Source organism: Grampus griseus, assembly GCF_964374135.1.
Source record: "Grampus griseus genome assembly, chromosome: 5".
Lineage (NCBI taxonomy): Eukaryota > Metazoa > Chordata > Mammalia > Artiodactyla > Delphinidae > Grampus > Grampus griseus.
Window position 1 is genome coordinate 85807482 of NC_138998.1, and position 144179 is coordinate 85951660.

General features: G+C 39.3%; 2 protein-coding genes across 2 annotated transcripts; one reads left to right on the forward strand and one right to left on the reverse strand.

The window, feature by feature from the left end:
• Positions 1–6001: 6001 nt before the first annotated feature.
• On the reverse strand, positions 6002–87883 carry CD96 (CD96 molecule; the record flags this gene model as incomplete). Its single annotated transcript, XM_082654980.1, is given in 18 exon segments — positions 6002–6078; positions 6081–6109; positions 8019–8125; positions 11006–11100; positions 11874–11936; positions 22501–22546; positions 22550–22568; positions 23077–23158; positions 39621–39713; positions 47161–47340; positions 47343–47348; positions 49077–49167; positions 59906–59952; positions 63771–63831; positions 63835–63984; positions 73114–73238; positions 85149–85505; positions 87823–87883. Coding segments are annotated over 18 exon segments (1689 nt in total).
• Positions 53823–54431, forward strand: ZBED2 (zinc finger BED-type containing 2; the record flags this gene model as incomplete). Its single annotated transcript, XM_082654981.1, has 1 exon — positions 53823–54431. One exon carries the CDS (start codon positions 53823–53825, stop codon positions 54429–54431), a length of 609 nt encoding a protein of 202 aa, XP_082511107.1.
• Positions 87884–144179: the final 56296 nt, after the last annotated feature.

Consider the following 144179-nt stretch of genomic DNA (forward strand, 5'->3'; position numbering starts at 1 on the left):
TCTCTGGAAAGTTCTGATTCCTTTCAGCATGAAATTATATTAGTGAACAAGATACTAGTGCCAGTTGTGCTTATTGCTACTGGAATATCTTTGCTTCTTGGTCCATCCAAAAGACAGATCTGGGAAAAATAGGTATGTATATATACATACAACACACACACACGCGCGCACACACACACACACACGATTGAAATTACCACCACCAACAGGGACAGATGGAGATCATATTATAGAAATTATATTTATATAAATATAATTTTTTCCTTATCTTTCCCTCTTTCTTACACAAAGTAGCATATTATATACTCTTTGCACTTTGCTTTTTCCCCTTAACACTATCTCCTGGAAATCACTCCATATAAGTCAATAGAGATTTTCTTCTTTCTTGTTTTTACTGCTGTACAGTTTCCATTTTGTGTATTTAGTATAGTTTATTCAATCAATTTCCTATGTTTGGACTTTAGTTTTTAGTACTTGGGAATTACAAATAATGCTGCCAAGAAGAATCTTGTGCATATACAGTTTGATATTGTTGGAAGGGAGCATCAGGGCAAATTCCTGAAGAGGAATTGCTAAGTCAAAGGATAAATTAATACGTAGTTTTGTTTGATATTGTCAGTTCCTTTCCACAGTGGTTGAACCATTTTGCATTCCCTTCAGCAACATAGGAAAGGGCCTGTTTCCCCATAGCCTTGACAACAGAGCATGCTGTCAAACTTCAAATTCTTGACAAGCGATTGGGGAAGAAATAATGTCTCAATGAATTTTAAATTTGCATTTCTTTTAATATGAATGAATTTGAAATTTTTTCAAGTGTTTAAGTGTTATTTTCAGATCTTTTTTGTGAATCACTGGTGTCATATCTTTGGCCCATTTTTCCACAGAATTTTTCAGCTTTTTTATCCTCAACATTTGTAAGTTCTTTATCAATTTGCAAATTCTTTATCACCCTTTATTCGTCATATATGTTGTGAATACTTTCACCTAGTTTATCATTTGCCTTTTCACTTTGCCTTTTTTTTTTCCATGCAAATTGTTTTTATTTTTAAGTAGTCAGATTTATCCATCTTCCCTTTCATTACATCTGGAGATATATATATATATATATATATATATATATATATATTTGTATAGTTATAGTTGTAGTAATTGCCATTGTATGTATATAATTATAGTATAGTATATATTATGGCACATGTCTTTATGTATATATTCTATAGTATATGTGTGTATATATATAACTATATAGTTATAATATCTATACACTATAATAATAGTGTATATATGTACATAAATATAGTATAGCTATATATAAATAGATAGATATAGATATGCACACACATGTATATATGGAGCTAGGGAAATATCCCATTTTCTCAAGAGTTTTATTAGAAATGGGTGTTGAATTTTGCCAATGGCTTTTAAAGCATTTATGGAGATTAATCCTATACTTTTCCTCCTAAACTCTATTTATATGGTAAATTAATTTAAGAGATTTTTCTATTAGTAAGCCCTCCTTGCATTCCTGGTATAATCCTTAGGTAAGGTTTCAAGTTCCATCACTGTCTTAGATGTCAAGGTCTCTACTGAAGTGCCTTTGCTCTATTGACGCCCTCTCTCTGAAGCCTTTTAAAAATATTTCTCACACTCTGTCCCCGAAATGATACCCTCTTCTTTATTCTTTTCACTTCTTTGTACATACTTTTATTTTCAGACGTATCACTCTGTACTGTATTTATTTGTTTAGAATCTGTTTCTCCCATTAAACTCTATACTCACTGAAGGCATGGAGTGATTCTAAGAACTTTTTTATATCAGTTTCTTGAGTGTGAACTCTACAGACCCTAAACTGGCCATTCAAAAGAGGTACTCAGGGGACTTCCCTGGTGGTGCAGTGGTTAAGAATCTGCCTGCCAGTACAGGGGACACGGGTTCAATACCTGGTCTGGGAAGATCCCACATACCGCAGAGCAACTAAGCCCGTGCACCACAACTACTGAAGCCTGCGCGCCTAGAGCCGGTGCTCCGCAACAAGAGAAGCCACGGCAATCAGAAGCCCACGCACAGCAACGAAGAGTAGCCCCTGCTCGCCACAACTGGAGAAAGCCCACGCGCCGCAACGAAGACCAAATGCAGCCCCCCCCCAAAAAAAGAGGTACTCAGGAGCAGTGTTTGTCACACTTTTCCATTAACTAGCAGCAGAAATTAAAATAAATTCCTATTTATAATTATGTCAGGTTCAGATCTACTAGGCATTAAAGCATGTCCATTTGAATCAGGGCAATGGCTTCATGTACAAGAAAAATCCAATGCAACCCAATTACTTATGAGAGTGGAATTATGCTGATCCCAAACCAGTGGTACAAAAACGGTTCTACCACAGATAAAATTCTCAAATCCCCACTTCTCTTCCCATTCAGCATTATCGTGTATTTATGTCTTCACAAGAGAAAGTGCAGAATAGAGAGGTTAACATTTTTTTAAAATAGATTTTATTTTTTAAGATAACTTTTAGGTTCACAGCAAAATTGAGTGGAAAATACAGAATTCCCATATTCCCCCTGCCCCACCCCACAGTCTCCCTCACTATCAACATCCTGTGCCAGAGCAGTATGTTTGTTACAATCAAGGAACCTACACAGACATATTATTATTACCCGAAGTCCAAACTTTACATTAAGTTTCACCCTTGATGTACCTTTCATGGGTTTTGACAAATGTATAATGGCACGAATCTGCCATTATGGTATAAACAGTACAGTTTCACATGTCTAAGAAATGTTAACTCTCTACGTGGTTCTCAGGTCCACCATCAAATTTCTCTTCACAATTCATGTAACTGTTTTTCCGTCCACTCCACCCTGCCTTCCCAGCACCTCTGAGTATCTTCTAGCAATAGCTGAATGGCTTTAACACTGTGATCAGTTTAGTTTGGTGGTATGACTTTTTTGGACGGTAAATGGGGAGTTGTCTGACAGAACTCAGGGCAAATGCAGGCACATTCCTGCCATTTACCAAGGGTAGCTGGATGCGGCCCCCTCCATGTTCTCTTCTTTATGTTGTGATCTTGGGTTTGTTACTCTTCCCCCTTGTTTTCCTCAGTATCCTCCCTTATAATCACAATCTCACAGAGCCTTTGCACTAACATGAGGGATCTGAGTGAGCAAACCAGATAAAGAATGTAACCGAGGTTAGGAGGGTACAAAGATGTCGGCTGGGGAGAAAAATTTAGATTCTATTGTTCTCATTCCTTTGTTAATCTGCACCCAGCTAATGTCTAGACCCATCACAGAAGCACTAGACAGGGTTTAAGGGTAATTTCAAAAGTGTTCCTTGGTCCCGACCTTGCCTAAGTTCATATTTGCTTGCTCTCTGGTTACATCTTCCTGGCTGGAGCCTGCAGCCTTGCTAGTAGTCACAGAATCCAGGAAAAAAACCAGCTTTGCCAGAGCTGAGAAATAAAATGTTCTGTTCCCACCATTTCACCATGTGTTTCTGGCTGGAACTTCAACTCATTTCTGCCAGTTAATGTCTTTTTCTCTCAAGAGGGTAACTTTCACTCACCATTTCAGCTGTCTCTGCTGGACACTCAAGCTTCAGCTGGTTGACATAGCCATGACTGCTGTTGTCAAAAACTCAGGCTATGTCCGTCATCCCTCAAAGAACAAAGTTTCTGTGTTTCTGCAGATTCAAGTTCAAGTCAAAGCCATTCTCCTAAATCAGGGTGCCAAGGGGGCTACCTTCAAAAACCTCTCCCCTTCCTCAGAGCCTCTGAGACAATGTTCTTTCCACTATCTCTGGCCTTGGTTAGTTTCTTTAAACTTTCTTTCCAGCTTTTGATCTTGATTAGTTTCTTTTGTCTTTTCATTTCCTAGTCTTTTTTTTTTTTTTTTTTTGCATACTTTCCTGGCCCTCCCACCCCAGGGGCCAATTATTTCTGCTTTTCTTTGTTTTCTGTCAACAATTTTTGGAATATATTACCTGGGCATTTAAAAAAATCAATATTTACTTAAGTGCACACAAAACAGCTCTTGTATATAGTAAAAGGAGATACCAAAGCAGTTAAATATCATGATATAGTGGAGACTGATCACACTCTGGACTGGAAATCAGAGAGCTGGGTCATCATTTTGACCCTATCACTTCTAATTATGTAACCTTGGAAAGTCAATCTCACAGAGTCTCTAGCTCTTTATTTGTAATATGACCTCTAATGCCCATTGTAACTAAATATTTTATGATTTTAAAGACTTACACTGCAAGGTTAGTTTGGTCAAGCTGACCGTATGTTCATCAGTTAAAACTTAAGCTTAATCAAGGGAAAGACTATTTTGATTGAATTGTTTGATTTTCTCTCTCACCCTAGGCACTTGCGTAAGACCTAAACATGCCTACCTCTAGACTTATGCATATAGGTTAACTTTTGCTACAACAATGCTGTGTAACTGTCACACCATTTAATAATGCACATTTGGTTAGGCTGGAGGTTGGTTGGTCTAAATTGGGCCTGGCTTGGGTGGTTCTGCTCTAATCCATGAGTCTCTCATCCTCTTCTTGGAGCCAGCAGTCTAGCCTAAAATGTTCTTCTTATGGTAATGGCAGAGAACAAGAGAGTGAGTCCAACCATACAAAGACTTTCAAGTCTTGGATTAGTCAGGTCCATGGTATTTCATTGTCCAAAGCAAATCATATGGCCAAGCCCAAAGTCAAGGGGTGCTCATGATGCAGGTGGGCAAAGAAGTGAATATTTCTGAACAACAATGTTATATAACACACTGTGCTTTGGAAATGAGTGATGAAAATGCTTAAATATGGCTTCTTCTCAGTGAAAATGAAGCCTATGATGAAGACATGCAGAAACCTTAGGGATTAGAGTCCAGAGTTGCTGGTTTGAGACAGGATCTATGAACTTACTTGCACACAATTTTAAGGTGCAGGTAAAAGTGTCATTTTAGTCAAATGAGAGAGGTTAAGATCATAACACTGCCTGAAAATCCTCTAGAGTCCTTCTATTTTGCAGAAAATTCCTCTGAATCATGGAATGAGTATCCATCCATGAATGAGCAACTGTTCACTCTATTCAAGTTGGAGATGAATTTGCAAATGTTGACCAGAACTTACTTATAAAACCAGAAGAGGCCACTTCAAAGAGATGGCTAAGACTAAAACATCATGAGACACTTGCCATATGATAGATTGAACAATTACATGACGTATGTTGTACTGTACAACTGTCTATCCCTTTACCGAAACAATCTAGACGTCCTCCAACTCGGCCACTTTTTACCCAATACTTCTACATATATTTATGTCTTCTAATGAGACAGTAAAACAAAACCAAATGGTTATCCCTTTGTTCATCCCATGTGCAGGAGCCCGGGCTGAGCATGATGGGAGGAAGAGTGAAGAAAGACTGGAACTGGGGTTCTTATGCAAGGTATTCTGTTTTCCTCCAGTGAAAATAAACAACTGAATTTCAGTACAAAGACTAATTGCACTTTCCCATTATTTGGAACTCTCGCTAGAACTTTCACATTTTCTTCTTCTTGTAATTTTCCTAGGGAATGCAACAAACCTCAGAGATTATCATAATTTTGGCAAATAGCTTAGAATGTTAGCAGATGCCCCAAAGAGAAGAGGATCATGTATGGACATAAGCTTGAAACCCTTGTCATCCCCTCAAAGAATTAAAGTGAAACATAAAAACACTGCAAGTATTTTTTAATGACAGCAGCCTAATTTGCACTTCTTACATAAGCAAGAAAATCCCTGCAGATAGCATTAGGTGTGAGCTTCACATAGCCTCTCACTCTTGTTTAAATTTCCAGCATGTGCAGATGAAAGAGGGTGAGTTGCTGGGAAAACAGGTCATTCAATTCTGACATCCATTTCAACTGCAGTAGAGACTTGGCTAGAGAGTGATTATATTAATAAAGCACGATATCTATCTTTTCGATAGGATTCTAGCAGAGTTTTGCTTGTGTGGCAAAGTCTCAGAGGACTAGAGTGTCTCCAGTTCATGACAAGGCAGATCAACTCCAATGGATTCTTGAATGTATGTGTACTTGATGGGAGGTGAGGCAGCTTGAAAGGCGGAGGTCTTTCCATGCTAGGAACAAAACATGGCTCCTTCAACGCTGAGAATGTCAGGGGGTGATGTATGTATGTATAATATATTTTTTAAAGTAGAAAACAGAGAAAGTGAAAGAGACATGCTTCCCTGGTTCTCTCAGATTTTTTTCCTGGCGTAACCTGCTTTTTAGTCCTGTTATGATAGTAGCATTAATTAATATTTATGTGATACTTTATAATTTGTAAATCATTTTAATCACAGCATTATATAATTTGTATTTAGGAATTGAATATTATTGTCACCATTCCGTAGATAAAACTGAGGCTCAGAGGTTTTAAGCAACTTGTTCAAAGGAACCAGACCAGCAATTCAAGCCTTTTAACCAGAACCTACACTCTCCATGGCAACTGCCTCCTAATAGAAGAAGTGTTTCTCTTATGTGGGTTAAAACATTCCTTCAGGGACAAAATTTTAAAATTCTGGGACCAAAGATGGCAGCTTTTCTAATAGTCCCTTTGCCAACCTCACCCCCAACCTTCACCCACTCACTCACTGTGTGTATACTGTGGGGAAGGATGGAAGCGGGAAGTAAACTCTCCTGAGTCTCTGAGTTGATTGGTACTGGATGGATGATGCCCACATCATCCATCTTCTGTTTGTTTTAGTGAATATTCTTAAAGTTGTCTTTGTATAAAGTACTGTTCTATGTTAGCACAATTCATCTCTCTCTCTGAAGCGCCTCAAGCATAAAGGTGAGTGTGGCATTTAGCTGCACAAATGCTCCAGCTCTCTTGATATCAGGAAATAGAGGTATATCTGTGAGCAGATTTATGTCCATGACTCAAATACTTCTACCCTTTGTCTATCAATCCATAGTACCTTAATTTCTCCAGAGAGAGGGAGAGATTGTTTTTCATCTCTATGTAACACAGACATTTGAATGCAGAACAATAAAAAAAATCAATTCATATTTTCAGATTCCCGTTTTCTCATTTTAATATAAAAATCCCAACGCCTATTACCTGGTTCTCTGATGCTTTAATGGAGACAATATATATATCAAAAGGTGGACAAAATTCTAAGAAATTTGCACTTCTATCTTTTATGGGAAATTAAGAATTTCTCAAGGTCACGTGGTGGCCAAAGTGTAGTACTTGGACAAGAATCCAGAATTTCTGACTCTGTTTGGTGTTTTATTCACCACAAAACACTCCATGCACATGGCTATAGAGTCTTCGAGGGTACTCTAAGTAGAAGGTAGAGTACGTGATCAATGTTATCTGAGACAGTAGTAGTAAGATACGTGGAAGATCAGCTCTATGTACTCTGAGGGTCTCCTCTAGGCATGGCCTAATCCAGACTGATCCAAAGTAGCTGAGTCAGAAAAGTGAGGCTTAACCTTCCATGTCATTTCAGAACGATGAGTGGAGGGAGGAGAGTTTTGGAAAATATTTCAATAAGACAGAAAAGGGGTAACACATTGCTTGCTTGCTTGCTTTTCCCCGTGGGGAAAAAGGAAAAGGGCAGTAAAAGCCCATTCTGCTGAAAAGCAGGTGGAAATTTCTTAAAATTACCTTTCTCACTCAATTTCACACTTGAGCATCTAGGCCCAGCGGGGCCCAGGCAATTCAGAGATGCATGAAAATGAAAAAACTAATGAAGATTAAGAGAAAAATCAGTTTCAGTTCTCATTTCATGCCCACTGACTTGTTCCATCCAGTGAGTGCTCGAGCCTGAACAGGGAGAGGTGGGACGAAGTCGGAAGCTGTGCATCTAATCCCAACTGTGTGGTGCCGGGGAAGCTAGGTAGCCTCTCTGGGCTTCTCTGAGCCTTATTTCCTCAGTTAAATATGAGATAAATGCTAGGAATGATATTTAAAGTGCTGAGTGAATATTTTGTACTGAAAAAAGTATCTGTTCCTGCATATCTTAGTATTGGACTCACGTTTCTTTTTGGTATTGACACAATTTTCTCACTCCAAGACCAAACAGTACAAGGCAGGAAAAGAGCAAAGCTGCCACAGTCACTGGCCAGGACATTCCATCTTTGGGCTGATTAACCACAATACCTGTGGCATAAAGAGAGACGAACTTTAATGCCAAAGTTTGGCAACTGGAAGGCAGGATGAATTGAATTAGTTTGCTTACCTGAAACACGTTTTCTCCAAAGGCCATGGGGTGTTCATTGATCACAGTCATGCTCTGGGACCATATCTATGTCTTGTTCTCATATCTGTTCTTGCATTTATACAATTGCTTTTTTTCACATGAATGTCTTTCTTGTTAGAATGTTCCAGAACTGATCTTTTCTTTTTTTTTTTCATTTCCCCAAGACCCTGGACAATTCCTGGCACATGGTGCCCAGTGAAATGGTATTTGTAAGAATGACTAAATAAAACTGATCATCTGTAAATTTGTTTTCCAAATTCACTTCAGTAAAGAAAACTTTATGTGTAGAAATATTGATCTAGCTTTGGATTTTCTTATTCTTTAAGGAGTCATTAAATGCTTTATGGAATATTCGTGTGTTAGGAGGAGGAGGAAAGAATAAAAAGCATTATAACAATTCAAAGGCTTGAAAGTCCAAAGCCAAAAAGGCCAGAGGCAATATAAATATAATATTCAGGACTGTTTTACTTTTTCTCTAACATGAAGGAAAAATTAAGAAAACAAACTCTCTTAGGAAATAAGACTGTCTGGTTCTGCCTGGCAGAGAATAAAAGGGAATGTTTATAATTATATAGTTGCTTAATTTTTTCCTTTTTAAAAAGTGTTTTATGATCACGTTAAAGATTCAAATAGTACGAAAATACAAAACTACAATGAAAAGGAAGTATCCTTACTTCTTCAGATGCCAGCTACCCACACTAGAGGCAATAACTTTTAATAGTTAATTATGTATCCTATCAGAAATTTGTTACTCATATATAAGCAAATATATGTACCATGAATATATATCCCTTCTTATTACAAATGGGGGCATACTGTACATACTGTTCTGTTCCTGGTTTCTTTCTCTTAAAAAATATTCTTGGAATACTTTTCACAGAAGTGCATAGAGGTTTTCCTCATTCTACAAGATTAAATTACTGGCTAGTTCCCCAACGTATGGATCTACCATAGTTTATTTAATTGGCCTCTTAATGTTAGATGGTTAAATTGTTTCCAGGCTTTTCTTATTTCTAACAACACTCCAGTGAAATTCCTAATACATTATAGGTAGATCATTAGCTCTTCAGATTACATAAATTCTTTGGGCAAAAAGTGCATTTTTGTATCAGAATTATCTGGATTGTTTTTGTTTTTTCATCATTTTCACTAGATTATAAACTGATTGTAGGTGGAGACTAGTTTTTTAATTGTTTTGATTACCTCAGATTTATTACACTGCTTTTCATAAAGCAAAGTTTCAAAAACTACAGGCCAAAAAACTGGATTTCAAATATTAGTTACCAAATCTCTTCTATGTTTTACGTAGTTTGGATGGCAGCCACATGATGTCATGTTAACACTGGGTATCAGTGCTGAAGATTTTTCCTCTTACAACATGTATCCAGGGATTCAAGGTCTTCCTGATGCTCACGCTACTCTAGCCCTGTCAAAGCAGACACTGAGGGTACCCTGGAAGCTCACACAGTCCTAAAATACGTAACCGTGTGGCTCATTGTATGCACAGGTGGCTAGAGAGTTCACAGTAGTTCAAACCACTGGAATATCATGATCACAAAAGAAAGAATCTCACAAGAGGTCAATTTAGGACTACACAAAGCTCTGTTTTAGTAACGTCAAGACTTACTAAGCTCTGCACTGGTAATATGGTGGAATATAACATTTTACCTCTAAAGTTTTAGAGAAATGAAAGAACAAAAGGTTTTAAATAGGTCTTCTAATAGGTCTTCCATCAATGCTTACTAATTTTCTCCCAACCAAATATAGAAAATGAGACCACTGACTTCAGGAATGTCTTGGTGGAAAAGCCGAGCTCCAGTCTTGCCCTGTCTCTCAATTAGGCAGTTCTTTAAGGCACCAATAGTGAAAGATGTTAGTAGGATGTCAGTTTGCAGCTCTGCTGCTATGTGGTGTGCAGGATGGATGATGCTCCAGTAACTGAGGACTGTGTGACCCTCAATATGAAATAAACTGAGTCCCCAGGTGGAACGTTCGTCATTTAAGTGAATACCTTCTGAAGGGAAAGAGTTGATTATGGCTCTGAATTTACAATCAAGATCTGTGTTGGGAGGGTCCTAACTTTATTGAATACCATGACCTCTTATGATATAAAACAAGGGATTACATTTAACATTGACAGAATTTTATTAGTTGAATTATAGGAATACTCTTTTTTTTTTTGTGGTATGTGGGCCTCTCACCATCGTGGCCTCTCCTGTTGCAGAGCACAGGCTCCGGAGGTGCAGGCCCAGCTGCCGTGGCCCACAGGTCCAGCCACTCCGCGGCATGCAGGATCCTCCCGGACCAGGGCACGAACCCATGGCCCCTGCATCGGCAGGCGGACCCCCAACCACTGCACCACCAGGGAAGCCCTATAGGAATACTCTTTGTTCCAAAAATCAGACTATACTTTCACAGAACTGAAATGTTTCTCACTACTTTTTACCTGGCTCATTCTCATTCATTTTTCAGATTTTAATTTTAAATATATCCTCAGAGAATCCTTTCTTGTTCCCCAATTAAAATCAGAGCTTTCTGTTAGACTCTGGCAACACCTTGTACTATACCATAAGATGTGTCACAAATAAATTGAATTGCACGATTATTTATTTACTAAATATCCTCTATAATAGATTATAATCTTCAGGAGGCAAGTGTTTTCAACGTATACCAAACAACTGGCACAGTACCTGACAAATGGCAGGTACTCAGTAAATACTTGTTGAGTGAATAAAACATAAACGTTTAAAAAGCGGTAAATGACTCAGCAGTGATATGGATATGATTATTTTTAGTAGATCCATTGGCAGTTGTGGGAACTTCTGAAAATGCTCTGGCTGTGCTGGGGAAGGTGTCACCTAGGGATATAAAGGGGATATCTGATCTGATCCTAATGACAATCTCCACCTGGTCAAGAAGTGTAAAATTGTGATTGGACTTCACTTGCTATTAGCAAGGGCTCAATCTGAATGGCCTAAATGCTCCTAAAATATTATCTGTAAAATTTACTAAGGACCAATTTATGCAGGACTGGTATCCTAGGATCTAACAGTTACCAAAGAGTGAAACTTCCTATTGGTTTAAAGAAAAAAAAGAGAAACAATACAGCACATAAAACAAAATAAGATCTGCTAAAGAATCTCAATGAGAAGTGGTTATGGGAAAATGTCTGAAGTTGGTGTCATGGGAAGATGAGGCTTACCCATAGTAGCCCAGGTTATCAGAGGTCCAATGGATCAAAATGCTGATTCTTCCCACTCTAATATGTTTGATAAAATCAATAAAAATTCCTCTGCAATATCTGAGTAGACAAATCCATGTCAACAAATCATTCCATTTTCCAATGGAAAATTAAAACTTAAAATGCACTTTAATGGATTTGGCCCCCAAATGCTATTATGTAGATTTCATTTTGAAATAAAATAGAGACAAATCTAAGACTTGTTCTCTACCTTTTTTGAGTGACTGGGAAGAATTTTGGTTCCATCCATTGTCATTTTTATCATCACTGTCGTTTTCATCAAGATGCACTTTTAAATACCTGAGATTGGCTTCGTTCTCATTTTTCCCCTCTGATCAAATAAAGCAGACCACAACCTTCCCTGACACGAAATTTTCCCTAAGTGCTCACCATGAAGTGTCGAACCTGCCCTTGAGGGGGATGAACTGTACGTCTCACTGGGCATCCATGAAGCTGCTAAAGGAAGAAGATAATGGAAAAGTTAATCTGTATAAGACTAATTATTTTATTGTCTCTTCTTGACCTTTAATTGAACCTAAAAATTCAGCACACATTAGAAGGTCCCAAAATAAAGTGGGAGTTGAGGGAATGCTTGTGGTCCAGATGTTTCTAATAGGGAAGGTTTTGATCACAGCCATTTAAAGCAGGAAGAAGAAATGGAAGAAAACACTAGGAGAGGTTTTTCCAGCCCCAGAGAGTGTGTTGTGACTGTTCTCATGTCTATCCCACAGAGGAGCTAAAAGAATGAAAGCCCAGGTGTGTTACAGTGGCCTTCAGTAAAGAAAAGATACCAATAGGACTTTTTTTTTTAACATCTTTATTGGAGTATAATTGTTTTACAATGGTGTGTTAGTTTCTGCTTTACAACAAAGTGAATCAGTTATACGTATACATATGTTCCCATATCTCTTCCCTCTTGCGCCTCCCTCCCACCCTCCCTATCCCACCCCTCTAGGTGGTCACAAAGCACGGAGCTGATCTCCCTGTGCTATGCGGCTGCTTCCCACTAGCTATCTATTTTACATTTGGCAGTGTATATATGTCCATGCCACTCTCTCACTTCATCCCAGCTTACCCTTCCCCCTCCTCATGTCCTCGGGTCCATTCTCTACAGCTGCATCTTTATTCCTATCCTGCCCCTAGGTTCTTCAGACCACTTTTTTTTTTAGATTCCATATATATGTGTTAGCATACGGTATTTGTTTTTCTCTTTCTGACTTACTTCACTCTGTATGACAGGCTCTGGGTCCATCCACCTCACTACAAATAGCTCAATTTTGTTTCTTTTTATGGCTGAGTAATATTCCATTGTATATATGTGCCACATCTTCTTTATCCATTCATCTGTTGATGGACCCTTAGGTTGCTTCCATGTCCTGGCTATCGTAAATAGAGCTGCAATGAACATTGTGGTACATGACTCTTTTTAAATTATGGTTTTCTCAGGGTATATGCACAGTAGTGGGATTGCTGGGTCATATGGTAGTTCTATTTGTAGTTTTTTAAGGAACCTCCATACTGTTCTCCATAGTGGCTGTATCAATTTACATTCCCACCAACAGTGCATGAGGGTTCACACCCTCTCCAGCATTTATTGTTTGTAGATTTTTTGATGATGGCCATTCTGACCAGTGTGAGATGATATCTCATTGTAGTTTTGATTTGCATTTCTCTAATGATTAATGATGTTGAGCATTCTTTCATGTGTTTGTTGGCAATCTGTATGTCTTCTTTAGAGAAATGTCTATTTAGGTCTTCTGCCCATTTTTGGATTGGTTTGTTTGTTTTTTTGATATTGCGCTGCATGAGCTGCTTGTAAATTTTGGAGATTAATCCTTTGTCAGTTGCTTCATTTGCAAATATTTTCTCCCATTCTGAGGGTTGTCTTCTCGTCTTGTTTATGGTTTCCTTTGCTGTGTAAAAGCTTTTAAGCTTCATCAGCTCCCATTTGTTTATTTTTGTTTTTATTTCCATGACTCTAGGAGGTGGGTCAAAAAGGATCTTGCTGTGATTTATGTCATGGAGTGTTCTGCCTATGTTTTCCTCTAAGAGTTTAATAGTGTCTGGCCTTACATTTAGGTCTTTAATCTATTTTGAGTTTATTTTTGTGTATGGTATTAGGGAGTGTTCTAATTTCATTCTTTTATATGTAGCTGTCCAGTTTTCCCAGCACCACTTATTGAAGAGGCTGTCTTTTCTCCACTGTATATTCTTGCCTCCTTTATCAAAGATAGGTGACCATATGTGCATGGGTTTATCTCTGGGCTTTCTATCCTGTTCCATTGATCTATATTTCTTTTTTTTGCCAGTACCATACTCTCTTGATTACTGTAGCTTTGTAGTATAGTCTGAAGGGTAAGCTGACATTATTGTTTGACGATGAAAACTGAAGTGTCAACAGCGAATAATCAGACCCCTGTGGTTACATGACTTGTTAGCTTCTGGGTGAGTCCTTTAGATACATTCAGAGGCGAACCTTCCCCTTGAGTGGATGGCAGCAAATTCCAGCAGCACATAGGGCCTTTGAAATAGATATATCAACTCATTTTGTTTAGCTCTCCAACTCTGGCAAGAAAGTTCCACTTCTTGGCAGACTCCACATATCTGTACCTGATAACATGCCTATAATGTAATGTAAAGTAAAATATCTGCAGTAGTATATGGTTATAATCGGTAGAAAAACATTATGCTCATTTATTTAAAACATTAGTATACATGATTTTCCAAGCTGAATGCTTTCTTTTGTGTCAAGACCAAAACAATAAGCAAAACCAAAATAAAATAAAACAAACATTAAAACCCCCCTTAGCCTGACCCTTTCTTGGTTTCTCTCTAGATGCCAGTAGCAGTTACAGCTGCCGACAAAGGTATGTTACCAGGCCCTTTGGAAGAGCTGAAAGTCACTGCTTTCTGGGGATTGCTCACAGGACAGTCTGTGACAGCTGCTCCACTTGGGGTCACCCCCCAGGTTAGGGTGATTTTGTATATAGCTATTTTGAGTTTGTCTAGGTCTGGGAGATGTTCTTATCTTCAATATAGTTCTATGACCCTGTACATGTGATCTTGATCCTTTTTGTTGTAGACAGAATGCCAAGGTCTATAGATGACAATGGACTGGGTACTTTTTTAATGCCAATTTTTAATGTTTAAGCCATTAAGCCAGGAGTTTGATTGACACAGAGCAAAACCAACTAAAAAGAAATTGGAGCCAGGCCTGGATTTAGGTAAAATTATGAAGAAGGAAGTTTCTTCTGGATAACCTTACGGATTTTTTGCCCAATATGGTGTCTCCTTTACTTCCTACTTTTAGGGCCTGATGCCTTTATTTCTTATGTCTTCAAAGTCTGTTTGCAAGAAAGGATATGAAAAATTAATTTATGCTAAGATATGAATGGTTTAACAAGTGCTATCACCTTGAGACAAATGGGTATTTAAAAATAGATTTTCTATTTTATGTTCATTATCAGCGAGTCAATATAGAACACCTGTAATGATCAGTTACATGTGGATACCAACTGTTTTTTCATTAAATACAGAGCGCCAGTCTTTTCTGGCCAATTCTGATTTTCTCCAAACAAGAAAACCAAACATAATACAATTTCAGGAGATGGTAATACCATCAGCATGATCCATCCAAATTGCAGAACTGGCAATACTTAACTTAAAATCACGTAAATTATTTGACCATTTCATAAAATTTCTTGTTGGCCTTCTGAAAACTTTTCAAGTATAAAAAGATCTCAAAATATGTGTGATAAAATTGAATTACAAAATCCACTTTGGAAAACTAGGGAGTTATTTTTCTGATTTTGGCTTTAAGATTTTTCAAAATCTGTTAAAAAGAAATAAAGAGGAAAGTGTGTTGAGAGAGGCGAAGAAAAAGCAGCTTCCAGCTGATAGACTTAACATGTCTGAAAATATTTCAGTAATGTAAAGGAAAAACTTCAAGAGCAAGAATATATTACAATTAAGAGCGTTTCAGCAAGATTAAGAGATGGGCAGTTCTTGTATTAACTGCTCCCATAGGAGAGAGGTCTTCCTGAAGAATACCAGTTTATAGAATCCTCAGTAAGATAGAGCTGGCTATCTCCAGTGATTTATCTTTCACTAAAACCATACTTTTTCTAAAAGCTCACCCACTCCATCATTTAGATATCCAGTTTTTAGGATGTGTTAAACACCGGCTACTCCATCTGCCATTCTTAAGTCTCCTTGGGAGTCTCTCAGCAGAGTTAAATTATTATTGTCCTTTAATTGATTGAAATATTCTGTGTTCTTCAAGGTATCATCATGTTTGTTAAATATATAGATTAATTCTCCTTTAAATTCTTTGAGAACACATTTTCATCAAAATCCATGAATGAACACTACTTTGACATTTGGATGACAAACACCAGCTTGATGGATAACATCCTTAAGTACATCACCATTATTGGTCGAAAATATGAACATAGGGATATGGTGTAGTTAGAGTTTCTCAAATATATTCTTATATCCCTCCTTTAGCATAACATCAGTTTCTTCCACAATTCCTTTAAATTTAGCTTTTGATAAAGGTTATTCGACAAGGAGACTCTGTGAACTTAGCATACCATTCTACCATAAAAGGGTACTTTTATGGTAGAAACAAGACCACTTTGATAGCATTGTCTTTTTCCTTGAGTTGCAATAACTTTTTTTTTTTTTTTGCGGTACGCAGGCCTCTCACTGTTGTGGCCTCTCCCGTTGCGGAGCACAGGCTCCGGACGCGCAGGCCCAGCGGCCATGGCTCACGGGCCCAGCCGCTCCGCGGCATGTGGGATCCTCCCGGACCGGGGCACGAACCCACATCCCCTGCATCGGCAGGCGGACTCTCAACCACTGCGCCACCAGGGAAGCCCAGGGTTGCAATAACATTTTTTGACATTCATTTGTAACCAGCTTACAGTTCTCAATAATATTATGACATGTTAGGCATCTTTCCCTTTGTAGGAAAATCCTTACTGTCATATAAAAGTCCATAATTATCTGGTTTGGCAGCTCCTCTTTTGACAATATCACAGGTAATTTCTGGTACTCTTATAGGGTTCTTGAGGCAAACTGAACTTTTCTAAAATTCTGGCATGATTTTTACATGTACAGACTTTATATTGAGTAACCAATCTTCCTTAAGACACTCTGAGTTCTGCCCTTAATTTTGTCCTAGAACAAAGGCATAGGGTGGCAAGCAATAATCATAGATGCAGGGCTTGGACACAGAGATGTCACTGATCTTGGTCTTCTGCCCCAACTTTTCCTTCAAGGGGAATATATACTGGGTCAGCATCACCTCTTCCATCAGGATGCAAATACTGGCACCAGCTACTGTGTCCATTCTTGCCATGATCACTTAGTCCATAAATGGGACCCCCTTATGCTCTTCCTAACAAAGATGACATTTACGAGCTTTGGAAGTGTGGGGCTTGTGTACTAACTGTGAAGAACATGGAGCCCCCAGAAATTGGTATTTTAACAGAGGATCGAATTTTAAATCAGAGGACTAAATCTTTAATTTGAGGCTGAACTAATGAGGAATTAGGTGACAGAATGGGAGCAGAACAGTTTTTTAGATAAAAGGAAAATGGAAAGAGATGTGATCTGAGATATATAAGATTTTAGAATTTGAAGATAAGAATGGTGAGTTTAGAGAATCAGCATCCTGACCAACAGGGAACGGAGGGACTGAAGAGATTATGGTGCAGCCGGACACAGGGCCCAGCATCGTTGTAGGTCCTGGCATTGCTGTGTCCCTGCCATTGACCCTCCACTCCTCAACTCTAGCTTCTCCATCACCCTCTGCCTATGGAAAGTAAAAGGGGTTGTTATGAAATTGTTAGGCACAACTACCAGGAACTTGAGGAGAAACAGCCAGGACCAGGGACAGGATAAGAAATGCACTTGTAAGATTTAAGAAGAATACATAAATTTTGAAGAATATGGGATGCAAGGTCAAAGAACAGAATAAAGACCTCATGTGAGATCGATAAGAGGTACTCTGAGGCCTGTGTGTGTGTGTGTGTGTGTGTGTGTGTGTGTGTGCGCGTACATGTGGTGACAGTGAACTTGATGATTTTGGTAATGGGATAAATTGGAGGCTTAGGGACTCATGGAGACTCGCATCATTTTTCTGCTTGCCTAACTTAGACAGACAAGCTGATTTCAATGTGGCTTTAGGCTCCACTGGGCCAGATGGATGGCAGGAAAAACCAGAAAGAAAAAAGTAATTAAGCTTCAGTTTTCTCCTCCATGGCCTGATCACCTGTGTCAGGATGAAAGTGTGTCCCAGGTTGTTATTAAGCTCATACATTTTGGGTATTTAGAAGTTCAGATTTGGTATCCCCATTTCATAGATGGTTACAGTAAAATATGCGTTACTGTTCTAGACTGAAGGAAATATGGAAGCTGAACTAGGATTAGATTCCAGCACTCTTGAATTGCAGCCAAGACCTCTTCAAGTTAATAAATAACAAAATAACAACAAAAGAATATATTAAAACATACACTAATAAATTTATTGTAAATGCAATGTACTCAGAACTTCCTTGTGACATCCAAATATATATGAGCTATACAAAATGCATGTATAAGCAAATATCCCATAGAATGTGTTCATAAATAGCAAGGGCCCTAGACACACTGCTAGTGGGTTTATTTCACTAGAAATCCATCCATTATCATTCTTTTTTTCCCTCTGAACATTTCATAAATCTATTGAAATAAACATATTGGAAGAAAAAAATCCCATTACCAATGCCTGACACGAATCTTGCCAAATGCATCATCTAATATTGGATGTCATACTGCAGTCCAATCCAATGAGTAGAAACATGTTTCAAAAACAGTTTGGGACTGAGCAATCAATATTAACTTGTTGGATCCTAATGTGTTTTTGTGAATGATTATAAATAGAGCAACTCACTGTGGGGAATTTTTTCTCTAAGCTTATGGATGAAAAATGGCAAATGGTTAACAAGATCTTCTTGCATAAATAAAAAAGTGGGTTTTCACTGCCAGGAAAAAAAATTGTTTGTTGGGTTTTAGCGTCCCTTCCTAGCTTTCACAATTTCTAAGGCTATTTTTATGGTAAGAATGATAAAGAGATGTCTGAGGATACATGAAGTTTTCAAGTGGGGAAGGACAGAAAACGTGAAGGATTACAATAGTTCATTTCATTATGAAATCTATTGAAAAGACCAAGAATATACTTGTGTAAATTAGGAAGCACTTTCAAGCAAGACCCTTTCAATTTTCTAGTTTCTGGGGCAAAAAGTACCTTGGGTGGCCTCTATGCCATTGATCTATATTGATGGGATGCACGGGGTAAAAAGGATTTTATTCTGGGCACACATGCTATTGTAATAACAATTTAAATAAAACAAATAAATAAAAAGTTCAAAACTTTCAATTAAACAGATCATTTCTTTTCACTGTGTGTGTGTGTGTTTTCTTCCTTGCCCAAATGTACACATACCTTTTCAATCATTCAACAAATATTCGCTGAGCACCTACTGTTGCCTGCCACTATTACAGATGTTAGAATACTACAGTGAACAACAGAAAAAGGCTTAGGTCCCTGTTCTTGTGTATCTTACATTCTAGCATAATTTCAATAGACAATCAAATAATTCAAATAAACAAAGGAAAACATCAGATGCTAATTAAAATATGGGATAATTTATGTGCAATCATAGCATAAATTTAAGTTGGAGTTCAGCTTTTTCCTATAACATTGTCCAATAAATTTTTATCCCCATTGTCACATGATCTACCTTCCCTGTAACCAAGAAGTATTAATTCATTTATTGATTCAACAATATTTGTTGAGAACCAACTCAATACCATGCACTATCTCAGGCACTGTGGATACAGGTAAACAAACAAAAAAAACACTCTCATGGAACTTTCTTGTATTATAGTATCCAGAATAAAGGGTGACAACTAGTGTAGGTAGAGTTTCAGCATAGTTTATTATAAACAACTCAATTTTATGTTAACATCAATTTTATGTTTAACATAGGATAAATGTTAATCTATTAAGTATGAACTTTCATCCCCAGTCTAATGCTTTTTATTATCAATTAATATCTGATTGGTAAAAAATTCCCAGCTTCTACCCTTTTCTATGTAGCTTAGTACATTTTGGCTATTGTTTTGTTTGGCTTCATAATATCCATTGAGTTATTATCTCATCCTACCCCCAACTCATACACACAGATTTTGGAATTATTAAAAATGACACTGTAAATATTTACTCCCTGTCCCATCCCTTGTATGCCCATTCAAAAGCAAATGCTGTTCTGAATGTTGTCTATTATTCACTTACTTATATATATTTTAAATTTTTATCACTTATTATGTCTAAGCCATATAGTGTTTGGCTGTACTTGCTTTTAATCCTAGAGATTATCATAGTAAGTGAAGTAAGCCGGCCAAACATCAGAGAAAGACAAACATCATATGATATAGCTTATATGTGGAATCTAAAGCAATGATACTAGTGAACTTATTTACAAAACAGAAATAGACTTATAGATGTAGAAAACAAACATGGTTACCAAAGGGGACAAGAGGGGAGGGATAAATTAAGTGTTAAGGATTAACAGATACACACTACTATATATAAAATAGATAATCAACAAGAACCTACTGAATAGCACAGGGAACTATACTCAATATCTCATAAAAAATATGAATGTGAAAAAAGAATATATATTTATATATATCTGAATCACTTTGCTGTACACCTGAAGCTAACACAACATTATAAATCAACTTTATTTCAATAAAAATTTTTAAAATTTTTAAAATTTTAAAAAATAAAATTTACTTTAAAATATCATTCCATATATTGTCACTTGGCGTTTACTTTTTTGACTCAATACAGTGTTATTAAGATTCATTCATGCTGTCATACGTGGCTGCCATTCACTCATTTTTCATTGCTCCATAGTATTTTATGATATGACTATATAACAGTTTATTTATCTACCCTCCTAACTATGACCATTTAGATAATTTACAGTTTTTTTGTTATTATGAGTAGTGTTTTCCCCCCAATGTTTGTGTACATATCTCCTGGACACATGTAATAACTTGTTTTCTGGGGGGTATTTATCTTGGAGTAGAAGTGTTGAATTGTCTGCTATGAAACTCTTCAGCTATAAAGCATAATGCTTAAGTGGTGGAAAGAGATGGTACCAATTATTACCCTCACCAGCAACATATAACAAATTGTATTAATCTAAATCCTATATAACACTTGGCAATTCCAGACTTAATTTTTGCAAGTTGATTATGTGTAAAATGACTTCCTGAGCTTAGTCTTCACTGGCATGTCCTGATTGTTAGAGAGGCTGAGAATCTCTATATGTTTTCTAGCTACTTGTGTTTCATCTTTTGTGATGTGCCTATTTGTTCATTTCCTACTGCTTTTTGTCTTTTTAAAACTTGGTTTGTAGGCATTCTTTATATATTCTTGATATAAAGTTTTGAACCTTTGCTAACTATATATTCTTGATCCTTTTTCAAGTATGTGTGGCAAATATCTTCTCCCAGATTATAGTTTGCCTTGTTTTAAACTGTCTTTAAGGAGTCTTTTGATGAAAAAAATGTTCTTAATATTATTGTATTCTAATTTTTCAATTGTTTTTATGGTCTTGTGTCTCTTTTTTAGCCCTTTCTTACCCCAAAGCCAGGAAGAAGTTCACCCTAATTTTATTACATGTTTTAATATTTAGCTTTTTGACACAAATATCTTAAACTACATGGAGTTTATTTTTGTGTACTGTGCATGGTGGGAGTGCATTTTAACATGCTTTTCTTATAAAAAATCAATGTTCCTGGGTCCACTTGCTGAACAGTCTCTTCTTTTTACGGTACTCTGCATGCCAGCTTTGACATACATCTAGGTTACACTGCCTTATGGATCTCTTTGTGTTCTCTCTCTTCTGATACTGCTTTTTCATTCCTGTATTTGGGTACTGAGTTCATGGGTGTCTATTATATTATCAACGTATTTGCTGAGAGAATTGTGTTACATTAAATTATAGAGCGTCATGCCCAGACTAAGAATGAAACCGTATCATGAATTAAAGACTGTGATTAATCGAAATCTGTGAACCTGACATCCATAAAAGAGATAAAATAAATAAATTATGCTCAAAGAGCGATATTACACAGGTTCCTTTTCTCTCTTTGATTTACTTCCTAAGGACAAGTTCCTTAGGAACAGTGAGATGACTGACTGAGCCAGTGGGTATAAAAGACTTTTAGAGGTTTTCAATGTACAACTTAAATGCTTTTTAAAAAGGACATACACATTTACTCTGTGGCAAAGGGCCCGGGAGTTAAATTCAGAAGTCCTGCACCTGTGGCATCCAGGTTTCTCTTCGCTTTAGACACATCCTTTGCTGCTTCCCACCATGCTGATCTTTGTCTTGTACCACTAAGAGGCAGTATATTTCCTTTTCAAATCCTGTCAATACCTGCTAAAGCAGCATCAGCAGACCCTGCTGCTACTTGGTCAGATGACAAGTAACAAACCATTTCTGTGCCTCACACTGGGCTCTCTCTTTTCGTTTTTTTTTAGTGATATGCATATTCTAGCTAGTTCCCTCTTTCCCCAGATCTACTAATAGTTTGCTTTTTTATCTCTACTTTACTCAGATGTTGCCTTCCTCAGTAAGGCCTTTCAAGACCACTCTGTTTAGAAGGGCAGTGCCCCCTCACCCTTGATTCTCACTGTCTCCCTTCTCTGCTTTATTTTTTCTGTATCACTTATCACTATTTGTCTGTCTCTCTTCCACCAGATTTTGGAACTTAGGTCTGTTTTGTTTACAGATATATCCCTAGCAACTACAACAATGCTTTAAAAATTGTCAATGCCTTGTAAATATTTGTCAATATGATTATAAACAAAGCACACAGTAGCTGTTCAATATATGTGTTGGGTAAATGAATGAGGCCCAGAGTACTCCAAGGGACTCACAGTTACACTTACAGTATTTGGCGTCTTTCCCACTGGAGGTCCAGGAGTAGTTGAAGCCTCAGGTAGTCAGGTCGTAATTGCTGGTTGAAAGACAAAATTTTCAGAATTCCACTTTCTTGTAAGGCTGTAATTTAATTTTACTTTGATGTGCTGAATTTTTAAACTATATGACTTTGGGGAAATCTGAAATTGAAAATATGCTTTGCTACACAGGAACACTGGCTGGCATAATAAGCAAAAGTCTGTAGTTTATGTTTAATGCCAACTTGTCACTGATTTTCTTTCTTTTTCTGTTCTTGTCACCAACTCAGATCACTGGGAGTATTGTCAAGATTAACATTACCTTAAAAATCCCATGACAAATGAAAAATACAATATAATAACAAATCACCAACCCATATTTTTAAGATTACAGTGATTGGCATATCAATATAGAGTCACCAGATTATAACTCGCCACAGAGTAACTCAAAACAAAAATATCAACATCAAATGAAAAAAGGATAGCATTTTGCCCAAACCTCAATATTATCATAGCTGTAGTGTTGTGTTGTCTCTTTTAAGTCACATGAGGAAAGTCTTGCTATACTCACTTTGAGCACTTGGAGGGGTGACATTTGGAGTCGACGTAGTCACATCTACAAGGGCTGTTGAAGATGGAGCTGGATAACCTACTTTGAAAAAATATTCCCAAATTGTCATAGGTATTTACTTTCACATGTTTAAATATGCCACTATGCTTAACAAGGGTGGCACGTAGAGCATGGAGTGTTAAGAGTTGGAAAGAATCTTAGTGAATACATACTCTAATGGCTTCATTTTATAAATTATGAAACTGAGTTCCAAAGTTCTATGCTTGTGGTTATACACCCAATATTCACACTTTCAAAATATGTTGTTTTAGCGTCTACTGTGTGCAAGACTATTCGACATGCAATGAACAATGAAGACAAGGTCCTCACCCTCATGGAACTTATCTTGTAGTGAATCTTCACAATTGTATATAATAGTTTCACATACTAAATATGGTTTCATATTTACTTCAATTCTTAGTTTTCAAAATCATCTCCATCTTTATAAGCCATCATAATTCCCATTCTCCTCCCTCCCTTCCCCCCAAAATGAAAGACTAATTCATATTCATTTGAAAATATCTCTGGATATAAAGCAAGGTAGATTGAAGAAGAAAAATACCCTACCACAGCACACTGAAACATGTTGATATGTCTCTAGGGAAGACAAATCTTTAATAGAATTTTTATTTATATGTATTTCTTCTTTGTTCCAAAACATGTTCATGGTGGCTTACATAAATATGCAAGTGCAAGAAGATAAAAGAAGTGGATAGAAAGAGAAAACAAGGGCAAGGAAAAATGAAGTTAGAAAAAGAATGTTGAGTTTTGTTGAAACGTGACTGGGGATATTACATAAAATGCATTTCTGGATGTAGTGTTCTCTTAGTAGATATGGACTGCACATTTGGTCAGAACTTTCTAGTAACAATGCTAAGAAATAAAAAGTATATGTTATGCCATTGGACTTCCCTGGTGACGCAGTGGTTTAGAATCTGCCTGCCAATGCAGGGGACACCGGTTCGATCCCTGGTTTGGGAAGATCCCGCATGCCACGGAGCAACTAAGCCCGTGCGTCACAACTACTGAGCCTGTGCTCTAGAGCCCATGAGCCACAACTACTGAGCCCACGTGCTGCAACTACTGAAGCCTGCACGCCTAGAGCCCGTGCTCTGCAAAAAGAGAAGCCTCCGCAATGAGAAGCCCATGCACCGCAACGAAGAGTAGCCCTTGCTCGCCACAACTAGAAAAAACCTGCACACAGCAACAAAGACCCAACGCAGCCAAAAATAAATAAAATTAAAAAAAAATCAAATATCTATAAATAAATATATATATAAGTGTATGTTATGCCATTGATGAACATTATAAGATAAATACAGTCAATTTTAAGAGAAACACAGCTATTCTTTTTATTATGATTAAAAAAATTTTCTCCCCAGTCTTTAATAAAAAAGATACTGTAAAATGTGTACAATATTCTCAACAATATCCTTACAGCATGGCAGCCAATGTGCTCATTCACCCTCAAGCTTTAGTTAGTAGTGAATAGCCTGGCAACTTCCCAGGTACCTCGATTCTGGGAAAGGGCATGCCTTAAATAGAAAACACGGGTAATCAAATCTCTGAAAGAAGTATATATAAGATAAATAAATAAATGGCATTGTGGTTCATAAGAAGCTCACATAAGAGATGACCAACAACAATCGTTCTACAATGTAGCCTACCAATGAACACCAAAGACATACCACCCACCAGCTCCATGAATACAGTTAGATACGGGGAGATGTGTCATAGGCTGTCTCACGTGATGCTGTATGAAGAATGAAAATGGGCAGCCAGCAGCAGGATGGGCAGAAAAAAGTGTTTTAAAGACAGGATATGCACAGCTTCATTTATCCAACAAATACTTATCGAGTTCCCACTATATACTGGTATTGGAGACAAAGTGCAGAGAATGAGAGTTTTTGCCCCTGCCCTTATGGAGTATACAATTTAGTGAGAATAAAGGTCAATATGGCAGATTACTGGTTGGCCACCAAACCCAGTCCTCTTCTTTCTGGTACAGAGAAACTACACTTCCTAGCCTCCTATGCAGTTAGGTGTGGTGGCCATGTACCAAGTCTCAGGCAATGGACTGTGAGTGGGAGTGACGGTTGTCACTTCAAGGCTTGTCCTATAAAATATCCCACATATGATCCTCCATGATCTTCCCTCATGTACTATCCAGGTATTATGACATAGAGTGACTTGGAAACCACAACTTAAATGTGATAGGGCTGCCACAGCATGGGTTACAGAACAGAGCACTCAGCTACTTGCTTGTCCTTTTACTGGTTCTTTCTGTTAGGATAAATAAATTTGTATTATATCAAGTATAAACAAACAAAATGAAATGTTGGAATTTGTTGTTACTGTAGTTTTTCTTTCCCTCACAAATAGTATAAAGAGAATTGCAGTAGAAGATAAGTACTAGGGTAGAGAAAATGCACTGTGCTGTGGGATTCCAGAGGAGGAACACATAAACAACGAAGACATGTGAGCTCAGCGCTTTCTGGAGGAAGTGACGTATCAACTAGGCTTGAAGGGTGACAAGAATTAGCCAGACAAGTTGGAGAAAGGGGGCAAGCAAGGAGCAGAATGTTCCAAGCAGTGTGGACAGAAAAAGTGGGAGAGAACTGAAGCCCGATCAGAATGTTGAAGGCACTCTGTGAGAAGAACAGGGACGAGGATAGAGAAGTAAGAAGAAGCTACATCCTTAAGATTCCACGGAGGAATAATATAACTAGTCCTTAACAGATGCTCTGACCCCAGGGTAAGTGAAGGGTGGCCTGGACTATAGCGTGAAGGCTGTGGGGAAGAAGAGAAGTGGACAGGTTTCAAGTGTGGGCTCTACAGGCTTGGTAAATGGCTGAATGTAGGAAATTAGGAAGAGAGAGAAGTCAAAATAACTTCCAGTTTTCCAGCTTGGGCAGATTTTTGGATCAAGGCATCATTATCTGAGAAAATAAACAGAAAAAATAGCTTTGGAAGGGCAAGAGGCACGAAGATGAAATAAACTTTGGACAGATTGATTCTGAGTGCATATGAGACATTCAATTCCACAGGGTTGAGCATGTGAGTCTGAATCTTAGGAGTAAAATTAGGCTGCAAATGAGTATTTGTGAGACATCAGCACGTAGACAGTAATTGGAGTAACTGAGAGTGCCAAAGAAGATGGGTCCTGGCAGAAGAGAAGAGGGCCTAGCATGGAACGATGAGGACCACTTCCATGTAAGGTACTGGCAGGAGAAAAGGAGATTGAAAAGGAGGACCCCAGGGAGCCAGGGGCTATGGCTTAGAGAAGCCAAGGTGACAGAGGGTTTCCAGACGCAGGGCCAGTCAGTCCAATTCAGCAAATATTTGTGAGTGAGCGCTATGTGCCAAACGCTGGGTCAGTGCAGTCAAATGCTACCAAGAAGACAGATTCCCTTCTAGCTCTCAACTGCTAGGAAGCCATTGCATTAGACTTGCATACAAAGCCTAAGAGACAGATTTGCAAACCACTTGGAGACGGGCAAAAGCAGTGTACCTTAGCTATTAAAAGCATGAATTCCAGAGCCAGATACCGTGAGCTGAAGCCTCGCTTAGTTCTAAGTTAAATGTATGATCTTGGTAAAGTCTATGGACCTGTCTCTCTTTCTTGTATTCCTCGTGTCTAAAATAACAGTACTTTTCTATAGGGTGACTGTGATGATTGAGAAATCATCACTTGTATGAATTCTCATGGAAGAATGCCTGGCATGAGGTAAGCACTAAAAAGTAATCTTAGAAGTTATATAACAGGTCATCTGCAGTTTAGTTCAGGTGCTGAAAACACAAGCATATCGTAGCAATAGACGAATCTCCTGATGAGTTCTACCATTGACCCACTTTCCTTGGTCTTTCTAGAAGGACTCTGATTCCAGGTAATCAATCCCTCCCTCCCCAGGCTGGCCCAAGTCAAGAACTACATTCCAAAAGGCTGCACCAGAAAAGGGCTGTCTGGGGTGAAGAGAACGGCAGCGTGCTGGGCATTAGCTCTCTGATGGCAGACTGATGCCTACTGGCAGAGTCACCTGAAGCTCTCCTCTTCCACCTCACTGAGCCCCCGTGGCTCAGATTCTCGTGCAGTCACTGTAACTTCCAGCTCACTGCCTCCTACTGCTCATCAAGACAAATGGCAGGAAAAAATGCACCAAAAGACTGGTGGCAGGATACACGAAGTAGCTGTAGGGCAAGCTCAGATTGTCTCAAACTGAGTATTGGGATAACATTCCTGGACACCCCAGAACTGCTCTTAGGGAATTGAGCCCTGGCGTTCTCCCACTGGCCCACCCTGGCCGGCAGTCGAATAGCAAGGAGGTCAGCCGCTGTTCACTCCCTGTGAGCATTTCGCTGGCTGTGCTCCACCACGCCCTCTAGAGGAAGGCCCAGGAAGTCTCTGCATCAAGAGCAGCTGTGCTTCTCCTCTGCAACTGGCTCATTACGATTTTAAGAACCTATGGATCACAGAGTGAATCTGAATTTCTTTCTCTCATCGAGATGGCTTTATCTTTGTCCCTCTTTGCAATAATTTCTTCAGTTATCTATTTTTTAAATTTTGTAAGTTTACCTCGTAACCGTACAAGACAAAGTAAAAACTGCGTAGAAGAAAACTAGCCATAAGTAATCATTGGATACCGTGGGATACTGAGAGATATGATGTGCTCCTCCTAATTAATATAGGAAGAAAAGGTGAAAGAGGAAGTGAGGAGGGGAAGGGAAAAAGAACAAAGACTATCCACGTTTTAAACAATTCTCAGAAGGATAAAAGAAAGAATTATCCCTTTACTCTGGAACTCTGTTCCTTGTATAGGAGAAAGTGTGGCTTTCATTGTCAGTCATAGTCTCATCAGTCATAGTCTCATCTCTTATCTCCCTTCCCATGGGCAAGCATCATTCATTCTTCCTCCCTCCCCCACTCTCTTCCTCTCACTGGGAGAACTGACCTTCACAGTATTCACCAAGTGACTTAGTAAGTGAAAGCAGAAAGGAATGGTTTTACAGTGGGGATACATCATAACAAGGGTGACGATGATGATGAAGAAAAAGAACGAGGAAGCAAAAATCAGAGAACTTTGTATATATTTGTGAGCTACCACCATCACCTAGAAATCTCAGTCTAATATGCAACTGCCAGCCACCTTTGAAAATACTTTTTACTTAGAAGGAACAGACATTTTCCAATTGCCCACACTGGGTGCTAGCACTGATTAGTAACATATGATTTAATCCTGGCAGGATTCACTGGAATCCTGATGAAGTATGATAACTGGGAATTTCATTTGTATTAAAAGGACTGTTTAAATGTTCTCTTCTAGAGGTCAGAAAATAATGTGACATAAATCCTTACTTACTGCAGATTTACTGCAGGGGAAGAATTCATTCGTTTGATTCCATCTAGCGAGTGTTGTTCCTGGACCATGGGAAGAGGAACACTGCCTCGGGCATGAATGCTGCCTTGATCTTTGCCTCACTCTGTCTCTTGCCTGGTTTAGATAACAGCTCTGCACTTCCTCTCACAGGCAGGCCTGTGGAGTTTGTTGAGGGCTGAATCAGTGCCATAGCTTCTGGGAACAAAGGGATCAATGACAGCTATCACTATCTTGAGGGAGCCCAAGGTCATTTCAGTCTTATTCGTCTCCAGCTGAATTTTGTTTTGGTCTTGGCCTAAGGGTCTGTGCCAAGTTGCATAGGTTATTGAAAGAATGATCCCTTTAATCTGGAATTTTGTCCATCATGCAGAAGTCAGAGCTGAAGCCAGCCAGAGATAGCTTTACACGATGGTTCAAGGTTAAGGCCTCTTGGCATTACATGACACAACCTCTAACAATCTCAACATTGTTATCTCTTGCTACTCCCGGCCTACATTCTTTCACTTATTCACCAAGCATTTGGGAGCCTCTATCTTCCAGGCCTTGTACTTGGCACTGGGGATACAATGATTAGCTTCCCTGGAGTTTAAGTTCATGGAGGATATGGACATTAACCAGAGAATCACATAAACCAATCCAAACATGAGGAGAGAAGGCCTAGTCAGAGTCCCAGGAAGGCTGCCCTGAGGAATGTAGAGGGAGAATGGAGGCAGGGGAGGGGCTGTGGGAGCTTTAGGGTAGAGCACACAGCAAGTGCAAAGGCCCTGGGGTGGTCTACACACTGTGGTTTAGTATTAGTAATGTGTGATACTTGTCTATTCCAGGGCTGGGCCTTTACAAGCCCTCAGAAGTGTTTGTTCTGTGTGTTGAACTGAACTGAGTGTTGTCACAGTGCACGTCCATGGCCTCAGCAGCAGCAGAACAGTGATCAACCTGTGGCACGCTGGTGGCAGTCAACGCTGCTTGTTTCTCTGAGCTGTTTTCTTTTGTTTTATTTCTGTTTCTGAAAGCAATCCCTTCCTAGAGCCTGACCTAGAGATTCTGTAACTATAAGAGGACATATGTATCTGCCAATCTCTTGACATCAAGTACAGCATTTTATAAGACTTGCTTTCATATTCCTTTCAGTCAAGTCTTTAAAAGATTTGTATTACATATTTCAGCATGCGAATAAGCCATACTTGCTTTTTGTCTTTTCTGTTGTAAGGTTATGTTTATACTCACAATATGGCAAAACCTCTTCAGCATTCAGTAGTTGGTTTTATATTATGAAATACTATGTAGGCAAGTAATATGCCAAACCCAGTGACAGACAGTTGTTTGCTTTGTTTGCTGGTTGTTTATTTCTTCTTCAGTTTGAATGTTTATTGTTATTTAACCTTGTACATGTTCAGAGGTACAAAATAATGATCCTTGGTTTCCAGGAAAGAAGAGGGGGTTTAGAGGAAAACACTGCTTAGTACAAAATGGTTTGCTATATTAATTCATAAACTGCCATGAGGTTAGACGAGATTTGAAACCTTTTGAAGCCCATTTCTATTAAAACTTAAAATGCTTTTTCACTAATGTTAAAAATTACCCCTTTATGTTACCACCAGAAATTTAATGAAGTCAGAAGACAGCTCCAATCAACTCAGAAGACAGTTCTGAGTCGGATGGGGGAAACAGAGATATGTTCTATAAGAGCTAATTCTGGTTGGCTCCTTGTGACATTAGGAAGCAAAACCCAATCTCTTAACCTGGACTCTTGTCATCTTCCCAGTGACCATCCCTCTCACTGCTGGAGAGGGAAAGGCAGGGAAATGCTAGAGGCCCCGTGTGGATTAATTTGGGGGAAATATTGAAATATTTTCCAAACAATTTAATTATTTAACATCGACTACTATGTGCCAAATAAAGAAGACAGGTGAGCAGTTGTGATGTAAATGAAGAATAAAGGGTAAAATGATAATGACAACAACAAAAAAGAAATATTGATTCGGTCATTGCTTCCTCCTTCAAGGAATTAAAAAATACAAGTAAAAGTACTGATTTATTTCAAGATTAATTTTGCTCACTGGACTCTTCTTTTGATCCCGGCCTACTTCTTAGACTGGACTGTGTGAACCTTAGCTTTAGAGTTGCTCTTTATGCATTTTTACATTTCATACTCTTAATAACCATGTGAACTAGAAAATATTACTTCTGTTTTTTTTTTAATATAAGAAAACAGTATTAGAGAAGTGAAATAACTTGCCCTGGGTAACAGAGCTAGTAGGTGGCAGAGATAAGAACTGAACCCAAGCCTGTCTGACACCAAAGATTATATTCAATCCACTCTGGTAGCCTTAAAGTGTAGTTAAGCTTTATGGTTTATCACAGGCTATTGAATATAGTTCATTGTACTATATAGTAGGACCTTGTTGTCTATCCATTATACATAATAGTTTGCATCTGCTAGTCTCAAACTCCCAATGGAGTTTGGCTGAATGTAGGAAATTAGGAAGAGAGAGAAGTCAAAATAACTTCCAATTTCATTCTTTTGCATGTGGATATCCAGTTTCCTAAGCACCATTTATTGAAGAGACTATCCTTTCTCAGTGTGCATTCTTGGTGCCTTTGTTGAAAATTAGTTGACCATATTTGCTTGGGTTTATTTCTGGGTTCTCTATTCTGTTCCGTTGGCCTACATGTCTGTTTATGCATGTACCATACTATTTTGATTACTACATCTTTGTAGTGTAGTGAGAAATCAGGAAGTGTGGTACCTCCAACTCTGTTCTTCTTTCTCAACATTGCTTTGGCTATTTGGTGTCCTTTGTGAATACGAATTTTAGGGTTGTTTTTTCTGTTTCTGTGAAAAATGCCATTGGAATTTTGATAGGGACTGACTGAATTGAATCTGTATATTGCTTTGAGTAGTGTGGACAATTTAACAATATTAATTATTCCAATCCATGAACATTGGATGTCTTTTCACATGTTTGCATGTCTTACAATTTCTTTCATCAATGTTTTATATTTTTCAGTGTACAGATATTTCACTTTCTTGCTCAGATTTATCCCTCAGTATTTTACTCTTTTTTGATGCTATTGTGAATGAGGTTGTTTTCTTAATTTCTTTTTTGTTGTTGCTGGTGTCACTGAATTTCTTTTAATTTTAACGGATAATGCAGAGCAGAATTTTCAAATGGGACTCTTTGTACCTCCATTTTAGGTCAGGTCCCAAAGGCTAAGAATGATATTACAGGGCAAGTCATCCTCACTTCTAAAGTAGAATTTTAGACCACCTATGAAGGACATGTGAAGATAGAGTAGAATGGGTTCATCAGTTCTGGTCCATCATCCACCTCAAGGCTATGTAAGGGGATGAAAGCAGCCCTGGTGAGGATTTCTTTGGAGAGAGTTGGGGTGCTGTGAGTCAAGTCCCTTTTCATGGACGAGGGAAAGAAGAATATGCTCCCTTAGCTTAGTCCAAATGAAGTGTGGGTTCCAGACATCACTCAGATCTCTTGACCTGTGTGTACTGGAGTTTGGGACAAAGGGGATTAGTGCCCTACTCAGGCTAAAGAGGCTACATTGGGAGCCTATGCTTAAGTAGCAGTGCTAAATGTGCATAGAGAAGAGAGATATGGCCATACTGGGGAAAAAGAGCACTTCCCCAAACAGGAGGCCAAGGTACATGTTTTCCCAGACAAAGCAGAATGCCACAAAAAGAAATCTCACCCAGGAAAAAATACTGAGAGGAACAAAAAAGCTCCCAAGCTGACAAAGCCCCAGAAGCTAACAGGCAGGGAGGGGAGGAACGCAGGAGACCGAAAGAGAAGCATGGCCCATCAAGGGGACAGGTCAGTCACAGATTTCTGAAATCTGCCAAAGTGCCCCATGAGGTCAAGATGGCAATTTTTATTTTCCCCAGCCTTAGGGCACCTAAGTCAGATTACAGTCAGCCTGACAAGGAAGGTCTTTCCTTACCTACCCCTCCTCTTTTTCCCCCATTATATGATCTCCAAAGAGACAGTCAAGCCAACAACTAGGACTGGAGAACAGGATGGAGCCAGGAAATCTCAAAGACATCTCCCATGTCTGTCCCTTACCCACCCCCCGACCCCCACCCTGAGACATAAAAGACACAACCTCACATCCCAGGCTTCCACAGCTGAGGTAGACCCACAGTTGGTGGGAAGGAGGGAGAGGAGTTCTGAACTGAATTAACTTTTGCAATTTTGACATTACATTGACAAGCTTTTTAAATTATTGACACAAATCTGTTCTTGTGGCTGAAAGGGACCAGATAATATTTATTATATGAAAATCACCAAAAAAGCCAAGGAAAAAAATTACCTAAAATTTCTTTCAGAGGCTAGGCAGAAATTCAACAGAGCTCATTTGGACAGGGAATGATGGGGCAAAAGAAAATTATTTTTTCTAATCTACCCAGTTCAGTTTATTTATTCAACTGAAAACAGAGGTAAAATTTATTTGTAAGTTCAGGCTGCTGCTGTCATAGTGATTGAGTTCATCAAGCTCAATTGTCTAAGACTTTGCCTATTCTTATGTAAAATTAAACTTGAAAATTTAACTTATATTCTCAAATAGTAATATTTTCACTTGGCCTTCCATTCTATTGACATAGCATTTATTGACATAACTACCCAGTCTCCTTGACAGATGTGTAATTGTACTCCATTCATTCACCTGCAGCACAAAGAGGCTTTAAACCCACAATGGCATTGACTGGAAAATTGCACTTAAAAGAATATAGGTCAGCAAATACATCTAAACACATCCAAGTCAGCCTCATCAACCCCCAATGTCAGGATAAGGTGGGTATTGACCCTCAGGTCAACGTAAAGGAGATGTGTGGTGTGAAATCTTAATTTCTACATACAACTGTTTTCCCATGGAAGGCAGATAGTTTGGGGAACATGTGCTCACTGAAGGACTAAAGGTAATGTGTATTGCTGGATTACTAGTCCAGAAAGGATCTGCAAGACTCCTTTGGGGGAAGATGACAGTAGGCAGGACAGAGCTCATCACACATCATGTGGTGTGTTCACAGACACTCAATAATTAGGAAATGAACTGAATAGGATGTCCAATAGCTTTTCCCCAGACATACCTCACCCAAAAGGGGGAAAACTGAATAAACACATACCAAGGTAAGTCAGTCATCAAGGAGGCTACCCTTGACTTATGGGTGACAGGAGTGGAAAAAATTGAGAAATTCTTTAACAACCTGTAAAGTCCGTCCCAGGTGAATGGTTGTGAGAAAGATGTAATGTCCAGAATTTCCTAGGATTCAAGGGAGAGCACTGGAGTTTTGTATGGATTCTGTACATATCTCTGGGCAATAAGAATTATAGTATAATGATGTTGAGAGGAAAAGGAGTAACGAATGGAGGAGGGTCTTTTTCTCCAATTTATTTCCAACTGAGGAAATGTCAGCCCCACTTCTGGAGGCAGCATTTCTCAGAAAGCACTGGTCCAGAGAAGGAAAGATTAATATAGGCATAGCTGTCATATTGACCTTTTCATAGCAGCAATACCAGCTTCACACTAGAAGGGATTTATTCAATGTCTAACGACATTTATTGAGCACCCGTCATGTACTCTCAGAGGCAGTAAGACTTGGGCTTTGCAGCTGACTGTTTAGGTTGTTTCACTTTCTGCACGACTTTGGGCAAGTTAATTAACCTCTTTGTGCTTCAGTATCTTCATCTGTAAAATGGGGATAATGACAGTACTTATACCATTGTGTTTTGGGGAGGGTTAAATGAGATAATACATTTACTAGTTTAGAATAGTGCCAGGCACATCAGAGGCACTCAAATATTAACAAACATTGTTAACATTATTGCTCAGTACTATAATACAATCATGGCAGTTGGTAAAAATTTTTAGGTAATAACTAGAAAAAGAAAACCTGGAAAGCCCTTGTGTGATAGTTTTATAAAAATATTTTATTTATTCCTCCACATTTAGGCAGACAACCCTGCTGAGGCTTCTGTCACACACAGAACTCTCAATTTCTACATATGCCCATTCTAGTTCAGACCATTATCACTTTAAATCTATATCATCTGGTCGTCATCATTTGGTCTTCTGTTTTACTTACATTTTTTATATACTCAAAAAGCCATAGTGGATGTTTGTTGATGTTCAGACCGCAGATCGAATCCATAGCCTATTAACCTAAGCTCACCTCCACCTGGTTCCACCTCACCTAAGCAACTTGCAGCCCCCTTCCCAACAAGCACTGCCAGCACTCATCCTGCTTGTCTTCCTAGGTCCTGCATGCATTTTATTTTATGTCTTTGCTCAAGACCATTATGTGAAGATCTGTCTCTCACCTTTCTTCTATTTGAGTCTATGTTTCTTTCCAGACCCCCTGTGCAACTTTCCTGATTCTACTCTCCATGACCCCAGAACTCATTTACTTTTCTTAATTTTCGGTGCCTGGATACATATGATAAAGGCAGAAATGATCAGACAGCAACAGAGGTGTCCTGACCCTTGAAGACAGGTACGGCATGACCAGAGAAGGTGTCAGAAGTTGCTATCACAAACAAATCACATAGCCTTCTCATTGCCTTGCAGAGTCTCTTTGGGACCCCCCTCTTCACTTTAGAATATCCAGATCTACAAATGATCTAATCTGCTTCCCCTGTATTTGTGTTGGACTAATCTCATCTAATTCCAGGTTGATCTCCCACCCATTTCTGACAGGCTTTCTCATAAATTAGTAGTTTCATTGCATCCCCTGTGGAACTACTTCCTTCAGTCTGTACCCTTCCTCTCTGATTCCCCCCACTCGCCAAGGATCAGGTGTGCTCACCTGGAGAGCTGGCCAATGGTTAGAATCAGACTGGATATGGTATTTCACTCAAAGCTTCCAGGAGTAGAAAGATCCAGACTGTAAGGATTATCTAAGTTTTTAGAGAGAGCTTAATATCAAAAGTAAATGCCATAAGGTCCAAGAGTTGTACACAAAAATAGGAGGCAAAGCCAAAAGGTCTGTGGCATGGTAGCCAGTGAAATGGGAGGCTAGGCAAGCGGGTCTGGCTAGATCGTAAACTCTGTGCAGCAGGGGGCCTGCCTGTCTCATTCATTACTGTATACCAGCGCCTCAAAAATTCCTCGCTCGTTGTCAGCACTTGGTGTTTGTTGAATGAAAGAAGGTCTTGGATGACTGCTACAGTCTGGGCTGGTGTTTCTGAGGCTATGCTCTCTGAGGTTTCTGAGGTTCTGCTCTCTGAGGCTACGTAGTCTAGAGGCAATTCATGGCCAGTGCGTTAGAAGGCACAGGGCTCTGCTCAGGGCAATGGAAGGTTGGAGTTACGCCAGTACCGTCTCATCCTAGATTTGTCTGGGGTCTCTATGGCTCCATGCAGGCTTGTCTCATCTCACCACTTAGCTTGTCAGCCTCCTGTCTTTTTCTAGGACAGTGCTGCGAATGCAGCTGGCACTCAGAAAACACCAGTTAGTTCAGGTTGAATTGAGCTGGGCTTCCCTGTGTAACTCTTGAAGTTGGCTGTGAGTTATAAGGTTCCATTGTTTCCATTACTTTCTACATTTGTTTCAAGAATATCCTTTCATTGAGGAAAAAAAAAGAATATGAATTGGATGTTTGCAGCAAGATCTGTAGCTTAATAATTATGACTGAATTATATAGTTCACTACATCTTAGAATTTAGAACAAAACCATAGCCTTTTGAAGTTGGTTTCCATGACAGGTTCCACACCATTTCCTTTCTTAAAAGAACACAAGGGCGAATCCTACCAGCTTCTGAGGCAGCTAGTCATCATGTGATTTCACAATTACCCTCCAGATTGCCAGGATGAGATTTAGATTTTTCAGTTGTAATTCAGTGTTATTCTAAGCAAATAAGTTTCACTTAGATATAAGCAGCCATTGATTTAACATCTTTTTTTGACATATAAAAATCAGACTGAAAATTATCCCAAACATTATCTTGTTACTATCTTGACAGAGGTCCAGATTTTGTAAAGTGAGAAATATTATTATACCTGAGCCTGGAACTAAAACAGGGTTTCTCAACCTCAGCACTATTGACATTTTGGACCTGATAATTCTTTGTCCTGTCATATGTTGTAGCATCCTCAGCCTCCACGTAACAGATGCTAGGAGCACCGTCCCTTCCCCCATTTTGGCAACCAAAAATGTCCCCAGACACTGCACATGTCCCTGGGAGGGGGGCGGAGGCAAAATCACCCTGGTGAGAACCATTGATCTAAAACAGTCCTGAGGTCCAGTGTAATGGGGCCTTATTTTTAAGGAGGTCTTTTGATTCTCCAGAAATTTCCAAACTGTATCACCTTAGTATCATAGCAGATCAGGTAGCAGTTTTTCTGCTTTTAAACAAATATATTTATTTGACTGTGCTCTTTCAACCTCTCTAATACTAGTGCTATATTAGATTGTAGACTCTTTGAAGATAACAAATGTCCTTTCCTTTTTCTTGAATTTCTTCACAGAAATAAAAATGGTGTTTGAAATGATGGAACAATTTAGTATATGTCAACTAACCCCACAGAAAACTGAGCTAGAAGAAATTCATTTGTGCTTTCAATTAGCAGAATGGATACGCCATGACAGCATGATTCTTTTTTTCTCTTTTGTTCACTGTTGTATTTCTAGCACCTAGAAGAGCACCTGGTACATAGGAAGTGCTCAATAAACATTTGGTGAATGAATTGTGTCACTTCCCTTCTAAAAAAATGTTTAATGAGGTCCCTCCCATCTCTTAAGGTATAACATTTAGAATCCTTAGACTGGGTCTGAAGGCTCTCTTTATTCTGTAGTTTCCAATCTTCATCCCTGCTTCTCTGCTACACAATCCCACTCCTCTGACCCGACTTTACTTACTAAAATTTTCTCAAATCCCTATGAATATCTTCACCAATGCACAACAGCTCATTTTGTTCTCTTTGTTTAAAATGGTTTTTCAAGCTCTTAATAGTCAAATACATACAATACATACTTCAAGGGTCAGCTTATTTCATCTCTCTCTGTAACGCTTCCTGACTCCACGAACTCATAGGCACCCTTCCATACTCAAAACTTAAGACTTCTTGGTCCGTATCTCTCCCTGAGCATTTTAATTCTATAAAACACTGCACCTTTCACCTTACTATTCGGACTTATTTTCATATGTGCATGTCATCTCTCTCCAAGTACAAGGCAACCTTTTAGAAGGCAGAAACAAATTATCATCTTTTTTTGACACCATGCAGTCTATTAAATGATATCTACATAGTGAAGGAACATTATTCTCATTTATTCTTTTTCATTCATTTATTCAACTAATATTTTTGCATGCCTACTCTGTGCTAAGCGTGCGTGAGGAAGCAACATAAATATGGTCCCTGTCCTCATGAAGTGTTTAGACCATTTGGAGAAAACATGGCATCTAATGTTTTGAGAACTAGATTTATAGTCAGAAGACTTTGGTGTGAATACTACTTTGCCACTTATTAGTCATGTGGTCATTTAAGCTCTCAGCATCTCAGTGTCCCCATCTGGAAAATGGAAATGGTAATGCTTACTCTGTCTACCTCTCTTAATAAAGAATATCAAACCACATTGAATTTTAGGTGCAAACGTCTTCTAAGTGATAGGATGTGGTTGTTTTAATTTGTCCACAAATTCTTTGACACTTTTTCCTTCAAGAAGTGGAGCCCAATTCTCTGCCTCTTGGGTGTAAGCTGGACTTAGTGACTTGCTTTTAACAGATAGAATATAGCAAAAGTAATGGTGTGCAATTTTGCAGACTGGGTCATAAAAAGGGAGGGTGGTTTTGTCTTGGTGACTCTATTCTTTGAATTACTTGGTCTGGGGGAAGACAGCTGCCATATTGTGAGGCTGAGACTTCCTGCCAACGTGTTCAAGCTTGGAAGCAGAGGCCTCACTCAGCTCCAGTCAAGCCTTCAGATGACAGGAGCTCCAACCAACAGATTGACTACAACTTCATGGAGGAACCTGAGCCAACCACTCAGCTAAGCTGCTCCTGTGTCATGTGAAACCACGTGAGACAATATATGTGTTATAAGTAGTTAACTTTTGTTTGGGTAATTTGTTATACAGCAGTGTATAGCTAATACGTAGAGTACAGTACTAAAGAGACTTAAGGTATTAATGTTGAATATGTTAATATTTGTTGAATGAAGAATATCATAATTTACTATGGTTTATTGCTGAATGGTGAGTTAAAAGTGGAAGAAAAAGAAGCATAAAAAAAGAAAATTACAAAGCCTTAAGAACTAGGAAACAATCAGATGGATGTAAAACTTCTGTTGGGTGATTTGCAGGCATTTCTCATCCTGCCACATGCTTCATTTTCTGAGAAATATCAATCTGTGACAGTGACTTCAGGCTATATGCTAAAGGCTACAGGCTATATTGTTCATTCCTACTGACTGCTTTGTCTTATTCCATTTTCAGTTCTCATTTTGAGCTAAAATTGATAGTTTAATTAAATAAGAAATAAAAAGCATACTTCTACTCTATGTAGAACATCCTTTTCTGTGTTAGAGAAAGTCACCTTGGCTCTTTGTTAAACAAAAAGGCCATAGATATGGAAATTTATGATTTGTTTGCATCAATGCCAACTTCTGAAAGTCACTGCTATTCCTTTGCCACAGTAACACTGACCCAGCCTGAACTCCATTATTAATAATGCCACTAGGAGGCTGAATTCAAGTCCACACCAGTCAACTTTGTCAAAATAAATATGAACCAGAACAAATTTAAATTTAAAACTATCTACCCACCTCTGGCCCACAGGATCCCCATTTACAACCAATTTCTTAAACACCCTACTGAGAACATAGCTGTGGAGGACGACTGTCAATTTATTAACTTATTTAATAATAAATACAGAACTTAAATTTCTCATTGAAGATTTATTGACCCTGATTTTGCCAGGTCTTCAAGTGAAGGACTTTGGAAACTGTGCTAATTCATTTAATCCATGAGAATAGTACTTAACATATTTACCTGAAATGCCATAGGCAAGAACAGGGCATGAATCATACAAATTTTCTGAAAATTTTTCCTTTATCAACCTACTTAGTTAAAGGATTAATAGCTCATGGGAAGTAAAACAGTATGAAAACATCCTTACCTGTAGGAGATATGCTGTTGGCTGGAGAAGGCTGGATGCCACGGGTAGATTCTGTAGCATCAAGCAGAGAGTCTGTTGGAGGGTTCACTGAGCCTGGAAGGATTAAATAGACATGGGTAATGAACAAAATATTGTGATAGGAAGATAAAGTATTAACTTAGTTCCCCCCAAACCTTTACGTATTCATCTAACAAATTATTATTGATTAAAAACCATCATTATTGCCCTGCTATGGGCAAGGCAGTGGAATTTAATGGTGGATGACAAAGACATGGAGCTTTCTTTAAAGAGCATACAGCCTAGAAAATAGATAGGTAGCCAGGCACTGTGTTTAGTGCTGTGACAGCAGAAGTGCAGGGTGCCACGAGAATGCAAAGGAGGGGCACCAACCAGCATTGAGAGGTTAGGGAAAGCTTCCTGGAGAAAGAGACATTTAACCAAAACCTGGTAAAACAATTACTGCAGCTAATGTTTTGAGGTATTTGAAAAGTAACCATACAGTTTACATATCCATAAACCCACAAATTTTTTTATTACTAAGAGTAGAAAGAATAATACAGCTCTCCAATGGGACACAACATCAATAAACCTAAGACTGATGGTTTTATTGTGCTCTTTCTAAAATTTCTATGTTTTTCATAAAACTTTTATTTGGCTATAGCTTTTCTCTGTGTGTGTGTGTCTGGGATGAAAGAGAGGCTGGAATACGTTGTTTTACTTATCACATTATACATTCACGTCATTTCCTTAATAAGTCTCCATTATTGTACTGTAAAATAATCCTATTAGCATTTTAAAACAATTTAAAAATGTAAGAAGGACCTATTGACTTTAGGAATATGTGGATTAAATATAATTAAATGATTTCCAGGCTAGGGGATTTTGTGATTTTTCTAGATACCATGGCATTGGGTACAGTATAACACATCTGATGAGCTGTATCAATTATTTGGACATTTAATTAGAAATTATACTATTGTTCCTATTCTTTAATTTACTTTAAGGAATAAGTATATACAATTTAAGCTATGTCACTTGATAGCACATAGCACACTGGAAGGAATTTGTTTTTGTGATCTAAATGCATCTATGTTTTATTCTCATTGGTAGTTTGTTATTGCTGTTGGATACAGGTAGTACTCACAGCTGGCTGTGACTTGCTATCATAAATGATCCCTTGCTATTAATCTCTGAGGAGGTTGGGGGGTAGTTATATGGAGAGTATGTGAATAGGTCAGCAGAATGACTATTCTCTTCCCCTTATGCCATCTGGGACAAGTTTGAACTCTTCAGCATGACACACAAATCTGATCATGATTTAATCCCGCATTACACTCCTATCTTCATTTCCTGATGCTGACTATTATCTTTTACATCTCTTTAAAATCACAACCTCAGGACTTCCCTGGTGGCGCAGTGGTTATGAATCCGCCTGCCAATGCAGGGGACATGGGTTCAAGCCCTGGGCCGGGAAGATCCCACATGTCATGGAGCAGCTAAGCCCATGCGCCACAACTACTGAGCCTGCACTCTAGAGCCCACGAGCCACAACTACTGAGCCCGTGAGCCACAACTACTGAGGCTGCATGCCACAAGTACTGAAGCCCGTGCGCCTAGAGCCCGTGCTGTGCAACAAGAGAAGCCACTGCAATGAGAAGTCTGTGCACCACAATGAAGAGTAGCCCCCCTGCTCAGTGCAACTAGAGAAAGCCCGCACACAGCAACAAAGACCCAACGCAGCCAAAAATAAATAAATACATTTAAAAAGTAATACACCCTCAATCCAACAGGTAATATTTCAATCCAATTTACCAAACACAATGTTCTCCATGACTTCTGGATGTTTGTGCTTACTGTTTCCTAATACTTTCCCATCCCAAACTTCCTACTATGTACCTCTCAGACTTGAAGAATCCTAGGGATCTCTGTGATGCACTCATAGCTCTTAATGTTTGCCCTAGCAAAGGCCTCATTACTTCATCACTACACCTCTCAAGAGAAGTAATTGTTTTGTTTCTCACTGTATTTCCAGTTCCTGGCAAATGCAAGTGGATGAATTGAATGTATACAGATTTCTTCTTAACATTCAAAGAACAAAGATCAGCTTTAAGTACATACGTGGCTGCTGGTGCATCATCTTCCAAAGTAGTAACCTTAATGAGATGGAACAGGCCTGGAAAAATAATGCCTAGGTGTTTTTCTCTGCAGATTGATTAGAATAGAGGTTGGCAGACTACGGCTAGGTGAAATCCCACTCACTGCCTATGTTTGTAAGTAAAGTTTTATTGAAACACAGCCATGCCCATTTGTTTATGTACTGTCTACGGCTGCTTTTGTACTACAACGGCAGAGCTGAATAATTGTGGTAGAGACCATATGGTCCACAAAGCATAAAATACTCACTATCTGGCAGATTAAAATCAGAAAATGTTTGCCAACTCCTAGAACAGAAGTTGTTGATAGGTTATGCTCAATCCTAGATTTCCAAAATGGGAAAGAAGCATTTAGTTTTCATTTGTTGAATATTTCTACTTTAAGATATTATTTTGCCATGTTTCGTCACCAAATGTCTTTGTAAACTGAGGGCTTCTTGGTACATACAACCTCAGAGTGCATTAGGACGTTATTGCAAGATTTGCATTTTGAGATGAATCCTTTGCTCTGTGACAAAAGTGAGGCACAGCTTCACTGAGGCCATAAAGAGCCCTTTTAGTTTCAGACTGGCCTATAAAGGAGAAACTCTGTCTTGGTCAAAACAAAACTAAGAGGGTATAGTACTCCATCCGCTCACAAGTGTGTCTGTTCTGCACAGGACTGGCAGGGCTCTCAGGACCACCTTCATGGGCAGCAGTGGCCATGTGTTTGTCCCACAGGCAGCTGGGTCAATTCTAGAGCTTCTTCAGAGCTTGAATCAGCCATTAGCTGGTCCACCCAGAAATGAACTGAACCCCGTGGTTTGCTAGGTCCTTGCTTGTCAAAATGTGGCCCATAGCATCTCTTAGGATCTTGTTAGAAATGCAGGATCTCAGGCCCTGCCCCTCCCAACCCCTCAACTTACTGAATCAAAATCTGCTTTTTAACAAGAACCATAGGTGATCTGTATGTATAGTAAAGTCCTTTATTGATACTCTCAGTATTCCCGGGATCAGTCATGGGTATGAGGGAAATCATAAAACCAGAAGTATTTTTCTGGCATACGTTACCTTAATATTCAGTGGTCCTCTCATCCCATTATCAAACTATCCATTTTTAATCCTCTCTCCACATCCCAAAACACACATACACACTCTCACACACACACTGAACCACTCATCAACCCTTAGCTCTCTTTGTATCCCAAAGGTCTTGATCTCGACAGTTACAGTTAGAAATCTATTTAATCAACAAGACAGGCAGAATATTACCCACCTCAGGAGGTATCTGCACTCAACTCTTTTTTTCTTTTTATAAATTTATTTTATTTATTTTATTTTTGGCTGCGTTGGGTCTTCGTTGCTGCACACGGGCTTTCTCTAGTTGCAGCGAGCACGGGCTACTCTTCTTTGTGGTGTGTAGGCTTCTCATTGAGGTGGCTTCTCTTGTTGCGGAGCACGGGCTCTAGGTGCATGGGGTCCAGAGCGCAGGCTCAGTAGTTGTGGCGCATGGGCTTAGTTGCTCCGCAGCATGTGGGATCTTCCCGGACCAGGGCTCGAACCCATGTCTCCTGCATTGGCAGGTGGATTCTTAACCACTGCGCCACCAGGAAGCCCCTGCACTCAACTCTTGAACTGAAAGAAACAAACTATTCCCTCTACCCCCAAAAAAACAAAACAACTCTTTGTATATGCCAAAACATTGACTCCTCCACGCTACAATATTAGACATTCTGACAGACTTGGTTGGCATGATAGGATATTTTTAGAAAGAGCTTATTTTAAAGTTACTGTTGAATCATGACAATTCTTCAGGCCCTGGTACTCGAATAGCTGCCTGACGAGCCACCTTCACCTTGACCCCTTCCCCTTTCTGAGTTTTCTAGAATAAGAATCACTGAGCACTTGAATGTCCCGAGAGACAGGTGGGTAGGTAGGGAAAGAAGCACCTCAGAGGGCTGTTACCTTGCAGCCTTCCAACATTGTTACTCTTTTCTGGGAACAAAAGAGAGCAAAACGTTCTCCCCTTCTCTCCCTAAATCTCCTTTTTGTTCTGTAATAGTCTTAGAATTTCTCTACTTTAGCACTAAGAGACAGATTTTTCTCCTGAATTTTCATGTCAATATCTGTCCCACAAGGCAATGACTCTTGCACAAGGCATCAAAACTTTACTCCAGAGTTTATAAAGCATCCAGCAGTACTACTGCAGGCAGAAAGCATGTTAGGAAGTAAATGTTTAAGAACTTACAACAAATAGGAAAATAGGACATGGCAGTGATATTGCTTTGCAGAGCCTCAACTATATCTTCTAAATCATTCAAAAGATAAATGTCAGAATATGAGCAGAATATAAGCTATAATTTTGGGAAACTGAACTGTTTAAGATTTACTGTCTTTAATATTTGATCGTAAAGGATAAAGACTCATTTGACAATTTTAAATTGCCTAAAATTATACTAGATCAGGGCTGTCCTGTAAAATTGAAATTATGGTGTGCTTTGAGTATCAGAATCAGTGCTCTTCCTTCTTACCTTAAAAAATATTCACTACTTTCTGATCTTAAGACAAAATACAGTTCAAGAGAATGAGAAGGAAAGCCTGGAAGAAAATGTTTGCAAAAGATATATCTGATAAAGAACTGTTACCAAAATATACACAGAATTCTTAAAACTTAACAATAAGGAAACAAACAACCTGATTTAAAAATGGGCCAGATGGACTTCCCTCATGGCGTAGTGGTTAAGAATCCACCTGCCAATGCAGGGGACACGGGTTTGAGCCCTGGTCCGGGAAGATCCCACACGCCGCAGAGCAACTAAGCCCGTGCACCACAACTACTGAGCCTGCGCTCTAGAGCCCCCAGGAGCCACAGTTACTGAGCCTGTGTACCACAATTACTGAAGCCCGCACGCCTAGAGACTGTGTTCCGCAACGAGAGATGCCGCCACAATGAGAAGCCCGCATGCTGCAATAAAGAGTAGCCCCCACACGCCGCAACGAAGAGTAGCCCCCGCACGCAGCAACTTAGAGAAAGCCTGCACACAGCAACGAAGATCCAACACAGCCAAAAATAAATAAATTTTTTAAAAAGTTAAAAAAAAATAAAAATGGGCCAGAGACAGATATCTCACCAAAGAAAGTATACAGTTGGCAAATAAGCATATAAAAACATGCTCCACATCATATGTCATCAGAGAACACAAATTGAAACAACAATGAAATACTGCTACACCTATTAGAATGGCTGAAATCCAGAATATTGACAGTACAAAATGCTGGCAAGGATGTGGAGGAATAGGAACTCTCATTCATTGCTGGTGGGAATTCAAAATGGTACAGCCACTTTGGAAAACATTTTCTTGGTTTCTTATAAATCTAAACATACTCTTACCATACAATCTAGCAATTGTGCTCCTTCGTATTTACTCAAAGGAGTTGAAAATGCATGCCCCACAAAAACCTGCATATGAATGTTTATAGAAGCTTTATTTTTAATTGTCAAAACTTGGAAGCAAACAAGATGTCCTTCTGTAGATGAATGGATACATAAACTGTGGTGTACGCATCCAGTGGAATGTTATTCAGTGCTGAAAAATAAATCTATCAAGCCATGAAAAGACATGGAGGAAACTTAAATGCACATTACTAAGTGAGAGAAGTCAATTTTAGGACAGTGAAATTTTAGGGCTGTAGGACCTAACCTAACCATAATGATGAGTACATCGTTTGCCTAAATCTGTAGAATGTACAACACCAAGAGGAAACCCTAAAGTAAACTAAGGACTTTGGGTGATTGCTATGTGTCAGCGTAGCTTCATCAGTGGTGACAAATGCACCATTCTGGTGAGTGATGTTGATAATGAGGGAGAGGATGCATGTGTGGGGAGAGGGTATATGAGAAATCTCTGTACCTTCCTCTTAATTTTGCTGTGAATCTAAAACTGCTCTAAAAAATAAAGTCTTTAAACAATAACAAAAAAAACAAGCACCAGTCTTAACATCATAAAATATTGTTTTTTCAAACGTGGCTCTGTCTATGATGGGAACAGGATTCTCCTTAGGAATTTGAGGTTAACTGTTTTTTAGCTCATGTCCTTAGATTCGGCCAAAGCTACTGGTGAATCTATGCGAGAACCAGTTACCTTTACACTGTTCCAAGACTGCAGCCCTAACCTTGTACAGTCTTCTGGAAAGGAGGTGCACTTATTTCTGAGGAAATTAGGCTAAGTTGAGTATGGATATTTCATGACCATTTCTGAATGATGAACTCAAAATTCACAGAATGATGTGAACGGGCGTGGTTGCAGGCTTGCAGGGATGATGCTAGTGTCCTCATGTCTGAATGGCACCTGTTTCTGCATAACAGGGCTGGGTTTACACAGCAACATACCCCAACCAAAGCTCGCAGGAACCAATTAACGGCATTGGTAACAGGGCTGGGAAGGACCCAATATGCAGACTGTAGCCTTGAAACAAAGGGAAACCCTTTCCCTCATAAATTATTCTGGTTTTTATAAGTATGTTATAGACTACAATATCTCTGAAAATAGGAAGGTGGTAAAAGACGTTAATGGTTCTGCAGAGTCATAATAATGACTTGCAAATCTGTTCAAGTTTATAGGTATTACTTTACTGTTACATAGGCATATTTGACAGTTGTCATTATGCACTTCTATTTTCTATAGACAATCTGTTGTCACTGTATTTGTTGACATATTTGTTCACATCTTTTATGTAGTAAATCTTTATTGTTTGACCTGGTTCAGAGTAATGAATATTCTGGTTAATCTAATGTTGTAATAGTAGAATGATCCCACATATAAATTTTCAAGTCATAAAAATCCTCCGTGTCAGATTTTGTGCTTCAAGTCTAGGGATACTAAAATTGTTATAACAGCAGAGGTTGGCATAACACTGTAAATCAACTATACTTCAATAAAAAGAAAATAAAATCATTATATCTCATACATGGTTTATCCATTCCTAAGTATTAGAATTATATATCCTATACATAAATGAACGTTTTTATAGACTCTGAAGTAATTTTAGGGTTTTAAAAACTCTCTTGATCATCAGGATGTTAGTGTTAATTTTCATTATATTGTAGATTAACAAAAATGCTAGTTTAGAGTTATTATTAATGGAATTTGAATTAAAAAATTGCTGTATTCACCAGAAATTCTTAGAAACAGGAATCAACTATTTTTTATTTGAAGAAATTCTTTTCAGTAGAGTTCCTTTAGTCAAAAAATGTCCATTACTTTGAAATCTAATAATTTTGAGTTGTGTAGAGAGAGTTTTCAGAGATTAAAATATCATGGAAATACTCACTATTCTATTCATTTCAGTTAGAAATGTTCTAACTGAAATGGCCACCCCTTGTTGATCTCATTAAATAGACAACTCACCCAAGGAAAACGTGATCTTTTCGGATGAGCTATCCCACACTTTGTTTCCAGGGACTGGAGACACAGCCATACACCAGATGGTCAGGTTGTTTGATTGGGCTGGTTTATTATCATACACACTTGTCAAAACAGACTTCAGTTCCCCAAATCCTCCTTTGTCTTTTCTCTTTTCATTAGTATGTGTATTTCTACAAGGCAGATAAGCATAAGGTTAGTCCCCAACGTTTTCCATATGAGCCATACAACGATGCCAAGGTATGGCTAGAGGCAGTGTGGTTTATGGTGATACAGAATCTAAAGTGGTCAAACCACAGCTTCTCTGCAGCGAGCGTTTGTGCGGAAGGTCTGGAATTAACCTGAACTCTTTTGTTCAAGCTCCTGCATGGCATCGATCCACGGTCAAGGTATGAAATGTATTGATTAAAAGTGCTGCTCTATTTGTAACCATGGGTCTAGTGGGTCTAGGGACAAGTTTTCCCAGCTCATCAGCATTGCTTATCGATACCAGTGAGATTGATGATTCGCCCCTGGCCTAGGCGAGAACCTGGGAGGACTCTCCTGTCGAGTGTGAGTAGTAGCAGGAATATGCCTGAGTGACCAGGAAAATATAAAACCACCTCAGCTGAGACTCCATTTTGGGCTCCCCACTTTGAGTGCTGTGAATGTATACACGGGAAGCGTATCCTTACTTTAAGAATATTGCTGCTAGATTATATCCTTTTCCTGAATTAAGCTGTAGACTTCTAACACTGTCACTCTGGGTCCTGCAAGTCTTCTTTAGAAATATTAACTGCCACTGTTAGTACCACCTCCAAATAGCATACATGGCAGCAGAAAATGAATGTGAAACTCTCCATCCCTGGAGGCCAGAACTTTGTCTCACAGCTTCTTGACACTGAGGGTTCTAAATGCCAGTTCTGAAGTTATCACTTGCCAAAATAATAACTAAATGCAGTTGTGTGCGGTAAAATTCTGGCCATACCTCCTGGCCTCAAGGTTGGAAGGGTAATGGGCACATCAAACCACAGCTTATTTAACAGAACATATCTATAATGACCCTTAAAAGATATTTGCAGGATTGCATCCTGTCATTATCGTGGGTGAATTGTTTTTAAAGTGATCTAATAACAAAACCAGTAATAGTCTCAAAATGAATCAAGTGGGTCAATACAATCATTCATCAACGTAAACTTAAAATTTTATCAATTAAAGATCACAGTGCAGCAAGAGCTACATGACTCAGTGACTATTGAAAATATACTGAGCTCTGAGGCAAAATGACTCAGGAGAAAGGAGAAGGGCTGCTGTCCCAGGCAGGAGACAGCTGGGATTGTTCTGGCAGAGGCGGCCATGTTTACCACCTATGAGAGTATCGCTTTGTATGTTCTCACCTGAGCTTGTCTTGACATGTGTCCTGCTCCAGGAACTTCTAATCCTCTTGGTAAACATGTTCCTTGCCATGGAGCCAAGTCCTTTATGTACACTTCCTCCAAACCTCCTCACCCCCAACCCACCCAGATCCTTGCAAGAAAAAGTAGAAACTATTTGTTTATTGGTTTAAAGCAGTGATGCTAAGTTCACTGAACTAACTGAAATGATTAATTCATGTAGGTTGAATTAAACTTGTTGGCACTCATATAAAAGATTTGCATTTACTGACAGTTAAATACAACGTTAGTGTTTATATACGAATTGACCAAGTCAAATATATTTCTTATATTCTGGGAAATGTTACCTCCCAACCCCTTGGAGGAGCTAGATGAGGTATCAGAAAATGGCATTTGGTAGGCAAGATGATGTTTTTCTTGGAATGAGAATTGCTCTTAAATGCCAAGATCAACTTGGGCAGTGGCAACTTCTGTTGTGCTTTGTTTTCTTTCTTTGCCAAACCCACTTCCATTGACTGATTTCCTTACCTTCTCTTTCACCTTGAGGGAAGCTTTTCTCTATAAACCATGTAAGATTTGCTGTGGGAAATACATTCCTCAGTGAGCAGGTAAATATTCTCTGGAGGTGGTGAAAGGCAGAATACAGAAAGAATTACTTGCCAATTCAGAAGAAACTGAATTGATACCCCTTATATCTCCACCAAGCCTCAAACAAGGCAAATTGGCACAAAATTATTTTCTCCACTTTTAACAAGGCAGTGTTTACCTGTAAGAGGTTTAAAGAGTGAACTATAAACAGGCAATCTCCTATACAGATGTTATAAATTAATGGTTAGAATTTAAGGTCAATTTAAGAAGAATCTAGGACTATACTAATGTTGCAAGTCTGGATTCTGGGTTCTGAAAAGGAAAATTACATCCCTACATAGGCAGAACAAAACTGTATAAATGGAAACCAAAGAATAGAAAGAAGAAGCTATAACAGGCAGCGGCCAGAGAAGAATATTCTGTTAGACTGAAAGCTAAAAGAGAGTCAGACTTTTGTTGCTTTCGTTCCCCAAATAATGTAAAGTACTATTTGTAGCAACAATTACAGGAACCATTTAATATAAACATCTCACTTTTGACTTGTAAAGAGTTTTCCTAATTAATTTTTTATTTTATCATCTAAACAATCCTATGGGCTAGATAGGACCCACCCTATTATTGCCATTTGACAGATGGGGAAATCAAGGCACAGAATCACAGAATGGTTAAAAGGAGAAGAATGCAGTTGATGGCACAATTGGAAGAGTTACCTTAATCCCAGTCCAAGACATTTCCTGGTAAAACACGTTGTATTGAAATAAGAAAGAAGTAGAAGAAGAGGTAGCTTATGTTACAAAACCTGGGAGCTTAGAGGAGGGTTAGTTATGTTTTATTTTCAACACTGTTTGTTCTTTGTAAGATGGTGGTTTTTTCAAGAGCCTGGTGAACATATCCGATAAGACTTATTAGATCTTCATTATTTTATCTGAGACGCTGCAAAATTATAATCCCACTTTTAGCTACCTGTTTTCTCATCCAGAGATATGTGTGTTTTACATATGACCAGCCCTAGTTCTTAGTTCTCAAATATTTTTCATTGATGAACATGAATACTGATGAATATGCTAGTTAACTAGTAAAGAACAATTAACTATATTTAATGCTTGGTGTGCCAATTTCCCCACAGGATAGTGATGCCCAAAGAGTCTGGTCTTGAGCAGAACTGAGAAACCAAACCTAAGGATACTAAGTCCCATCTTTCTGGTGAGATCCCACTGAGGAGCAGTTGAACATCCCCCAGAACATCACATCATGGCAAAAACCCTAAGGAAATCATGAGACTTTCAGAGGAGGTCATCTGTTGTATCCAAAATGGTAGTAGCAAACACTGCAGCCCCAGCTTTCCTACCCATTCAGCACTTGCCAATGGGATGCAGGCACGTGACGGGAATGCAGCTCCATGAAATTATGTCTCTTTCTGTCCTAAAAGTAAAACCAGGTCCCCTGAATTGTATTCTTAATAAGTAAAGAGAATTCAGTTTATTTAATCCAATAAAGTGCCAAAGATTGACATTTATCTCCAGGTCGTCCATGTAAGAGTTATAGGAAAAAAATGTCTTTTAAAAGTTGTAAAAGTTTGTATTAATGCCCATACCTTTAACCCCTCTCATGGTTCATTTTCTCCATGCTCATTCAACCCACCAAAAGATGAGGATATGGTCATATCAGGAACAAGTAGGGGTTCCATTATTTCATAAAGGCAACTGGCTCACTGAAGAAATTTCTTGTCAATTTAATAAAAATATCAAAAAGATTTAACTCTTGTAGATTCTCTGAATTCAGATTTCATGGAATGATTCAGATTTCATATATTCTATACGAGCTCCAGACAGTGTTCCAAGATTTTGTTTAGGGATATGGTTCTTGTCCCAAAACTCCTTTAGTCTCCAAAATTGAAAAGCTTCAGACTAAACTAGTTCAAATTGAAGTCGAACATATTATGAAATGTCAAGCACATATGGTTTTGCTGAGAAAGCAGAGCTGTATTTCCAAACAATTAAGAAGAAAAACATGCTAAATTTGGGGAAAAAATGAAGTAAATATGAACAAGAGTTTACGTACACATACATATAAGCACGCACGCGCGCGCGCACGCACACACACACACACACACACACCCCTTACTCTGCTGACAAGTCAAAATCATCACTCACTCAGTGTGTCTGTTGCATTCATGAAACAAGTAAATTATTGGTTTCTCCAGCACATTATTCTAAGTACATATGGAATAAGTAAGCAGTAGCACAAAGAATTCTGCAGTAAGTGTCAAAAAGTATTTGGAGAGTTCTGTGGGAGTACAGAGAAGGATGAAATCTGGAAATAACTTAGAGGGCACAGTTATATTTTGTGGACAGGCAAGAGTTGGGCCTGGATCCTACAGGTGAAAAGTAGTGGGGGATTCACAAAGATGGGCAGATGGAGCGGTTCATGGGCTTGGGAGTGAGGTGGGGATGTTGTCCTGGAAGGAGAGGTTGGAGCAGGATAAAACTGATGAGTCAGGAAAAATGAATCCAAATCTGGCTGTAAGACTGATCATTCCCTTATTTCCACAGATGAAATACTGAAATGGTGACCATTTGTAAATTATCCCATATTCAGTTTGCTTAAGTTTGGACAGAACCTTTTCCAAAGGACTTTTCACAGAATCAGTTTGAAAATAGCTGTTTAGTCTAGAAAGAGAAAACCTAAAAAAAGAAAAAAAAGAAAAGAGTTTCCCTATTTGTTTACCAGCTCTTCATTTCTATTTGTGGTCTCTCCATGCCCCACACATTTGATTTTCACTTGAAATTTGACTTTCAGTCTCTACATGTTTTCTACTCTACCATTTCTATATTTTCTTCTATAACTCAAAAGTTTTTTCTCCCATGGACACCTTCTTTAAAATGTGCCTGTCTCCTCTTGGTAGGTCTTCCTTCCTAAATCTATCTATCTATCTACCTATCTGAAATACATATTTTTTGCTTAAGTTGATTATACCTTTATTTCATTCCAATTGAGAGTAGAAGCCAACATATTTCAGCTTTTCCAATTCTAGTTACATAATATAATAAAAAGCAACCCCAAATTTGTTATATTACTCTAAATTGGGGGTGAAGTCCTTTCACTTAATCTTCCCCTTTCTGCAAGTTCTCTGGCTTTTCTACTGACTGTATTTACAACATCAATAGTTTCCAACCAAAAATGGAGACTCATGGTCTGACAACTGGACAAAATATTTGAAACCACAGATATTCTTGAGGCATGTGGTTTCTTTGCCCGTATGTCACCCATTCCCCCTCTTAAATCTCCTTCTTTGCTTGACAGGCCAGATGATCTAGTCTTCTGGAAACAGAACTAAGACTTGTAGGTGCTCGACTTACTGTTTTACTACATGATATTTGCCGGGGACAACTTTCTTCAGCGGTGGAGGGAGTCGGAGAAAAGTTTTGCATTTGTTGCAGAAAAACCCTACAGGCAGGGACACACCCACTTGGAAACCAGGCTTCCCTGGAAGTGGGAGGGAACAGGAACTGGAGGTGCCCTCCTCCCAGGGATAGGAGTCAGCTAACAGCCTTCTAAGGCGGCAGGAGTGCTCACCCTGCTCCGGAGCCATCAGAGACCAGTCCAGAGCCTTGCTTGCCTGTAAGTACCCACTTGTGGCTGGGAGGTGCTTCCTAACTGTTCAAGGTTCCAAAGCTTAACGAATAAGCTCTCAATCACTTAAGAAATGACCCAAGAAAGGAGAGAGAAGTCAGGCTGTTTTTAACATGTACTATAATTTCCCCTTTGTTTATTTATTCTTAAAATGAGGTACCTCTTAAAATAAGCCAAACATCTGGACTAAGTTGCTGTCAGGAAGTTCTCATCAGCTGTTGGCTTTGCAGGCGATGGTGCCTGGGAAGGTGGAGGATGGTGAGCTGCTTGCCGAGGACACCCAGGCACAACCAGGTCTGTGGAGATTCGCTCCACCTCTCTCTCCTTCGGGCATGCCAGCTCCTCCCGCTGAAAACAGCTAAGCCTGCTGTGTGGGCTTCCTAGAATCCCAGCCCCAGAGGGACCTCCCTAGGGACAAGCTAACCTCACATTGAGAACTTTATTTCCCAGACCCTGGCAGACTTTGTAGCCTCCGGACAGCCTGTTGCATCCGTTGAGGAAACGCGAGTCTCCGACATCAGCATCTGTCTATGCTTCGCTTCTACCCACGCTGAGGGAGACCCAGTGAGGCCCCAGCCCTGGGGCTCCTGAACAGCCTGAAACCTGAGGCTTCTCCTCCTCCTTCCAGAACGCATTGGATCGATCGCCAGGAACACAGAAACAGCGGAAGCAGCCAGGAGGAGAATCAAGAGAAAAACCTAAAATGTTCAATATTCAAAAACACCCGTGTTGCTGGTTGATGTAGAGAACACTGAGCTCACTCAAGAGCTTTGTATTTGTTGCACTAATTTGTTTTGTTTTCTGGGCCAGCCAAGGAGGGATCAGTATGTATCCAGGTCATGGAGGGAATGTACAGGAGGGCCTCCGGGGCCATTTTGCTTGGCTCTGATGCACCCTTACTCTCCAGTGAAGCAGAAAGGAAACATCACACCACCCAGGTGTGGCCAGCCTTTGACCATTATTGCAAATCCCCAAGAGTCACCACAGTCCCTTGCCAAGTACACTTTTAGCCTTAGAGACTTTTGGAAAGGAAAGCTGTAAAGAAGAGACAGGATGAGGCGGGAAGAGGAGGAAGGAGAGGGAACCAGGATAAAGGCAAAAGGGGACTTAGAAGTGAAGGAGGAGGAGATCAGTGAGACAGGAGGACTGGTCGGCCCTTTTGCGGGTACCACACCCACCCCGATGCCCCACAACAAGGGGACTTGGTTTTCCGAGGCCTGGGAGTATTTCCCCCTGGCCCCTGCCTGTGCTGGTCACCACCCCAACCCATACACCACCTGCCGCCTGTGTGGCGGGCAGGTGGGCCGCGGCCCTGGGGTTAACGTGGGCACCACAGCCCTGTGGAAGCATCTGAAAAGCATGCACAAAGAGGAGCTGGAGAAGGGTGGCCACGGTCAGGCCGGGCAGTGCCAGGACCCCAGGCTTCAAGGGCCGCAGCTCCCCACAGGCATTGAGGGCAACTGGGCCAGGATCCTGGAGCAGGCCAGCCAAAGAAAAAAGGAGGCACTTAGGAGGGAGAGGGCAGTGGAAAGGAGAGAGCGAGCCCTGGACGAGGTGGAAAGGGCCATCCTGGAGATGAGGCGGACGGTGAGGGCTGAGAAGAAGGCCTGCCAGAGGGACAAAGACCAGCCCACACCAGCTCATCCCTTCCATTTTGTTTAAACAGGGCTTGGGGGATTCTATTCTGAGAACACTGACTTTATACCCGTAGCAAAGAAGGCCATTTTAGTTCCAGTTCTAATATATAGCAAAGTGGCTTAGTGGGATTTTGTTTTTAACAGAAAGAGAGCATAGTGTGGTTAATCTCAGCAGGTCTGAATTGGCCAAATGCTTGCCTATAAGGTTCCTTAGAGCTGTATTCACCAAAAGTTTAAAACATACTAACTAAAGAGAAATGTCGGTTCGCCACCATGGGTATTGTGGGTTATTTGGGAGCAGAATGTACCAGCCTGTCAGCACTGATGAGTGAAAATAATGGGATTTATGCCTAGCATTTGGTTTTGGTGGAATTGAAGGTTTTGATGGTTGAGGCTGGTTGGGTGGCTGGAATATGCCTATGCGACCAGCTCACTCTTGAGAGCCCACCATGAACACAGATTAGGCTTCCTGGGAGAGAGGTGTTTGCACACATGCTGGTGTTGATTTGAGAACTGGATACAAAGCTTGTTCTGTGGGACCCAGCAGTGGAAGGACAAAGAAACCTGAGCCTGAGATCTCCAGACCCTTCTGATGTATATCTTTCTCCCATTATTGCCATGCTTATATTAAAGCTGTTTCATTAATATAGCCTGTCTGAATCCTGTAAGTCTCTCTCACAATCTAACACATAAGTAATTAATGCATAATTAGCACAGAGAAAAGTAAAGACTTTTCAACTCACTTGAATTAAACATTAAGAATAGAGGATATATATTAAAGCATAATTTGATTTCATTTTAAGCTCTGTTAAAGGAGGAGTATGTGAGGAAGAGATGAAAGAACCTCAGAAAGAAAAAGAAAAAGAAAAAGGAGGAGAGATTGGCGTATATTAGGAGAAATAAAGAACAGAGGCAGAAAACCAAAAAAGAAACAGGGATAGAGAAGAAACGTGAAGATAAGAGAGACAGTTCCCTAGAGAAAATTCACCATCGAAAGGTAGGAGACCTTGACTGTCTGAGAGAGTGAAGGACAGAGAACATGTTCTTAGCTTCTGAGGTCAATTTTAATGAGTTAAGTAGCTTTTGTTTTGTCCCCGCATACCACACAGACCACTCATTCATTTGAGCAGTAGGTTTCAGATTATATTCCTCTTTAAGATACTAACTGCATGCCAATGCCTTGTTCTCCGATTTTTTAAGAGCTGTTCATCTTTAAATATTTAGAGATGCTTTGAGAAAAGGGATCCAGCAGTCCATATGGAGAGGAAAATGCCCTGGGCTGCTGAGGATATGCTTAAAATATTAACTCAGGAGTAGAATAAAATCAAACTAGAAACTACTCTGGCCTTTGTGCTGGAGCTGACTTGTTTCGGATGATTCCTGTAGAACCTATTATTTATTTTTAAAACTGCATTGGGGGCTTCCCTGTTGGCGCAGTGGTTGAGAGTCCGCCTGCCGATGCAGGGGACACGGGTTCGTGCCCTGGTCTGGAAAGATCCCACATGCCGCAGAGCGGCTGGGCCTGTGAGCCATGGCTGCTGAGCCTGCGCGTCCAGAGCCTGTGCTCCGCAACGGGAGAGGCCACAACAGTGAGAGGCCCGCGTACCGCAAAAAAAACCAAACCAAACAAAACAAAACTGCATTGGGAGTGGGGAAGAGGGCATGGTGAGAGCGGGGGAAGACAAGAGGAGACAAAGCCAGCATTTCATCTTGTAGACAGCCATGTCCCTAAAGCAGACAAGATCCTGGTATAATAATGGTGTCTTGCCTTATTCGGTCCCCACCTATGTGGCTCCTTTTAACTGCTGTTCTTAGACATGTCAGCAGCTCTAACAGTCAGATCTGTCTTCCCTGTGAGCTGTTTGTGAAAAGACACAAGTCCAAACACCAGGCTTCTGAAAAACCCAGGCTGCATTGCAGTCCTGCAATCCCCTTTTTTCTAGAAACCTGCCTGATATTAAAGCTTTCACTTTCCTTATGGTTTCCCCCTGGGGGTGTGATGCCCCTTTTAGGACCCTTTCCATCTGTGGTGAAAGCTCAGGGGCTCAGGGGCTCACTGCTGCAAATGATGATGGCGGCTGGGAGTCACACGGCTGGAGATTTGGACTCAGAATCTTAATGTGCTACAAAAGATGCTATGAGGGGAAAAAAAGGTTGCAATATCTAATCTTAAACACACACACACACACACACACATACACGCACACACACACAGGAAATGGAGCTTAAGAAGGTCAAGGAATGCACAAAACTCAGGCTTTGCAAAACCCAAATTAAATAAACAGAAACAATCAAATTCTGTAAATAGCTACTGGAGATGTCCTGCTAAACTCTGATGTTTTGCTTTTAGATTACAGTGACTTTTTTCCGTGGGTCTTATTATTTTAACCTCTCTTCCTTTTTAGGCATTTCAATCCCACCTGCTTTTGTTTCCTACGTTTCACACGTGAGGTAGTTTTGTTTTTTGTTTGTTTGTTTTGTTTTTTTAGTTTTTTTCCTAAATTTTGTAAAACATAATAGAGAGTGACAAGGACAGGACCCACGGAGATGAGCTAGTAAAAGCACAGGCAGGAAAAAGACACACATGTGGCTCGTGGAAAGACCGCCCTGCTGAGTAAACTAGAGTTTTCGTGTATCTCTCCTGTGCTTTCTTTTGCTGCATCATCAGAGTAAGGGGTATAGAGGGCCAGGGGCTGTGGCCGAGGGACTCTTCGGCCCAGCGTCTCTTGCTCTAGAGCAAAAAGCTGCTACATGGGGGGCCCTGAAGTTTACGTTAAAGACTCTTTCTTTCCATGGAGCTGTGGAGGTGAGGCTGTGTGCCATGCTGGAGCCCTGGCAAAGCCGAGCCCTTGGAAACACACAAGAACACGACATCCATAGGGGTGACACTCTCTGTGGACATCCCTAGCATGTCTAAGCCTGAAAGGCATCATTGATAGAATAATCTGGGGGCTTTTCTATTCTACAGGAAAGCTAAATTAACCATAAGCTTTAGTAATTTTAACTAGTAACACTGGAAGACACAGTTCACAGCTGACCAAACCCCTATTGTTCTAACACTTAGGGCTGCTGGTGCAGTGAACATGTAGCGCCTAGTAAGCATCAATACATGCATGTTGACTTGGTTAATTTTTAAGAGATGAAGGGAAGAGGGTAGGAAATTACCATTACTGAGCACTAATGGTTGCCAGATAGTAGATAGTTTGCATACAGGTCTCTCATTTGGTCCGTATGTCACCATTGTGAGGTTGGTATCATTGTCCCTGTTCATTGATGAGGAATCTAATCTAATCTAATCTAATCTGGTCCAAGGCCCAGAGTTAATAGTGAAGGAGGAGAATTCAGACCCAGGTTCATCAGATTCCACAACCTATCTTGTTGTGTTTTTTCATTAACTCCCACTGTCTCTAAGAATCAATCACATAGCAGATTTATGAATATTCATGCAGAGGAAGGAAGAAGTGAAAGAGAGTGAGTGATAAGTAGTGGGAAGGGAAGAAACATTTCTGAGACATCCACTCTGTGCTGCGTACTCCATTACTGTGCATAAATCGAATGCACCTAAGAACCCTGTGTAATACTGATTATGATCCCAGTTTTGGAGATGAGTTAGTTGGGACTCATAGAGCTTAACTACTAGATGAGGCTATGTTGCTAGTAGGTGGTTGAATTAGGATTTGACCTTAGTTCTGTCTGCCCCTAAAGATGATCTCCTTCCGTTATGCCATCCTGCCTGGGTACAGGCATGCTAAATTCTCATCCCACCTCTGTCCTTCATTAGTGGCTCAGCCAGTGGCTTAGCCTCTCCAGGCCCCGATTTCTCATCTGTGAAATAACAAGATGTTCTACCTATTTCAGAGGCTTATTGGGAGCATCACGTGATAAAAGCATGTGAAAGGGCTTTGAAGAGTTAATAAGTTATTAAAAATATACTTGGGATTATAAGAATATCAGAGTGAGGAATTACCAACGTTTGTCAAGGTCTTAAAGGATCCACAGACAAGCTGTGTCCTGTAGCTGGTTATGTGGAGTTGGTGATTCCACACCAACTAATTCCAACTAATTCCCCAGGAAGGAAAGTTCTCTGGTTTTTCTAGTCAGTGCCCAGGGAAGCATGGGTACAGAAGAGAAAATCTGATGACACGTAAGACAAAGTCCTTTTCTTTTTAAACTGGAATTCTTGGATCCAACCTGGTGGTTCTATATCTGGATTGAGTCCTTGTTACCTATAAACATTGGCCCAAGAACCTACAAAAAAATCCTGATAAGAAACAAAACACCTACCAAACATTATATCATTAGATTATTTATTTTACTTAAACTATTGAAATGCAGTCCACTAATAAACTTGAAAATTAATTGTGGCAGAACAAAAAAATGGAAACCTTTCCTATGTACTTGGGACTATAATAACAATGAATCTAAGAGACTAATTCATAAAATCAAAAGACTTGGACAATATACTCATCTAAAACCACACCACAGAGCCTGAGCTATGATCTGAATGCAGCTGTCAAATTACATGACTGATATTCAGTGAAAACATGACAAGAAATCATAAGTTATTTAATGTTCTTGGGGCTAGAAGAAACTGGAATATAATTTTCTCTCATCCCATCTAACAGGAAATGTTTGAGAATTAAGAAGAATATTTATTTTACTTGGGATTTTGAAAAGTTTCAATGAAGCCATAATGCCATAAGACAGCTGATCAACACACGTTAGTAGTAATAACAACAAAATGCTTATTGAGTACTTAATATATACCAAACAATATACCAAGAATTTTTCATGGATTATTTCATTTAATTCCTAAAAACAACAACAACGTGCTGATACTCTCCTTACCCCCTTCATATAGATGGGAAAACTGACTACAAAGGTGTGAAGTAATTAGTTCAAGGTCACAGCCAGCAAGAGGAAGAGCTGGGAAATAAGCCCAGATCCCAGAGACTAGAGGCTGGGAACTACGTACAAGAATTTGAAGTCAGAGGGGCCTATTCTAATTTCCTTTTTCTCCTCCCCTTCCTTTTACTGCCTAAGAAATAGCCAGGGCTCTGAATGAGTTCAGAAGGGTACATTTCCTCTTGTCACTTAAAAATAAAAACACTAGGAAAGCTGGTATAGGAAATGAATTAGAACAAATTAAACGTCAAAGGATGAGCAAAAACCTCATTCTTACAACAGGATTCACACTGCTTTCTGCCCTACTTTTCCTTCACTATCTACTTCAACATTTATTAAACAGAAATTTAAACAATTGAGACAATTTTTCCAGGAAACTTAAGGACTAAGGATCACAAGATAACATGTTCTGAGAGCCCTAAGTCAGAAAATAAGGATTCCCATTTGGGTTCTAGAGTCAACTCAGCTTTCCTTCATTCCCACCAGAAATTAATTGGAATAAGGTCCTCTGAGAAACATTCTGAGCAATGATGCAAACTGACACACACTGGCATAATTATGCTGTTGATTTTCAAAAACTTTAACGTGACTCACCTCTCCGAAGACACCCATGGAATTATTTTCCACAATCGTGGAGATTTCTGGCTTAGCTTAAAGGCAAATAAAACACAGTTAGTTAGTGGCCCTGAATGATACCCTACCTGGTCACTAGTGTGTGTGTGTGTGTGTGTAAAAAATTCATAACTCATCAAATATTTATTAAACTCCCACTGTGTGCCAGCAGTATACTAGATGCCTAGGAAACAAAGATGAAGAAATCATATTCATCATCTTCAAGAAATTTACATTTTCATGGAAAATACAGATACATAAACTAGAAATTAGAATTGATAGAACTGATATAAGTATTGCTATTAAGGACATGTGGGATTTGAAGAAAGCTTTTGAGAAAAGCTTCTAACTCAACCTTAGGGAATAAGAAGAGGCTTTTGGAAGAGGCCACATCTGATATCTGAAAGATGCCTCTGGGTGAGTCAGGTGAAAGGAGGAATGTGGGGGAGAGGAGGGGCAGGCAGTGGGCAGACGGAAGAGAGGAATGTTCTATGTGTCCAAAGGCCTAGAAATAAAGCACAAGTTATAGGTCCCTGAAGGGGCAGGAAGAACACCTGGTTCTTATTTAGTTGTTTGGTACTGGAAAAGATCAGGGGCTATTTCAGTGATTTTGTTGTCCTGCTAAATTGTAAGTGCCTTGGAGCCAGAATGCTTTATTCATCTCTCCATCTCTAGCACTTAAGTGCCCAGCATAAAACAGACATTGAGGACATCATGTTGAACTGAAGTGACTTCAAGTAAGTTCTTTTTTTAAAAAAAATTTTATTTATTTTATTTTATTTATTTATTTTTTTGGTTGTGTTGGGTCTTCATTGCTGCGTGCTGGCTTTCTCCAGTTGCCGCGAGAGGGAGCTACTCTTCGTTGCGGTGCACGGGCTTCTCATTGCAGTGGCTTCTCTTGTTGCGGAGCACAGGCTCTAGGCACACGGGCTTCAGTAGTTGTGGCTCTAGGCACACGGGCTTCAGTAGTTGTGGCATGTGGGCTTCAGTGGTTGTGGCAAGTGGGCTCAGTAGTTGTGGCACATGGGCTCAGTAGCTGTGGCTCGCGGGCTCTAGGGCACAGGCTCAGTAGTTGTGGCGCATGGGCTTAGTTGTTCCGCGGCATGTGGGATCTTCCCAGACCGGGGATCGAACTCGTGTCCCCTGCACTGGCAGGCAGATTCTTAAACACTGAGCCATCAGGGAAATCCCTCAAGTAAGTTCTTGAGTATAGCAGACAATGCCCTCTACGAACCAGTGGAAAAAATATTAAGACCCTTGTCACAGATGCCATCAGTGTCTGCTACATCCACTCAGCCTCTGCTTACTGAAGGCCTCTTGCTGGGCATATATATGATCCTCTCCTGAAGATTTACTGAGGTTATGGAAACACACTCAGTCCACAAGTAGAGCAGACTGGAAGTCCCAGAGGGTTAATGGTGACAACAGGTGGGGAGTTGGTGGATAACACCCCAGCTTCCTCATCTTTGTTTGGTATAACTCTGATGGGTATTCTCCCAGGGTTTCCCAGTGGGAATGAGCTCTAAACCCTAGTGCTAACTGGCTTGATCACGTACATTTTATTATCTTCCTTCCCTTCCTTGACATATTTTCCCAGTCCTATGTTTTCTAGGACTACCTCTCAAATAAATTAATTTAATTCAAATCCTTGTCTCAAAGTTTTCTTTCAGGGGAACCCAAACCAAGATACAACCTAAAATGGTTATGGGAGGAGGCCTACTTCTGATTTCCTATTAGCAACAAATGCCAGTAGAGTGAAGGACCTGAAAGCAAGAACAATTACTAAAAGTTGCAGAGGTGATTGAGCGAGACAGATTCTTTGGGGGGCTCAGGACAATCATGTTTAGAGCTTAGGAGTGCAGGAGAGCAAACTTGTGATGGCAGGTGGCTCCCCACTAAAGAAAGGAAAGTCAAAGGAGGCTAGTGAGAGGGATGCAGGAAGTAGCAGAGGGGAAGCTTCTAATCCCTGGTCTGCCAGAGAATGAAGGTGTTCTGGAAGAAGAAATAAACTGGACTTAGGGCTTATAGAATGGCTCAGCGATACATTTGAATATGTATTTCAAGGTTTTCATGTTTTTGTTTTTGGTTTATTCTATTCGGGGAATCACCCAGGCACGCAGAGTGGGTCCTGAATACGGTATGTGTATACCTCTGCCAGGATCACTATGATATACACTCAGGTGACACTCCCAAATAGCTTAAAGACTGTCCCAACACAACACAGCTGGCCCATGTGCTAAAGGAGAAGACCAAGAAGCAGGAGAAATCTAATTCTATGAACAAACAGGCAGAGTTTCATATTTTTGAGCATCCACTGAAAGGAGTTCAAAGAAGAAGAAAACAGAAATATAGAGACAGAGAGAAGTAGAGACAGGGTGATAAAGATGAGATGTAAGAGAGTAAAAAGCATTCCAGACCAAGATGAAGGTATTTTAATGCAGCAAAGAGATACAGGACATGGTTTAAATGTTGGCAAGGCAATTAGATGGAGTTATGGTACAAAAACTCTTGGCCAAATGGGACACAGTTTGCCTAACACAGAATTATTTTTTTTCGCACCCCGGATGGCTGCCTCCATCGATTTGCCAATAGTCAGGCCAGATGAGTCAGCTTCATGTTTGTGCTAAGACAGTCATACCCCATAAGTGAGTGAATGGTGATGTCAATAAAAGAGATGAACAGCCTTTCCAACTCATCACAGGGCATTGTCTAGGCTCCATAAGGAACCTGACCATCAAGGGCAACTGATTATTTCCTAGCCCATCCCTGAGGAGAGATGGAAAAAGAGGGAGGGAAGGAAGGAGAAAGGGAGGCAGGGCAGGAGGACGAGAGTGAGAGCTGGAGAAAGAGATACAGGAGAAGCTATAAGCAAGCGACTTCAAACTAAATACATTTTGGTTGTAGCTCCTCCCCCCTTTAAGAACTAAAGGGTTTGCATTTCCTTCAAAATACTGAATTGTGTGACCTCTAATAATAATCAATAAGATTCTAAGTAAAAACAAAGATTTTTCACTTGTCCTATCATTCAGACAACTGAGAAAAAATCGACCAGCCCATGCTCTTAGGTGGTGTGAATTATTTTCTCTTTGTTTACCTCATTTTCAAAAACAATTAATTGCTCATCCACATCACTGTTTTTCTCTTTGCCTTCATTTAAAAATGATGTTTTAAAAAACACAGCTCTTAGTCACAAAAATGAAAAATATCCAAAGCCAAGGGTTTCTGTTTATTGATGTTTCCTTGCATCACTGAGCAAAATAGAATTTTCACATTTCCCTTAAATTCACACCCTGCAGAGTCTCTGCAATTTGTTTGAGGCCACAGTGGATATTTCACCTAAGCTCCACTCTCCTGTGATTGCAGGGTCAGAGGGCCATCCCAGCAGGTTCTTTGGCTGGAGAAGCTGGACAGTCTCTCACCCCAGCTGGCCTTGGTAGGGGTGAGAGGACTCCTGCAGAGTTTCTTTGGAGCTGTGTTTATCATTTTCCTTTTCTCACACTGGCCTTATTCCACTCTGCTCCAGAAAGCAACTAAGGCAATTAGACAAGTAAGCAATTAGACCTAATTATAATTAAAGAGACTTCCAGTATTCTCAGGAAACATTAAAATTGCACATAAGGTAGTGGTCACCAGGAAACTGACCGATCTTTGGCAACTGAACCATCATTCTTTAGCTTCCTACCCTCGTCCCCAGCCGTAACACGAATGACAACTATCAAGGCAAACAGAACTCCAGAATAGTGACCCTTGTGTGGCTGCTCTCCCGCTAACAGGGTGCTTCCTCTTTAGTGGAGAGAAAGCAGGAGACAGTGACAGGAGGATGGCAGGGAGTCCAGAGAACAGAAACTCTTAGCAAAAACCCTGACCGTGGTGGAGCGCCTGAAGATTTTGCCAGACCTGATTACAGCCTAGCGAGGGAACTTCCGGCCATCATCCTGGATTTGGACTGGAGAGAGGTAGAGGCTGTAGTCTGTACCTGGCTTGACTCTGTCTTTAAATAACGTGGAATTGCTGATGGGGTGATATTGGGTGAGAAGTGTTTCCTGAGTTCCATTATCCTCCTGATGAGACAAAATGGTTACCAGCTTTGAGCACTCAGTTGTGCCAGCTCTGGACTAGGTGTCCCACACGCAGTAATTCATTTGTATCTTGTAACAATAGAGATAATGAATGAAGGATTGAAATTAAGAGATACTGAGTATGTTACTAGAGAAAGTATCGTGACACTTGACTTTCAGTCATAAATTTGTGTCACTCTCTCTTAACACAAATAGAAACTTGCTGCTCTTCTGACTAAAACTTGCCTTTCATAACCTTCCATAAGTTGCATATTAGGGGTGGGATTTGGGGGTGGGGTACAGCGCTGGGAGCTAATGTCAGATCATAATTCTCATTTCAAGTTCTGAAATCTTACTGCTAAGATGTGCTCAGGAGGCTGTATCAGTTTTACTCATTAAATCTTCACTAAACTGGGTGATCACAGTCATCCTCGCTTCCCAGCATTCCAGCATTCCTTTAGAAAAGGTCTCATTTTAGCTCCCTTTGGAGCCAGGACTAGAATGAGGTAAAGAGAGTCTCCTAGGATGCAAAATTTAAGGAAGCAGTCACTCCCAGGATCTTGTAAGTGCAGGGTGGGCACCTGAGAGTGAGTGCCTCCTTAAATTTTGTGTCTTTGGTATCTCCTTACCTCCTTACCTCAGCCTAGTTGCTGTCCTTCTGCTCTTATTTCTGTGATTGTGACCTTCAAAAAGGACACATAAGGGGCTTCCCTGGTGGTGCAGTGGTTGGGGGTCCGCCTGCCGATGCAGGGGACGCGGGTTCGTGCCCCAGTCCGGGAGGATCCCACGTGCCGTGGAGAGGCTGGGCCTGTGGGCCGTGGCCGCTGGACCTGCGCGTCAGGAGCCCGCGCTCTGCAGCGGGAGAGGCCACACCAGTGAGAGGCCCGCGTACCGCACACACACAAAAAAGGACACATAAGGAATAGGCTGTAAATGTTAATCTGAATTTGGAGATCAGAATTTAACTGGAATACTTGATTCCTCTAGTCTATTACCTTTTTGTGGGTCTATGAAAAAAAGCCTTCATTATTCTTGCCTTAGCCTGAATCTCATGGACCAGGTCCCGGAGATGTCACAGTGTTGGGCAGGGTCAGTAAATGTGCTGACTAAGGGCCTAGTAAGAAGGGGACTCTTCAGGGGCATAAGCAGAGAGGAAAGGCTATGTCCTTATCCTCCTTCAGTATAGCTCTATATTTTCTACTGAGTTGCTTTGAACACATTCTGATGCACAAGCTTCTTCTCTGGAGGTTCTACTGGAGTTGTTCTGGGATCAGTCTCATCCCAGGGCACATTTTTTAAAAGGTCCTCAGAGGACCGGGGGCTGAAAACCACTGGTCTAACTCCAAACAACAGATGAATCATTATGAGTAGGGGTCGGGGAAACGGAAGGAACTGAAAAGGAGAAGGGTGAACAGGAATGCATCGGATGGGGAAGAAGCCATGAAATAATGAAAACAAAGGTCTGTGACTTGGACTCTCTGGTTTAAAAATTGAGACAGTTCAGGGTAGAAGAAAGGAAAGCCAGGTGAGGGAGAAAATTCAAGTATGAGCTGGGAGCAGAGCAAGAAGTGGAAAACAGGAAGGCAGACTACTTAGATAGTTTAGATAGGTATTTCCAGAATATACTTAGTAGAAACTCTTACGCAAGACAATTTTTTAGGTGAACATGGTGAGGATTGGTATCAGCTTTACCTACAGATATACAGGTAGTAATGCCTGCAGAGAATCACAGACTTACTCCTGAAGCAAAGAACGTAACTTTATACCCACATAAAGTAGGACTTAAGAGTCTGTGCCGCTGCCTTCCTAACGAGGAAGGATACAGAAAATTAAAGGGAGAGAACTTATGTTCTGGAGACAGGGGCCCCAAAAGGAGCCCTGACGGCAGAAGAGAGAGGAAGGCATTTCACTCAGCGTCTGCTGATCTGGAGGCCAGTAATTAAGGAGGCTGGCTCCCCCTGCAGGTTCTTCAGCATAAGCTACGCTTTACAGCTATTGTTTTACGCACAGGGACTGCTTTTGTGAGAATCTAGGGGTTCAGAGTGCTTGATCTTTTAGTAAATGACTCACCATTTGGAACACTTCCATCTGTCACTCTGTCGTGGAAGAAGGGCAGTCAGAGGCTGAAGGTGGAGATTGGTGAGAGAACTGCTTTTTCCTTTACTGCATAGCTGGGGGTGACTGGCCAGGGTAGTTTAACTGATGGAGAAAAGATATTTAAAAAATTATGCAGAGTGTTTTTTGTTTGTTTATCTTCTGGGTGCTTGACTGTTGTAGAGGAGGGATTTGTTCCTTCGTTGGGAAAGATGGATTCGGTTGCAAAGTGTGCCCTGTAATCTACAACATCAGGACAGCCTGAGAGATTCCAGAGGCTCCAGATATAAAGGGGCGAGGCAAGAATCTGCATGTGAGCACCTGCCTTCGTGGAGCAAATGGGAAGAGAGGTGACAAAATGCAGGGGAACGATGAAATGTCTAGGGCTGGGAGAGGGAGAGACAATACTAACATTATACGATGACCACTACTGCATTTTTATATTCTTATTACTCATAGCTTAAATTTATTTAGCACCTACTGTATTTGAGGCACTGTGCCAAGTTCTTTCAAGTCTTACCTTATTTACTCGTTACGACGATCTGGAATAAACCAAGGTTAGCTAACTTGCTCACAGGTCACACAAAGAAGGTACTTAAGTCACAGCACCAAAAAAGGGACAAAGAAGCCTCTGAGACAGCACACCTTAATAAAACCAAGCCATCACAAAACAAAATTTTTTTGGTGGACTCTCTCGAATGAAAAATGTATAAGAAATTCCAGGAAGCCAGAGGTCTTTGTATAAATTGGAGATTTTAGAGATGTGGACAATTTGCTGATTGAAAGGAGCATTTTATGATATATTGATCTACCTTTGGTGATAGGGGTCAGAGAATACACCTCAACTCCTACCTGTTAAGAATGATCTTAGGGCACCTGTTCTTCCGGAAACAGTCTGGTAGGGGATCTTCCACAGAACCTTTATTCTTGCCTGTTTTTCTTTTCTTTTCTTCTTTTGATAATTTTAAAAATATTAATAAATATTTCTAAAACTTCATGGGATTTCCAACTTGGTAGACCCTTACAAAACTGAATGAGGAATGTAGACTGAACTAGCTAATGTATCTGATACACCTACACGAGTCCTAACACTCAATAGATGTTCAATTAATACTAAATCACTGTCTTCCAGCCTCAACTGAGTCAGCCTGCTGTGAATTCATGAGTATTTACTCTCTGCTCAACTAAACTGAAGAATTATGGAGAGTCCTAAAACGAACTCTTTAAAGATTAGTTTTTAATATGTATTGAGCCTAGGTACTGTGCTAAGTTATTTAGCACCTCACAATAACACCATGGAGCCGGTACTGTAACAATATAATTATAATATAATTATAAAGCTATAATTATAATATAGTTATAAAACTATAATTATATAATTATAATATAATTATATTATATAACTACAATTATCCCCTTTCGTGGATGATAGAACTAAAACTCAGGCTGGGCAACGTATCCAAGGCTGTATAGAATTCTGAGACAAAAGGAAAAATATGTATCCCTATATGCACTTATCAAAATATTCTCCCATATTTTACCTCAGTGGAAAAAATTAATAAACTCTCTACACTTAACATTTTGAAAAATGACTACATGAAGCCATGCATTGCTCAATCTTTTCTCCTGCCCTTGTCAACCTTCAAACCCGCACCCGTGGGGGGCATGATGCCACAAAGACCAAGGAACCACAGGCTGATTGGAAAATCCTATTCTTTGAACAGCACGGCAGGATCTCAAAACAAACTAAAAACATTGTGCCTTTATTTTAAAATTTGACATTTTGTTCATCATGGATTTTCCCTAAATTTTGATTTTTAAAAATATTTTATTAAGATATATATCTTGATTACTGATTTCTTGGGGCACTTCCTTAAATTTTGCACCCAAGGTGAGGACCCTATTCACTTCACCCTAATCCTAGCTCCTAGGTCACACAGCTATTAAATGTAAAGCCAGGATTTGAAAACAACAATTTCCCTTGAAAAGCCATGCTATTAATGCCTTTGCTACATACTGCTTCACAAAAGTAGTAGAATGGACAGTCCTTGACTTTTCTGCTGAGAGTCTGTTTGAGGAGAAGAAAAATTCACAAGAAAAACAAATAGAAAATCAGGACCCATAGAAGAAAAATAAATGCATAATAACATACAAGAGTTGGATAAAATAATTAGCATGATGAGGGCTGGGAGGGTTCATATTGAATCATGGAAAACTCCTCCTGAATGTCTCTTAATGACCTCACAAACCCTAAAATAATTTGCAGAGGGGTTCCTATTTTAGTACTAGAATCAGAATTTTCAATGCAGAAAAGAGACCATGGGACTATTTGATTTAGTGAGGTGACCTCATCTCCATGTCAGGGCTGGCAGTGGTGGCCACAGGACAAGTAGGTGCTGAGTGTATAGAGCCCATTCAATAAACTCTGTTAACTGCATCGATTGTTACTTCTTTATCTCCTAACTGCTTCCTATCTTCACTTTGCTCCATTTATTCTCCATCCAGTCAGTGCTGTCAAGTAGGGTCCTTGCAAAGCTCCCCATGTCCATTTTATAGAAGTCCACAACAATATTTTTCCAATCATCACAATTGGTTGTCAACACTTTGTAGGTTGGCTAACACTTCATTTTTTTTTTAACCTCTTTATTGGAGTATAATTGCTTTACAATGGTGTGCTAGTTTCTGCTGTATAACAAAGTGAATCAGCTATACATATACATATATCCCCATATCCCCTCCCTCTTGCATCTCCCTCCCACCCTCCCTATCCCACCCCTCTAGGTGGTCACAAAGCACCAAGCTGATCTCCCTGTGCTATGCGGCTGCTTCCCACTAGCTATCTATTTTACATCTGGTAGTGTATATATGTCCATGCCACTCTCTCACTTTGTCCCAGCTTACCCTTCCCCCTCCCCATGTCCTCAAGTCCATTCTCTAGTAGGTCTGCGTCTTTATTCCCATCCTGCCCCTAGGTTCTTCATAACCATTTTTTTTTTTAGATTCTATATATATGTGTTAGCATACGGTATTTGTTAACACATCATTTTTGATTATGGTGAAGACAGTTAGGGTCAGTTGCCATCAGGTAGAAGGTGACAGCTTTCTTTTCTGAATAGCTAGGCTTCCCATAGGCATGGAAAACCAATATTGTTGATGGTACCATTTCAACTTTTGTTTACATATAGAACATTACAAATAATAAAGAAGAGAATATTTAAAAGAGACATTTATAGATAAAAATGTACAGATGCATAAGCATCTAGGTTTTAGTTATATACCTTTATCACTAATATTGAACTGTGTGAATCTGGTATGCTTCTCATTTTCTTTTCGTGATTTTAAAGAGAAAAGTCATGGATTTCTCTTTATCCACCAAGTTTGGGAACAAACATTCCCTCATCACCTCCCCCACTCCCACTCCCACTATGTGTTCACAGGTCCCAGGGTCTTGGTGTAGTACATGTCTGTTGTTTGCTGGCTTTAATTATCCAGCTCAGACATAACCTAAGAGGCTTTTCCAGGTACATTTAGTCAGAATCAAATTATTTTCCCTCTATGTTGCTAGTTTTTACATTTTTATTAAAGTTGTATTTCATGGTAGGAAACATGTTCAATATAGTTTTGTATCCCTGCAGGACCTCGCACTTAAAACAGATTCACATATGCTTGTTAGATTGAACTGAAATTTATACTGTGGGAAATCAGGATGATAGTTTGGAATGAACGCAGAATATTAGACTGTATTTAGAAGCTCCCAGTGTAAGCCCGCAGAATTTCCCTGTTGACTGCATGCTTGTGCCCCAGGACATAAACTAGGAAAAATAGCATTTGTCCTTTCTCTACCAACCTGCACTCCATCTAAATACACACATTCTATGACTTTTTCTACATCATCCAACCATGCGCATGGAGCCTCAGCTGACACCGAGGGTTAGCCCTTTGCGTTTACTTAGTTACCTCTCTTTCTAGATAAATGTTGGATATACAATTTGCACCAGATGCCTTTCTACTTCAGTGTAGTCATGATCCTGGAATGTAACATTCCAAAATGCAAAGGATCTGCTCCATGAACACATTTAACGCAGCGTTAGCATGGGATCAGAGACACCCAGTGAAAAATATTTTTATGATAACTGAGAATCCCAATAATCACCTTTCTCATGAGGGTCATAACTGAATTAATTAGATTTTATAAAATTCCACATACAAGACATGGCTTTTGCTTTCCAGTGACTTAGATTAAACTAATTTTAGTTTGTCAAATTGTTTCCAGGGTTTAATGCAGGACTTGAAGTGGAAGCACTTTGCAGCTCCCCAGAGTTACTGAGTTCAATAAAGCAGGTTTCTACCCTCCTGGGCTCATCTTCACCATCTCTACTTTTTTAACTTTTTTCTAAAAGCCACATTATATTATGTCTGTTAAGAACAACTGGTTATCATTATGATTACTGCTGCCAGTTTAACAAGAAACTAAAGCACTAAAAAATGGATTGAGGGGATATTTATGTTCTCTTCTGACCTACAACAGTCATGACATAAAGAACTGTAGTTTATTCCTTAATAATGGGAGATCAGATGATTTCATCTCAGGCTTGCTGAATCCCACAGTGCCAGCAGTATGGAGTATGGATGTAAATTAGAGGAGTAAATAGATTTTGACATTTTAAAAGGGAATGCACAGTTGGAATTTGATCAGCACATTTGCCAATACAATGTTCCCTGTGAAAAGGAGTTTCTTTCAAAAAGTTCCTTAAGTTGTCTCAATTATGATGCATTCTTTAAACTGAGAGCATGGCTTGAAGTTCCAGTAGAAGTTAAGGACTCACTCTCTCACTGTGTGACCTTAGGTGCAATCTCTCCATCCCTTATTTATCCTAAATATGTTGGCAGGATTCACAGATAATGTTAGTTTCTTTGAAGAAAACTGTTGCATAGAGGATGTCTTATCAGTTATCTAGTCATTGATACTTAATGAGCTGCTCATTAACCAATCAGACAGCCAGCATGAGGTTTAGTGATCATCCATTTAATATGAGGCCAACGAATAGGACTGTGAGGGAAGGGGACAAAGAGAAATGAAACCATTCAATTATGTATTAGATATTTACTGAGTGCCTATGTTCTAGGCACTATACTAGATGCTAGGGATTTTTGAAATGAGTGATGCAGCTTTTTGCCCTGGAGAAGCTCAGCGTCACAGAAAAGACATAAGCTGACTGAAAGCTTTAACATTTGCTTGGAAAAACAGATTAGACACCCTTCAGATAAGATAAGTTCACTACAGATCAACTGACTAGCCAGCAAAAATCTGTACAGTAAAGCTTATTAAACTTTAGTCTTTTTAAACTTTTTTTGTCTTTTATTTTTTTATTATTATTCTTTTTAAAATTTTTATTTTATGTTGGAGTATTGTTGATTAGCAATGTTTTGTTGGTTTCAGGTGTACAGCAAAGTGATTCAATTATATATATATACATGTACCTGTTCTTTTTCAAATTCTTTTCCCACTTAGGTTATTACAGAATATTGAGCACAGGGAACTCTGCTCAATATTCTGTAAACTTTAGTCTTATTTATTACTATTGGACTTTACTATTCCCATTGATAGTGAATTTGTGATAATTAGGGTAGAAACGTTTCGCCCATTGGTGGTACATATTAATAATGTAAACAAGGTATAGATACTGCATTTTCATGACAGCAATGTTTAGTGCAGCAGGTTTCTGGCTTCCTGACATAATCTCCACTTTTAAATTTTTTTTCTAAGAACCACACTGTATCACATTTGTTAAGAACAATTGACTTATACTAATGATGGGTATAATGTCAGGCAGGAAGTCTTACATTTTGGAAACCAAACCCTAATAGGGGGAAAAAAATGTGGTTTTTGACAGATGACAAGGAGACATTGTAGATTTTAGGACAATTTGAGAAAGTTCTTTTACAATATCTTTTGATCCTTCTGACTATCCAAAAATACCTAGACAGTAAAAAATTATCAGTAGGTTGTATTTTAAGGCCTACTTGCAAGTCAATTATTTTGGATTTGGCACATCCTCAGAGAAATCTTTTTATATGAAGGTTCTAGTTTCCAAGACAGCCCACAAAACTCTATTCACTTGTACCATGAATGATCAACCATGCGAGTACAGTATTTCGCAGGTGGTATCGGTGGCTATGTTCATGGACAACTATTAGTTCTGTAAGAATTTTTAACTCTTGTGTTTTCATTTGCATGATGATATGAAAAATTAATATAGTCATATTCTGGATCACCTAAATAAACACCCTATTACATGGTTCTCGAAAGTGTGTTTATGGTTATCTTTATAATTGTGTAAGACTTGTGTTATCAACTGATTTAACAGTAGTACTAGAGGTCTACTGTATATACTGGTTAAGAGCTGGCTGTCATTTGGCTGGCTTGCCTTGGAAAATTTCTCATAAAAATCCAGATTTCTGTTTTGTTTTGTTTTATTCTTTTAAGTCAGAAAATATGGCAACTACGGGCCTGTGGCAATAATAGAGCTGGGCAGTGACTGTTTCTTATTCAACTCCTGCTTCTCTCATGCACATTTTCTCCCTATGTTTGATAAGCATTAGAGTTTGTGCTTCCCAATCTAAGCAATGTTATATTTTCCAGAATGGAGTAGTAAGGGTTCTGGGAAAAGGTAGTCTACACCTCTGCACATGTGTGTAAACAAGTGTGTGTGAGTAGGAGCTTCTGCGGGATGTGGCTCCTCTCGGGGGCACCATCCCACTTTTTTCTCTGTAATCACAGTTTAGTATATAGCTTGAAATATAAACTAACCTTGAGGAACTAATTTCTAAGCTCCTGCATTCACAGACCCAGAGGCTTGCTGAGTTGCAAGGAATCCTAGTGTCCTTCCTTCCCTCCCCTGGCTACTCCCCAACCTTCCACATAATGCCTGCCTCTCATCCAGCATGTTTCCTTCCCTATTATTACTTGTTATTCATTTTTACTTCATTAATATTTAAAGATCATTGCAGTTATTCACTGAAAAGGGCAACACTTACCACCAACCATGCGAAGGTGAGCTCAGATGAAATTTCTAAGGAGATATTTTGAAAGCACGGTATTTCCAGAGTCTGATTTATCTCTATTTCTATTGTATGGTTGCTTCTCCATTCATCCTGTGTAACTGTAACAAAATGCAAGGTAGAAAAGACATGGATCTGTGATTGGTTTGTAAAGTGCTTTTAATACAAGAAATGAGAACAGTTTTAGTATAGAGATTCATCTATCCTCAGGGTACACCTATGAAGGGGACCCCACCCACAGTCCTTGTATAAATGGCAAAAGAGTCACTGAGAAGCACAGAGCTGTTTCTCACTGAAAAACTATAGGGAAACTACCCTAACAGAATCCAGCTCACAGCTTGTTATGTTCCTCTGCTTTAACCCCAAATTGGTGCTTTAGGCTTCAGATCACATTTCCTGGATCAGGTAGAACATAAAACGTTATAACCTAGCCTCTAACTGTCTTTTTAAAAATTTTAATAGACAGTTACTTTTAGAGAACTTTTAAGTTCATAGCAAAATTGAGTGGAAAGTACAGAGTTTCCATATATCCCCTGCCCCACCCATGCACAGCCTCCCCCATTACTAACACTCCTAACCACAGTGTTGCCTTCGTTACAATCAATGAACCGACATCAAACACATCATCACCCAAAGGCCATAGGTTATTTACATTAGGGTTCATTCTTGGTGTTGTACATTCCATGAATTTTGACAAATGTCTGACATGTATCCACTATTGTAGTATCATATAGAATAGTTTCACTGACCTAAAAGTCCTCTGTGCTCTGCCTATTCATACCTTCCTCCTACCAAACTCCTGACATATGCTGATCTTTTTACTGTTTTCATACCTAATTGTCATTTTAGAGCTTATAAATATTTCTCCAAAGAAGAAATGACACAGAAAAACACATAAGGAACTCCAAGGAAGCACCATTAATAAATTATTTTCATTTTAAAAGTGATATCAGATGAAGTTTTGTAGTCTCTCTTTTCAGGACGGTGATATATATATATATATATATATATATATATATATATATATATATATACACACACACACATATATACATATGTAAGCAAACTATAATGATGTCAAAAATAACTTATAGGACTTCCCTCGTGGTGCAGTGGTTAAGAATCCGCCTGCCAATGCAGAGAACACGGGTTCCAGCCCTGAGCCGGGAAGATCCCACATGCTGCGGAGCAACTAAGCCCGTGCACCGCAACTACTCAGCCTGAGCTCTAGAGCCTGTGAGCCACAACTACTGAGCCTGCGCTCTAGAGCCCATGCTCAGCAACAAGGGAAGCCACCGCAATGAGAAGCCTGTGCACCACAGCGAAGACTAGCCCCCACTCGCCCCAACTAGAGAAAGCCCACGCGCTGCAATAAAGACCCAACGCAGGGCTTCCCTGGTGGCGCAGTGGTTGAGAGTCCACCTGCCGATGCAGGGGACACGGGTTCGTGCCCTGGTCCGGGAAGATCCCGCATGCCGCGGAGCGGCTGGGCCCGTGAGCCATGGCCGCTGAGCCTGCGTGTCCGGAGCCTGTGCTCTGCAACAGGAGAGGCCAGAACAGTGAGAGGCCCGCGTACCAAAAGACCCAATGCAGCCAAAAATAAATTTTAAAAAATAAATTAAAAAAAATTATAAATGAAAACAATTCTATCATCCTAATATCCTGAAAATCTTATTTCTTTTTTCTATATCTATACAAATCTTATTTGTATGCATGTATTTGTTTTTCATACTTTGCAATTTTATTAACCAAAAAGTGTTACCTATATTTTTACTTTAAATGTTTTGCATGATTCTTAAGTTACTTGTGGTTGAAATTCTTAGATGCTTTATGTCATATATACACATCATCATTTGTTTAGTAATTTTCAATTATTGAAGCATATGCTTTTTCAGTTTGGGTTTTTACCTTATTTAAACTATTGCAATCTTTATAGCAAGGATCGTCCTTAAACTAACAGCTTTCTTCTGACCATTCAGCTACTTAAGATAAATTCCCTGAAGTATAACGAATGGATCATGGGGTATGAACATCCTCATTATTATCAACAGCACATTTTTTTTTTAAATTGGATATTTTGAAAGTTATACCTAGCCTTTAGAACTTCATTGTGTTTCAAGCTCTCATCAGTATCAGCTGTCCTCTTCACTGATAACTCTCTCTTCCCCCCCTTCCTTAATTGAAGTCAGGCCTTCCCATTGGGGCCCATCTTCCCCGCATCATTCTCAGACAGTGGTTGTTTGTTTTCTTATACCCTTATTTCCTCAAGATCAGGAGATGGGATCAGTGCCTTCTTTGCTTTCTACTGCTGCTTCAAAATATTACTCCAACCCCGTAATTTAAAAAACAAAACAAAACAATAAAACCCTTGTCTTTTATGGTTAAAGGCATTTAACTATAACAGTTCTTCCAAATGGAGTTACTTGTATATCACTACGAAACTTTTTTTGCCATGTTTGCATACCACCATTAATATTATTGATTTTATTTTTGAGATTATTGTAATTTTTTGACTTATATCAGTTTATTTTATTTTAAAAAAATATTTAATGAGAGAAATTTTATTTTATTATTTTATTTTATTTATTTTTTTTTGGCTGCGTAGGGTCTTCATTGCTGCACGCGGGCTTTTCTCTAGTTGCGGCAAGCGGGGGCTACCCTTCGTTGAGGTGCACAGCTGTGGCACGTGGGCTTAGTAGTTGTGGCTCACGGGCTCTAGAGCGCAAGCTCAGTAGTTGTGGTGCACAGGCTTAGCTGCTCCGCGGCATGTGGGATCTTCCTGGACCAGGGCTCGAACCCATGTCCCCTCCATTGACAGGCGGATCCTTAACCACTGCACCACCAGGGAAGAACCTATCAGTTTATTTTAAACAGAGACTGATCTAGGCACAGATTTGTGTAGTTTATGAAATCCACTCGGTACATTAAGTCTATTTTAATGTGCATTACCCAAATACATAAGTATTAAATTTTTTGTAAAGTTTGTCCAGATTCTGGGAAGTTGGAAATACAAGTGGCATAACTTTTTGAATATTCCTGAAATTCCTAATAAAAACAGACTAACTAGAGTAGCAAAACTAAACACAATATCTACAGGAACACTAAATAACAATATATCACCATTAATATGTGGAGACAAACCACTAGACCACTGTGATATCAGCAACTGTGCAAAAAGAAACAGGAAAATCAGCTGGGCTCCTGATGGCCCTTAGAACTAGAGAACTCTCCCCCTGCCCCAGAAAAAAACCAACAGGCAATCACTGGGAAAAAAGGCAGACAAATCTGAGGATAGCATCACAAATGCAGAAAGAAGTATGTAGGCACCAAATTACCAGAGCCTTTTAGGGAAAGAAGAAAAGGCTTGTCAGTGCTAGAGCAGAGGGGACTCTTCAGACATATCCCATACTGAGAAGAAACCCCTGGGAGTAGAATCCAAATTAAACAGGACAGGCCCAACAGGAGAAAGCAAAGAGGCAATTTAGATAAAAGTGAGGGATAGGAGGAAAGGAAGTACATCTCACAAAGTACAGTGGCATATAATTTACCTTGAACATAACAGAAGAGAGAGCTCTAGAGAAACTGAAGACTCTAGAAAAGATAGCCTGGCCCACTCTTCCATGATAAAAATCAAAATCCATTTAACTTAAACATACTTAGATCGAGCAATAGAAAAGAAATGGGGTAGAATCACATGTAAAGGTACCATAAGAAAAAAAAAGAGAGAACAAAGTAACATTCCTACAACAATAACAGCATATTAGAAAGACATGACTTCAAAATAAATAAAAACTATAGCCTACTTATTCAAAATGAGCTAAAAGAAATAAAGAAAATGATATAAGCTATGAAAAAATTTAGAAAGACTAGTAAATGAGTCAATTGGAGAGAAGAAAGTTTATAAAAGATAAGTGAGAGAATTCAGGAAAGGGTTGGAAATAATAAGTTTTGAAAATCATTTCAGAAATTAAGAGCAAACTAGAACAAAACCAAGAATATAGTAACACAAAAGCTAATGCATTAAAAGAAATTTAAAAAATAGAATGAGGGAAATTTTTAAATGAAATGAGTTAATAAATAAGGAATTTTAAAAGAAAAAAGAGGTAAAAGGGATTCAAAGAAAGAGACAGGCAAAGAAGATAAAAAGTATGTTTAATAGAAGATACTCAAGGAAATAAACAATAGACAGAAAAAATACTGAAAATTATAACTCAAGTACAATTTCTTAAAATAAAATGACTAGAAAATACATATTAAAAGATTATACTGCAAAAGTAGGAAAATAGTCTCAGAATGGACATTAAGCATTTTCTTATAAAAGTATTAAACAAAGTCAGTTCTGGGGAAAGAAAATCAAATTGTTATTAACTTTTGGACAGCAAATCTTTATGTCAGAAAATAATATAGTAACATATCGAATATACTCAAGGAAAGAAAATATGAGTTAAAGATATTACATTCAGTCTTTAATATGAAGACTATAAAAATCATGTTAGAGTCATGCAAGAACTCAGGGAATATTGCCCCATGAACAGTTCCTGAGGATTCTCCAATAGAATATACTTCAAACTGAAGAGACATTCACATAAAGGCTAGGGGTAAGTGTTGAATATATATTTACCTTTAGCACTAAGAATAAATAATTGTTATAAGAGAGTAGTAATGAATATGTATTTTTAAATAAAGATACAATATAAGTATCAAAAACGCAGATGAGGCGGGGATTGAGGGGCTGACTCCTGGTTTTGCGGGCATGAAGATGTCAGTGAAAAAAAGATATGTATAAAACTGAGCAAATGTGTTAACAAAAAAATCACAATTTTCAGGGCCCTGGAAATTGACCAAAGACAAACATTTAATTGGGAAGCATTTCCTCCTGAAAAACCACTAGAGTTTCAATAAGAACAGTAGGAGTCTTTAGCCTTCTTGCTTAGGGATCCTTCTATCCCCTTTCCTGACTAGGTCGGTGAGAAAGGTAGTTTCACCGTCTTAAGAGCTGGCTACAAAACCCAGCAGCTTTTCTTCCAAAAGGGGAAGACTTAAATTAGGTCTAAGCATGAAAATCCTTCACTTTGTCAGCTAACAGGGACAAACTTGGTAGGAAACAGAGAAAAACTGACGCTTGGTTAGCCTGGGTTTGCAGTCTCATTTGGGATGAGGGGCCGACCAGATAGACAGTTAACATGGAGATTCTAGAAATCAGAGAGTCATATAATAGCTGACATAAATTCTCTACATATCTCAGGCTGACTGGGAAAATATACACATGAGTCGGGGGGACCTGAGAGAGCCCAGTGAAAAGTGAAAGCCAAGGGAGGTACTACTGTTGCAATTTTGAAGGCACTCCCTAACCCCGCCTCCACAGACATCTATGTGTAGAGGGTGGAAGCCTATTGGGCTTGAGGTATTTGAGCACAATTTTTGCCAAATTCATTTGTGGACCAACAAAGGGGCTTTGCCAATGTAGGGGCAACTCCTTGGAAGCCAAACTAAAGACATAAGAATTATAGTAAAAAGCTAAGCAGAGATTTCAATGGCCACACACTGCAAAGGAGACAGATTTTGCAATTTAAATATGGGTAAGTTACTAAAATTTTGAAAAACCCACAGAATCTAGAGTTGTCGCATTATGGGTTTTTTGTTTTTGTTTTTACGTTTAGCTTTCAACAAAAAATGAGGACATATGAAGGAAACAGGAAAGTGTGATCCGTACTCAAGAAAAAAGCAGTTCATTGAAACTGACTCTGAGCAGATCCTACATTGGATTTAACAGACTTCAAAGCAGCTATTAAAAGTATGTTCAAAGGATTAAGCAAAATATGATGGCAATGACTCAATACATAGGGAATTTTAGTGAGGATAAAATGAACCAGATGGTTGTTCTAGAGTTGAAAAGTCAATAATAAAAATAAAAAATTCACTGGGAATTCTCAACAGCCAATTTGAGATGGCAGAAGAAAAAAATCACTATGTCTGAATAATGATTAATATAAATTATCTAATCTGAATAGCAGAGAGAAAGAGGATTGAAGGAAAACAAAGAGTTTCAGAGCCATATAGGACAATATCAAGTGTCCTAACATATATGTAATTAGAGTCATAGAAGGAGAGATGAAACAGAAGGGGACAGAACAAATATTTGAAGAAACAAAGACCAAAAACTTCATATTTGATTTTTTAAAAATTTCCCCAAATTAATCTACACATTCAAGAACTTTAAAACCTTAATACGATAAATACAAAGAAACACCCAACTAGGCATGTCATAATCAAACTGCTGAAAGCCAAAACAAAGAGAAAAGTAGGAAAGCAGTGATTGAAATCAGTAAGGAAAAAGCCCCAAACTTATCACATGCAGGGACCAATAATAGAATTAATGGCTCTCGTCTCACTAGAAACAATGGAGATCAGAAGACATATTCAAAATACTGAAAGAAAAAACAGTCCACTAAGAATTCTACAGTCATTGAAAATATCATTCAAAAGTAAAAATGAAAAAAAGAAAAACCAGAATTCATGGCAAGTAGATTCGCTTTATATGAAATTCTAAAGTAAGTCCTTCAGGCTGAAAGAAAATGACACCAAATAGTAACTTCACTCCATGGGATGGAAAGAAGAGCATAGGAAATGGTAAATATATGGGTCAATATAAAATATATACATTATTTTTCTTTTTTCTTCTCAATTTCTTTAAGAACGTGAAATTCTTTAAACCATTAATTGCGGCACTGTTCTGTTGAGTATGTTATAGGAGATCATTCATGTGTCTGTTTTTTGTCTACTTTTTCTTTTTCACAACTTACTCCAGCACATCCTTTCCTTTTGCTATTATTGTCAATAATAACACAATATATATTCTTTATATATGTAATACATATAATAAACTGCATATATAGAAAAAATAGAAACATTGGAGTTAGCCAACAAGGACATTAACTCTTTTTACATATTCAAGAATAGAGAAAAAGATGAAGGAACTACATGAAAAGATGAACAATTTCATCAAAGAATTAAAAATCTAAAAAAACCAATAACTAAAAATATAACATCAGAAATTAAGAATGAATTTGATGAGATTGAAAACTTACTGGATACCAAGAAAAATAAGATTCGTGAATTGGAAAATAGGTCAATAGAAAATTTCTAAACTGAACCATAGGAAGGAAAAAAGTAGGAAATACAGAAAGAAAAATATTAGAAATCATAAAAAAATATATTTAGTTACAATTTTTAACACTAGAAACCTAACATCACAAATTTAAATGCTAATTTAAAAAAACATGCAAGTGTGAGAAATAACATGAGTGAATTTCTGTATAATCTGGGAATGGGGAAAACGTTTCTTAACTATGACTCAAAATTAGAACCAATAAGGAAAAAAAAGTGATATATTTTATGTCATAAATGTAAGATGCTGCATTGGAAACAGTAGGATAAGAAAGTATGGACAGAGGACAAACTGAGAAAATATTTGCAATTTATATTATAAATGGTTAATAGATTTTATATGTGGGACATTTTCAGCCTAATAAGGATAATAATTATAATGAATTAAAACTCATTAGTATGTTTAAATTCATATAAATTCTTGATACTTAACACAAATACTTATTTGTGACCTAAGAATGCTAGTGAACCAACTCATTTTTAAATCTGGTAAATAAAGGGAAAGAACCAAGTGTCTATTCTGCTTTTCTTATACAAATTGTACATGTAGTAAATAATTGGTTCATGGGAGGAATTTCTCTTTATAAGAATACTTCAGCTGATAAATGAAGGAATGATAGAATTAGAACATCACTCTTTGGCAGCCCATAATGAACGAATGGATCTAGGCAATACCCATCAGTGGCTGTTAACATCACACAATCAGACATTATGTAGCTCTGATGTAACTACACAACATCATCTATGAAATACTCTTGCCAGAAAATAAAAATAAATGTGATCAAATCTGTATATCTAACTAAAAGGTGAAAGAGGAACATGGAGATACCATGAGATGTGACAAGCAAAACCCAGGCTGTGGGTAATTCTACAGGACAAATAATCAGATTTGCTCAACAAATGCATTGGAAAAGAAAAATAAGAAATGTAAGACAGCCTTCAGATTAAAAGGGAACAGACTGGTCAGAGGCAGGTGGTGGGGAGTAGGCAAAATGAGTGAAAGTGGCCAAAAGGTACAAGCTTCCAGTTATAAAATAAATAAATTCTGGGGATGTAATGTACAGCATGGTAACTAAAGTTAAAAATGTGTTTAAAAGGGCTTCCCTGGTGGCACAATGGTTGAGAGTCCGCCAGCCGATGCAGGGGACACGGGTTCGTGCCCCGGTCCGGGAAGATCCCACGTGCCGCGGAGTGGCTGGGCCCATGAGCCATGGCCGCTGAGCCTGCGCGTCCGGAGCCTGTGCTCCACAACGGGAGAGGCCACAACAGTGAGAGGCCCGCGTACCGCAAAAAAAAAAAAAAGTGTTTAAAAGTTGCTAAAAGAGCACATCTTAAGGGTTCTCATCATAAGAAAAAAAATTTAACTGTGTGGAGTGATGGATGTTAACGGAACTTACTGTGGTGATCATTTTACAATATATACATATATCAAATCATCATGTTGTATACCTAAAATGAATACAATATGTCAATTATATCTCAATAAAACTGGGAAAAAAGGTCAAAGAACACACTATGCCTTTAGATAGGGTAGTAGCATGTAGTTAGACTGAGATTACCAAGATTATATTATCCAGATTATTCCATTCTATTACCGGTACTATTACTCTGCTATTATAGTCTATACTACTTCTATTACCACACCTCCTCCTCCTTCTAGTACCTTTCCTCCTTCTTCTCCTACTACTGCTTCTAACAACAACATTAACCACCCCCAAGGCTTCTGTTGTAATCTGGGAAATTAAAGCCATAGTGTACTTTTTAGAACTAATCCTAACAACTACACATTTCAGACACATTAAAGTCTCACAGTCTGAAGCACTGTGGGATCCAGTAGCGTCAAATGATGGAAACCTGGATGACAATAACCCAAGGCTTGACTCAGAGAACTGCGTTTCTTGGAATAACCCTAAAACTAACCTAAAAGGAAACCCTGTCAAGTGAAAATGAAAAAAGAGGCAAATGCCAAACAGTGTGTTACATTTCTACCCTCATCCACAGCCTCAGAGCACTAGCTCACACAAAGGAACAAGGTATAGTGAAGAGAAGAGTCCCTTCTCGGCTAGGCACTCCAGGAACATGGGGACAGGATTTAGACACACTGTTTTGTGAGCAGGCAGGGAGGAGAATGACTCTGCAGACAACAGAAAGGAAACAGAAAGAGGTCCCAACCACCTCTGGTCCCTCAGCATTTTCATATTTAGATTCTCATACACCACTTCAATTTGCATTTGTTCGTGTATTGCACATACTTGCACTCGTGTGTGCTTTGCTTACCCAACCAGCCTGTAAACCTGAAGATCTCCCAGGGTTGTGAGAGGGAAATGGCAAGAGAGAGAGAAGGAGTGAAGATCAAAAGAATAAAGGGAAAAAAGATGTCGTGAGGGGGGATTTGACAGGGCTTTTGAGTGACAACTGCCCGTCTCAGTATCTGCCCCTTAGCTTTATACCAGGCTTACATTTTTGATCACTCTGTGGTGAAAGAGTTCTTTCCCTTTCTGTTTTTCTCTTTTCTATTTTTCTCCCTTTGTACCCAAATACACAATACCAGAACCATTTCTCTAACATCGAGGCCATTGTTTTTTCCGTCTGGTCCGGCAGATCAAGAGCAAAGTTACAGTCAGAAGACTGGGAAACTGACAACCACAAAGCATGTATACTTGGCTTCTGCCTCCCCAGTGATTTGCAGTTTTTAGTAGTTACAAGCTTGGCCCTTTATTTTAAGAAATACACTTTCCCTCAAAGGCAACACCACTCTCCTTTCTGAATGACACTGTACCTCTTCTCCACTGCTGTCTTTATGTTGAGCCATTCCCACCTCCTATTTCCTATACGGCACATTAATCCATGTTGTCAATTCTCCATGGAATAAACACTAGGTCCTCACATATGCAGTAGCATAGTTTACAGTTTTAGGAAGAAGACCCAAAATCTTTGTCTAAAGCCAAGGTCAGTGTGTACTTGTGCTAATGTGTGGCACATGTTTTGTTGGGCCCCATATCAGGCAGATACAAAAAGAGAGGGCGGAAGACTCATTTTTAATGAGACCTGAGATATAGAGTTCACTCATTATTATTTCTACTATTCATAATGAAAAGTACCATTTTCCAAACTCTTACTCTTGGGCAGGAACTATGCTAAGTGCTTTACACAGATTATCTCATCTAATCGTCAAAATAATGGTACCTGTGAAGGAGTTCCTATAATTATCCGTATTTGTTATATCAGGAAACAAAAACTTAGAGACTTAGAAGAACCCGGCGAAGATGAAATATATAGTGAATGACAGAGCCAACATTCAAATCCAGGCCACCTGATGCCAAAATATATGTAGGTAAACACTGTTCTATACAGGTCTTTTCATTTCTCTTCACTCAACCCCCACCATCCCAACCTATCCCCAAATGAAGTATTTTTTCCTGGAAAACAGCAATGGGAATGGGGCATTGTTAAGGTAGAGGTAGAAGAGATCCTGCTCTATAGCTGGACTGCCCAACACCATGCATGGTCTTACCTCTTGAGAAGTGGAGAGGAAGTAATAAATCCATGCCTGTTGTTTGTCCTGGGCAGCTCCATGCCTTCTTTAGCATAGCGTTCATGAGTTAGTTTTTGCTGTCCTTTTTTCATATAACACCAGGTCACTGTGCCCCTGAGTTAAAATCATTCCATTTCCAGTGCATTTTCCATTTGGCTTTCGTTTTCATCTTTTCCATTAGTATAAACGGAGATCATTTATTTTAGGACCAACTAATTTAGGGTAGGCATTACTGTCATCATTTTCCAGATGGGCTCAGAGAATGTACATGCCAGGCCCCAGATGAAATTCTTTTCTAGCCAGAAAGGTACTAGAACTTTAACCTAGGATTCCTGCCTCCAAAGGCAGCCTTCTAAAGCAAGAATGAGTGAATGCTACACATCCAGCAGCCTCCTCGGTACCTTTCTTTGCCTTATACTAAATATATCCAAAGCCACTTTGATAAGCCCCCCCCGGCAAAACCTTGCCTTATACTAAATATATCCAAAGCCACTTTGATAAGTCCCCCCCCAAACTGCTCTGATTCCTTTGCCTCCCATCTCAGTGAATGGCACCACCATTCAGGTGTGCTTGCCAGACACATGCATGATTTTTCTCTCCCTCACTCATACTGCCATTGTTCTAGATCCACTCTATTACCAAGTCCTACCTGTCTAACGCTCAAGGCTCAAATTCGTCATCTCCTTTCTACATCTTCCCAAACTATCACTCTGTCTCCTCTGGGCTACTGGTCTCCTAACTTGTCTCCACCTTCTCCTTCTCATGCCTCTTCACTTCATTCTCATACTGAAGCCCGCACCAGCTTTTTATAACACAAATTCAATCAGGCTATAAATGTCATGCCATCCTTTGGTTGAAAATCCTTTGATGTCTTCCCAAGGCACTTAGATAAAAATCCAAACCTCAAACATGGCTGACAAAGTTCAGCATGATCTGGTCCTTACCGTATCTCCCACCTCATCCCTTAATTCTGTACCGAAGTCCCACTGGCATCTTCCTATGTCCTCAAACACTACACAGCCCTTCACATCAGCTGTTCCTTGTCTCTGGATCACTCACAAACCTTCCACCTCCCAAATGGTGTTAATATCTACTAATCTTCAGACCTCAGCTCAGGTGTTGCTTTCTCAGAGTCCGTTTTCCTGACTTCTATTATATCCTCTCACAAAACTGCTGTAGTCTTTACCACTTATCACTGGTGCAATTTTACATGTATTCTGGCACATGGCTGGCTCAGAACACATACTTGTTGAACAAATGAGAGGTGAATGAATGCATGTGCTTCCTTCCCCCTCCCAGACATGCTTACCATTTGTCTGAATCTGTAGGTTGTAGATTTTCGTCTGAATGCCCTCTGGGTACAGAGTGAAACTACACTCATACTTCCCAGTGAGCAAGGAGGACATGTTCCTTAAGTGCAGAGTCCACTTTGACACATTCCTGGGAGCTTCTCTGAAAGCCACCAGCGACTCACAGGGGCTCCCACTGGCACAGTAAAAGCCATGTTGGGGATGATAAAGGGCAATCAGGTCCAACTTATCAGTGACCTTGGACCACTGCATCTGCACCAAGAAGCCTTTCTTCTGTGTTTGGCAGGTCAGGTTGACATCAGAACCAGGTAATGCATAAATGTCTTCTTCTGCATTGAACGTTTCTTCCAATACTCCTGAAAAGGAAGGACGTGAGCCATCAGTTTGCATGATTCACACAGAGTGACTCAATGAGAAACCTTGGTTACTTTGGTGAAGTGAGGGAGCAGCTGGAACTTTCCTCCCTGGCTGACTTAGGGGTTAGAGAGAGCTTGTTCCTGATCTAGACAGAGAAGCATAAGACTCAACACAAATGAGGAGGCATTTGCTTAAAGACACTAGAGGAAATTATTGACTTTTGAATGTCTATCACTTTGTCTATTGGTCTGTCCAAAAAATAATGTAAGTTCTCTGACTACCTGTGAAAAAAATTAAGCCTATTTAAAGACTGGAGCCCACTAGCAAGTTTATTATGACAACTACAATGAATATAATTGGCTTTTTTTGTTTATGAATCAAAAGCACATAACATATAATAACACACAAATATTATTTTCTGAAACTGAAAAATAACTAATATGCGTATGTTTTTAAAAATATATGTTTACAAGAGGATTTTACATAGGTTATTTTGTTTAATCCTCTGCACACACCAAAGGGTGATTTTTCTGTTTGTTTTAAAATTTTATTTATTTATTTATTTTTGGCTGTGTTGGGTCTTTGTTGCTGCGTGCAGGCTTTCTCTAGTTGCAGTGAGCATGGGCTACTCTTCGTTGAGGTGAGCGGCTTCTCATTGTGGTGGCTTCTCTTGTTGTGGAGTATGGGCTCTATAGGCGCATGGGCTTCAGTAGTTGTGGCACACGGGCTCAGTAGTTTTGGCACACGGGCTCAGTAGTTGTGGCTCACGGGCTCTAGAGTGCAGGTTCAGTAGTCGTGACGCATGGCTTAGCTGCTCTGCAACATGTGGGATCTTCCCAGAAAAGTGATCGAACCCGTGTCCCCTGCATTGGCAGGCAGATTCACTGTGCCACCAGGGAAGTCCAAAGGGTGATGTTTGTTAACACTGTTTATCAAAGAGGAAACTGAGGCACAGAGAGATTAAGTGATTTGCTTAAAGTCACACCTCAGTAAAAGAACATTAATTTGGTTGTCTAGAGTCTGTGCTCCTTCTATAACCTTCATGACCTCCAAACTGCCTTCCAAATTGGTTGAGAAGAGTAAGAAATTTGACATTCAATATCAGAGGATCAAAAGGGCCATCATTTCATGTAGTTAGGGTGCCTGAGGAAAGGATGGGGAAAAAACAGCGGTAGAGGTTTCCACTAAAGATAACCCACTGGTCAGCATCATCTATAATCAACACTGAAACACTAGACATGAAAGAAGATTCCCTCCCATCAGCTCTCTGACCAAATGGTACAGGACACTTACAATATGTTAAGCACTGAGCCTTTGACATGCCTTCAATAGTGTAGGTCTCAGTTTTAGAATTAACATGGAATACTGTTACAGGAATGATATATTATTGTGACAAGTACCACTGAAGCTCACAAAGGAAAAAGGTAAAAAGATGACAAGCAACTGAGAAAAAAACAGCCTCCAAAGGTACTGGACAAATGGGAGTTACTACACTTCTATGAATGCAAAAGTTTGGGTAGGCAGAGGTTAGTGCAGCTTAACGTAGCTCCCTGTGAGCTCACCTTTGCCTGGTAATACATCTCTGATCCTATCTACAGCATTATATTCCAAAGTCTCCTTTGATTTAGAAATTCTCCTTTAAAATCTTCATAACTATATCTGAAAAGCAGAGCTAATTCTTAAGACACTCGGGCTCCCTCTAATACCCTCGTGCTACGGAATGCAGAACAAATCTCTCCTCCTGCTGTTTTTAAATAGGCCCTTTAGGCACTGGTCCCCGCTGTCGTAAGGACCCTACTTTGTCTCCCAGGTCCATACCTACACATGCCTCATTAAAATTCAACATATGTTCAGCTCCCAAAGATCTTAGTATTTGGAGGAGAAATTCTTGCTCTATCCAAAAGAGAAAGTATTTGAGAAAGAGAAAAGGTTGAGCCAGGAGCTCTGAGTCTCGATGGCTTGTGATGTTTCTAGTATTCCGGAGTTATTCTATCACTTGGAGAGCATTTCATTTGCAAGAAGCACAATTTCCCAGTTACTCCAAGAGACCCTCTTAGAAAGAAAATGGGTGAAAATGTCTCAGAGCAGTGGCACAAACCCCCCATTCCCTTCTTTTTTTAGCGCTCATTTGTAATCCTTTCTAGACTCTTAACATCTCTCTGAGAGCTGCCACTTAAATACATAACTGAAAACCTTAATAACAGTCTGCCTCTGGTGATCAATTTCGGCAGTAGCCACAAGGCATTTTAAATAAACAGAGGCCCCATTCCCCTCAAAGCGGCCGATCTGACAAGAAAGGACAACCAGAAGCCTTACCCCTGACAAAATGTATCTGGATGATGGAATAGACAGCACAGTATGTCCATTTCCCCCCCATAGTCTCCTGAAGGCCTCACACCAGCATTTCCATAATGATCACAGAAGTCAATAGATGCCTTTAACTAAGCAAACTCCAGCCACCCTGTTCGTGCTGAAAAAACGCCACATCTACCAAACGCCTGTGTCTGTTTGTCACTTGGCAAGACCCCAGGAAATGAAACGTAGACAGGAAAGTAATGTGGTTCAGAGCTAAGTATAACCTTCAGCAGAACAATGTTGAAATTGTTCTCTGAAATCTTGTGTACCACCTTCGTTAAAAGCATTTTTAGTATCCAAAGATTCTCTCCTTCAGGATCTGTGTCAGTCAAGCTGCTTCTGAAATCCACACAAAGGAGATCATGCAGAGCAGTTCATAATCTGCTTTTTATACATTTCTTTTCAAGAGCACAAAGTCATTTAACAAATGTGAGCTCAGTGTCTTTCATAATAGTTTTTCTGTTCAATTTTAAAATATGTTTTCTTTCCAGAATTGCTTCAGGGTGAAAGAACAAAGAATTAACAGGTTTAATTTTAATAAAATCTGAGAAGTAACAGAGGGTAGCTCCAGCTAAGAAATGGAATTTTAACGTCTCCCTTCTTTCAGGGAAACCCACATTCCCTGGAGGTGAGGAGACGAGGGCTCCTTTTCCACCCTGTGTCTGGGATAGGCTGGTGGTCAAGTAGGGAATTCTCCCACCCTGCTGGCGGGAGGTCTGTTCTGATGATGACAGAAAAGCGTGTCTTTGCCTCAGCAAAGATCATGTAGAGTAAGACAGAAACAATCAGAATCCAAAGGAAGAGAGAATCTCCTACCTCAGCTGGTTACCAGGCCCTGTTACATCCACCCACTTACTTCCGTTTACCGAGGACCAGATTTCAGGGAAGTGACTCCTTGGTAAAAATCCCTGGTTATTCGCAGAAGGACATGATGACTGTTCCCTGTCAGATACAACTGTATTGGTTTTCTACCTTGGGGTAAAATAGGCCGTCTTTCCCTGCCAACATTAAGAAAAGAAACATTAGGCTGGAACTACAGCATAAGTTTAATGAACAAAGAATAAAAATGAATTAATATGTACCATCTTATGAACAATTGGTGAAATATTCTGTGACCCTAATCTCATTACTATCAGCAAGGCTAAAGACAAATGAGAAGACTGAGTTGTATTCCTGAGATGGTTACTCTTTTGAGGTCAGGGAGAGAGAATTCTGACCAGGTCATCATCATGTATCATGTCATCATGTATCATGACATCATGGGTGTACTGATCTGTCCTATGCAAGGACTTGGGGGGGGGGATACGGACGATGCTAAGATATAAAGCATCACTCTTGCCATTCAGGAGATTAGAATTACCTGGGAGAAGACATTTGCATATGGTGAAATAGGGCTACTGTCTTCCTGGACGTCCAGGCTACCCTCTACACCACCCCTACAAATATTTGCCGTGACAATTGCCATACTCATTACTACTCAGCTAATGATGTTTCCTGCAGAGGCCAGAAAATGGAGTTACTGATTTCCTACTCCAGGGCTCCCAAACTTTTATTCCTATCCCCCACTACCGCCTCCCCAGTAGGTCTCAGGTCCCTCGAGGTGTTGGGTTAGTTGGGGCTGACAGGGATATTTTCAGGGAGGGCTGGGGAGTTCAAAGTCTTTGATTGAAAGGCGGGAAGAAACATCACTGCTCTTGATGCCTTCATATCTGCCCCTTTCCTCCTAGAAATTCTAGTAAATCACGGTGATGGAGTATAGAGGCAAAAACAGGCCAGAAGATATAGTAAGAAGACCCTGATCTATAGGTTGATGTCCCTATTAAACTGGGAGACATTACAAGCCTGGGGAGGGATTTCAGTTACTTTACTCCACTTGTCATATTAAGAGGAATCTACCTAAGTAGAAACCAATAAGAATCTAAATTTATTGAATTCTCTAAGAAAATATCCTCCCCCTTGAATCATCTAGAGGTCTCTTATCTCTTATTGCCTGAAGGTGAAGCAACTCTGCAAATAAATCCCTCAGATTCAGAAAAAGGGAAATCCTCACTTGTTTTCCAGAGCTACAGAGTAACTTTTAATGGAATCCATGCCTGGGGCTGGGATGCCCAGGGCCCCATTTAGTGGCTACTGGGCAAATCTGCCCATCCTGGGTGTGGTTTTTATACTTCCGTGGCCTAGAGTCATCAGATTGGACTGATTTTCCTTTGAGATTCACCCAGGCTCTAATAGAAGAAAAATTTCACATGCCCACAGAATATTAATTGTGCTCACCTGGCGTCCTGCAGCTAAGAGCCCGGCGCCAGCCCCTCCATGGCTGTTTGCATGCAGCAGGTGGCAGCAACACCCCACAGACCAGCACTGCTAGCCCAGTGATGGGAATTGCCCTCACTGCTTTTCAATCCTGGGAATATTTTCTAAAGGCCCTTTCAGCATGAGGGTAGGCATTCTCTATACTTAAAAATAACTCTTCTATGGAAGTCATGTCAATCTCTTCTATTATCCTCCCTGCTCACTAAATCCCAACTGCATGGTGTTTCTTCTGCCTTAGATTAGAGTCTACTGCATATAAAGAGAAAACAGAAGCAGTCAGTTTCACACACAAAAAGAAATCTTGAACTTCAGAAGCAAATTCCATTATTGACAAAGTGAAGCAGGGGCACACATTATTTCTGCTACAGGCAAGACACAATTGTGTGTTTTGGACAAACTTTTTAAATGCTCCATCTAAACACTTACCCTCAATGAGATTAAGGACATTTTCAGAAATAGGAAGTTGAGCAAAAGGTAATCTTATTTTTTGTGGTTTTCAGAGAGGTTAACTCAAATATTATTGATTTGTCTTGGATTTTATTCTTTTTTTTTTAACATCTTTATTGGGGTATAATTGCTTTACAATGGTCTGTTAGTTTCTGCTTTATAACAAAGTGAATCAGTTATACCTATACATATGTTCCCATATCTCTTCCCTCTTGCGTCTCCCTCCCTCCCACCCTCCCTATCCCACCCCTCCAGGTGGTCACAAAGCACCGAGCTGATCTCCCTGTGCTATGCGGCTGCTTCCCACTAGCTATCTACCCTATGTTTGGTAGTGTATGTATGTCCATGCCTCTCTCTCGCCCTGTCACAGCTTACCCTTCCCCCTCCCCATATCCTCAAGTCCGTTCTCCAGTAGGTCTGTGTCTTTATTCCTGTCTTATCCGGATTTTATTCTTTAACTACTTATATAAAAAAATAAGAACGTGGAGTGTTATACTGTTGTACATGTTTCTTTCCCAAAATGTTTAGGAAACATGCTGCTCGATGTTTCAGTTAATCAAAAAATATGTATTTAGTGCCAACTCTTAAGGGATTACTGAAGAGGCATAGTTCTAGGTGATTTTAAATACAAATGAGGAAATAAGCCCTTAAGGCACTTATCATTTGGCTGGGGAAAAAATATCCATGTGCACCAGAGAGTCAGGTAACATAAAGCACAGAATTAAATGAGTAGGTAGCACAGGTCTTTAGAAAAGGGGATGATCTCCTAGGGATCAGGTGGGCTAGGAACATCTCAAGCGTGGAATCTTAACTTGGCTTTACATTGTAGAAGTGAGTCTGGTGGAAACCATGAGGTAAGTCATTCCAGGCAGAGCCAACCCTTGGGAGTACTGAAGTTCAAGGCCAATTCAGTGAGTCAGCTGTTATCATGAAGCAGAGGCTTTATTGGGGGGGCTTGGGGCAAAGTCATGCTAGGGATGAGCTTAGATTCTGGAGGGCTTCGAATTCTAGGCTATAGATTTTTTTCTTCATGTCAGAGAGAGTTATAGGATTTTCAACAAAAGAGTAACATATTTAAAAGTAACATTTTAGTAGGATGAATTAGGTGAATTAGTAGGTGGACATGTGAAGACTGAATAAAAGAAGGCAGAAAAAAAGAGGCAGGAGACCTGTTAGGAATTCTGTATTTCTTTAGGCACCTGAGGATGAGAGCTTTCCTATTGGCAATTGTCAAGTATGATAGGGGCATGGACATTGCAAAGAACGGAGGTAAGGCTTGGTGTCCAGTTGGACATGGAGTCAAAATCTCCTTTGAATTTTCATACATCAGAATTAGGAGGAAAGAAAAACCATCATAGAGCTGGATTCCTGCTCCCTTCCCTACCCCAGGAGCAATCGTCAGGGATCACTGGATTTTGAACTAGAAGTGAGGGATGACCTATTAGGTACAGGTAGAGGCCCTGCCTCCATGAGAATGAAGGTCCTCCTTTTGGCTTTCACTCAAATTTTATGAATTTTAAGAATTATCATCTAATGGAAGAGAGAGAACTTCATGAGACTTTCCACACAGCAATTTGCTTTATCACCATCATTTCCACCATGCTCAATCCATCCAGTAAAGACTGATTTTAATGTAATACATTTTTGTAATGACAGCATCAATATCTGCTCATTACAAGAAAACACTTTAAAAGGATAACAAAGAAAATAAAAATCAGTTGGAATCCTAACCACCCAAAGACAACCAAAGTACTTATATTTTGTCTTATATCTTTCTAGACATTTACATAAATATGTTATATGAAGAAACTGGATTTTTACTATTTTTACTGCATGTACTCTAATCTGTGCTTTTTTTCACTTCATAATATATTGTAGACATATATACATGTTATAAAACAAAGATAAACTTCTTCCTTTAAAATAGTTGCATAATATATTATTCTACAGATGTCCAGAAAAGTATTTTTTAAGTAAGAGAAATTTTAGAATATTTTTTACTTTGAGAAATAGAATCACAAAATACAATTGAATAATTATAGTAAGTAATAATTATAGTAATAATAATAATAATAATTATAATAATAATAATTATAGTAAGTAATCTTTGAATTTTTCTTTTCAGGGGCAAGTTGAAATAAGGAGAGGGAGAGAGAGAGAGAGAAAGAGAAAGAGAGAAAGAGAGATCAATCCTGATTTTGCCAAAGCTCTGGGAAGCTACTGACTCAATAATAACTCAATAATGGTGACTTTTGCAGAAAAACACTTGAAAAACCATTAACATCTCTAGGGTTAAGTTAGCATAGTGAGCATTAGAAGAAATATTTTAAATTCTACATTCTACCTGGTTTCAAAGCAATGAAATTTATTTCAAATGTGTCTTCACATTCAATGGAGAAATTTAAAAAACACCTTGAAAAACTGAGAAGTGTTCAACTGATTTTAGAGCTTAATAAAAAGACAGTGTGGAGCAAAAATCACACACCCTGGTTTTTCTGTAGACTGCTACAAACATATTCTTAACCACATTACATTTTTACAACTACCGATTCATGTACAGATACTGTGTTGCTACACTTGGTGAAAACAATAGGCTAGGGAAAGTCAGCCAAGGACTGGATCTGACCTTTGTCAGTAATCCCCCTCTTCCTTTTCCCCAATAATTTGTCTTTAAATGGAGTTCTAAGTTTGAGAGTAAGTGAGAAAGGGAAAGAGAGGGAGAGAGACCATGCTGGTGTTTTTCCTCCCTCCCTCCTTCCCTCCCTTCCTTTCTCTCTTTCTTGTAGTGATGTTGCTTAATGCAACCTTAATTAAGTAGCGCTAATGGGAAATAGGAGATTATGATTAACAGCATTTCCAGGGTAACCGAGAGCTAAAGCAAATTATTTTCTTGGAGGAGGAACAATTGTAATGGGGAGAGGAAATGGTGGGATGGAAACATAGTCCTCATTGCTGAACATCTTTTTTTTTTTTTTTTTTTTTGCGGTACGCGGGCCTCTCACTGTTGTGGCCTCTCCCGTTGCGGAGCACAGGCTCCAGACACGCAGGCTCAGCGGCCATGGCTCACGGGCCCAGCCGCTCTGCGGCATGTGAGATCCTCCCGGACAGGGGCACGAACCCGCGTCCCCTGTGTCGGCAGGCGGACTCTCAACCACTGTGCCACCAGGAAAGCCCCGAACATCTTTTTTAAAAGGTATTACTTCTCATTTCTGGCTCAATAAAAACTTTGTAATGGACATTATTTCATTTTATTTGGTGACTGAGATTCTTACAGAGACCAGGGACATTGTTCTGAACCTCAGACCCCAGCGTGGAACATAAGAATATAGAGGATAGTTGTAAATAAAAATCTACTCCCTCTTCTAGAGAAGAAGTCTAACTTTCGAAAGATTTGCCTCTTTTGTGGAAGAGTCAAAGACAGAGGCATGAACGCGCGCGAAGCTTGTATGTTTTCTGCCAAGATCTATAAAATGTTGGAGCTAGAAGTAACTGTAGGATCATCTAGTATAGACAGAACCCTTCATCTTACAGATGAAAAAAACTGAGGCCCGAGAGGTAAAATTGCCTTGACCAAGGTCAAACGGTTTGTTATAAAGAATCCTGTACTACTTGTTATACTGAGTCTTATTTCAACATGATTAAACTTCAACATCTTGACAAGGAAGCAACAATCTAGAAAACATAGGTTTTTTTTTTTAATTCCCATGACATTTTTCTCTACTAACCTGCACCTGTATGTCACAGAGGAAACAATAGTGATTTATATGTATATATTTGTATATGTATGTGTGTGTGTGTGTATATATATATATATATATAGTCACACACATATATATAAACACATACATATATATTTGTTCTAAAAGTTTCTGTTTGTGTATTTGTTTGCTTGCTTGCTTTTCAAGTTAATTTCCTGGAGGAATTCTGACTACTTCTTTGGGTGAGACCAGGCATGCTATTTTTTAATGGAAGTTATTGAATTAACCTCACTCTGGTGTTATATAATTCAGCATCAGTTTTATCCTATTTTCACTGTTCTTTAGCCATTTATTATTTATTTTCCCCTCTGGTTTTGCTCAGGGAACGACTACAGGTCTCCTATTTACATCTCCAAGCAATTCTCTTTCTCTTTTCAGTTTCTCCTTTATCCCCAATACACTCAACCAGTGCTGAATGGGGAAGCTGCTCTAATGACCCAGCACCTGGCTAGGAAGGCATATCTCTAGGAGAACGCTGATGCAAACAAATGTATGTGGAAAACACTGTGTGTGGAGAGTCCTCTGAAGGAAGCTGAAGATCCTCAAACCTTTTTTTCCCCTAAAACAAAATCATGTTTTGTCACTTTTGAGAATGTTAGAAAAGCTTTCTTTCCCCTAAAACAGAATCATGCTTCATTGCTTTTGAGAAAGTTAGAATCTACTTGAAATTAGGAGTATTTGTATCAATTTCACAGTCTAACCACAGTCACAGAACAAAGAAACCTCAGAAGAACCAACCGCCTTATTTTACGTACGAGGAATCTGGTGGCCAGGAAAGGGAAATGATGGACTTGAAGTCACAGAGTTACTTATACCATAAATATTGAACTCCAGGGTTTGGCTTTACCCTGGGCTACCCTTTTCTCCCCCACAGAAACAAAGATTAATCATATCACAGATGTTGCTATGTACGTGGCCATGAGTAAAAGAAAACAAAACCAGGCTGAAATGTGGATGCTGGGTTGTCAACCAGATTCACTCCCCAGCAAAGGAATTCATCCCCACCCACGCCAACCTCACAGCACCACGTAACTCAGACGCGTGCCTCTATGACAGAAAACTGCTCAGAGACCCCTGAGAGTTACTTGTGAGAGGTGCAAACCTCAAATGCCAGTTCTGTAAATGTCCAAGCTCCTTTATTCATATGCGTCTAGGTCATACACGTGCTTGAGAGGAACCCAGCACCTCACCGCAGCTCGCCTACCCCCGGCTCAACACTCCATCTCTCACCACAGTCCTGCCCCCTCTTCCCTTTCTGTCTCTCAGGCTCTTCACGTTCATTAAACTCCAGGTTGTCTGCATTTACCGTTTTCTCTGCTTGGAACGCTCTTCCACAGGCTTGTTACATGACTGGATTCTTTCATTCTGGGGTTGTTCAAATGCCCTTCCTCTGTGAGGCCTTTCCCCTGTGAGGCCTTTCCCGACCCCTGTGACTAAATCTTCCCCCGCCAAGCGCCCTCCTCCCACCATGTGTCTCTGTCACATCAATAGCTGTATTTCCTTCGTCATGCTTATCACTGTAAGTTAAGTTTCTTATTTTCTCGTAGGTATACTGTCACTTTCCGTTAGAATGCAAGCTCTGTGAGGACAGGGTCTCTGTACCTTGGCAAACGTCCTCTCTATCCGCCTTTGCCCTCCAGCTGCTGTGGCGGCAACCGGCAGCTCACATCTACAGCCTGAAGGCACCTCTCCCCAGCTGCCCTGAACACCTCCTACTTTCTGAGTTGGGCATCTCCGGGGCCGGGACACAGTATGTCATCCACTCTGACACATGCACAACGTTGGAAGTACAAGGGAGTTAATGCCCCACGGGGTGACACTTGACCAATGGGGAGCAGGGGCTGGTGCATAAATCCGTCTTCTTCTGACGTTCAGGGGGTTGATTCTCAGGTGTTCTACCCAACTCCTCAGAGGGCACCCAGAGGGCCCCTGCCACATTCGTCCACAGTGTAAGCTGCTTGACGATGCACCCTTGGATTGGCTTTCCCTCCTTCTTTACTTTATTCTTTTCAGTCCTGTTCCAGAGGATAATATCCTCAAGTAACTGTAAGAAGGCCCTGGTCTCAGCTGTGCTTTTGGAGGAATGCGTACAAAGGCTGTCTCCTTACTCACTGTTCTATCTCCAGCCCCCATGGATACTATATGAATGTTTCTGGGTGAAACTCTCTTGACTAAGAAATACCACTTCCCATATTCATCTCACAACATACACAAAATTGAAAAAAACTAGTCAAGTCATCCTAAAAATAAGATATCCTTCACCCTGATGGGCTTCTCAACAAATATTGGGCTCCAACTCTAGGTCAGGCACTAGGGTTGATCTACGGAGCAAAGATAGAGAACGCTTCCTCTCCCCTGATGCCTTTTCAGATTATCACGGAGAGGAGTGACCACTGTGAGAATCAGCAGTTCAAGGACCCCCACTGGATCTACCACAAATTATGACCTTTAGGTCCCCTATGAAGTATATTAGACTAAGGAAATAAGCAGTTCGTAAAAGAGCAGACAATATATACCTTGACAAAGTGAATATAAATTTAAAGACATTTCATGGCTGACTTGCCAAATGCTCAAATCAACTGTAGAAAACACATAAATCCTCGTTACGTGAGCCATGGAATTCAATAGCAGTACTTAAGATAGAAATAAGTGCGAGAAACTTACATCTACCAATGACAAAATGATTTTCTCTGATAGTCAGAGTTAAGTGGTATAATGCTGTGACTATGGGGAAATGAACATGATAAAATCTAGGTCTCTTACATACAGGCACATAATATTTTTAAGATATCAGAAAAGCCACCATGTGACTTTTGCTGTCACTGGTGGCTTAGCATTTACTGAAGTAATTGCTCCCTGGGAGCTGAATTACTCCAGAGTTGGTTAGCCAACATTTTCCCAGCAGAAAACAGAAAGCACCCTCAAAAGTGATAACTGAGTAGAGCTTAATATACAGTTTATTTATAAAGGTGTGGTAGGGTATAGGGGAAACAACAAGGGATGGCACAGTTCTCAGAACTGTCAACACCAAGAAGCCATTTCCTTTCTTAGGACTGAGGGGAAATGGAAGAGGATCACCAGAGAGAATGGCTGTAGGGGGAGGCCCTCCTGACCCGAATTGTGTCTTTCAGTGCAGCCAAGCCATGGCAACCCCTCAGGTAGGGGCCTGGGGATGGAAATAACTTGACCTCACTCTTTTTTCCTCCCTCTATTTTTTCAAGTAGTTTTGACAAATATATAATTTTTATTTTGTCAAACAGAGAGAAGGAGCATGAGATCAGGGTATTTATGTGCGCCCATTGGCTGAACCAGAGGTCAAGGGAGCTCATTTATACAGTCCACACAGCTTAGCTTACCAGGACGATGAACATGATGGATACAGAGGGACAAACTGACAACATCCAGCACAGCAGCTGTATGGTCCTCAGTTATTGTAACAGGAAAGGCTGCAGGCTTCCTTTGCTGGTCCACCTGGACCAGGACAGGACTTGCTGTTGAGTGCCCAGCCTACTGGCGAGGAGGCACCTCAGAAACTACCAGTTAGAGAATGTTCAGCAGCATGATGGATGAAAGCCAGGTGAGGAGCTTTTCCTCCTTTGAGAAGGGTTTAAGAAGATGCCACTTACTTTAGTCTTGTGCAATGAGGTATGTTCTGTCATGGGAAGGAGCTTCCCCTGTTGGCAATGCCTGCAAGAGGATCCCAGACTTCATGGAAGAAAACAGTTGAAATCAGGAGAGTGTGTCGTTATGTTCTGTGTATAGCGTGACTAAGGCATTCTTTTGAGACTCTAACCATGGTGGAATAGCATTTAGTTCTTGCTTTTAAAGACTGGTGAAGGATCAGTACCCTTCAGTTCCACCATTTCTGTCACCTCCTTGTATGTCTAGAGCATTCCCTGGGGAGAACAAGTATTACCATTTAAAAGACTTCTTTTTTTCATTAGGTCTCAACATTCTAGGTAGGACCAAGTTCCCCTGACAAGTTAAGAGTGAGCACAGACATCAACCTAAAGCCCTTATTTAGGAAAATCCTTGGATTTCTCCAACGAATTCTTTACCTTTATAATATGGGGCATGAAATCTCAGGGGCCAGGAAAATACTCCCATGACCTGTTAGGAGTAGAAATGAATACCTGAGAAATAGGCAAACCAGAAATTGATTGGTTTTAAAGTGGGTAGCAGGACCCAGCCACAAACTGTGAACTAAGACTCCTTTTCCATGAATATCTGTCGAGACATTCTATACCATCATCTGAAGGTAAATGGTGAGTGTCCATGCAGTCCTGGATCCTGACGTGTTGTCATGGTTTGCACTAAATCCATTGGATAGAGATACTTGAGACTATGGGTTTTAAAAAATATAGCTTTTATGTAGAGATTAAATGCTATAACATGTTGTATTGGTTTTCTGGGGTTGCTGTAACAAATTACCAGAAACCTGGTAGCTTAAAATAATAGAAATTCATTCTATTGGGTTGGCCAAAAAGTATGTTTGGGTTTTTCTGTATCATCTCACGGAGAGACCCGAACGGACTTTTTGGCCAGCCCAATGTAACACTTCCGGAAACAAGAAGTCCAAAATCAAGGTGTCAGCAGGGCCTCTCTCCCTCCGAAGGCTCTAGGGAACAATCTGTTCCTTGGCTTCTGAGCTCCTGGGGTCTGTCAGCATCACTCCAACGTGTCCTCTCCTCGTCTGTTTCTAATAAGGACATTAGTCATTGAATTTAGGGCCCCCTCTGTTAATCCAGGATGATCTCATCTCAAGATCTTTAACTTAATTACATCTGCAAAGACCCTTTTTCAAATTAGGTCACATTTACAGGTACTGGGGATTAAGACGTGCGTATTTTTTCAGGGTTGGGGGGCATCCTTCATACCACTAAATACATCATACATCAAAATCTTCTCTATATTCTCTAATGTTTAAAGACAATTTCTCTTGCACATACTCAGTACTGCTAACCATCCACTTAGCCTTCAGTTTGATTTCTGAAAAATATTACTTCTATTTTAAAACTTTTTTTCATGCTTTTCATCTTTGTGTATCCAGCATTTAACTTCATGTTTCTAATCACAAGGATTATCACACCTAAACCTGTATATAGATATAAGGAGAAATACCTTTATCAATTTGGAGTAATTGAGTGTAGAATGTGGGCTCTACAGTTAGATCTGCTTCAGTTCTTGGCTCTGCCATTTCCCCGTTGTGACCTTAAACAAGATGTTTAACCTCTCTGAGCTGCTGTGTCTGTAAAATAGGGTGGGTGCGAAGAGTGACGACATGTAAAGCGCCTAGCACCAAAGTAAACCCACTGCAAAATTAGTTATTATTAACACAAAATGCACAGTACTTTTTAAATTTTGTTTTTCTAATGATAACAATAACTTTTTGTCAAAGTATGAGTTTGCACTTATTCTTTCCTTGATGAAAACAATTTTTAACTTCTTTTTCTCTACTTGTATCAACTGCAGATTCAAAAGACCTGGAGAAAAGTGATTGGTGCTTAGTTTAGTGTCATCCATCATTAACTAAAGCTCCCAGCTATGTTTTGAATCCCTAACAGACAGTGATGTATGGAGCAAAAGGTGGTCAAAGGGAATGATTTTCAGACAAGGGTTTGAGCTCCAAGCATGGGCAGTTTAGCAAATCAGGAGACAGACCTTGGGGAAATGAGAAAAGCACGCGAGAGCCCTGAAATGCCATCTTTCTAAGCAATGTTACGTATGGGGTATGGTTAGGAACTGAGGGTTTGGATTGAAACAAACTTTAGTTTGACGTCTGGGATTCACTAGCTATTAGTTAAATGCCCTTGGTCAAGTCACTTAAGTTCTTTGAGCCTTGGGTTTCTTATATATAAAATGAGGCTAATGACAATACCCATCCTCCAGGGTCGCTGTGAGAATTCAGTGAGATCGCATACGTGAAAGCACTGGGTACAGAGCCTGGCCCATAGGGTAGCTACATGGTAATACTAATAAAAATAAGACACAAAGGAGGGGAGTCAAGAGAAGGAAGATGGTTTCTAGACATAGGTCTTCTCCAACTCAGTGAGGTTGGACAGACGGGTCATTTAACTTTTCCAGGCTGGCGTTTCCTCATTAGTAAACCGCTAAAAATGAAAGCTGCCTTCTAGTTTATTGAGTCAAGACAAGTTTAATGGTCATCACTAAATGACTTTTAGAGATCCAACACAGTAGTCTGCATGGCCTGCCATTAAGTTACAGAATATAAGATTTTCATGAAATATACAGAAGATGATAGACCACGTAAATCACAAATAATTACAATAAATTATATGGATGAATGTCTGTGTTCTGGCAGATGCAGCCTATAATCCCTTAATACTCCTCCCCTGCCCTCCCCCACCCCATGCCCTGACTAAGGAGGCTTTTTCTGTGATCCTTAAAAATCAATGCTACAGTAAACTAATCATAGTCTGTTGTAGTGATTGGATTAACGGGAAGATTTTGCTAGGGCTTACATCAAGGCCCAAAGTAAACAGCCACCCAATACATAGATTGTACTGATTAGGGGATAGAGCCACTATAAAAGGTACTTAAAATTGAATTAATAAATCAATCTACTTTAAAATAAACTACTAAATTGGAAGAGTCTGAGATCTCAGTTTCTCTTTCCTTTTGCTTCCTTAGTGATTTTTCTCAAACCAAATTTAAGTTTTAATAAAACTGTGTATTCCATGGAAATCATAGGCAAGTTAGCCAACGCACATGCCCCAGCTGCTTTCTGGAGTGGTGTTGGTCAGAGGCAACTTAGTCTATATCAGATGAATGTTCACATTTCTATTAAATTTATCTGTGAATTTAAATTAGTCCCAGATCACCCAGCAATCCAGTCTTTTAAGCTAACCCTCAGGAAGTCTTTTAGCTTCCTTAGCAGAGAAAGGTTATAACACTGTGATAGAAAGGAGGGGATCGCTAAGAAACTCAGTCTCCATGAATTTACATGGTTCAAAATGTTTGGCAGAGGCTTCCCTGGTGGCGCAGTGGTTGAGAGTCCACCTGCCGATGCACGGGACACGGGTTCGTGCCCCGGTCCGGGAGGATCCCACATGCTGCGGAGCGGCTGGGCCCGTGAGCCATGGCCGCTGAGCCTGCACGTCCAGAGCCAGTGCTCTGCAACGGGAGAGGCCACAACAGTGAGAGGCCCGTGTACTGCAAAAAAAAAAAAAAATGTTTGGCGTAACATTTTAGGGAATGATGAGTCAATATGTACTCCGAGTTGACCATAATGTTCTGATTTATCATGTTTCACTTTCCCCACAAAGCAGGTGACAAAACAGGAATAAAGCAAAATGAATCTATTCTTATTAGGTTGGGGCCACAATCTCATATTGGGTTTAGATATTGGATTTCCTGACAGCTTCCTATATTGTCTGCTTATTGCTTTCAAGGGAGCCAGCAATGGCCTGGGATAACAGTGTGTCTGGAATGTGAGACATCTCAAATGGATGACACAATTTCCCTGGGCTCTGCTGCCGGTGGAGTTCCCTAAGCAAGTTAGTGTTTATGTGTCAGTGACTCTGGGGGTTCAGTAGAAACCAGACAGGAATAATCCTTGCCTAGAATAATGACACCATAAAAGAAAGCAGGAACACAAAGACGAATGTTTTTACTCAGGTTCAGTATTGCCTAACTAAGCGAGGAGATTTTTTTTTTTTTTCTTTTGGCTGAGAAAGACTCACGGTTCTTTCCGCACTGGTTTTCTCTCTCATTTCCTTTTAGGTTGCTGTTGAGTACACTTGCCTTTGACATTTCCCTTCTACCCAGTCATGGGATATTCCTCTCTTTCCCATATCAAATATGGCATACGCCCCCAAATCCACATGCTGTAGAGTTGGTCCTTTAATATTTTCTGACATAAACTGGATCTGTCTGGCTCAAGGTCTCAGTAGGACAAAACAATAAAACACTCTCTTCTCTTTGAATTATACTCAAGTCCTGGTCTGGCTTTCCTTCTTGTACATGTAAGTTTGATGACAGGTCCTGAAGTTTGCTGATTAGGTTAAAGACCAAGAACATTTTTCATTAATTTAAGTAAAAAAGACATCATCTGACACAGGCATGGAGAAAAGAGTGAACACGCTTAAGACAGAAGACAACCTAGAAAACAGTAAATGCTTTGTTTAAACTGAGGTACCTGGGGCTAGCGGCATGGGTGGATTAGTGGGTGGGAGGTGAGGGGGCACCAGGTCACCTAAGCAGGAGATGCCCTCGTCCTCTAGCAGCTCCATCTAGGACTGAGCGTCAGCAGCTGACTGACCCCTCCACTCCCCAGTGTGTGGCAAGAGGCCAAGGTCAGCCCCGGACCTGCGGCACGGGGAACTCCACTGCTCTGTCCCAGCAACTCACCCACAAACTGACTGTGTTGAGGGTTCACCTGGCTGGAATGGAACACTGGTTCTCTCCTCTCTTGACTCCCCTCGCTCAGAGGGTGGGGCCCCTGTAAAATGTGTTCTGGCTTCTGTGGGCAAGTCCAAGGCAGTGCTCTTCTGCTCCCATCCCTCGCTCCCACACACTTGTGTGGCAGGCCTTTCTCCTTCTTTGAAGGCCACTCAACCTTCCACTCCATAATATTAGTCTTCCTGAAATTCTGTTTTCTTTCTTCTTTCCTTCTCTGTCTATCCTTCCTCCCTGCTCTGTTTCTCACTAGAAAGCTCAACTAGGCAGTGGCAGAAGAATAGTGTGCACAGAGACCAAATTTGAATTTGGGAAGCTGACTGAATAGAGGAGTTTTTTGAGGAAAAAAAAAAAGTTTCGTAGCAGGAGGGGAAGCAATTAAGTATGTTTACGACAGGATTTTTGGTAATATAGCATTTGTTTTAGGCTGAGAGGAAGCAGATGAAGAAGAAGAGACTAATAATTCAAGAAAGAGTAGAAAATTTACAGGAAAATGTCTGGAAGAAGATTAAGAGAGCCGAGATCCAGAGCACAGATGGAGTGATCAGACAGCAAAGAATAAAGGGGCGGGGGGAAATGCTTCTGCTCTGATAGGGAGGATAAGAAATATTATAGTAAAATTGGGATGTGGAGAGTAAGGAAGTTGAAGAAATTCAGATCTGAGCCCTCGACTTTACATATAAACAGAAGAGAAGTTGCGTTATTTGCTGAAAATTAGTGATGGAGGAGCCCTGAGGATAGGGGAACATGGGGTTTTGGACTGTGGACCGGGAGGATGGTGACAGGAAGGCAAAGAAATGAGGAAAATGATGCCTGAGCAGACGTGAGGACACGGCAGAAGATGACAGGTTGACTTTGGACTAGAAGCAACAGTCCTTGGTGTCAGCATGACAGTGAGTTGCAGTTCAGCAAGGTGGTGATGTCAGGAGGTTGGGAGTGGAGGTACAAAGGGAGGAGACTCTGACAGACTGTGGGCTATACAGGGAGAAATGGAAACTCAAAAAGTGGTTGCAGAGTGGGGAGAAAAGGGCTGGAGGGAGGAAGAGAGGTAAGAGAGAAGAAGGTCCACTTCCCCTCAAAGCTTCTATATCATTCTCCACTCACATTGGTTTGTAACTGTGGCCCCATTTTCACTGTAGATTTTTTTAAAAAAACAAGAACTTGTGTGAATAATATCCAATCCAAAATTTAGCTTCTGCTTACCCCAGCAGCTCATTGTTGTAGCAGCTGATGCCAGTATATATGGGGAAAAGGACTTTGTTAGAGGGAAACTACACATGTGGTGGCCTTCCTGAGGGGGTGAGGAGGAAAAGGGTAGTGCCTGCAGCCTAAGAGCAGCAAACTGGGAACCACAGGCCTTGCACTTGGGGGCCAGGGAGGGAGGGGTGATTCTTAGAGGAAGCAGAGTGCTAAAGAATAACCTTTGCCTACACCATTTCTGCCATGTTTGCCTTATGGATATCTGGCATTGAGGTAAAGAAATGGTTATGAAATTCTGTCTAAACTCTGACCCAGGATCATGCTAGTGCTCAATTAGGAACCAAAAACTGGGATTCTACGGGGACGTGGGAGGAAACTGCCTGATTGGGTCCAGTTAGCTCTTCACATCCAAATACAAATCGTGCCAGCCCTGGACTGTCTCTTTGTCTTTGGCCAGCTGCCAAGTTTCATCCCAGGAGGTCTTTGTTTTCTTTTCAAGAGACCAAAAATCAATCACTTAATTCTTGGGGAGGTTAAAGTGGAAGATTAGAGCGGATTAGAGTCAATTATAAACACAGTCCCTTCTGACATGCTTCCTGGGGGACCAACAGAAGCTCATCAGACCCCTCATTAAAGCAATTACTCTCACAAGCCCGTGATAACTGTATCTACTTTATCTAGTGGCCATACCTGAGCCTATATTGAAACCAAGCCAGAGAAATCTAGAGAACAAAATAGGAAGTAAAATACCTGGAAAATCTCACAGCCCCAGACTGAAAGAACTCTGCTTACAGTCTAGATGGATGGATAGACAGACGGATAGATAGATATGTTTATCTGAGATCAAAATTGGCAAGGACTATTAGCTTCTGGAATAGACCAATCTAGATATTAATATTAAAACAACCCTTTCTGAACTAGAAGAAATAGAAGTGATGATGGTGGTAGTGGTAGGAGATGAGGGGAAATTGAACACTAAGTAAAGGACAGAAGGTTGGGGGCGAAGGAGACAGCTAAGCCTGGAAAGCACTTCTGGCGCGTCTTCCACACCACAGAACACTCGGCCTCGATGCGGCTAATAGCACATCTGGCACACCTGCCCAGCTGCCTGCTCTGCCTGAGGAGATTCCCTATGAGGCATTTCTGTGACTCAAAAGAACGGCTAAGTGGTTCACAGGCCTCGTTGCTTAAGGGTTTAATGTTTTCCAGGTGCCAAGTGTGAATGGGGATTTGACCACCTACAGGTCCTACTGTGTGACCTCAGAGGCATTTCAAGCTGCCTGCTCATCTTTTATGAATGTTAATTGATAATGATGCTTTATAATGATGCTGAATATTTAAAAGAACATTTCATAAACTGGAAGAGAATCGTGGTTAAAATTCATACAGCCTCAAAATCGGTATACTAATCACACAGAAAGGCAGAAGATGTAAAGTGGTGACTCGCTGTGCTCCTACAATCCAACGTCCTGGCAAATACTTAAAAATTTTCATTAGCTTTTACAGTATTAATTTCTTCCTCTGCCACTACGCGGGCCTCTCACTGTTGTGGCCTCTCCCGTTGCGGAGCACAGGCCCCGCCATGGCTCACGGGCCCAGCCGCTCCACGGCATGTGGGATCTTCCCGGACCGGGGCACGAACCTGTGTCCCCTGCATCGGCAGGCGGACTCTCAACCACTGCGCCACCAGGGAAGCCCTGCCTTGGGGTTTTAAACTTGGGATTTTTTGCTGGCATTTACTTGATTAAAAACACAGCATTGATTTCGCTTTAATACTTAACTGTGCTTTATTTTTATTTTTCCTCTCAAAGAAAAAAGAGTTACTGAGAGCAGAAAGGAGAGAGACATTCATTTGGTAATTCAGTCAGACTGAGTGGCTAACTTAAGCATTATGGAGGACCCTGAAGGAAAGGATGAAATGAAGGGCACACAGCAGCCCTGCTCACACGTGCTGTTATTCTCAATCACTGTCCACTAAAGTAGACTGGCCGGTTAATTTACAGGAAAGGGGCTCTTGCATTTGCAGGATTATAACAGAATTTCAGCTATCAACAGCACTGCGTTTAGAATCACAAAACCTGAACTTGAACCCTACTTCTGTCATTTACTAGCACTTTAAACTTAGGCAAGCTATTTCACCTCTAAGTCTGCTTTCTTATCTGGAATGAGAATGTTCCAGGGTCTTCTGACTGGAATACGAATTTTCATGCGCTTTTACAGCGATTAGATTGAAATCACAAAAGAAGAAACATTCCAGACAATACCTGATGCATGACAGACTTTGAGTACAATACTTGATGCATGACAGACTTTGAGTAAGTATTAGGCTATTTTCTTCCTTCCCATTTTAATTAATAAAATATAGCTTTGGAAAAATTGTTTCTGTAAGTCACACTTCTAATTACTAAAAGCACTGGCAGAGACAAAAATCTATGTAAATTAACTCATAACAATTTTCAATGCCCTATCAATCATACACTATCCCAGTGAAAAGGGGTCTGATCTTGGCAATTTTCTAATCCAATCCCCCCCTCCTTTATTTTAACATCTTTATTGGAGTATAATTGCTTTACAATGGTGTGTTAGTTTCTGCTTAATTACAAAGTGAATCAGCTATACATATACATCTTGCGTCTCCCTCCCACCCTCCCTATCCCACCCCTCTGGGTGGTTACAAAGCACCAAGCTGATCTCCCTGTGCTATGCAGCTGCTTCCCACTAGCTATCTATTTTACATTTGGTAGTGTATATATGTCCATGCCACTTGCTCACATTGTCCCAGCTTCCCCTTCCCCTTCCCCGTGTCCTCAAGTCCATTCTCTACATCTGCATCTTTATTCCTGTCCTGCCCCTAGGTTCTTCAGAACCATTTTTTTTTTTTAGATTCCATATATATGTGTTAGCATACGGTATTTGTTTTTCTCTTTCCGACTTGCTTGTATGACAGCTCTAGGTCCATCCACCTCATAGCAAATAACTCAGTTTCGTTTCTTTTTATGGCTGAGCAATATTCCATTGTATATATGTGCCACATCTTCTTTATCCATTCATCTGTTGATGGACACTTAGGTTGCTTCCATGTCCTAGCTATTGTACATAGTGCTTCAATGAACATTTTGGTACATGACTGTTTTTGAATTATGGTTGTCTCAGGGTATATGCCCAGTAGAGGGATTGCTGGGTCGTATGGTACTTCTATTTTTAGTTTTTTAAGGAACCTCCATACTGTTCTCCATAGTGGCTGTATCAATGTACATTCCCACCAACAGTACAAGAGGGTTCCCTTTTCTCCGCACCTTTTCCAGTATTTATTGTTTCTAGATTTTTTGATGATGGCCATTCTCACTGGTATGAGGTGATACCTCATTGTAGTTTTGATTTGCATTTCTCTAATGATTAGTGATGTTGAGCATTCTTTCATGTGTTTGTTGGCAATCTGTATGTCTTCTTTGGAGAAATGTCTGTTTAGGTCTTCTGCCTATTTTTGGATTGGATTGTTTGTGTTTTTGACATTGAGTTGAATGAGCTGCTTGTAAATTTTGGAGGTTAATCCTTTGTCAGTTGCTTCATTTGCAAATATTTTCTCCCATTCTGACGGTTGTCTTTTCGTCTTGTTTATGGTTTCCTTTGCAGTGCAAAAGCTTTGAAGTTTCATTAGGTCCCATTTGTTTATTTTTGTTTTTATTTCCATTTCTCTAGGAGGTGGGTCAAAAAGTATCTTGCTGTGATTTATGTCATACAGTGTTCTTCCTACATTTTCCTCTACGAGTTTGATAGTGTCTGGCCTTACATTTAGGTCTTTAATCCATTTTGAGTTTATTTTTGTGTATGGTGTTAGGGAGTGTTGTAATTTCATTCTTTTACATGTAGCTGTCCAGTTTTCCCAGCACCACTTACTGAAGAGGCTGTCTTTTCTCCATTGTATATTCTTGCCTCCTTTATCAAAGATAAGGTGACCATATGTGCGTGGGCTTATCTCTGGGCTTTGTATCCTATTCCATTAATCTATATTTCTGTTTTTGTGCCAGTACCATACTGTCTTGATTACTGTAGCTTTGTAGTATGGTCTGAAGTCTGGGAGCCTGATTCCCCCAGCTCCGTTTTTCTTTCTCAAGATTGCTTTGGCCATTCGGGGTCTTTCGTGTTTCCATACAAATTGTGAAATTTTTTGTTCTAGTTCAATGAAAAATGCCAGTGGTAGTTTGATAGGGTTTGCACTGGATCTGTAGTTTGCTTTGGGTAGTAGAGTCATTTTCACAATGTTGATTCTTCCAATCCAAGAACATGGTATATCTCTTCATCTCTTTGTATCATCTTTAATTTCTTTCATCAGTGTCTTATAGTTTTCTACATACAGGTCTTTTGTCTCCTTAGGTAGGTTTATTCCTAGGTATTTTATTCTTTTTGTTGCAGTGGTAAATGGGAGTGTTCCCTTAATTTCTCTTTCAGATTTTTCATCATTAGTGTATAGGAATGCAAGAGATGTCTGTGCATGAATTTTGTATCCTGCTACTTTACCAAATTTGTTGATTAGCTCTAGTAGTTTTCTGGTAGCATCTTTAGGATTCTCTATATATAGTATCATGTCATCTGTGAACAGTGACAGCTTTACTTCTTTTCTGATTTGAATTCCTTTTATTTCTTTTTCTTCTCTGATTGCTGTGGCTAAAACTTCCAAAACTGTGTTGAATAATAGTGTTGAGAGTGGACAACCTTGTCTTTTTCCTGATCTTAGTGGAAATGGTTTCAGTTTTTCACCATTGAGAATGATGTTGGCTGTGGGTTTGTCATATATGGCCTTTATTATGTTGAAGTAAGTTCCCTCTATGCCTACTTTCTGGAGGGTTTTTATCATAAATGCATGTTGAATTCTGTTGAAAGCTTTTTCTGCATCTACTGAGATGATCTTCAATTCCCTCAGTTTGTAGACAAGGAAATTGACATAGAAGGGTTAAGTGAGACACACAGGTACATGGTAGCACAGTCAAGACTTGAAGCCAGGTCTTTTGTCCCGAGTCCAGAGTCTTCCCTGTTACCATGCTGATACTACCGCATCCGATGGACATAAGAAGTGCATTTGGTCAGGGTGCCCATGGAACCTGATGGTACAGGGATGCTTGCAAGTTTTCAGTCTTTGTTCTGAGCAAGTGGCCTAACCTGGCATGTACTTAAATCACAACAGAAAAAGGAGCACTTGATCTGGCCAACAAATAAATACTTCAGGAATTTATGGAAAGATGAGAGCTAACCTTGAAGCTAACCTAGAGCTGGCCTCATACACTTATCTCCATGGCCCATAGTGGTCTGATTAGCTATGTCCTAAATAGCTCTACCCCACAGTAGCATATGAGAGTCTAGGCATGATGGATGGGAACAAAATAGACTTGGGAGACTTCCAAGTTTAGCATATACCTTCTTTCCCCTGGGCATCTCATCTTCAACTTGGGCCCACAGTCAAATCTTTAAAGGCAGATTTTGTCGTGTGGTACACTTCAGAGAATACCCACCCAGCACCACTGATGGGATTTTGGAGAAAACTTTCAGAGCAATGGTATTCAGAGAGCAGTCTGAAGACTTGTGCCAGGTTGGCTGGCTGCACCACTAGGGAATCCTCTGGACAGAAAGCTTTAAGAAATAGAGATCCCCAGGCTCCTCCCTTGGAGATCTTCTTTCAGACAGTCTGTGGTGGGGTTTGGGCATCTCTGTCTTTCAAAAGTGTCTCAAATACGTTGATATGCAACCACCACACTAACTCAGGGGAGGGGCATTGGCAGGAGATGGGAGGGACTTGCACAAAGGACAGGTGTAAGGGCTTCTAAGCCAAGTGCCTCTCCTCCTGGCACAGATGAGGTGACGTGAAAGATGACAGCTAACTGTCCTCACCTTGCCCTGCTCTACCGTAAGCTACTCCTCCCTCCACAGTCAAACTTAATAGCCCACTTACCTTGAGTGAACCTCTACTTAGCATTACACTCTGCCCGTGGGGGGTACCCATCTGCTCCCTTAGTAGGCAGTGTCATCCTTGAGTTGAGAACGGAGACTGTGTGTATCCTTCCATGATCTCTGTACTTAGTGCTGGGCCTGGTACAGGATAGGAATGCAGTGAGAACATGAATTAAATATAACCTCCTTGCTATCAGGAAATGAAATCACCTCTTCTTTGGCTTTAGGAAAAAAGGATGTTGACATGCTTGGAGAAAACTTCATGGAATTGTGAATTCTGAGATTTATTTTTCCAGAGAACTGGTAGACTCAATGCTTGAGCGCAATTTCCACGTGACAAATCCTAACTTGACGAGTGACAGAAACACCCACAGTGTCACTTCAGGAGATGAGCTATGTGGCCCCTGGGCTTTCCACATGGCACCCATGATTCTTATAGTGAGTCAACCAGTGGCTGTTAAACAAACACAGATGCTGATCTGGGAAGCAAAATGAAGTCAAAAGCTGGTGAACCCACAAGTCTCCAATAAATCAGCCCTTAAATCAACTGGTATACTTCGGGAAGTATGTAGTCTTCTGAAGCAGATTCGTCTTCAGTTGCTCCAAATTAATTTTGGGATTTATAAAACTAGAATGTAGGAATGAGGAAACAATGAAAGTGTCAGCTTACGCTGGTACCCAAAGAACTCAAGTGCATGAGCAAGAGTTACTTGCCAGGGTCCGAGACACAATTCTGCTTTTTACTGAAAATAAGGATACTGGGGGTCCCAACTGAGCCTAAACTCTATTCCTTTTTGGCTGTGGCTCAGGCAAGGCTAGAACGACAACTCTGGCCAACTCAGCAGTGGATCTACCATAAGTTTATGAGACTAAGAGTAGTCTTGGTGAGAATTCATCTCAGGGGAGAAGAGAGATAGTCAAGCTTGGCTTTGCAGTGAAGATTCAACCTCAAGCAGCAGCCGGGATTCTGTATACGTCTTGGTGTCTTTCCTTCACATTTGTCTCCTGACCTAGTCCTTATGAACTCATGTCCCAATCTATAGAGGGGAGACAAATAGAGTGGGGATACAGTGGTGTGCGGTATATAAATACGGGTGTAACTACACAGTGTACATAAAACTGCACCTAGTCTAGGCTGAAAGTTAAGGCTTTACTTCTTTGTCTTTCAAGCATTAGGTGAACAAAGAAACTTAGTTCATAGCTATTCTAGTGAAAACCTCCTGTCTTTTCCACATTCTTGAGCATCCTCAGATACCTGGAAGTCTCTCATTCTTGCATCCTAACAGAATTCTCCCATCCACATAGTCTTGTCCATCCTGGTCCATCAGCCTCCTCTCTCCTCTGTACAGAGCATCCTAATATGCATCAGAAATGGCATGTCCCTCTACCATATGTTCCCCCTCCTCAACCTGGGGATGTGGTTCTTTGCTTTTCTCAAACAATCCACTTAGATTTTGTCCTTTACCTCTTCAGAAAGGAGGGAGGCAAAAAAGCTAAGTAGGGGGAAAGAAAGGAAGGAAAAAAGCTGTGAATGTCTATATGTTTATTTCACTTCATCACAGCCATTTCAGAAAAACTCATAGAGTTTGGAAGCCAAACAACCCCTTTTTGATCTCACACTAACAGGAGGAACAAAAGGTGGAAAGAAGAAATCTTTATGGTTTTCCACAGAGCCCCATATACTTTGGACAGAATTTATAGCAGTTGATGGGAGCCAAAGTGGCTGGGGTATGTTGAGACGATAGTAGCACATTGTGGCAGTAGCAGCTGACAGCACTCTTTGAAAGAAGCAGTACCTGGGAGAGGCAGAGGTCATGCCCAGTGGCAGCATCAGGCCCTGTGGAGGTGATGGTAATACCCATGATAGAGAGTGCCCTGTGAGAGAGAGAATCGCTGTGGGCTCTGTCAGCTGATACAGGGCACCTTCACATGGGTCCCCACCCACTGGATGCCTTGGCAGACTCACTCACTTGTCCCTGAATGAGTCTGGAACAGAAGACCAAGAAAAGGGCACGTGCCTTTTTGTCACTAAAAGAATTATTTGAAGCACATGTGAGATACCACTTAAGAGCTGAGGGATTGGTGTGAGAGTTGGTGATACAACAATAGCAGATAGCGGTAAGAGCCAGTGAAAAGCAGGTTTTTAACATCACTGTAATTCCCTTGTCTTATGATCTACTAGACAGTAACACACATCCAAGAGAGAGAACGAGTGGCTTGAAGACACACAGATTACTCATGACAAAAAGTGGCGTCAGGGCTTCCCTGGTGGCGCAGTGGTTGAGGGTCCGCCTGCCGATGCAGGGGACATGGGTTTGTGCCCCGGTCCAGGAAGATCCCACATGCCGCGGAGCGGCTGGGCCCGTGAGCCATGGCCGCTGAGCCTGCGCGTCCGGAGCCTGTGCTCCGCAACGGGAGAGGCCACAGCAGTGAGAGGCCTGCGTACCACAAAAAAAAAAAAAAAAAAAAAGTGGCATCAGTATGTAAATCAACCTGACATACTGATATCCAGGTTTTCATGGCAAAATCTAGGCAGAAAGTTCCTCTTTTTAATACGAATTATTTTTGGAAGTCCCCAGGAATCTGTGATCAGAAGCCCCATAGTACATGTATGTCCATTACCTGATTCAGTGATCTCTTAAATGCAGGATGTGGAATGTATGCCCTCGTAGAGATCCTTAAAGACATGCTTATAGTCTTTAGCCTTTGAGTGCTTGGGAATTAGATGGATTTACTATAGTACTTGTGCTATTAAAATATAATCAGGAATAGGCTTCTAGTGTTAACCTACATTTGCTTGGCTAAAGATTAATGGATGGATGGGAGGAAGGATGGAAGGATAAGTGAATGGGGACTAATTAGTTTTAATACTCCATAGTCTCTTCAAAGTAGCTAACAACATCATGGAGTTGAGTTAGCCATTGGAAGGATGTTTCCTCACTTTTCATTCAAGTATCACTGACATGATAGAACAAAAAGAATACTGGACGACAAATCAATAGATCTATGTCTGCAAATAACAGCCCTCAGATATGTCTCTTCACTTCTCCCCAACTTAGTTTTCTCATTCATGTAATCACAGAATTGGATTATACTGTCACTTAAATCCCTTTTAGCTCTAAATTTCTATGATTCTGCTTTTCTTCCGATATTCTAAATTGGGTTGAGCAATGGTTTTCCAACTTTTTAAACAAGTGGTTTCCTTAATCCATATAGTATATGGATTAACCTTAACATATAAAACAAGTAAAGGCAGAAGTTTTATGGATGAATTTTGGGTGGAAGGCAGATTTTACAATTTCTTGGTACTCTCCTCTGTCCTCCTGCTGGTCCTTTTAGTGTTCCATAGACACCAATTTATGAACTTTTGTACTAGGGAAGTGGGCACTGAAGCCCTAGAAACTAACTAGGTGCACTTGACGTGAGGAACTAAAAGCCAAATCTTGAATGTAGCACAAGATTGGGGTACCAGTGGTTCTGGTTAGTTAAGGAGTCAGCTAGGAAGAACATCAGTTTCACAGTGGTGCCCTTTATGAGAGGGCACTGAGTCCACAAAGCACTAATTTTCTTTCCTCTATGATTTCAAGGCCAAATTTCAGGAGAGTTTTGTGTCAACTTCACACTCCTTGAAAAATGAAGACACAAAGAGGAAAGCATCCCTGGAGGAGTTTGGGGCAGACAACCTTAAATCAGATGCAGGAAAAGGAAAATGCATTTAAATTTTATCAAGTAGCATGATGTAATGACACATCAATAACAAGAGCCTGTGGCCACATTTTTAAATGATGGCTTGGAATTTATCCCCATTGCTCTCTTCCCTCCCTTTCAAAATAAATGGCAAATAAGGTTGAGAGAGAAATTTCATCTATGCTTTTCCCTTTCTTCTTCCATTGAATTCAGAAATGAAAATAATATTGATATTTTATTTTTGTATTTTGTAAGAATCCTAACTGTAATCCATCATGTTCTCTAAAAATATTAGCAATTCCTTTTGACCTAGTAGAAGACAGTAAGTTTCACATTGACTTGCTGATGGGGGTAAGTGATAGACTATGGTACTTTCCAGCTATTTTAGGTAAAGCCTGTTGTTGACATAACTCTGATGGATGGTAGTAAAACACACTGGGCAAGAGGAAAAAGGAGCCAATGAGGAAAAAAATAACCATGATATTTCCCCCACCTTCCTCTCTCATCTATCTCCCCACAAAAAGAATGGTATGTCAGAGAGACCTTCACTATGAAATTTATAATTGTTCCTTTATTTAGCACAGCTCAAGGCTGTAACTGACTATATCATCAGGGACTCTGCAGCATAACTTGTTGAAACAGTCATTGAAAGTAAAGAATAAAGAACAGGAAAAACAAAACTTCTCCAGAGTGATGTCATTTCCTGCAAATGAAAGTTACCATCCTTTATTCCTCATCTATCCTTAATTTATTCCATCTCATCTTCAAGTTTGTTTAAATAAAGACTTAGATTTTAGGTGTAAATTTTTCCTTAGTGAAAAATAAAAATCAAAGATTTCTCTGCATAATTTTTCACAATATTTTTTCTTGTTTATTTATCCAAATATTAAGAATTTATGGGGTCTCCTATATGCTAATTACTCTTAAGTGTTGGAGAGAAAAAATGAATGAAACATGATTCCCTTCAAGAAACTCGAAGTTTGATTTTTCTGCATTGAAATCATAGCCTGGGTAAAGAGAGAGAAGTCTCTAAACAGAATGCAATGTCCTTAACAGGAAGCTCAAAGTAAACCCCAAATAAACTGAGACTACTAGTAGGAACACAGGGAGAGAAAGATGAGCTAATTTTAGTTTTCTATTATAGCTTGGTTACATATCATTATATTCTCTCATTCTCTCCTTTCTGATCTAAGTTGGAGGTCCTATGCTATCATACCAGGCCATAGCCTCCTTTCTGACCCTAATGACAGACATGAGCAGCAATTTTAGTAGAAGTAGCTCACTGGTCCTTCCTCTTTTAACCTAAAGATGTGTAAGATCTGAATCTAAAAGGAAAAAAAAAATTCTGAAAAACAAAGAATACTTTGAAGTCTCTTGCAAATCTTTTCTCTATCCCACGTTTACATAAGTTGATGTAGTGGGAATCATTTTTACATCTATCTAATTTAATTCTGCCAATGTCACTGGGAGAGATGGGCATTACTAATATTGATAGTCAAACAATTAGGTAATTTTTAAAAGTATTTTTTAACCCTGGAAAAAAAATTGCTTTTTATATTGAATAGTGCTTTGAACTTTATTTTATTTTATTTTGGAAAGAAAATTTTAACATGAGATCTTTCCTCTTAAGAGATTTTTTTAAAATAAATTTATTTATGCATTTATTTTATTTTTGGCTGCATTGGATCTTCATTGCTGCGTGTGGGCTTTCTCTAGTTGCAGTGAGCAGGGGTTACTCTTCGTTGCGGTGCGTGGGCTTACTGTGGTGGCTTCTCTTGTTGCGGAGCATGGGCTCTAGGAGCGCGGGCTTCAGTAGTTGTGGCACGTGGGCTCAGTAGTTGTGGTTCGCGGGCTCTAGAGTGCAGGCTCAGTAGTTGTGGTGCACGGGCTTAGTTGCTCCGTGGCATGTGGGATCTTCCCAGACCAGGGATCGAACCCATGTCCTCTGCATTGGCAGGTGGATTCTTAACCACTGTGCCACCAAGGACATTCTTAAGAGATTATTAACTGAACAGATAGTTAACTATAGGTACAATGATTTACGGCAGATCTCTAGAACGTGTTCATCTTGCTTATTTGAAGTGTTATGCTTGTAGATTAGTAGCTTCCCTCTTACCCTCTCCCCCCAGCCCTTGGCAACTACTATTCTATTCTTTGATTCTGTGAATTTCACCATTTTAGATACTTTAAATAAGTAGAAACACACAGTAGTTGTCTTTTCTGTGACTGGCTTATTTCACATAGCATAATGTCCTCAAGATTATTGCATGTTGTCACATTTTCCTTCTTTTTAAAGGCTGAATAATATACCATTGTATATATAAATCTTCATTTTATCCATTCATCTGTCCATGGGCATTTAGGTTATTTCCACATACTGGCTATTATGAATAGTGCTGCAATGAACATGGGACTACTAATATCTCTTTGAGATCCTGATTTTAATTCTTGTGGATAAATATGCAAAGTGGGATTCTGGATCATATGTTACTTCTAATTTTAATTTTTTGAGGACGCTCCATGCTATTTTCCGTAACAGCTGCACCATTTTATATATCCACAAATGGTGCACAAGCATTCTGTTCACATCCTTGACAACGCTCAGTACCTCTTGTCTTCTTGATGATAGCTATTCTAATAAGTATGAGGTAACATCTCATTCTGGTTTTGATTTGCATTTTCCTGATGATTAGTGACACTGAATTTTATTTTTTTTCATATGCCAATTGGCCATTTGTATGTCTCCTTGGGAAAATGTCTATTCAAGTCTTTAGCCCATTTTTAAATCAGGTTATGAGGTTTTTTGCTCTCAAGATGTAGGAGTTCCTTATATATTTTGGAGAATAACTCCTTATTACACATGGTTTGCAAATATTTTTTCCCATTATGTTCATTTCCTTTTCACTCTCTTGATTGTTTTTTTTGGCTGTGCAGAAGGTTTTTAAATTAGATGTATTCCCACTTATTTCTTTTTGCTTTTGTTGCCTATGCTTTTGGTATCATATCCATGAAATCATTGCCAAGACCACCATCAAGAAGATTTTCCCCTATGTTTTCTTTTAGTTGCAGATTCAGGTCTATCCTTTAGGTTTTGAATCCACATTGAGTTGATTTTTGTGTGTGATAAAAGACAAGAGCTCAATTTCTTTCTTTTACATGTGGATATCCAGTTTTGCCACCATCATTTATTGAAGAGCTGATCCTTTCCCCATTGTGTATTCTTTTTTTTTATACAGCAGATTCTTATTAGTCATCAGTTTTATACACATCAGTGTATACATGTCAATCCCAATCTTCCAATTCATCACACCACCGCCCCCACCCCCCACCGCTTTCCCCCCTTGCTGTCCATGTCTGTTCTCTACATCTGTGTCTCAATTTCTGCCCTGCAAACCGGTTCATCTGTACAATTTTTCTAGGTTCAACATATATGCATTAATATACGATATTTGTTTTTCTCTTTCTGACTTGCTTCACTCTGTATGACAGTGTCTAGATCCATCCATGTCTCAACAAATGACCCAATACCATTCCTTTCTATGGTGAAGTAATATTCCATTGTATATATGTACCACATCTTCTTTATCCATTTGGCTGTCGATGGGCATTTATGTTGCTTCCATGACCTGGCTATTGTAAACAGTGCTGCAATGAACATTGGGGTGCATGTGTCTTTTTGAATTATGGTTTTCTCTGGGTATATGCCCAGGAGTGGGATTGCTGGATCATATGGTAATTGTATTTTTAGTTTCTTAAGGAACCCCCATACTGTTCTCCATAGTGGCTGTATCAATTTACATTCCCACCAACAGTGCAAGAGGGTTTCCTTTTCTCCACACCCTCTCCAGCATTTGTTGTTTGTAGATTTTCTGATGATGCCCATTCTAACTGGGGTGAGGTGATACCTCACTGTAGTTTTGATTTGCATTTCTCTAATAATTAGTGATGTTGAGCAGCTTTTCATGTGCTTCTTGGTCATCTGTATGTCTTCTATGGAGAAATGTCAATTTAGGTATTCTGCCCATTTTTGGATTGGGCTGTTTGTTTCTTTAATATTGAGCTGCATGAGCTATTTATATATTTTGGAGATTAATCCTTTGTCCATTGATTCATTTGCAAATATTTTCTCCCATTCTGACGGTTGTCTTTTTGTCTTGTTTATGGTTTCCTTTGCAGTGCAAAAGCTTTGAAGTTTCATTAGGTCCCATTTGTTTATTTTTGTTTTTATTTCCATTACTCTAGGAGGTAGATCAAAAAAGATCTTGCCGTGATTTATGTCAAAGAGTGTTCTTCCTATGTTTTCCTCTAAGAGTTTTATAGTGTCCGGTCTTACATTTAGGTCTTTAATCCATTTTGAGTTTATTTTTGTGTATGGTGTTAGGGAGTGTTGTAATTTCATTCTTTTACATGTAGCTGTCCAGTTTTCCCAGCACCACTTATTGAAGAGAATGTCTTTTCTCCGTTGTATATCCTTGCCTCCTTTGTCATAGATTAGTTGACCGTAGGTGTGTGGGTTTATCTCTGTGCTTTCTATCTTGTTCCATTGATCTATATTTCTGTTTTTGTGCCAGTACCATATTGTCGTGATTACTGTAGCTTTGTAGTACAGTCTGAAGTCAGGAAGTCTGATTCCTCCAGCTCTGTTTTTTTTCCCTCAAGACTGCTTTGGCTATTCGGGGACTTTCATGTCTCCATACAAATTTTAAGATTTTTTGCTCTAGTTCCGTAAAAAATGTCATTGGTAATTTGATAGGGATTGCATTGAATCTGTAGATTGCTTTGGGTACTATAGTCATTTTCACAATATTCATTCTTCCAATCCAAGAACATGGTATGTCTCTCCACCTGTTTGTATCATCTTTAATTTCTTTCATTAGTGACTTATAGTTTTCTGCCTAGAGATCTTTTGTCTCCCTAGGTAGGTTTATTCCTAGGTATTCTATTCTTTTTGTTGCAATGGTAAATGGGAGTGTATCCTTAACTTGTCTTTCAGATTTTTCATCATTAGTGTATAGGAATGCAAGAGATTTCTGTGAATTAATTTTGTATCCTGCAACTTTACCAAATACATTGATTAGCTCTACTAGTTTTCTGGTGGCATCTTTAGGATTCTCTATTTATAGTATCATGTCATCTGCAAACACTGACAATTTTACTTCTTCTAATTTATATTCCTTTATTTCTTTTTCTTCTCTGATTGCAGTGGCTAGGACTTCCAAAACTGTGTTGAATAACAGTGGTGAGAGTGGACATCCTTGTCTTGTTCCTGATCTTAGAGGAAATGCTCTCTGTTTTTCACCATTGAGATGATGTTTGCTGTCGGCTTGTCATATATGGCTTTTATTCTGTTGAGGTAGGTTCCCTCTATGCCCACTTTCTGGAGAGTTTTTATTGTAAATCGGTGTTGAATTTTGTCAAAAGCTTTTTCTGCATCTATTGAGATTATCATATGGTTTTTATTCTTCAATTTGTTACTATGGTGTATCACATTGACTGATTTGCATATAATGAAGAATCCTTGCATCCCTGGGATAAATCCCACTTGATCATGGTGTATGATCCGTTTAATGTGTTGTTGGATTCTGTTTGCTAGTATTTTGTTGAGGATTTTTGCATCTATATTCATCAGTGATATTGGTCTGTAATTTTCTTTTTTTGTAGTATCTTTGGTTTTGCTATCAGGGTGATGGTGGCCTCACAGAATGAGTTTGGGAGTGTTACTTCCCCCACAATTTTTTGGAAGAGTTTGAGAAGGATGGGTGTTAGCTCTTCTCTAAATGTTTCATAGAATTCACCTGTGAAGCCATCTGGTCCTGGACTTCTGTTTGTTGGAAAATTTTTAATCACAGCTTCAATTTCATTACTTGTGATTGTTCTGTTCATATTTTCTAGTTCTTCCTGGTTCAGTCTTGGAAAGTTATACCTTTCTAACAATTTGCCCGTTTCTTCCAGGTTGTCCATTTTATTGGCATACAGTTGCTTGTAGTAGTCTCTTAGGATGCTTTGTATTTCTGTGGTGTCTGTTGTAACTTCTCCTTTTTCATTTCTACTTTTATTGATTTGAGTCCTCTCCCTCTTTTTCTTGAGGAGTCTGGCTAATGGTTTATCAATTTTGTTTATCTTCTCAAAGAACCAGTGTTTAGTTTAATTGATCTTTGCTATTGTTTTCTTTGTTTCTATTTCATTTATTTCTGCTCTGATCTTTATGATTTCTTTCCTTCTGCTAACTTTGGGTTTTGTTTGTTCTTCTTTCTCTAGTTCCTTTAGGTGTAAGGTTAGATTGTTTATTTGAGATTTTTCTTGTTTCTTGAGGTAGGCTTGTATAGCTATAAACTTCTCTCTCAGAACTGCTTTTGCATAGGCTGCATAGGTTTTGGTTCGTCGTGTTTTCATTGCCATTTGTCTTTATGTATTTTTTTTTTTTTCGGTATGCGGGCCTCTCACTGTTGTGGCCTCTCCCGTTGCGGAGCACAGGCTCCGGATGCACAGGCTCAGTGGCCATGGCTCACGGGCCCAGCCACTCCACGGCATGTGGGATTCTCCCGGACCGGGGCACGAACGCATGTCCCCTGCATCGGCAGGCGGACTCTCAACCACTGTGCCACCAGGGAAGCCCCTCTATGTATTTTTTGATTTCCTCTTTGATTTCTTCAGTGATCTCTTGGTTATTTAGTAATGTATTGTTTAGCCTCCATGTGTTCGTGTTTTTTACGTTTTTGTCCCTGTAATTCATTTCTAATCTCATAGCATTGTGGTCAGAAAAAATGCTTGATATGATTTCAATTTTCTTAAATTTATTGAGACTTGATTTGTGACCCAAGATGTGATCTATCCTGGAGACTGTTCCATGCGCACTTGAGAAGAAAGTGTAATCTGCTGTTTTTGGATGGAATGTCCTATAAATATCAATTAAATCTATCTGGTCTATTGTGTCATTTAAAGCTTCTCTTCCCTTATTTATTTTTATTTTGGATGATCTGTCCATTGGTGTAGTGAGATGTTAAAGTCCCCCACTATTACTGTGTTACTGTCGTTTTCCTGTTTTATAGCTGTTAGCAGTTGCCTTGTGTATTGAGGTGCTCCTATGTTGGGTGCATATATATTTATAATTGTTATATCTTCTTCTTGGATTGATCCCTTGATCATTATGCAGTGTCCTTCCTTGCCTCTTGTAACATTCTTTATTTTAAAGTCTATTTTATCTGATATGATTATTGCTACTCCAGCTTATTTTGTTTTCCATTTGCATGGAATATCTTTTTCCATCCCCTCACTTTCAGTCTGTATGTGTCCCTAGGTCTGAAGTGGGTCTCTTGTAGACAGCATATATATGGTTCTTATTTTTGTGTCCATTCAGCGAGCCTGTGTCTTTTGGTTGGAGCATTTAATCCAGTCATGTTTAAGGTAATTATCGATATGTATGTTCCTATGACCATTTTCTTAATTGTTTTGGGTTTATTTTTGTAGGTTCCTTTCTTCTCTTGTGTTTCCCACTCAGAGAAGTTCCTTTAGCATTTGTTGTAGAGCTGGTTTTGTGGTGCTGAATTCCCTCAGCTTTTGCTTGTCTGTAAAGCTTTTGATTTCTCCATCAAATCTGAATGAGATCCTTGCCCGGTAGAGTAATCTTGTTTGTAGCTTCTTCCCTTTCATCACTTTAAGTATATCATGCCACTCCCTTGTGGCTTGTAGCGTTTCTGCTGAGAAATCAGCTGTTAACCTTATGGGAGTTCTGTTGTATGTTATTTGTTGTTTTTCCCTTGCTGCTTTCAATAATTTTTCTTTGTCTTTAACTTCTGCCAATTTGATTACTATGTGTCTCAGCATGTTTCTCCTTGTGTTTATCCTGTATGGGACTCTCTGCACTTCCTGAACTTGGGTGGCTATTTCCTTTCCCATGTTAGGGAATTTTTTGATTATAATCTCTTCAAATATTTTCTCTGGTCCTTTCTCTCTCTCTTCTCCTTCTGGGACCCCTATAATGCGAATGTTGTTGCATTTAATGTTGTCCCAGAGGTCTCTTAGGCTGCCTTCATTTCTTTTCATTGTTTTTTCTTTATTCTGTTCTGCAGCATTGAATTCCACCATTCTGTCTTCCAGGTCACTTATCCATTCTTCTGCCTCAGTTATTCTGCTATTGATTCCTTCTAGTGTAGTTTTCATTTTAGTTATTGTATTGTTCATCTCTGTTTGTTCATTAATTCTTCTAAGTCTTTGTTAAACATTTCTTGCATCTTCTTGATATTTGCCTCCATTCTTTTTCCGAGGTCCTGGATCATCTTCACTGTGATTATTCTGAATTCTTTTTCTGGAAGGCTGCCTATGTCCACTTCATTTAGTTGTTTTTCTGGGAGTTTATCTTGTTCCTTCATCTGGTACATACCCCTCTGCCTTTTCATCTTGTCTATCTTTTCATGAATGTGGTTTTTGTTCCACAGGCTGCAGGATTGTAGTTCTTCTTGCTTCTGCTCTCTGCCCCCTGGTGGATGAGGCTATCTAGGCCCATTGTGTATTTTTGACACCCTTGCTGAAGATCAATTTGCCATGTATGCGTGGGTTGATTTCTCGGCTCTCTATTCTATTCTGTTGGTTTATATATCTATCTTCATGCCAGTACCATACCGTTTTGATTACTGTAGCTTTGAAATATATTTTGAAATCAGGACGTGTGATGTCTCCAAGTTTGTTGTTTTTTTCTCAAGGCTGATTTGGCTATTCACGGTTCTGAATGAATTTTGGGATTTTTTCCTATTTCTGTAAAAATGGCATTGGAATTTTCACAGGGATTGCAATTAATCCATAGGTGGCTTTGGGGAGTATGTACATTTTAGCAATATTGCCTTTCTTTCACATAATTTCGATATTCATCCATGATGTTGCGTGTATCTATAGTTTGTTCATTTTTATTACTGGGTAGTATTCCATTGTTTAGATAAACCATGATTTATCCACTCATCTGTTGATCAACATTTGAGTTGTTTTCAGTTATTGACTATTACAAATAAAGTTGCTATAAACATAAGGATAGAAGATTTTGTGTGAATACACTTTTTTCTTAAGTCAATACTTAGGAGTGGAATGGCTAAGTGTTTTGGTAGGTGTGTATTTAACTTTTTCCTAAATTGCCAAAGTTTCCCAAAGTGGTTTTACTGTTTTAAAGTGTCACCAGCAGTGTATGAGAGTTCTACTTTTTTCACATTCTTGTCAATTCTTGGTGTGGTTAGTTTTGTTAATTTTAGTCATTCTAATGAATGTGTGGTGAAATCTGGTAGTTTTAATTTGTATTTTCATAATGACTAGTGATTATCTTTTCATGTGCTTATCTGCTTTCGGTATATTTGTGGTGTTCATTCATATATTTTGCCTAGTTTTTTTGGAGAGCTAGGAAGATAGGGGTTGTTTGTCTTTCTGTTATTAAGTTGTAAGAAGTTTTTTTTTTTTTATGTATTTTGGATACAAGTCCTTTGTCTGACATACGAATTCTTAATATATCCTCCCATATTATGGCTTGCCTTTATTTCCCCCTTAATTATGATTTTCAAAGAGCAGAGGATTTTAATTTTGAAGATGTCCAAAATACTTTTTTTTTTTTTTGGCGGTACGTGGGCCTCTCACTGTTGTGGCCTCTCCCATTGCGGAGCACAGGCCCCGGACGCACAGTCTCAGCGGCCATGGCTCATGGGCCCAGCCGCTCCGCGGCATGTGGGATCTTCCCGGACCGGGGCACGAATCCATGTCCCCTGCATCGGCAGGTGGACTCAACCACTGAGCCACCAGGGAAGCCCCAAATTACTTTTTATGGTTTTGTGTTTTATTTAAGAAGTGTCTTTCCTACACCAATATTGCAAAGAATTTCTCCTTTGTTTTCTTTAAAGTTTTATAATTTTAATGTTTAGGCCTATAATTCATTTTTAGTTATTTTTGCCTATGCAAGAAGTAAAAGTCAATGTAATGCATCATTTTGTAGCTGCTTTCATAATTTCCTACATGTCTTCGTCTATATTCTTTGTTTTTTTTCAGCAGTTTGATTATGCTATGTCTAGGAATGATAATTTTCCTTTTGTTGTTGTTATACCCCATTTGGGGTTCAATGAGCTTCTTTCTATGCTTTCAAGTGTGTTTTCCATTACTTCATGGAATACAGTTATAAGAGCTGCTTTAAAATCTTTTTCTCATATTTTAAACTCCAAGTTATTTTGTGGTTGGCATTTGTTGATTGTCTTTTCTCTTGAGAATTGTTCACATTTTCTGCACAGTTTCTGATTATATTTGGTAAATTGTGCAATGTTATGTTGTTTGGACCGTGAGACCTGCTGTAATCCTCTGGTGAATGTTAATGATTTGTTTAAGAATGCAGCAACCCATGTAAGTTCAGACCCCAAGTACTATCACTTTTCCCTGGTTGTGGTACACATCTCAGTTGATTTCTCTAAGACTTTGTTATGCTGCTTTGGGTCTGTCCCACACATGCATAACTCAGGGGTGAGCTTAAGGTCTGCAGATTTATATGAATAATTAGAGATTCCTTTCTGATATGGGACTTTTCCCTTCTTGTGCTCCTGCCCCTGGATCTCCTTTTCCTGATACCTTTAGCCAGAAAGATAGGGTTACTACTGGTATTTCAGTGCTTTATCACCTTGCACTTTGAATGGGGGCTCTGTACTCAGTGCAAAGCCCATCAAAAAGCAAGTTGGCAAACTCACTTGTGTGGTACCTTCTTTAAGTTTTGATTTTCCTCCACAATCTGCTTGCTTTTGTTTAATTTTAGAGGACATAGGTAATTAATTTTTGTATTTTTTCCCAGGATTTTCAGTTGTAATCAGCTAGAAAGGGAGACCGTAACAGACTTACACTATCATGCCAGGACTGGAACCAATATGCTTACTTCTTTTAAAGCTTATTCTTAAGCATTTTATTTTTTGTCAATATAAAATGGGTTTTCTCTTGCATTATATGATTATATCTTTTAATTTGTTATTACTTATACAACTGAAGACTATTTTGCAGATATTAATTTTGTATCTTCCTATGTTCTTATTGTGTTAGTTTTATCATTGATTCCTTTGAGTTTTATAAGTATTTTATCATAGTCTCTCAAGAAAGATGTAGTTTTACTTCTTTTTCCAGTTTTCATGTGTTAAGTCATTTTCTTTTGCCTAATTTTATTGGCTAAATCATATAGTATGTTGTTAAACAATGGAAGAGACAGTGGGCATCTTTAGCTTATTCCTGACCCTATTGGGACTACATCTAAAGTTTCCCTATTAAGTAAAAATATGGCTTTAGAGGTGAGTTATATATATTTAGTGTTAAAGAAAAATCAATTCTTATTTTATTGAGTGTATATTTTAAAATCAGGATGGGGGTTGAATTTTGTCAAGGCCTTTTTATTGTCTACAGAAATAATCATTTGTTATTTCTCTTTGGCTATTAAAATAGTATATTTTATTAATATATCATTGGAATCTGTTTACTGATGTTTTACATAGAATTTTGGCATCAATATTAAAAAATGAGACTTTTTTAAAGTTTCCTTTTTATATTTTATGCGATTTAGACATCAATGTCATACTTGCTCCATTTAAGAAAATTGGAATTTTCCTTGATTTTTTCCATGCTCAGGAGCAAGGATGCTAAAACATCCTTGAGAAAATATGTGGACCTGGTGCTTCTTGTGGGGTAGTTGTTTCATAGGTCACTGGTTTTGCTGTTGAAAAATTACCTTATTAATCCTTTTATCTCTATTGAGGTCAGTTTTGGCAAACTGTATTTTTGTAGGAAGCTATTTCATTTAAGTTTTCAAATATGTTTGCATAGAGATGTACAGTCTGTCATGACTTAAAATTTACTGTTTATTTCCCCCATATCATTTTTTATTTTATGTAACTGTGCTTTCTCTTCTTTTTACTGGGTTAGATTAGCTAGTTGGTTTGTATATTTTTTGTTGTTGTTGTTAATTTTTCCCAAAGAACTAGCATTTTGATTTTTTAATTAATTTTACCAGTTTTCAGCTTCCTATTTTATTGATTTCTACTTCTATATCTTTATTTTCTTTTTCTTCAGTTTTTTTCCCCCTGCCTTTCTAAGTTGGGGATTTCATTCATTTATTTTCAGTTTTTAATTTTTATTTACCTAAGCATCGCAAGTGTGTAGAGGTATGCATCTTCCTCTAATCACTCCTTTAATTATATCTCAAAACTTTCTAAGGAAGAGTTTATAAATAGAGTACTTACTGAGCTTTTGTCTATATCAAACTGTTTTCCATAGGATTGATACATAAAAGACAGCTTGTCTATATATAAAAATCGTTGGCTCACATTTTCTTTTTATGGAGTTTCTTAAAATTGTTCTTCCACTGTTTTCTTGCTTTATGATATTATTTCCTTTGTAAAAAGTGACTTGGCCTTTTTGCATAGATACTCAGAAGGTTGCTTCTATATATTTAATGTCTAATAGGTTTATAAGACTACATCTTAGAGTTGACCATTCTGGGTCATTTTCCCCCTGTACACAATGGCCCTTCTTAATCATAGATCCAAATTTCCTTTCACTTATAGAAAACTTTCTTGGATTATAATTTAAATGTTAGTTCTGTTGTCCATTGTTCTGTTTTTCTTTTTCAGAAATCTGAATGTATATATGTCTAATCTTCTTACATACCTTCTATATTATTTTCTCTATGATATTTTTTATCTTCTTTGTTTTCTTGAAATTTTCTACTTATTTTCTCAATTCTCCTTATGTTTTCAGGGAAATCCTTTTTTTTTTTTATTGAGGACTATGAAATTATTCTTCCTATATAAGACGATATTGCCTTTTTCTTCAATTTCTCTCTTAGGTTTTATTTATTGTTCATCATATCTTACTTCATTTGTTCATTTAATTCTGCTTTTCTGATTAAAATTTTTTTCTGACCAAATAAAAGGAATTTCCTGGCCGTCCAGTGGTTAGGACTCCATGCTCTCACTGCTGGGGCCTGGGGTTCAATCCCTGGTCAGGGAACTAAGATCCCACAAGCCGCACAGTGCAGCAGCAAAAAAAAAAGTCCTGTTTGTAAAATGCTTAAAGATATTTAATTCAGGGTGAGGAACTGTTTCACAGTCTCCTCCACTTTGTAGTTAGTTCTTTGGGTAAATTTTTCATCAGTTTTTCTTCTCATTATTTTTCCATGTAGCAGTTTTGTATGGATACTACCAGACATTTTTGTTCATTGAAATGTCTAATTTTTTCTAATCAGTCATAATGTGAAGGGGTAAAGTGGTTGGGGGTGTTTACTAAGTTTCTTGCTTCAAGAGCACTTTCTTCTTTTGGTGTAGTGATTCAAAATATTTTAAATTAATAGCACATTTTTGGGTTAGAGGATGGGCTGATGTGTTAGAAAACACATTAGAAAATTTGGGGATTCTCTTGTTTCTAATCTTAATTTGTATTGCAGCTTCCTTCTTTCCATTTATCTCCAAGCCTCCAATGAAGGCCTCTCCTTTGCGAGTTGCTTCCTCTCCCCTAGAAATTGTATCTTAGCAAGACTGCCAAAATCATTTCCTTTTGATCTTCCAGTAGCTTATGCTCTGATCCATCTAGCCTTAGATCTAGATGGCAGTGAAACAGTTCTGTTTTCACAACTCAGGATGGGGACTTCTTTCATGAGGGTGATTTTATTTGTGTACTGCCTATGCTGGTTTCTCATTTATATTTTGTTTTTCTATGTACTCTCTAATATGGCATGACTCTAGAGCTGGCTTTAGAATATTTGGGGTTATTAACTCCCCATATATACATGTAATTTGATGCACTACACGCTACCTTCTAGTTTTGCTGTAAGAATGAGTGGTGGGTGATTTTATTTACTGTCCATGTGGATCTGTATTTTTTTTGACATTGTGTGGAGAGATTTGGATTAGAAAATTGCAAATGACCTACAGAAACCCAAAAGCTTATAAATATATCCTTGGTTTAGTTCAATCCAGAGGTTTTACAGATTTTTTTTTCATTTTCAGTGGGTAGAAAGCATTTCTTTATTTAAATTTTTATTTATTACCATACTTATTAAATAGATCCACAGACAAACATTTGGCATCAAACTTTATGTATACAAACACACACTTCCATTTGGCATCGGACTTTCTACACACAACATCTATCATCTATATACATATATGGATATACATTTAAGTGAACACATATATCTCATATAAAGAGGTTAAATCTTATAACCGGTTTCAGTGTTAATGATAATCTTCTTATACCATTATTTCCTCCATTCCTTAATTCTTTATTTCATTTACCTGTGTTAGTTAAAATATCTTGAAATAGATTTCACAGGCACAGTAGATAAGTAGTATATTTTCTGAGCCACTGCATATCTAAAAGATTGTTTTTCTCTTGCCTTCACACCTAAATGACCACATTTTCTGACTCAAATTCTTGGGTCACAAGTTTTCTACTGTCCTGTGGTCGTCTGGTGTTCAGTGTCAAAGCAGTTTAAGGTTCATCTGGTTCTTTTCCTTTGTAAATAACGTTTTTGTTTTCATTTTGCTGCCTGGGGTTTAGGTATCAGTATCATACTCACTTTGTAAAAAGAATTTAGTAGATTTCCTTAGAATTCTATCTTAGTGAACATATTCAACAGCATTGAAGTTATCCTTTTCTTAGAGCTTTAGTAGTACTCCTTTGTGAAACCATCTAGGGACTGGTGCATTTTTTTAAGGTTAGCTCTTCGACATTTTTCTCTTTTTTCCCTTTGGTAACTGATCTGTCCAAGTTTTTTCTTTTTTAGGTCAATGTCGGTATTTATGACTTCCTAGAAAATTACCCATTTCACCCAGGTCTTAAAATACAGTCCCTTAAAGTTGATAAAATCTTCCTTATAGTTATTATAATTATTTTGTAAATTTGTGCTATCTCCATTAAAAAAACTGTCTATCAATTTATCTACTTTATTATTGTTGTTTTCACTACTATCAAAGAATCAGCTCTTAGATTTATTCAGCCAATTACTGATTTCTAACACATTAATTCCTACTCATTTACTTAGGGTTATTATTATTATTTTCTGCAATTCTTTTTCCAATTTATTGATTAGATTCTTCATTTCTGCACTGTCTGGGCTTAAAGCTCTATATTCTGTTCTGTAATCATTATCTCCATATTTGCATTAGTTTCAGGTTTATAGCTAAATGAATCAAATGCTCACAGGTAGATTTTCTTCTGTAAGATTATGCATTTATACCTTGATTGGCTTAAATTTTCCTTGTGGCTTCAAGTGTCTTCAAGACAGGCTCAAAGGATCTTAAACTTGGCATGTTTAAAACTATTTGTCTGTTACCCTTACAGCTTAATGACAGATTAGCTAAGTATAAAATCCTTGGATCGCAGTTTCTTCCCTTGAGGATTTTATAGCATTTAGATTTTAAAGTTGCTGTGGAAACATCTAAAACAAATCATATTTTCCCATAACAGATGACTAGCTTTCAATGGTCAAAGTCTTACTTTCTTATCTTTAAAGTGGATAATTTTACCAGAACATATTAGGTTGTTTTTTTTTTTTTTGCCTTTTAAATTTTTTAATGAACTTCATGTTTTAGAATAGTTTTAGATCTACAGAAAAACTGAGATGATGATATGGAGAGTTCCCATATACTTGTACCCATATTTCTTAGTTTGGATGGTTGTGTAGACATTTTTCCCATGGCATGATGTGCCCTTACAGTCTATAAAGGTTGGGTTTGGAAGGGGCAATATTCTAAATATCTTTAAATACTTTCTGTCTTATTATTTCAGATCTCTGAAATAAGGCACAGAAGGAGATACAAATTGTACTTATGTTGGATTTCCCTTGTCTGTTTTCCATAAAGATAACCTAGTAATTTTCATTTTACTTGTTTTTATTTCATTTTGTTTCTTTTCCTGAAGCCTATCATTTACCGCTCTTACTGTGTTTTCAGCAATTTCTAATATTCTGCTCCAAATGTGTCCTTTACTTCTGTTAAGGTTTTAAATATTTTTTTTTTTACTTTTTGCCTGGTGAAAGCTCAAATTTTATCTCCTTCTGTTGCCTTGTGACGTCTTTCTACTTAATTTAGAGAAATTCTTTAAAGATAATTAAGAGACAATGAAGGTTCTGACTTTTAATTTTTATTTTATGGGAGTACATTTGCCCACAATTGTTGTTTGCTTCATCAAAAATTTTTAAAATTAGTAAATTTTATCTATAAGTTCTTCTGTGTTCCTTTCCTCTGTTTATTTGTAATATCTTTATAATGATGCTGTGTTAGTTCTTTTGACTACTATTCATGTAATTCATATTAGGAATTCCTGGACCTGCTACTCACTTTGAAGCTTCTTATAGTTTAAAGACCATGTTTCCAGCTTGTAGAAATTCACCTTATGACACAGAAGTGTGTGCGTGTGTGTGCACACATGCATGCATGGGTGGGGGGGGGCTTCTTTTTGCCTCTACTTTCCTGATAGGTTGAACCCACTGGGATCAACCTATCAGGATGGCTTACCATATGCAAAGGCTCTCATCCCCTGCCTTACCAACAGATATCTTCCAACAAATATGGCTTCTCTGTGTGATTTCTTACTTAACCTTGATTTTCTTGTTGCTTGAGATACTGTGACAAAAAAAGTCAAGAAAAGTGTTTGCTACCAGACAATATTCCCATTCTCATCATCCCAAACCAGAGCTCATTGGTTAGGGGTGTCAATTACTTTGAAGATCTATGCTCTGAAAACTTTGTTGGACATTTACAGATATGAGCATATGTTCTAGATTCCTTCCATAAAGCCATTAGACCTTTACTATAATTAGTCATTGTTTCTCAGAAATTTTAGTAAGTTTTAACAGTCTCCTGTTTAGTAAGTTATAGCTGTTGATAATGGAGATAGTGCTCTGTTACCCATTTTCTTTGAGTTTTGTGTGATATCTAAGGGTGGAAAGGAAAAACCTATCTTTTATTGTCGTTTGAAAACTGGAAGTACTCTCCTTTCACCATATTTTCATGATTCAAAGTAGAGGCTTCTAAAATTTTCACAGGGGTATTACAGAAAATCATATTAAGATTTTTTTTCCTTGTGAACCTTTGCAACAATGCCCTTTATTGCTGCATTTTAACAGACCTAATGATGGTCATTTTTAATGCTTTGCTGTCAAGGAATATATAAATTAAGTTTTAGGATTGCTATCAGAAAGGATAGGTGGTAAGTTCTAGGACTCCATCACCATCTTCTGAAGGTCTGGGAACTTGTTTCTCTTAAGTCGAATCTCAAGGTTTGTTCTTACTCAATTTATCATTTAAAAAGTAGGGATTTAGTGCAAGTTTTCTGGATTTTTTTTGCTCTGTTATATTCTTTCAGTAAACAAGAAGGTGTAATGTAATTTTTAATATCAAACAGCAGAATTCCATAAAAGACCATAGCCTTCAGCCTGCACTTCTAACATTCTTCTTATCTCTGTCCAGATGTTTAAAACATCCTATGGTTATCAAGTCTCTTATCTCTATGTATTTTCTTCTCTGTTTTGTTCTGGGAATTACCATTTTGAAATAATAAATAATAAATGGGAAGGGGGTAAGACCTTCGCTCTATCTGGCTACAGAATTAATTTCTCTAGAATTGGAGAATGGCCACTTATTTTTCTAGTCAGTTCATCTTCACTGTTTCAGAATGAAGCACTTACAGAGAAGGTCAATCAGCCTTTTCTAACCTTACTAACCATCTGGTCTATTCTGGTTCAAAGATTAGAGCATGTGTTGTGCAGTTCAAGAATGTACTTCTTGAATTTATCCCCATGGCTGATGCAGTTAGTTGAAATTCCACCTGGATTTGGCATATGGTCTTCTCTTATCTTAGGTTTACAGTGATGTTGCCAGCTTTTTTTTAAACTTTTTTTTTCTATTTTCATGGATATTTTAATGAGAAGTTGGGAGAGCTGTCATAAACATTTCAAGCCTGTTACTATAATATACAACTTCCATATTTGCACAATGAAGCCACACCTTAAGTGCCTTGAGAGCAGGGACTCATATATCATATTCAGGGCTCTTTATTGAATAAGTGCCCAATAAACATGTTTTGATTTACAACTGAGTAAAATCAAAGTGAAGCTGTCCTTGGCTTTTACTTTAATATGCTAATTATGAACTTTACATTATCCTAGTTCTGGATACAATGATTACATAAAAGTGATAAAACTCACATGTAAAAAATATATCTATACTTCAAATTCTTGTTAACTTGTACAAATCTTACTCTAGTTGAAAATGTGACTTGTAAATAAATGGGAATTTTAAAAGACGTGGAAACTGTGCTCTTGTTAACTACAAATAAAGTTTCCTGGCCATATTCAATTTGTTACTCTTATACATGGGACTTCCACAGATACATCAGAAATACATCTACACGTGGAACTGCTCCTATAGAACACCCACTGAACGCTGGCAGAAGACCTCAGACCTCCCAAAAGGCAAGAAACTCACCACGTATCTGGGTAGGGCAAAAGAAAAAGAAAAAACAGAGACAAAAGAAGACGGACGGGACCTGCACCAGTGGGAGGGAGCTGTGAAGGAGGAAAGGTTTCCACACACTACGAAGCCCCTTCGTGGGCGGAGACTGTGGGTGGCAGATGGGGGAAGCTTCGGAGCTGTGGAGGAGAGCACAGCAACAGGGGTGCAGAGGGCAAAGCAGAGAGATTCCTGCACAGAGGATCAGTGCCGAACAGCACTCACCAGCCTGAGAGGCTTGTCTGCTCATCCGCCGGGGGTGGGCGGGGGCTGGGAGCTGGGACTCGGGTTTCAGTCGGAGCGCAGGGAGAGGACTGGGTTGGTGGCGTTAACACAGCCTGAAGGGGTTAGTGCACCACGGCTAGTTGGAAGGGAGTCCGGGAAAAAGTCTAGACCTGCCGAAGAGGCAAGAGACTTTTTCTTCCCTCTGTGTTGCCTGGTGCTCGAGGAGAAGGGATTAAGAGCGCTGCTCAAAGGAGCTCCAGAGACGGGTGCGAGCCGCGGCTAAAAGCACGGACCCCAGAGACAGGCATGAGACGCTAAGGCTGCTGCTGCTGCCACCAAGAAGCTTGTGTGCAAGCACAGGTCACTATCCACACCTCCCCTCCCGGGAGCCTGTGCAGCCTGCCACTGCCAGGGTCCCGTGATCCAGGGACAACTTCCCCGGGAGAATGCACAGCGCGCCTCAGTCTGGTGCAACATCACGCTGGTCTCTGCCGCCACAGCTCGCCCCGCACTCCGTACCCCTCCCTCCTCCCCGGCCTGAGTGAGCCAGAGCCCCCGAATCAGCGGCTCCTTTAACCCAGTCCTGTCTGAGCGAAGAACAGATGCCCTCAGGCGACCTACACGCAGAGGCGGGTCCAAATCCAAAGCTGAAACCCGGGAGCTGTGCGATCACAGAAGAGAAAGGGAAATTTCTCCCAGAAGCATCAGGAGCAGTGGATTAAATCTCCACAATCAACTTGATGCACCCTGCATCTGTGGAATACCTGAATAGACAACAAATCGTCCCAAATTGAGGAGGTGGACTTTGAGAGCAAGATATATTATTTTTTCCCCTTTTTCCTCTTTTTGTGAGTGTGCATGTGTATGCTTCTGGGTGAGATTTTCTCTGTATAGCTTTGCTTTCACCATTTGTCCTAGGGTTCTGTCCATCCTTTTTTTTTTTTTTTTTTTTTGCTGTATGTGGGCCTCTCACTGTTGTGGCCTCTTCCGTTGCGGAGCACAGGATCCGGACGCGCAGGCTCAGCGGCCATGGCTCACAGGCCCAGCCGCTCCGTGGCACGTGGGATCTTCCTGGACCGGGGCATGAACCCGTGTCCCCTGCATCGGCAGGCGGACTGTCAACCACTGCGCCACCAAGGAAGCCCTGTCCATCCATTTTTGGTTTTTTACTTAAAAAAATTTTTTTTCTTAATAACTATTTTTTATTTTAATAACTATTTTTTATTTTATCTTGCTTTCTTTCATTTTATTTTATCTTCTTCCGTCCTTCCTTCCTTCCTTCCCTCCATCCTTCCCTCCTTTCTTTCTTTTCTTTCTTTCTTTCTTTCTTTCTTTCCTTCCTTTCTTTCTATTTTTTCTCCCTTTTATTCTGAGCCGTGTGGATGAAAGGCTCTTGGTGCTCCAGCCAGGAGTCAGTGCTGTGCCTCTGAGTTGGGAGAGCCAACTTCAGGACACTGGTCCACAGAGATCTCCCAGCTCCACATAATATCAAACGGCGAAAATCTCCCAGAGATCTCCATCTCAACACCAACACCCAGCTTCACTCAACGACCAGCAAGCTAAAGTGCTGGACACGCTATGCCAAACAACTAGCAAGACAGGAACACAGCCCCATCCATTAGCAGAGAGGCTGCCTAAAATCATAATAAGGCCACAGACACCCCAAAACACACCACCAGACGTGGGCCTGCCCACCAGAAAGACAAGATCCAGCCTCATCCACTTGAACACAGGCACTAGTCCCCTCCACCAGGAAGCCTACACAAACCACTGAACCAACCTTAGCCACTGGGGAGACACACCAAAAACAACGGGAACTACGAACCTGCAGCCTGAAAAAGGAGACCCCAAACACAGTAAGATAAGCAAAATGAGAAGACAGAAAAACACACAGAAGATGAAGCGGCAAGGTAAAAACCCACCAGACCTAACAAATGAAGAGGAAATAGGCAGTCTACCTGAAAAAGAATTCAGAATAATGATAGTAAAGATGATCCAAAATCTTGGAAATAGAATAGAGAAAATGCAAGAAACATTTAACAAGGAACTAGAAGAACTAAAGAGGAAATAAGCAATGATGAAAACACAATAAATGAAACTAAAAATAATCTAGAAGGGATCAACAGCAGAATAACTGAGGCAGAAGAATGGATAAGTGACCTTGAAGATAAAATAGTGGAAATAACTACTGCAGAGCAGAATAAATAAAAAAGAATGAAAAGAACTGAGGACAGTCTCCGAGACCTCTGGGACAACATTAAACGCACCAACATTTGAATTATAGCAGTCCAGGAAAAGAAGAGAAAAAGAAAGGGACTGAGAAAATATTTGAAGAGATTATGGTTGAAAACTTCCCTAATATGGGAAAGGAAATAGTTAATCAAGTCCAGGAAGCACAGAGAGTCCCATACAGGATAAATCCTAGGAGAAACACGCCAAGACACATATTAATCAAATTACCAAAAATTAAATACAAAGAAAACATATTAAAAGCAGCAAGGGAAAAACAACAAATAACACACAAGGGAATCCCCATAAGGTTAACAGCTGATCTTTCAGAAGAAACTCTGCGAGCCAAAAGGGAGTGGCAGGACATATTTAAAGTGATGAAGGAGAAAAACCTACAACCAAGATTACTCTACCCAGCAAGGATCTCATTCAGATTTGATGGAGAAATTAAAACCTTTACAGACAAGCAAAAGCTGAGAGAGTTCAGCACCACCAAACCAGCTTTACAACAAATGCTATAGGAACTTCTCTAGGCAAGAAACACAAGAGAAGGAAAAGACCCACAATAACAAACCCAAAACAATTAACAAAATGGGAATAGGAACATACATATCAATAATTACCTTAAATGTAAATGGATTAAATGCTCCCACCAAAAGACACAGACTGGATGAATGGATACAAAAACAAGACCCATATATATGCTGTCTACAAGAGACCCACTTCAGACCTAGAGACACACACAGTCTGAAAGTGAGGGGATGCAAAAAGATATTCCATGCAAATGGATATCAAAACAAAGCTGGAGTAGCAATTCTCATATCAGACAAAATGGACTTTAAAATATAGACTATTACAAGAGACAAAGAAAGACGCTACATAATGATCAAAGGACTGATCCAAGAAGAAGATATAACAATTGTAAATATTCACGCACCCAACATAGTGGCACCTCAATACATAAGGTAAATGCTAACAGGCATAAAAGGGGACATCGAGAGTAATACAATCATAGTAGGGGACTTTAACACCCCACTTTTACCAATGGACAGATCATCCAAAATGAAAATAAATAAGGAAACACAAGCTTTAAATGATACATTAAACAAGATAGACTTAATATATATTTATAGGACATTCCATCCAAAAACAACAGAATACACATTTTTCTCAAGTGTTCATGGAACATTCTCCAGGATAGATCATATCTTGGGTCACAAATCTAGCCTTGGTATATTTAAGAAAATTGAAATCGTATCAAGTATCTTTTCCGACCACAACGCTATGAGACTAGATATCAATTACAGGAAAAGATCTGTAAAAAATACAAACACATGGAGGCTAAACAATACACTACTTAATAACAAAGTGATCACTGAAGAAATCAAAGAGGAAATCAAAAAAATATCTAGAAACAAATGACAATGGAGACAAGACGACCCAAAACCCATGGGATGCAGCAAAAGCAGTTCTAAGAGGGAAGTTTATAGCAATACAATCCTACCTTGCGAAACAGGAAACATCTCAAATAAACAACCTAACCTTGCACCTAAAGCAATTAGAGAAAGAAGAACAAAAAAACCCCAAAGTTAGCAGAAGGAAAGAAATCATATCAGAAATAAATGAAAAAGAAATGAAGGAAATGATAGCAAAGATCAATAAAACTAAAAGCTGGTCCTTTGAGAAGATAAACAAAATTGATAAACCATTAGCCAGACTCATCAAGAAAAAAAGGGAGAAGACTCAAATCAACAGAATTAGAAATGAAAAAGAAGTAACAATTGACATTGCAGAAATACAAAGGATCATGAGAGATTACTAAAACCAACTCTAGGCCAATAAGATGTACAATCTGGAAGAAATGGACAAATTCTTAGAAATGCACAACCTGCCAAGACTGAATCAGAAGAAATAGAAAATATGAACAGACCCATCACAAGCACTGAAATTGAAACTGTGATTAAAAATCTTCCAACAAACAAAAGCCCAGGATCAGATGGCTTCACAGGCGAATTTTATCAAACATTTAGAGAATAGCTAACACTTATCCTTCTCAAACTCTTCCAAAATATAGGAGAGGGAGGAACACTCCCAAACTCATTCTACGAGGCCACCATCACCCTGATACGAAAACCAGACAAGGATATCACAAAGAAAGAAAACTACAGGCCAATATCACTGATGAACATACATGCAAAAATCCTCAAAAAACTATTAGCAAACAGAATCCAATAGCACATTAAAAGGATCATACACCATGATCAAGTGGTGTTTATTCCAGGGATGCAAGGATTCTTCAATATATGCAAATCAATCAACATAATACACCATATATTAACAAACTGAAGGAGAAAAAACATACGATCATCTCAATAGATGCAGAGAAAACTTTTGACAAAATTCAACACCCATTTATGATTAAAACCCTGCAGAAGGTAGGCATAGAGGGAACTTACCTCAACATAATAAAGGCCATATATGACAAACCCACAGCCAACATCATCCTTAATGGTGAAAAACTGAAACCATTTCCACTAAGATCAGGAATAAGACAAGGTTGCCCACTCTCACCACTATTTTTCAACATAGTTTTGGAAGTTTTAGCCACAGCAATCAGAGAAGAAAAAGAAATAAAAGGAATCCAAATTGGAAAAGAAGAAGTAAAGCTGTCACTGTGTGCAGATGACATGATGCTCTACATAGAGAATCCTAAAGATGCTACCAGAAAACTACTAGAGCTAATCAATGAATTTGGTAAAGTAGCAGGATACAAAATTATTGTACAGAAATCTCTGGCATTCCTATACACTTATGATGAAAAATCTGAAAGTGAAATTAAGAAAACATTCCCATTTACCACTGCAACGAAAAGAATAAAATATCTAGGAATAAACCTACCTAAGGAGACAAAAGACCTGTATGCAGAAAATAATAAGACACTGATGAAAGAAATCATAGATGATACAAATAGATGGAGAGATATATCTTGTTCTTGGATTGGAAGAATCAACATTGTGAAAATAACTCTACTACTCAAAGCAATCTACAGATTCAATGCAATCCCTATCAAACTACCACTGGCATTTTCACAAAATTAGAACAAAAAATTTCACAATTTTTATGGAAACTCAAAAGACCCCAAATAGCCAAAGCAATCTTGGGAATGAAAAATGGAGCTGGCGGAACCAGGCTCCCTGACTTCCGACTATAGTACAAAGCTACAGTAATCAAGACAGTATGGTACTGGCACAAAAACAGAAATATAGATCAATGGAACAGGATAGAAAGCCCAGAGATAAACCCACGGACATATGGTCACCTTATCTTTGATAAAGGAGGCAAGAATATACAGTGGAGAAAAGACAGCCTCTTGAATAAGTGGTGCTGCGAAAACTGGACAGCTACATGTAAAAATATGAAATTAGAACACTCCCTAACACCATACACAAAAATAAGCTCAAAATGGATTAAAGACCTAAATGTAAGGCAGACACTATCAAACTCTTAGAGGAGAACATAGGCAGAACACTGTATGACATAAATCACAGCAAGATCCTTTTTGACCCACCTCCTAGAGTAATGGAAATAAAAACAAAAATAAACAAATGGGACCTAATGAAATTTCAAAGCTTTTGCACAGCAAAGGAAACCATAAACAAGACAAAAAGACAACCCTCAGAATGGGAGAAAATATTTGCAAATGAAGCAACTGACAAAGGATTAATCTCCAAAATTTACAAGCAGCTCATGTAGCTCAATATCAAAAAAACAAACAACCCAATCCAAAAATGGGCAGAAGACCTAAATGACATTTCTCCAACGAAGATATGCAGACTGCCAACACACATATGAAAGAATGCTCAACATCATTAATCATTAGAGAAATGCAAATCAAAACTACAATGAAATATCATCTCACACTGGTCATAATGGCCATCATCAAAAAATCTAGAAACAATAAATGCTGGAGAGGGTGTGGAGAAAAGGGAACACTCTTGCACTGTTGGTGGGAATGTAAATTGATATAGCCACTATGGAGAACAGTATGGAGGTTCCTTAGATAACTAAAAATAGAACTACCATACGACCTAGCAATCCCACTACTGGGTATATACCCTGAGAAAACCGAAATTCAAAAAGAGTCATGTACCAAAATGTTCACTGCAGCTCTATTTACAATAGCCAGGACATGGAAGCAACCTAAGTGTCCATCATCAGATGAATGGATAAAGATGTGGCACATATATACCATGGAATATTACTCAGCCATAAAAAGAAATGAAATTGAGATATTTGTAGTGAGGTGGATGGACCTAAAGTCTGTCACACAGAGTCAAGTAAGTCAGAAAGAGAAAAACAAATACTGTATGCTAACACATACATATGGAATCTAAGGGGAAAATAAGGTCATGAAGAACCTAGGGGTAAGTCGGGAATAAAGACACAGACCTACTAGAGAATGGACTTGAGGATATGGGGAGGGGGAAGGGTAAGCTGTGACAAAATGAGAGAGTGGCATGGACATATACACACTAGCAAATGTAAAATAGAGAGCTAGTGGGAAGCAGCTGCATAGCACAGGGAGATCAGCTAGGTGGTTTGTGACTACCTAGAGGGGTGGGATAGGGAGGGTGGGAGGGAGGGAGATGCAAGTGGTAAGAGATATGGGAACATATGTATATGTATAACTGATTCACTTTGTTATAAAGCAGAAACTAACACAGCATTGTAAAGCAATTGTACTGCAATAAAGATGTTAAAAAAAAAAGTTTCCTTTAGTTCATTCTACCAAATTGTTTACAACATATATTGTAAAACATTCAGCTTGTTCATATCAGTAAATAGTCAGTTAATTATAAAATTTCCACTATTGTCAATAGACACACAGGGGTTAATGGAGACTTTAAACTATGCAGTTTACTTCAGGGATTATTTACTTTATCTCTCAGTATCTTTGCTTCTCAGAGACATGAAGACAATATCAAAAAGTCTGTTTTATACCATCATACACATTCTGTAATATCATCAAAGATGCCATACATATTGACCTAGATTGTAAGTCCTTCTTCACTTATACCATAACTACCTAAGTCAAGGGCTATTATATTTTTTCTTTTGCAATGACTACTAGGCACAGAGAAGTGCTCTATGGCCCAATTTAGAAGCATGATTTAATGGAGAGAGTATGAAATTTAGAGTCAGAGGACATGAATTTGAGTTTCTTGCACTGCCATTTATGATTTGTATGAATTTGGGCATGCCATTTACTTTCTCTCTTTTGCTCAGAAGGGTGTGTACATGAAGAAATGTATTTGAATAAGCTTGATAAACTTATACATATGCTACAAAGCAATAAACTGCATTGACTGTGCATGGTTGCTCTTCAGATGGATGGCATCCAAATGTGACCAAAGCCAGGTCAACTAGGCAGTTGATTGTTAACATTTTAACAATGTTACGTAGAATGTAAAAGGAGGGAGAAAAGTTTATTTACCAGAACTACTGGGTGGAAAGAGATGCTGAGCGGGTCTGTATGTGTTTGGAATGAACATGTTGATAAGCCACTTAGGGTGAAGGAGTAAACCCTCAAGGGATATGTATCAACAGATGGTACCTAAACTGCGTTCTAAGGAGGATCAAGCAAGTTAATTCTAGCCTTCTGTCTTGCCAAGTGGAGTATGGAATTGGGGCTGCCAATGGAGCCCTCTTTTCCTTTATACACCTGAGTCATTCCTACAAATAAATGTTGAACCATGATTTTTTTAAATTAATTTTTATCGGAGTATAGTTGCTTTACAATCTTGTGTGAACCATGATATTTTAAAAATATATATCAGTTTTAAGGGTTACCCCATTAACAGCTTGTCTGGGACACGCACAAGATGTGAGCAGATCTTCATCATGATACTATTCAAACTGCACAGTAACATGGGAGCTGCAGTAAATGAGAGACAAGTGTTTTCAGTGTTAAGTCCTCTAAATCCTCCATCTCCTGGCATTAGTTGTTCTGACTTAGATCTTTGGTTCAGTTTCTAGCACAATGATCAAACTCTGTTTTAAGTTTCTTATGAAGTTACAGCTCTTGAAATGTATCCAATGGCGGCTTCCTGCTTTATTCATTATTAATGAGGTCTTTTGCAGCCCCTCTGTGCTAGGGCCAATTGTCTATGTTTGTAAGCCTGGATAGCTACTAGGAATTACTCATCTTGTACTTCTCAGGGATTGGTTGCCTGGGATGCTGATTATTTGCCTTATGGAACACCACTGGTACTTGTAGGTAGAAGTATAGACCACAGCGAATGCCACTATCTGGGTCTAAGCACTGCTATTTTATTATTACAATCCAAGGGATAACTTACAAAGGCTGACAATATTATTTTATTTTCTCTGAAAGTTGCTTTGATTCTCTGGGCCTCAGAGCAAGCCCTTTTTAGAATAGAAATTATTTGTTTATACAGTCAGGCTTTGAGGATGATTTATTATATATTCATGTGAGAAAACTGAAACTCAGGACTTTTAAAATTTTATTTAAGCCTGTGACAGCAATGGGATATGTTTCTAGACAAAAGCAATGCCACTTGATGAACAATCAACTTGTTATTTATCTTCTGCTTTTGGGAGACAATACTAGGTCAGCCAAGGACATCTCCAAAAGGGTACTGTTATTAATGGAAATTAAGTGGTGTACAACACAGAATATGTTTTCTTGAATTATATTCTAAAATGAGTTGGAAAATGGTTCAATAATCCTGGAGCTGATATCTGATTTAAAATATCTTTTCTGCATATAATTTAATCTTTGTCTTGTATGAAATTTACAAATTATCAAGAAGATATAAACATAGATGCTGGAATTAATTTGCTTGATGAAAGATGATCCTTTGGCTTTGCTTATGGTTTGAGAAGCTCCACAGGACTCTGACCTCTTTTTGTCCATGTCTGTTAAGTCTGCTGGGAGTATATATGTGGTACACAGAAGGGTGAAGCCATAAAATGTAATATGAACAATATAAATGTAATTCTATCACTCTCTTGCTTAAAATCATCGTGAGGCTCATTCAGATCTTCAAGGCAAAATCTAAATTCCTTGAAGGCAAAATTTAACATGGAATACAGACCCTCCATGATAAGATCTTTGATCAATTTCTTAACTTCATCACTGATTATTCCTTCCCAACTTCCCCTCCAAGTTACATGTATATGCACACATATGAGCACACACATATCCCTAACTGTAGTTATAGTTTAACTATATAATTCTATGTGGATCTTTATATTACCTACACCAAGCCAAAGCAACCGAACCCATGGCACTGCCTCTAAACCTGCACCTTTAACAAGTAGGAGGCAGCTCCAGTCTTAAAATCCTTAGAGAACTGTTAATTTACATTTAAATAGCATTTGCTATTGAGTGATATGTGATGGGGGAGTAAAATATGGACTGTTAATGTATAATCTATTGATGATTAGAGGTAGCTTGAATTTGGGTTGTAACTCAGGCATTTGTGAGGTATATGATCTTGGCCAATGTAACTTCTCTCAACTTCAATTCCATTGCCTAAAAATGGGCACAGCTAGAATACTGGGCAATTAGGGATGCACCAGGGTTTATTTCCCACCAACTTGATAAGTTAAGGAGAGAATTACCTGGGTGGGGGATGGGGGTTGGGGGAGGGGCTGGTGGTGAAAAGCTACTGAATGAGTGACTTCAACGTTTGGAGGGACTGGAGTCTGGCTGTGCACCCATGAGCATTTTTAAAAGTTCAAAGACAGAGGCAGGTGAGAAAATGGGGAGTCAGAGACAAGGGTTGGAGACCAAGTCAGGCCTTAACAGGGGTTGTGGGAGAGAACAAGCTCAGGATCACTTGGAAGTGGGTAACTGCTGGGGACAAAGTGGAAGGGACTGTGAGTTGCCACCAAACAGCTCAGACAATAAAAATGCATTAACTCACAGGATGATTGTGAGCATAGGCTATTAAAAATCATGTAATTTGAAGCATTCAAAAAACTATGAGGCCCTAACAGACATTACTATTTTTATCCTGTGGTATCATAAAGATGAAACAACTGCAAAAAAAAGTTGTCAAGATTAACCCAGTCAGTGAGCAACGCAACAGCTGTCCTCCCATTTACCCAGGGGAACAGGCACTTGGCATTTACAGAAACCTTGCCTTTGCTTCTCCTCATGTGTCTGACACTCTATCAGACTCAGGGCATTCACCTTCTGCTTCGATCTCGGGGTGCTTTTTGTGAATCCTCCCATTCCCAACCATAAAGGCTAATGGAATAGCAGGACTTGAGGTCTTTTCATCAAGAAATCTCTCAATTCCTGCTACCTAAAGTTTAAAAATGTATTTCTGAAGGGCATAGTTATTTTTGTCCTACTCTTCTACTTGTTGAGTACTTTGTCCTGGTGGGCTGATGCGCTTACATTCCATTACCATAAATTCAATTATTAAAGAATTTGTTCTCAATTTTTTCCCCCCTCTGGATACAAGAATGTGTTATCTTTAGCAAGTGGCTTGCTTTCCTTCTGTTGATGAGGTTCTCTGAACCTCTCACTGCCTGTTTGATACTATTATTCCTTTTAAATAGCTTTTCATTTTCTCAAGCATTACTGGTCATTTTACTGTCTAGTGGATATTTTTCTACCAACAGGTAGACATTTAACAGTCAACCCTGGAAGAACTGGTATGCAGGAAATCCTTTACTTATGTGTGCATTCGAAAGATCAATTTGTCATTGTCTTTCTTATTCAGTGATTCCTGTCCTCATTGGTCCTTGTTTCTTTTCCCTGATTCTTCAAAGTTGCACATATTCCTGAGCTGCCCCTTTCTGGTGATATTAATCTAACATTCAGCCTGCTCCATTAACGTACCTCAGTTCAGAAATGCAAAGTGAAATGTTCACCTCAACCTCATTTTTAAGAGTTGATGCTGCTCTGTGCACGGCCATCACAGGAGGGTGTTGAGGCAGCCAACCAAATGTATCTGCTTTGAATAGAATGTTAAATTCACAATTTAATATAGCCCCAACCTAGTGTGATGAAGACAGCTTCATATTAGAAGTAAGGAAATCTGAATCATAATTTCTGTTCTGCACCAAAAAGTCTTCATTCATAGGTCATTTTAGCCCTGCTGCATTTCTTGGATCATTTACCCTGTAAAATTAGAACTTTAATTGATCTCTAAGGTTCCTGACAACTTTAGACCTCTATGTTTTCACAATTTCTTTTCTTCCTCAATAAATACAACCTCCCGGTAGTGGGAAAGGAAGGAAAAGATCAGAGAAGTCTTAACAAAGTGGATGTTTGAGCTGCACCTTGAAAGATGAGCACTTCACTTCCAGATAGATGACCGAAGAGAAGTGTCCTAAATGGAGAAAACAGCAGGTGCAAAGCCACAGAGGAGTAAATTAGCATGGAGTATTTGAACTGTGGTTCAAGAGCTAGTTTGGGACTCAAAGGGAACTCAAATCCAGGATGACAGTGCTAGGCTAGTGAACTCGTACTATCACATCACATCACTAACCCTGAATTGACATGGTATTTCTTAGTTTAAAAAAAAAAAAAAAAAACCTCAACATTAAATCACACTCA